Source organism: Agelaius phoeniceus, chromosome 11 (genome assembly GCF_051311805.1).
Source record: "Agelaius phoeniceus isolate bAgePho1 chromosome 11, bAgePho1.hap1, whole genome shotgun sequence".
NCBI lineage: Eukaryota > Metazoa > Chordata > Aves > Passeriformes > Icteridae > Agelaius > Agelaius phoeniceus.
Genome location: NC_135275.1, coordinates 16,645,446 through 16,788,729, shown reverse-complemented (window position 1 = coordinate 16,788,729; position 143,284 = coordinate 16,645,446). Strand labels below are relative to the sequence as shown.

General features: G+C 44.1%; 1 protein-coding gene and 1 long non-coding RNA gene across 11 annotated transcripts; one reads left to right on the top strand and one right to left on the bottom strand.

Annotated features, from left to right (window-relative positions):
• Positions 1–58,405: 58,405 nt before the first annotated feature.
• Positions 58,406–59,118, bottom strand: LOC129124830 (uncharacterized). Of its 2 annotated transcripts, none has more exons than XR_013183840.1 (2): positions 58,981–59,118; positions 58,406–58,889 (listed from the first exon to the last, which is right to left on the bottom strand). It is a non-coding gene; the product is annotated as an uncharacterized LOC129124830 (long non-coding RNA). The 2 variants fall into 2 exon arrangements; XR_013183841.1 differs by having other exon boundaries at positions 58,406–58,893; positions 58,981–59,116.
• Positions 59,023–138,819, top strand: ADAMTS9 (ADAM metallopeptidase with thrombospondin type 1 motif 9). Of its 9 annotated transcripts, none has more exons than XM_077184398.1 (40): positions 59,023–59,703; positions 59,807–60,195; positions 61,374–61,536; positions 73,213–73,499; positions 74,478–74,561; positions 74,664–74,785; positions 75,155–75,195; positions 75,315–75,420; positions 77,291–77,437; positions 78,297–78,438; positions 78,654–78,758; positions 83,217–83,362; positions 89,034–89,215; positions 89,314–89,450; positions 90,496–90,613; positions 90,878–90,973; positions 93,498–93,664; positions 93,773–93,902; positions 94,404–94,530; positions 96,146–96,356; positions 97,055–97,219; positions 98,327–98,491; positions 99,360–99,479; positions 101,263–101,367; positions 101,513–101,680; positions 101,858–102,142; positions 102,792–102,953; positions 103,536–103,712; positions 116,101–116,268; positions 120,394–120,567; positions 126,070–126,240; positions 127,777–127,971; positions 129,774–129,906; positions 130,152–130,246; positions 130,399–130,493; positions 130,588–130,721; positions 132,256–132,347; positions 133,761–133,865; positions 135,826–135,920; positions 136,220–138,819. In XM_077184398.1, exons 1-39 carry the CDS (start codon positions 59,610–59,612, stop codon positions 135,913–135,915), a joined length of 5,793 nt encoding a protein of 1,930 aa, XP_077040513.1. In that variant the 5' UTR covers positions 59,023–59,609; the 3' UTR covers positions 135,916–135,920; positions 136,220–138,819. The 9 variants fall into 9 exon arrangements, 7 of the variants coding, with proteins under 7 accessions (XP_077040513.1, XP_077040512.1, XP_077040514.1 ...); XM_077184397.1 differs by having other exon boundaries at positions 78,651–78,758; XR_013183839.1 differs by lacking the exon at positions 136,220–138,819 and having other exon boundaries at positions 78,651–78,758; positions 130,588–130,687.
• Positions 138,820–143,284: the final 4,465 nt, after the last annotated feature.

Here is a 143,284-nt window from a genome sequence, read left to right as displayed (position 1 = left end):
CCTCTGAGAGCAACTTCCAGAGACATCTTAGACTGCAGGAGTTGTTTGCCCCTGATGCCTCAGAGCTGCAGAGGAAGAGGCTGAGCCTTTGGGAGGGGATGCATGAGGGTCTGAGCCTCTCCCAGTCCCCACAGCCACCCCAGTCTGTGCTCCTGCTGCGGGACAGCCTTTGAATGGTCACATTATCTTTTACAGCTGAGCACAGGGGCCCCTCTCCTGGAAGGGATCTCCTGGGGAGGTATTTCATCTGCCATCCTCTCCCTTCCTGCTGGCTACACTCACTCAAAAGGCACCGTGGGATTAACCCTTGGAGATCTGATTCTGGGACTTTGGTCAGGGATGGCTCTGCAGATTTTAGGCATAAGCAAGCGCAAGATCACATCTTTGATTTTGTTCTCTGGTGTCCACAGTTGAAAATGGGATTTTAAGTGCCAAAAAAAAAAAAAATCAGGGCAAAAATAGAGAATAGAAATGTGTAATTCATCTGAGGTACTAGACAGTGACAGACTATATAAAATGTTATTGTTCAACAAACACTGCCTCTAATAAACTCCATTTACTAGTGTTAGCAGCTTGGCAACTTGGAAACCCCAAACTCCAGTTAAGTAAGGAAACAAAAAGCAGAGCCATATGATGATACCCATAAACTACACAGCTGGTTTCTGTTTTAAAAGATATTCTACTTTCCATATTAAATAAAGCTGCTTAGAGAGCAAAAAAAAACCCCATATGGCCTTCTGGAAAATGAGAACCAAGTTCCAAACTAAAAAATCCCTGGCCATGTACCACCATTAAAAATAAAAGTGTGCTTTCTCTCTAACCAGCTACTGTAGCACCAGAGATGAACCCACCTGGGTAGAGTGAGGAGTGGGAGAAACTGCTGCTTCTGATCTCAGGAGGCATTTGGAGCTCAGGAGAGCCTGCAGTGGAGCAGCAGGCACTGTGGTGCTCAGAATCACTCTGGTATTCATGTAAGGCCAGGTCCTGCATCCCTACCTGCCACAGGTTTCAGTAGGAATTGAAAGATCTCTGGGGTTTGCATGAAAAATACAAGTTTTTTTTATAAGAAGCTGACCTTCTCTGCCATCCTTATCAGTGCAGTTTGACCTCATATACTCATTTCTGGTTATACCTTAAGGTTTCTGACTAAAGATGATTTACCAAGCCATAAAAATATTAGTTTACTTTACCAATCTTGTATTCATCTGTGAAATGAAGATATATGAAGTATTGCTAATTTGTTTGAAAATATTTAAAACACCCCCTAATTAAATCCTCAGCTACTGATGGCAGCAAAAGAGATGACTGCTAATTTTGCCTTTGGTTTGGCCAGTCTCCTCAAGTATTTCACTTGCAGTGCTTGTCTGCTTTTTGAGAATCCTGCTACATGAAAAATCCTGGAAAGCACCCAGTTCTCTGTCTTGCAATCAACAGGCTAGACAGCCTCTGACAAAATAAAACTGTGGCATTGGCCAATCACCACTGCCATGAGCTGGTTCTGCCTCTGCATACTGGTTATATGTATTGTGGCCAGGTAAAAGTAATTTAAGTCTTCTTTGCATGGCTTTGTTTTTTTATATATATTTATAGGTGTATTTATAACTCTCCCATGGCTGGTAAAGTTCTCCTTCTGCTGTGCTGGATTCTGTACAGACAAAAGTCATGGAGCCAGGGACACTTACAGGGGTGGTATCCCAGTGCCTTTGACTTTTCAGATAGAGTAGTGAGGTCATGTGGAATTATTTGTCTAAATCCACAGATGTCTCATTCTTCTGTGGAGGCTGGAAGAATCACCTGAAAAATTCTCATCCAAGTCTAGTTTGGATTTTCAACATTTCTAATCTTCCTATGCTGTTTTCATCTGAAACCTCAGGTCACCTTTCCTGATAGTGCCAGGGCTCACAAAGGAAATGTGATGTGGGACACCCCAGTCATTGCTTTTCTGATGGGGAATTTGTTCTATAAACAGCTGTTCCTTTGAAATCTGTCAGCAATTTAAAAATATCCAAATGATGTTTAACTGAGGGTTTTATAAAAGAATTTTGAACACAGAGCACAATTTTCTTCTATCATACAATTTCATAAATAGCCTTTGAAGAATAACAAAACTATTTAAGCTGCAGCACTTAAATTTGGGGAAGAGTTTTGGCAGACTGAGTAACTTTAGGAAGCAAATCTTTCCATGGGCATGCATGCAAGTAATAAAGCATTCATACACATGTAGATTAATATGGCAGAGATTAAAAAAAACAAAGTTCAGGGAAACTTGTTGACGTTGGTCATCAGAATTAGAGACTTTGTAGTAAGAGGCAAGTCTGGATTCAGAACTGGCAGCAGGGTTGGGGGAGATAAAGATGAAACATCATTTCTTTATCTCATGGTGAGGAGATAAGGACAAGGTGAGCTGCTATTTTCAGAAGGAGAGCCCCATTTTCTGGATCTGCCTCCCCAGGGTCACACGAGCACATCAGTCTCAAACAGAAGGTGAATGATGTTTTCAGCTTCAGTAAAGAAGAAATGAGGAGGGATTCACTGGACTGTGCAGGACTAGAACTGCAAGTCTGGAGACAGAAAATCTTGCTAATTACAGATCAGATTATTTATGAAGTGTGGGACTGCATCTTGCAGGAGCCAGTGGTGAGACACTCAGCTCTAATCCTAGAGAAATGCCTCCTGAGAGCCAGCAGCCTGGGAGATAAGCAGAGAGAGATCCCAAGAAAGGGAGAACATGAGTTAAACAGAGCAAGCAAAAGGCAAACAGAAGCTGTCTGGGGTCATGAGCATCCTGGGTGAGTGCTGGTCCATCCCTGAGCTATGAGGCAAAGGTTGAGAGAGGAGTTTTGCCTCATTCCAAAGCTTCAGTGACTGCAAGAAATAAAAGAAGTAGAAAAAGAAAAGGAGTGAAAAGGAAGAGACTTGCAGTGTGAAGTTTTCAGAACCAGACTCAATAAATCCATGAGACAGGAGAGGACTGCCAGCCACTTGGCTCTGTTCTCATGTACATTATTGAATCAACAACCTCTTCCCTGCCAACTGGAGTGTCACCTGATAAACAGAAAAAATTAGGCTGGAGAAATACAGTAAAACCATTCTGAGCACAGTGGGGAAATGCAGGCTAGTGATAAGAAGCCTCCAGAGCAGGGATGTTAACTTCTGGGGGCATGAGAGCTGCTGGCACAGAGCAGTGCCACCTTCAGCAGTGCCAGAGGAGCTGTGGATGTGGCTGCAGCACAACACTGCAGTGATACCCCCAGCCAAAGCACAGGACAACAGCCCTGTGCAGCTCATTTGGGGCACAAGGCTTTGTCAGGCCTCATTCTGCAGAGATGGATGGATTCAGAGAGAAATCTGTTTAGTCTTGATGGAGCCATTAAACAGTGAACGGGCAAACTGTCACAGCAGACTCATTAATGCACCCATAAAAGCCAACAGATCAGCAGCCACATATAGGAAAGGAAAACTTCGAGGAAAAGTAAAAAGCAGCTTATCTAAGTGCAGGAACCACTCAGCCAAAGCTCTTCACCACTATCAGTCACAATCACTTCACCACTATCACCACCACTTCAGGACAGGCCAGCTCATCTGCCCCAGCAAGGCATTCTGCAGCTGGGAGACCAAGAGCAGCTGCTGGCACCTTCAGCCAGGCAGGAGCAACATCACAACCACTTCAGGGCAGCTGGCTTTCTGAAAGATGAGCAGGGAAGTTGTGCCCAAAAGCCTGGAGACAAATCTTCCACAGATTCAGAACCCTCCATCAGCTTCCTGCTTTAGTTTTTGGGAGGGAGGGAGGGATGGATGGATAGATGGATGGATGGATGGATGGATGGATGGATGGATGGATGGATGGATGGATGGATGGATGGACGGACAAACCAGGTTCAGGTGAAGAGAGATTGAAAGATACATAAAAGATCTTAGAGTATTAAGACTGTAACAAATCAAAATGGATGAAAGCAGGGAGCTTCTGGGTGTAACATGGACTACTACTGTAGTGCCAGTCCAAAGATGAATTCTGCACTGGTTCAGCCTGCACTTGCCCTGTCTCTGGCCACCCCTGTGTCTCTTGGCTTCCCTCTGACATCTCCAGGTCTCTTCTGCAAGTCCACTGAAGGTCCTGGCACATCCCACGTATTCTCCTGGAGCAAGTGGCTTCAACAGCCACTCAAGAAGCCCCTCTGAGGAATATGAAATGTGTCTCTTCAGGCCTCTCTGTTTCTGCCTTCTCAAGAATGACACATGACATTTACATTTTGGACAAGCCCCTTTTTCTCTCATGCTGCCTCTAAATGTAACTGAAGATAAAAAGTCCTTTTTTTCCTCTCCAACACACAAGGAACAATTTTTATCCACAGTGTGATGGTACAATACATCTCAGATATTACCAGTCTAAAATATTATATCTTTATGGTGGAGACATACAAAAAACATGCACAAGTTGCAGCTCATTTTCAAAGGAAGAAATGTTAGAGATATGGCTTACGTTTTTAAAGAAAACTGTATGTGTGTTCCCTGGCAAAAGAAGAACCTGATCAGAAAGGAAATGGGAAGTGATTCCCAAGGTTCACACAGGACCAAACCCCAAATTGCCTCTGCAACCCAGCAGAGACTTCACCTTTCTCTGATCTTCATTTAATTCAGAGCATGGTTGTTGTCCTTGAACCTCCCAAGTTTCTCTCAGCCCAGGGAAAGGGTGATATATTTGAGACACAGTTTATTCAGAGACGCCCTAGAGATTGTGAGCCTTGGAAACAGCACAGCAGGAAAGGGACCAGACCTTTGGAGACAGCCATGGAACAGCACTGCCAGGCACCAGGGAGTCTGACAGGGAAGAAAGAATTTGGCAAGGGGCAAAAGTAAGCAAGTAATGAATATACAGGTCTGGTAGGAAGGAAAGGAGCAGATTGAACTGAGAGGCTTCAGTGTATAGTGGGTAACAGGAGAGCTTTGGGGAGAGCTCAACACATATTGGAAGGATTGTCAGACTGAGTGATCCTATAAGGCAGCTGGCATCTTTGGTAGGATCCTATGGTAATGCTGTTTGAAAAGAAAGGAGCAGTGGCCAAGTTTCAGAGGCGTGGGTTCACAGAGTGCCTGCACCTGCAGCCTGCTATATTACACACTCTGCCCCTGCAAGCACATCAGCAGATTAAATGCAGACCTTAGGTGGACTCTTGGCTCGTGCACTTCCAGGGAAATGCTCGGCACTACTTTAAAGACATTGCAATGTGTTGTAAGTACACAGCCTTGCTTTCATCATGCCTTCAGCCACATCTTTTTCATAAAGAGCTCATTTCATTACTTGACTGACATCTAACGCAATCCTTGTGGCAGAAGGGGTGCAGGTTGTAAATGACTGTACTGACCATAATGACCTTGCTCCATTACCCCTCATTTGCACAGCCCTTCCTCTCACAGCTGTGATATTACCAGGCTGGGACTTCACAATCTCAATTTTCACTCTGAGCATGCCAAGATGGTTTTTCAATCCTGTGCTTTAATCAGGTTACGTCCTTTAACATGAGTGGAACCATGGCTTTAAAATCCTGGCCCAGTACACCTCAGGATTAAAGGACCACCTTACCATTATTCTTCTAAAATAGGTTCACTCTGAACTGGGACAGATGTCAGAGTTCTCACTTCTGGAAAGCACATCTGAGCATCTGTGTTCTTCTACCAAATACTGTTAGTCCTTTGTATCCTTGCTTACTTTGTTTGCTCTTTCCAGCATGCATTCCCTGCTGCATTAATGCTATGATGCTGGTTAAAATTGCTTCATCATTTGTCTATTAAATTAAAAGATCATCAAGGCATTAAAGTGTTACTTAGTAGCTGCTGTTTACACAGATTGGTCATTAAAGATTCCAAGCCCCATTTAGCTCAGAGCTTACAAAGCAACTCATTAAACTAAGATTGCAAGGCCCCCATTCAGCAAAACAACTACCATGTGCTCACCTACAATTAAATTCAATGAGTTTAAGGCTCACCATTTTGACTTTTGCCATTCTGTTCATTGGACATTGCAGCTGTTCCTAGTGGTTATCTGAAATGATACCTTTTCCAATGCCACAAAAAATCCTTTAAATATCATCACAGTGTTGAAGTCTATTTTAGAAACCAAAGTCCCTCCAGCTGTACTGTGAAAATTTCTTTATGGTATTTGTATGTACAAGCTTTATACTTGAGAATGGAGCTCAGAGCATGGTCTGTTGCCATTGGAGAGGAGGCAGCCAAGAGACAATGACTGGGGGACACCTTGACCAAGGTGACTCAAGTGTTAACTTTCTGCAAGGCTGAAAAAATTAAACCCAGTCCCAGAACACCTGCATCACTCATTTATTATGTTATTCAATAGAGCTTTTTGTGTCGGCCTCTTTGTTTCCCTGTCTCCATTGATGCTATCATAGATTAATTGGCACCACTGCAAATGTTCACAGCTGTCTACAAGATGTTGGTGAGTGCATCGTGTCAGTCAAGCATGCTATCACCAAGGAGATGATTTCAGTCTTCAGGAAGACAGTTCTGTAATGTGACCTAATAAAATAAAATCTTTCAGCAAGAGTTAGGAGAATATCCATCAGTCTTCAAGTTAAACCAAAAAAGCTAAGCTTGTGCTGATGCTTTATCGTTTTAACAGTTAGGCATTGAAATTTTAATAAAGTTGTCAGGAGACAAATCATGTTAGATTATATAAGCAAGACTACTATTAACTTGGGATGTACAAAGCATGTCTCCAATCTGGCCAGAAAGGAGATGAGTTTGCCTGTTGTATCTATGTGTGCATGAATCACAGGTGTGATTCCTAAGGATTATAAAGTTGCATTCTGGCTTGCTGGTAGGGTGATGATTATTCACTTAAACATTTCAGCCCAAGTGACACCATGCAGTGCTTGAGTTCACTGCTGTGCTTCTGTACCTTGTGCAGACTAAAGCTGTTGCCTACAGTCACTCAAGATTCAGACCTTTAGTATATTCATATTTATTTATTGAATCAGTAAAATTACAACTCAAACTAGGGCTGCCCGTACTCAAAGAGAAGAGGTGCTGGGAGGGGCAGAAGGGGCAGCAAACAATGCCACCCACCTGTAGCCCCTCAGTGCCCTTTGTTAACCAACTCTAACAAGCAAGACTGAAAGCAAATAAAGGTGCTCTCAATCTGTGATTAACATGAGTTCAGTTGTTTCCTCTGAGAGGAGTGATTTAGGAAAGTAGCTGATGGGTGTGGTGGCTCTCTTTGGTTGGAAGGTGCCCTGTGGCACACGAGGTGGGAGTGAAACAGGTACTCCTATATTCCCAGGAGAAAGTTCAGCCTAGGCTACCTCACACCCATTTTTGCATGAAGACAGAAGATTCTGCATGTGCATCTTCACCCAAGGTAATGAATTTGTGTGTATATTTTAACTTAAAATGTTGGTGGAATTGGAATACTCTGCTTTATTTTTTTTTAAATGAGTATTTGCAGAAAGTCTTGGTCTATGCTTTCTGAAAAATTGTGTTTCTGTCTTTTTGCTATTGGCCTTTTATAACAAAGGCAGTATAATATATCCTGTTTAATGTTATATTGACTTGCCATACCAGACTGACTGTTAAGTGCAGCTAGAATGAAGTCATTACACCCTCTAATAAAGTAGTAAGCTTCAGTTATGGCTACAGAGACTTGTTTATCAGATGACAGAATAATTTACCTAAGAACACTAACCAGATTTATTTTGATTTAGTTATACTATCAGAAAGAACTTACTTACCCAGAGCAAAAGCATTTGACCACCTATGAGTTTTTTACTTTTAAAGTCCAGCCTAAAATGCCTTTAAAGCATTTGTTCTGTGAGACCCCTGCTTAAAAGTGTATTACAGGGTGATTGTTGTAGTATTTCTCTTGAATGATGAGCATTATTTGAAATGGCAGTGCATCTCTTTGTAGTGCTAGTATGCTCTCAGCATTTCTAATTTTTTAGGGAAATAAAGTAATAGAAAACCTAGGTAGTATGTGTATGTTGGGGATGTAGGAAAGGGAAAGAGGAAATTGGTTCACCAAAACCATTTTACATTACAAGTCTGAAGAATGACTCCTTCAAAACAGTGGTTTCCTGAAGGCCATAAATCTTTCTGCTTTGGCAGCCTGTCTTAATTGTTCCTAGCTCTGAGCTGTTCATTCAAAATATGTGCTCTTAATGACATTCAGTTGTGATTTTTAGCCCTCAAAAGAGAGAGGTGTGCACTTGTGTTAGCAGCCTGTGCTCAGCAGAGATGGCCACTGGTGTTACTTTGGTGGTAGCCACAATTCTCAAACCCAGGGCTGTGTGACAGCCCATCCAAGCAAGCTGTGCTCATGCACTGTGATACCAGAGTTGGGTGTGTACTGGAGACAGAGACAGAGGTTTATGGGAGAGTTTCCAGAGGTGGTCTTCAAAAGAAATTAGGTGATCTGGAAGTATGCCCTTCCCATTAGAACTGTGACTGTTGCAAAGGCAATTGAATCCCCACAACCTGTGTAGATGTTTCTGTGCTTTGCACAGGAAAAGCACTGCAGGGAGACGTTTTGATGGCCCAACGAGAGAAGCAGCAGAACTTATGCTACAAAAGGCTCTTGGGAGCAGGACTGCAGGGCTATGTTTGTACCACAACAGGCAGCACAGTTGTCCCAAAAATGTGTGAAGATATTTCAGGAATCATGCAATTTCTCGGTTGTAAGGAAAAAGTTATCCCTGCCTGCTTGGGCTCTCCTCTCCTGCAGTTATGGTGCCAGTGGTGTGTGTGGAGGGGTAGCCCTTTGCTTCTCTTTTAAAGTGCTTGTTTTATCCTGTGGGTAGGGAAGCAGCTGATCATCTCACCCAGGCTGGGGACAGACAGGTCCCATCCCTTGGGTGATGCTCTTCCCTGTGCTGCTCTTCTGCTCCTGCTGCTGCTGTCTGCTCTGCCCAGGCAGAACGCCTGGAAGTGCCTCTTGGATCATGTCAACTTCCCCTTGTTCATGCACTTCCATCCTTTTAGGCTCTTTTGAGAGAGAGAAATCTGCTGTCATATTTTTCAATGTGTGAGAAATGCTGAAATCAGGTATAGGTTCTGTAATGCCCATTTCAAGTCAGGAGTTTGTTATGGTGTAACAGTTAAGGCGATGGGCTTGGCAGGAGTTAAAGGAAAATTAAAATGAACAGAACCAAATAAAGATATTTCACTATTCCAACTTTAGGCTGCAAACTACATATAGTTTACAAATACGAGTATATGAGGTGAGAGAAGAATGCTCCTCAGCACAGGTGGTGAATGATTATCAGTTAGGAGTGTTTTAATTTCCACAGTAATACCAGGGACATATTTCACTAGAGTGGACATAAATCTCCTGGCAGAACAATGGTTTTGTTTCTTGTCTTCTGCAGTAGAAATGAAATTGAACAAATTGTTTAATACACACTGAACAAGCATATTTCAAGTTCAGACATTTGTACAGCTATCACATGTAATTATTGCTTATGGTATTGACTTTTTTGAAGGTCTTTTAGTGAGAGTTAACAGTCCTCTAGTATTGACCTACTTAAAACCTTTGGTTTAGATTCTGCTGCCATGCAGCAGCTGGTGTGCCATCTGAAATTCTACCTGCTCTCTTCACAGACCCTATAGACTAATAGCAGAAAGGTCCCTAATTCTCAATTACATTGGCACTCCTTCTCGTGGTTTAAAGAGAAAGGGGTGAGGAAGGCAGGGTATTTGGTGTTCTGAGCCTGTCTTCCTTTATCATTGAAAGCAGGGGAGTTTGAGTCCCCACCCCCTTGGGACTTCATTAATACTTCTCCCAGGTGAACTTAGCCCCACACAAAAGGGTTCTTTGTATTTTGTCTAACCAGCTCTTTGTTCGGGCAGATATCCAGGGCAGTAGGGAAAAAGTCAATATTCTCTATTGAATCAGTGGCTTTTTCCTGCTATGTTTCAAAAGAGCATTTCAGAAACAAATTGGTTATAATTGGCCATAGAAATAAATTCACAAGTGTGTGTGTGTATATATATATATATCTAACAACAAGGAAAAAATACACTATTTACATCGAAAATTTTTCCTTGAAGAGGAAACTAGACATTAGGGTCATTGTTTCATATTAAAAAAATACAACAGAAAACTCCCAAAGCACACCATAAAAGCCTCAAGGGCTTTGCTGAGAGGGATATAGGCCTTGCACAGCTGAGCAGTTGCAATTCTTATTTACAGTACATGGTAAGATGAAAATAGCCAGAAGTTGCCCTCATGCCCCCTGACCTGACACCAGCATTTTTGCTATGTGCATGTAGCTATGGATGAAGGGAGAAGTGCAGAACTCTCCTAATCCAGGCTCATTTTCCAGAGGATAGACATTAATGGTGTGTTTGGGAGCATCTGTACCTGTGAAGTGCTGCTGGCAAAATTCACTGCTTGCTCTGCAGGATGCTTTGGACTGCCCACAGCAGCTCTGTGTGCAGCAGGAGCTTTCCTGCTCCCCAGAACCACTGTGTGGAGGCTGTGTTTAAAGCCTCAAGTGGCTGAATTCTGTTCATCTTTCTTCTTGCTGATAATTAACATCCTGAAGAGCCTTGTGCTGGTAATAACTTCAGGAGAGAGACTGAAAACAGGCAGCTTTAATATGAGCTTGTCTTAAGGCTTGGAGGCACAGGTACTCTGCCACACAAAGCTGTCTGATGCCATTGTGCCTCCTGTCACCATGAGATCTGAGAGCTGTGGGTTCAGTACAGTTGTTCTCCCATGCCCTCATTCTAAAAGTGTGGCATTCAAGCATGAGAGTCACACCCAGTTTCATCAAAATATTTCAATGGTTAATTATGGGCAGAAAAATAATATGGTTTGTCTGGAAGGGATCTTAAAGATTATCCTAAAGATTATTAAAGAGAACTAAGATTATTTTACCAGTTTCAACTCCCTTGCAGTGGACAGGGACATCTTCCACTGGAGCAGGTCTCTCAAAATCCTGTACAGCTTGGCCTTGGGCATTTCCAGGGATGGCATCCACAGCTTCTGGGGCAACCTGTATGACAGGCTGTCATTGTCTACAGGGCAACCTGTAGGACAGTGAATACAGCAGTTTAATTATGAGACTAGCATCCTAACTGCCAGACCAGATTTCTTTCTCTAAACCAATTTATAAGTGACTGTTTCACCATATGAGTGTTGCAGAGAGGTTCTTCTTCCTCAATGCAGAATCATTTCTAAATAAATTTCTTTTCCCGTGGTAAACTTGTGTCATCTGAAGTCATGAAAGCGGAAGGAAGAAAAAAGTGGAATTGCTAGGCTAATTTTAATTTCTGAGTTTGAATAGACTGAGCTCCTCCTGGGAAGACCCTCTACACTTGAGGATGGGAAACTTTTAAAATATTTTTTCCTTCCCCCCCATGGAGAGAACGTGCAACAACCTTCATAGACATCCATCACACTTTCCTGTGCTAATCCAGCACTGAACTGAGACTCATCAGTGGCATGTCCTTTTCTAAAGAAAGAAGAGGAGGAAAAATAAATTTTAAAAAGACCCAAACAAATTGCTTTTACATCATCTCACCAGAATGTAAACTAAAGTGAATCTTTGATGTTACATGCACAGATGTTGTAGCTGACATATCTCATGGCAGGCACCAAGCAAGAAGTGACAGAACGGCAGGAAGTTGAGGAGACCACAAACATCCAACGCTACAGGGATGGCCTGGAGCAGCAACCTACACAAACACAACAGTCTCACTTCATTGTTAATTAAAGCAGTGCTTTCCAGGGTACAACAGAAAGTTGGTGCTGTAGTTGGGATGCTGATTTTCAGCTGTGGTTGTTGACATGAAAGAAAGATTTGGGAACAGAAGTCAATGTGTGGGCACCTGCCAAAAGAGAGATGCATTTATTGTATACTGCCTGCATGCAATAAGTTGTGATATCTGGATGCTTGTTAAAGAGTTAACATATGACAGCTGTTTGCCCATGGATTAAACCATATTTTATCAGCTAGGCAGATACTCCTATTTCATAAATTAAGTTTCTGTTCTTGGAGTATCAGTGAGCAGGGAGGGTGTCTTCCTCTTGTCACACAAATAAACTTGTGCAAAAATTATTTTAAAGGATATTTAAACTTAGTCACAGACTTCTGACTCCACATATTTTTTGCTCAGTCTTAACATGGAGTTTAAATCAGTTTAGTGATTTCTCATCAGTTGTATTCATATTTCAGGTCTGGGATTTGAATGTGCAGTGTTCTAGAATCAACTGCATTGTAAAGGGGTCACAGTAGGAAACCACATGGAAATGTAAAGGGTGGTGTTGCATGAGAAATAAACTGTGAATGTCTGTATTGAGTAAAATGCATCAAAAAGAGCTAACAAACCAACAATACCCAACACTATTCCTATATGGGCTAGTAGAGCTTGGATTTTCTCTTGCTGCAAAATGACTGCATGTGTTTGCACAGTCATCCCATGAAAATGTTTCACCTTCATGTCATTCATTTAATTCCCCTTTTGAATCCTGAGTGGCTTTGGGAACAACAACTTGTACCATGTTAGCAGCAGTGATCCATCCTCTGAGTGGCTTCTGGGGGCAATGCTTGAGCTCACCAGCTTAAAATTCCTTATTGCACTCACTGATGCAGCAAACACCAGTGGAAAAGCCTGGCTGGAGCAAATTCATTTCAAATGCAATAATAATGCTCACAGGTGATTTTTATTTTTCTCCTGTTCTTCTCCCCATTGCCTCTTTGCTTCCCTGTGTACTGCTGTGATGAGATGCATAAAGAAAATCCAGTGCTGGAGCCATGCAAGGAGAAGTTGTTGTATTTGATGTATGTAGTAGGGTTCTATTGAGAGCATGCATAACACTCCTGTCATTGTCCTGATTCTGCTCCTTTAGCTTTTGATGGGTTTGGTGTAGACAATGGATTGTTCTGATTTCTCTGGACATTTTATTTAAAGTTCAAGATGGTAGGAGAATGCCCAATGTATTTGGATCTAAATATTACGAAAATGTGTATAAAAAGATCTGTGCAATCTGTCACGAAATGTAGCACAATAGCTGTTAAATGTTACCAGTTTATCACCAATATTAGTATCCCTGTGTGAGAGAATATGTTTTATATCTGTACTGCTGGGAGTGCTCCCAGTGGGGAGCTGGAAGGGACGTGCTTGGGACAATGCACTGTTTCTAATCAGCTATGCAAGTGTTGGTGAATGGCAGCAGATTTATCATCTGAAATTATTCTCTTCAAGTAGTTTTTATTGTAATACCAGGAAACTAGTCTCCTTTTTTTAAGTGATTTATTGAAATCATCTGGCTATACTCTACCTAATAAAACGTAGTCTATGGCTGCTGGACTTCCTGCAGGAAAGAAGAATTAATCAGATATGCACAGATGCTATAAAGAGGAATGGAAGTTCTATCAGTTGCTGTAGCATAATGGAAAATATGTAGGATCCAGGCTCAGTGGGTGTAAGAGGGTTAATCACAGGGCAGGTCACTGGAGCCATATCCATTTTCCCCAGCTGAAGATGGTGTGTTAGTGTTGCAGTTGCTCCTGTGCTCAGGGCAAACCAAACAGGAGCACTGGTGAAAATATTTCAGGAGTTATTTTACTTCCCTTTCAGTCAGCAAAAGCAATCTTTGAGAGTTGTTCTGGGTGGAAACCATTCCACATGAGACTTGAACAGGAACAGCCCATTCTCTGCTGCTTGCACAGAGCCTCCTGCAAATAAAAACTTGGTCATCAATGGGCTCATCAGCCATGGGCAGGTTGAGCCATCTGTGATGGTGGTGAGAGCTCTCTTTCTAGAGTCACTCAAATAATTTAGGTTTTTATTAGGAGAAAACCTTGCTTCTTGTTTGCTCTGCATATGCTGTTGCAGTTGTCTCATACTGTAATATTTCACAGCTCACTAATCATGCACTAAGTAACGTGGCTAATACAGACCCTGTGTGCTTATCCAAGGGCGAATCTCTACTGTTTTGATTTTAGAGAGGGGTTTTTTTTTTCCCTAAAATTTGTTTCTCTGCCTCTTGCAGAATAGAGGTCTGGCTAAAAATGCCTTAATTTTCTCTAAGAGAATTTATTTTCAATTAATAAGTGGGAAAGTCAGTAAAATAAATTTGTAAATGGTTTTATGCAGATTATTTCTTTCTTTACCCCCTGAAGAGAGCTGGGAAAAAACTATTTGTTTTTCAAGAGCCAGCAAGTTAATTTTAAAAAAATGTGGGCTTGGTTAATCTGAACATTCTCCTCTCCCTGTTACCTGGTGGATCAAGTGAAAAATCTTGCAAAAAGGAAAGAAATCAACATGACCAAGATGATGAAGACTGTGAGACCATGAGGAGACCAGGCTGCAAGGCAGACTGATATGGGAAAATGTAGTGTCTGGCAGCAAGATAACAGGACTTGTGGTGTCTGTGGCTGGATTGGTTTTGATGAATGACCAGCTTAGTTTTCTTGCCTCTGTGACTCACTTCTCAGTTATCTGAGAAGACTGAGGTCCCAGGTAAACTGAGCTTGCTTTTTTACACTCAACAGTTTTCTCTCTCCCACTGTGAATTCATGGCTGGAAAAAGCTTCAATTATCTCTGTCCAGGCTAAAACTTTGTTTTGCAAGACTTGTTTCATATCAAAAGTATATTTTTCTTGTTTGAAAAAAAATAATTTCCAGAAGTCTTTTGGAGAAAAAAATAAATGTTTCTCACCATGTATTGTCAGTAATATGACTGATATACTATGTCCTAATTCTACACTAGAATCCTTATGTCAGTCCTTTTATCATGGATTGGGAACACATGAATTCTGGAGGCATCCTTGTAGATCTCATGACGCAGTTGACTCTTGTAGCATGTAGGATTATACAGGAGTTGAGCTGTTAAGTGGCTGATCTGGGAAGTGGCATGGCAGAAGGGAAAGCTGATCCCTCATGCAGGAGAGAGATTCTTTCAAATCCCTATTTATTGAAGGTGGGTCTGACTTTAAACATGCAGGAATCTAATGAACGCTCAGGATGAGGATGTGAAATTACTTGTAGCTGAGCCTTTTCTTTCCCCAGTTTTTGTTCATTAGTTGCAGCTCCCACATTGTTTTTTGCCTGAAAAGCTCTTGTTGTACTACTACAGAGTTCAGTGTGGGTGGCTTCAGAAAGCAATGGTCCCAAGTCAGAGGGAGATGTGGGGAAGCAGAAGTAGTAAATCTCTGAGATCCTAGGTATAATTACTATCCTTGTTACTCTTTTAACTGTTGGTGAATAATACAAACTCAACAAAAATGTGTCATTCAACCAAGGAATATCCTGCAACATGCTTTCAACCATTGAATCCAATACTTGAAAACTGTTGGTGTTTCCTTTTTTCTCTTGGGAATTATACAACAAAGTGTTCTCCACTGGAATACCTCGAATAAGCTGGTGAACAGGATTGCTCTGAGGAGGCAGCCACCATGCTTGGGCTGAGCTGCCCTGCAGAGTGGTGGAGCTGCTGCCTGGGGCACAATGACCAGAAAGTGCCTTCATGGGCTGGTCCCCATGCAGCTGGATCTGCTCCAGTCCCCTCCTCCCTCCAAGGGAAAGGCACTTTCAGGGGATGCCTTGTATGTGGCAGGATCAGCTGGCAGTGAACAGACCCCATCCTCCTGCTGCCCTGGTAGCCTGTGTGACACAAAGGTGGTGAAGAATCACCTTTGCTCCCTCTGCCTGAGTTTTGCACCACCCTGACCTTCACTCTGCCCCAGCTTTACTTCAGGAGCTTGTTTTGTTCTCTTTGACATTTTCCCAAGTGCGTTTTAATTGATTCTGCTGCCTTCTCCAATCTCCTGGCTACTGCTCATCTATTCTTCATGTACAAACACAAATAAACAGTGGAAAAGTGGTACAACTCCAGGTCAGAGCTCAGTTAATGCCTTCACTTCATCTTCAAAGGCTTCAGCAGTCTGGACAAGGAGCTGCTAGTCATGCTTACCTTGAGATGCCTTTGGCACCAAGGCAAGCATTTTTGTCCACTGGCCAGGATATTCTAGGTTTTCACCCTTGGGTTCAAAGGCAGGGATGTTACCTCCAGAGCCACTCACCACTTGGAAATTATTTAAAGTGAATCATTTTCCCTCTGTACAAGATCTTTGTTGCTAGAATGAAATAATCAACTTTGTCTGGGTTTCTTGTGTTTTCCAAGAAGAGGGTAGTTGTCTGGGTGTTGTATGCACATTTGGTGGGAGGCCATCCTCTTTGTTGTTTCAAAGGGGTAATTGCAATCATAGCTTATAAATCATTGGGGAGGTATAGGACTGTCCCCTCCTGATGCAGCTTTTTGCAAATGAGTGATGATTATTTGCTGATGATGGTGCAGTTGTATCTGGTCTGAACTTACCATTTGGGTTTCATATTGCTCTGATCCTGGATTTGCCTCTGAGGCTGCCAGGGAAGCATGTGTGAGCTGACCCCTAGCAGAGGCCCTGCAATTGTTTCTTACTCCTTAATCCCATTCCCAAACTGTGGTGTTGTTAAGGCAAAGTTTACCACCTGAACTACCTCAGCAGGACAGAGGACAGCTGTGCTGGAGTGAAATTTATCCTGGGGAAGGATATTTCAGTCCATTTGTTTAAGTGACAGTGACGTCGTGAGGGGAGTCATGAGGTTGTAGCCAAAATACAGTGGCTTAAGAGCTGTATTAATACACCCATAATTACTAATGATACTTTAAGAATTAGACACACTATCCCTCAAGTTTGAACTTGAGATGTGGGAGCAAGCTGGCAGAGATTGGTTCTTGTTGTGAAATATCTGCAGCTGTTAGAGTACCACAAAAGGGCTTGACTGCAGTGCTAAATGATGGTTGCTTACACAAAGGAGGTAGCACCAAGGGAAAAGCTGAAGTTTTGTTTGCAATACTTCCTCCCTTTACAAACAGAGGAAGCAGTGGCTTTGGAGTTTAAAAGCTCAGTGCAACAACAATGCTACCTACACTTTTGGCTGAGAAAATAATTTATTGCTCCCTGTGAAATCTGCAGAGAATGCAACATTGAGCCAGGTCTTGTCAAACTCACCAGCTCCAGGACTGGGGAAGTTCTCCCTCTGGCTCTGGGTTCCCACTGAGTAGTTCCCACCTCTGCCCATTAGGCTCATGTTCCCATCCCATGTTCCTAATCTATTTGGCTATGAAGGTCTTTGGCTAAAATTGTTCTGAATTTCACTGAATAATTTTAAAAAGGGTGAAAGAAATCCTGGAGTGTATTGGTTAGAATACTCACCTGGAAGTGGTGATACTGGGATCCAGGCCAGTAGAAATTACATGGTATTATTTAAAAGCAGAATAAATATGTAGTTTAGACTGTAGGCTAGAGCCTATTGTGATATCAAGGTAACCAAGTACTTTGGTACATTTATGTATCTAAACAGATGTTTATCTATCTAAATCTGGTATGCTCCTAGTGAGATCCTTTCAAAGGATACAGGACACTTGTAACACCAGCTGTATATGGGCATTTTAAAATGTTTTCCTTACCTTTGCACATCTGTGTTTTTCTTAAAGTTATGTGTAATTCAGGAAGGAAACATTTCAATGGGGAGTGGTTGTAAATTCAACCTCACCTATATTAAAAAAACAAACAAAAAAAAAACCAACAAAAAAACCCTGCTACAGTGCAGAAAATTTTTGCATGTTTCTAGATGGCAGGAAGAGAGCAGGGGAGTGTACACCCTAAAGAACACCTGCAATTTGTTAGGTGTATATTACAATGAGAATGCAATGTTCAAACAATTCTGGTAGTTTTGTTGCACATCCAACTATCCTGGCTCTTCAGAAATTGCTGCAAATTAAGTTGAGCTGGTAATTATCCTCCAGGTATCCCTCAGAGCTCCAAGGAGCACTGGAACAGGCCTTGCTGGCTCAAACACAGCCCGTGCCTCTCACCATGATGCCATGAGCTCTGCTGTTGTTGTGGTACATCTGAACAGTCAATAAGCACTGGAAACTGGAGACAGATAAATCTTTCCTTAAAATAGCAACCATGAGAGAAATGGAGCTGGACAAGCAATTTGTAAGCTGTTACTGTAATTTTTATTTATATTCACTGAGTTAGAGAATAGAAAAAAGGAAAGGTGTTTTGGGATACATGAAGATCATGGCTATGTTAGAACCATAGCTCATAAACTAATTCTGATCTATCAAGTAATGTTTTTCACAAAATCACACTCTTTTTACTCTCTTTCTTTCTCAAATTTTGCCACTTAACCAAGGGGGGGGATCCTTGCTTTTGTGCCCTGTACACCTCCTGCCAATGGCCCAGCTCTGCTCTCTCAGCTTTCTGGTTTGGGGTGAAGGTTTCTCTGAAGATGGGCTCCCACAGAGTCAGACAGGGGTACCTCATCTCTTGCTCCCCTGGCTTGGGGTGATATTCTTGGATTAGAAAATTCACTAGTGTACCTAATGATGCCTAAAAGAGAGCTTTTGGGACATGCTGCCTCTGTCAAAATTGGTTTATTTTCACCTGTGACTGGAAGGGAACCAAGTTCCTCTCAAAAAAATAGAGCAAAACAAAATCCCACTTAACCTCCTAGGAAAGATTTAGCTCCTTGACTTTAAGCAGAAAAAAAGGAAAGTTTTATATAAATACATCCTGAACTTCACTCAAATTTATTTACCATTAAAACTTATCTCTAAGCTTGCAATTGCAGAATTTGATGTTGCAAGCATGGTAGAGCCACATAGCACATACTTAAAAGCAATTTACAGTACTGAGAATCTAATAAAGGTAGCTGACAAGATAATTGCCAAATTATAGGAATGCACTGCCACCACTCGCACACAAATGCTCTTTAATTATTTTTTGGCATCCGAGGAAAGAAAGAGGAATGCTGAGTTAACAGGCAACATGTAATCCATCTGTGTTTGTTTTGGTGCTTCCTGGTTTTGTGGAAGACCCCAAAATGAGATGTTGTCTGGGGTACAATGACCTTTGTGTGCAGGGGAAAAATTGCCACTTGCTAGACCAACAGTGTAAAACAAGAGAGTTGCTTGTCTTTGGATTATGACCTGGTCACCAAAAGCATGTGGGAAAAATGTGTTCAGATAAAGGCTACAAAATTGTTAACACTTTGAATTACGTTTAGATTACAGAGCTTTATACAACCAGCAGTCTCTGTGTTATTGAAAACCTTATCAGCTGCCATTCAGTGAATGCACTCACTAATAAAGTGCTTCGTGGAATTTGTGCATGTGTTTGTGCCTGGTGTTTGTCCAGCCACATCTTGGGGATTTCCTTCTCAGGCATCCATCTGATCCTAATCCCAGCCAACAATAGCCATTTTATTCCATTATAGTCTATCACACAGTAATTAAAGAAATTATTTCCATGCTATTGTTGCTATTGTCTGTGTATACATCACAGATAAAAATAGGAAAAATATTTCTTGTTAAGACAGTCATCTGTGGCATTATTCAGCCACTTGTCTGTTATGATTTCTTGATCCATTTAGAAAATGACATCAAATTACAATGATATGGAACTCTCTAATAGCATCATTGTCTGATTTCATTCTTTCAGTTTTCTTTTAATTAAGTCAGGAGTCTATTTATGAGGGGTAAATGATCTTCATTTATAATACCCATTCAAAGCTTGCTGCTTCAGATAGTAGAAACAAAAGGCCTAATGAAAACTGACATAAGCTAGAATAGGAAATCTTGGTCAGGCATTTCTTATGGATAAGACAGATAATTCTTGTGAAATACAGCTCGCTGGCAGCACAGAATACCAGGAATATGTGAGCATACACCTCTTGCTGATTGTGCTCAGGATCCCCAAATTACTCTGTGGGAGCACATGTGAAACCCTGATTTGGAGGTTTGGCTCTGCAGAAGCCCTGGGTGGGCTGGGGTCAGTGTCAGGGTTCAGCATTGTCACTCTGCTGTGCTGGGGAAGCAAATGCAGCCACAGCAGTGGGAAGGTGTGGAGAGGAGCCTGGAGGAGAGGGAGTTAATGTTGTGACTGTGCCATGGCCTCACCCAGAGCACGTTTTCCTTATCTGTGAGGAAAGGCTGAGAGCCTGAACACAGATACCTGGCAGGGCCTTGCTGGATGTTTTCTCGTACCAGACACAACCAAGTTCTCAGGGAGAATAAAAGAGGGAACTCTCTCCAATAGGTGCACAGAGCAGGGAAGTGATGACAGGAAATAGGTATCAGCTCGCTGAGAGTTGGTTGGAGATCCTTTCCTTTCAGAATCCAAAAGCTTGGACTGTTTCACAGCCCAAATCTATTAGTCTAGATTTCTGAATGGAATCTTCCAAGAAAAATAAAGGCTTGTCCTGAGGTGTCATTGGAAAGCCCTGATTTTGTCTTGTAGGGATGGAAATATGCTTGGAAAAAAATTGGGTGGGGATTATTGCTCAATACCAGTCAAAAGGCTGCACCTCTTTTTTTTTTTTTTCTTCCCCACCTTCAGGGTTTTTGTTTGTTTTTTTTTCCCCTCTTCAGAACTTCTTGTTTTTTCCAGCAGTGAAAAGAAATCACTCCTTTAGTCACCAGGGTCATGCTCTTTAGACACATGAAGAATTTGAGATGGACAAAAAGAATGGTAGGATTTCATGTAGTTGCAATACCTGGAAGAAAATTAAAACCTGATCAGAGGTTTTGTGTTCACCACCCCAGGAGCTGGGAACTCCTGGAGCCAGCATAGCCTTAAAGCACATCTGTTACCAACCTGCTGTCCCTGGGACAAGCTCCCAGCTGCTGCTGCCCTCACTGGGCAGGCAGATCCACTGCTTTTGGCCACCTGAGTGCAGATATTCCTACCCCAGAGAAATTGTCTGGCTTGGTGTGGGTACAAGAGCACTGGAGTGAAACAGCAGCATCAGCTTGGAGTGCTCAGGGGACAAGGTACCCTCAGCCTTGTCCCAGGTGAGGTTAGCACAACCAAGAGACTCCATACAAGGAAGCTCTCAATGACTGAAGCTCTCAATGACAATGTACTTGTTTTGGCTAGAAATATTTCTTTTTGAAGCTTTGGATTTTCCAAGCAGGTTTTGTATTTGCTGTGTGAGTCAGGGCTGTGGTTACAGCTGTGGACATCACATCTGTTCTCCTTAGTTACTCATGCTCAGCCGTGTCTCTGATCCGACCTCCCTGGTTCAAGCACATGGTGCAATTGCAAGTTAATTGGCTACCAAGGTGCTGTTCCTGGATAGGGATTTTGAGATCAGTATCCTACTTGGTTCTGCTATTTCCTACTCAAATCCAATTTTCCCTGCCAGTGTTGGCATAAATGGGAAATCTTCCTCCATGTGTTTGTCAAAATCAGAGCAAAGCCTACAGCTCTCAAAGCAGCATACATCTTTTGAGGGATGGTGAAGGGATATTTTAAAAAGTCTTAAAAAAAGAAATCTAATTTTCAAAAACCAAAAATCTCCAGCACAGCATATCTCATCCTTACATTAATTTTTGTGCTCAAAAATGCATGTTGATGTGTATAAACTGGTTTTCCAACAGTATTGATCCTTTAGGGTACTTAAACATGTGCATTCCATGGGCACCAATACATAATGAATTATATAACTGCAGAAGCTTTACCAGAACATGGGTACTGAAGTTGTCTTCTGTGATCAGTCTTGCAGGTTCATCAGACTGACCTGTATGTGGTTGATGAGGAAAGCTAAAAGCATGTTATCACCCTTATAAAGAATTCAATCCTATTAATGTTCTTTATTTCTCTGCATTTTTAGTCAGTCAAAAACGGGGAAATACCAACATCCTCAGTGTGCAGAAATCTCTGAGGGGTGGGAACATACAAAAAAATCTTCATTTATTTTAAAGATCTCTTATTTCTCCCCACAGAGGATTTCTACTTTCAGAAATCCTCCAAGTGTATTTTCATTCATGCTTTGAATAATCTATACTTGTAACCAAATTTTGTTTGAATTTGTCTTTCTCTTTTTAAATAAGAAGAAGGGTAAAGTCAACACAGTATGTTTGCACTTGGGAATTTTGTCTATCGCTAGTTTTAAACAACTTTCCAATTATAAATTATTTCTTATTATGTTTTTCTTATCTAATGGCGTCCCTGAATTAGAATTCACCTCTGTGCAGTTAAAAATGTAAAAACAGTTTAATAAGACTTAAACAGGTGCTTAAAGCTAAGGGTGTAAGCAAAGGTTTCTCTGAGATGTAAACAGCTGGAAGTTCAGGCTGCAGTTTTCTGAAGGGTCTTGTCTGAGTCACTTTATTCCAGCACTGCAGTGGTCCTGAGTTCTGTAAAGTCCCTTGTGCATGCAAAGTTAACCTTGGATAAGTGGTTGTGGCATCTGGGCTTGGGTTTTGAGAATACATTTTGTAAATGTAAATATTGTCTCTCATCAGTATGCTCCAATATTTGCTTACATTGTTGTTTGTGTGAATTTCCTAGCAGAGAGATTTGCTAGCAAATTGTCGCTGGAGAACAGCAAAACTGAAGCCAGCTCGTTTGCAGGATAGGAAAATACAAAGTACACAAGGTACTACAGACAGCAGCCACTCAGTTTTTAGTTACAGCATTTGCATTTCAACGCATTGGTGATTAAAAACCCATCACAGGGGCACAGTAAGAGCTGGGCAAGGGTCTCTCCTTGTCTTCAAGAAAAGAGCAAGTATGAAGATTCCCTTACTCTCAACATTTATTTTTCTATTTACCGTTCATGATACTTTCAGTAGTTGCCCTGCTAGCAGGTCGTGTAATAACTGATAAAAGCTGTGTCTTAACTGTTTCTAGTTTGCTGTAACTAATTGACATAAATATTTATGCTGTAGTTATCAGTAAAATATATTTTTCTGTAAGTACCAATAACAAACCAATCCTTTAATTATGATATAGAACAGCTGGTGGCATTCACAGAAACATTTCCTTTTTACAGATAACTCGGGGAACAGGGAACAGTGCTATTTTCACTTGGACCCTTTCAAAGAAACAGGAAAATAGGAAGGGAGTTTTAATATTGTATTCTACATGAACATTAACTCCCACATTGTTTTCTGTCCAAGATTATAAACAATGTTAATTTGAGAGGCTTTAGATTTATTCCTATTTTAAATACTGTAGGGAGTGATTAAAGATACTGAGCATTAATCTTGTGAGGATACATCAGAGGCATTTCAGCTTGTGCCCTGCAAGCTAAACCCCGTGCAGGCACCAAAGTCTGTAACCTTTCTGCTGCTCCCAGATCATCTGGTAAAATTTTCATCAAATACTCAGCCCTTTTTGATGTCTGCCTATGTGGTACTTGTCAAGCGCTGGAGAGACAGATTGGGGCTGGATAACTACTGTTTGGACCCAAGAGGCATTTAATAGCTGTTACAATCCCTAGAAACTGCTCAGGGATTCTTTACCAGCACTTAATGAATGTGCTTTAGTGATGAAAACAAAATAAAGTCAGAGTGAGCTCAGCTCTTCCTAATGGTTTCTAAATCCTAAATACAAGATGGATTCTGCTCTTAACTTCATCCAGCAGTTTATAAGTTGATATGAGAATGAGGATGATAGGAAGATATGGCTTAAGGTCAGCTCTTGTCTCATGGTTTTTGAGAACCAGCAGACTCAAATTCAAAGCATCTGTTGCAAAACTAAATGAATTCTAGTTGAAATTTATTTCTACAAAAGTTGTCTGTTGGGACATTCCTACAGTAAGTTGAATATTTATTTCTGCTGTGAGACATAATTGCATCTGCTGTGTGTTTTTGATTTCTGAACGTCTGGGGGCAAAATCTCAGTTGCTCTAAATGGGTAAAGCTGTTCTCCCTGCTTTTGTTATGGAAAATTCTGCTTGAGATATCAAGCTGTGGGAAAGTTGTTTTGTTTTGGATTTTTTTGTAAGGAGATGCCTTTGGATAGGTTCATTTTTGGGTGGGTTTTGGGCCTTTTTCCTTGTGGAGAGAGGGTCAAAATACAAGTGGAATACTTGCAGAAATGTTGTTCTCCCGTGTCTGGTAAAAAGCCTAATTTAAATAGTTTCCTAAATTTAAAAAAAATGCACTGTTCTAGTAAAAGTTATTGTTTTGCTCAAGTTTTTATTTCCTATGAGCACAATAATATATCGTTACCAACCTAAATATTTTCATTCAAAATGGTGCCTAGTTGGGAATATGGTTCTCATAGCTGGGAGTATGAAACTTCATCCTTTCATCCTTCACTGTGGGCCAGGTTCCAAGGCTGAACTGACATCTATTATGGGGGGGAACATAAACTCTTCCTCTGGATGCTTTCCAGTGACAGAGATTTGGGGCTTGGGAGGTCTTTTGAGGGTTTTTTGGAGTTTTGTGTTGTTGGATTTGTGGGTTTGTTGGTTGGTTGTTTTTTTTAGTCAGAAAATATTTTATTTTTAACATCTCTAGCTTTGATGTGTTTTTAAACAAATTCCAGAGCAAGGATTTTTTGCTCAGTAATCATTTTGCCCTTGTGAGAGTTTTATATATGATCTCCCAAACCATCTCCCCAAAGCTTCTCCAGAGTCATTTATTGCATGTTGAAGAAGGTTTTTATGGAAAGAGGGGCATGAAGGTAGAGTAGGCACACATCCCTTTACATTACCCCATTGCTAATGTCCCATGCTCTGTGGATCTCAACATGAGAATCATGAGATATCTTTATAATGTTATCATTTTAGTACAGAGGTTTGGGAGTTTTTTTTCAGGGTTTTCAGCTGTTGTTTCTTAGCTCTTTGTCTAGCTACTTTGTGCATGAAATAATTAATGTGGTTTGGACATCTATTCAGGAGAAGGCTCTAAGTTCAACTTTTAAACTGTTTCGTTTGTGTATGAGAAATTTTTTCCCACTAGCTTTATTTTGGACTATTAGCCATAGCTGTATCTGGGCCAAGATTTTTCATGAAGCATCAAGAATTTACTGTGTACATATGTTCATTCTGTTTTTTCCCCTTGAGACTACCTTTCTCCTGCAATCCAGCCTGGAAAAGAAACTTACCACTGAAACAGCCTTGACACTTTGCACAACACTTCCTCTCCTTCATGTACTCCTCTTTGGTTTTTCAGGAAACCACTGGGGCAGTGTACAAAACTGCAAATAAAGTGCAAGTTTACAGTTATACCACTCATGGATAAAAATCACAATTTAAATAAGTGTAAATATTGGACATGTGGCAGGAGACAGAACAGATTAGAAATTAGTTGATATGCAGAATTTTTCCTGCTTTGTTAGAGTTGATATGTGCTAGTCTGTGCTTTGGGAACTTGAAAAGAAATTTCTAATGACAGAGGGTCAAAACTGGTACTCAAACCTCTGGCTTTGAGCTGTGGACCTGCTTCATGTTGATTTTTAATTTTTTTTTAACCAGACAAACTCAACAAGTTTCAACTTTCAGCAGAAGATGGGTGACCCAGGAAGAGTAGCCCTCAGCTCCCTGATTTTTATGACTTCATCCTCTTGTCCTTTCCTACTAAGTTTCCCAGGAAATGCAGCTTTGCAACAGACCCAGTTTTTTTATTTACACTATTTAAGATTGCCCAGCTTGAGGCAGATTTTCCAGTAAAGGTGAAGGGCTCCAGCTGCTTGGGTCTTTAAAGCAGCTTTAAACTTGACAACCAAAAATCATGTAAGCAATTTACATATCACACCTGAAACTGTGGGCTGTTGTTTAGTCATATTCAATAACTAAAGATTCTCACCAGATTCTTGTTTCTGTTGAAGCTGTGCATGCCTACAGCAGAGGGACAGAAACTCTGCTAATAATCCTGCATTGCCTTTCTTCTGGGTGCTCACACTGTGAGGTTTGCGCAGCTCTTGGTTGTCATCTACTCTCTCTGTCCTAAGTAAAAACTGTGCAAGTTTTTCTGCCTGCTTTGTTAGTGATAGCAGAAAGGAGGTTGCTGGAGAATGTGGACATGAAGAAAAAGTTTTCATGGGTTTGAATTTTATCTTAGTTGGCTAGAGTGAACTAGAGTTGGTTGAAGTGAACTTTACCTTTAAAATATCACTTTTTCTGTAATAGTTGTCTGTTTTCTCTTTGCTCTGAATCTGCAGGGGCTCTTGTGTTTTGATTCCCAGTCCCTGAGTGTGACTGGCCAAGGACTGAGAAGGACAGGTCAGAATCACCAGAGCAGTTTTACCTTCTCCTCTGACTGATTGCCAGGCAGGACACAGATGTTTTCAAGGCCTCCTACTTATTGATATCAGGACATCAGTTTGTAGTTTATTGCCTGGGGCAAATTCTCCTCATGTGCATGATTGCAAATGCTACATAGGCATTATGTATGATAAAATGTAAGAATGTGATAGATGAAGTAGAATAAGTAACTGCACTTTGCAGAGTTCATATTTGGTATTCATCTTGCAGCAAGAATAAGAAATTGAATTGTTTAGCCCGCTATTTTTTGAGGACTATCACTAACAGTGATAAAAATGACAAGATGACAAGACCACATGTGCACTTAAGGCAGAAAAAAATAAAAGCATGGAATAATTCAATCTGTAGATTTAATTTTCATGCTCTTGCAGTCTCTAAGGACGTACATGACTGACAACTTTAATAACAAAAATCTGGATCTGAGGGTCTTCCTCCAGTGACCCAGCAAACCTTTGCCAAGTCATGATGGCTGCCTGATGCACAGCCTGAGTGTCAGCTGAAGAAAGAGAAACACCTGGGATTCATGAGCTGAAAAATAGATTTAAAAAAGGAAATGCAAGATGAAGTTGAAGAAGGTCACGGGCAAAGAGCAAAGAGTGGAGTAGCTAAAACTAGTGGTATGGACATTGCTGGGGATGGGACTGCTCCTGCTTCATGGATCATAGGGATGTCCAGCCTTGGCTTTGTCACTGGCAGCACTGTGCTGCTGTGATATTTCTAGTTTGAGAGTGGATTTTCTCTAAATGTCCATCACGTGGCAATGCCTGGGGCAATGGGCAGTTCTCTTCCTCTGAAAAGAGTATCAGCTACACCTGGATGTAGGAGAGGTGAAGGATGCACCAGGGAGCAGTGGGCTGCAAGGGGAGGCTCTGCTACCAGCTGGGAATGCCACAGAGCTCATCTGCAGATGTGAGCTCCCATTTAATGTGATTTCCAGCAAATCTTTAATCGAGCTCATGACCAGCCTTCTCATGTCACTTTTATCTGGATCTCTCTCGTCTCACCCCATAAAAAGTGGCTTTTATGAAGATGTGGAGTAGCCTACTGCACAAATGACACATCACCTCCTGAAATCTAATAGAGCTGTCATCCTCGTGCTGCTGTTGTATCTGTTAAAGCCATCAGCTGAACATCTGTCCCTCTGTATTTTATACATTACAAACCACTTTGCCAACTGCCTCCACCCAGCTAGGTTGCCGGAAACACTGCATTTTAAATGCTTTTAGAGTGGGAGGAAAGAGGGAGTGTTTTTTTCATTTTTCAGTCAGCTGCATCTGATAAAAGAACACTTTGTAGTGCTGGGTAACCCCAAACATTTAAAAGCTGGTTTGCAAGCCATGCTGCAGTGTTATAAAAAGGACTGGAGCTCTTCAAAACTCATTCGATTGGAATCACACTGGACCCAAATTTGGCAAGAAAACCACCTAATTTCAGTGCTGAAATCTGTAACAAACTGGAAGTAATTCTCCATTAGCATGGAGTTCATATAAATCAAGGCTTCTGCTTCCAAAACTGAATTACCCACAACAGCATAAGCTATTGTTGCTTTTAGGAGCAGACATCCAAACCCAAGCATGTCCAGTTCCAGGTGTTCAATGCTGTAATGAGGGCCAAGATTTTTTGAGATATTTGAATAAGTTAAACAACATGTTGAGCTTTCCTGAAAAAACTGGTCTCCTTTTGGAAGGGATTTTAACCCTTTCAAAAAAAAATATGTTTTTTTCAGATTCTGAATATTTTTAGAAATATTCTCGATTTTTATAGAAATATTCTAATTTTCTGGCAGGATCTTTGTATCTGGCTTGATGATGCCCACAGGAAAGAGCTGCAAAGAGCTCATGAGCCTGGACCAGCAGCAGAAGGCTGGAGAAAGCAGTGATGGAACAGAGGGAGCAGGAGCAGACAGCAGGGCATGGCCAGAGGAGCTTTCTTGGCAAGTCCCTCTTCCCACACACAGTTGGGCAACACAATTTCATCACATGCACCTCAAACAGAATTTGATCTCCTTGTAAAGAGTGAGGAGCTGAGCAGATTGCTATTAAAATCAACCAGATTTCGTAGAATTAACTGTAGGGTGGCAAACATGAAATAGCCAACTGCTATTTCTTTTTCACTCTTGTTTTAATGCTTTTTTGCCTAAACAGCAGCAGGTGTTCTGGGCTGCCCTGTCAGCGTTTCCATACGGGTCAGAACTAAATCAGCTACCAAATATGGATACAGAGTAATTAATTACTCCTGCAGTACTTCTCTCTCTCTGCTGATATTGCATTTATTTTCATTTTGGGCTGTGTGGCAGTTCCCAAGGCAGTGTCTGACTTTGTTTGCAACTTGGTGTAGTGAAAAGAACATAATTTGCGATCCCTAATTCTAAATGTTGCTATTGTGTTGTGGGTTTTTTGTTTTTTTTTTTTTTTACCTGACACTCTTTTGCTTAGACAATGCTGGAGAGTCTGGAGAGTCAAACCATCTGTAAAGATGCTGTAGGTTTAATGCATTGTGATTGGGATTGATATGGAATATGGTGCATTTGAGAGTTCATCTTGAGGGGAAAGTCACAGTACAGCCAATTTATTAGCTGTGATGCTTCTTAACATCTTGAGAAGCTCACCCTGTTGCACCTGCCAAGAAAGGCTGTCTCCTGGAAGAGCTCAGGCAGTTTATCTCAATAGATACTTGGATACAGCATAAAGGACACTTGCTGGCTGTGTACCTGCATTTAAAATGGGTTAAGACTAAACTGTGTGTGTCTGCAGCCTGAGTATGTGCTGCTGATAAACTCATAATCAAAGAAGTGAAACCCTTTTGAAGATCAAAGGAACTGTTGTTATGTGTATCTGATTACAAGCAATGGTCTACGGCGTCTTGTAGCAGCAAATACAATCAGTGGCACAAACAGGAGTGGTTGGGATGGAGACATGGGGATTTAGGACTCTTCTCTGGTCTTGGGCACTCTGACCCAGTGTTAGGAGCAAAATACACATTGCTGCTGCCACATACCTCCAGTTTCTCCTACAAGCTGAGTTTTCAGTCAGCTGAAGAGACCTGGGAGGAGCAGTGAAACTGTCAGATGTGTTCTGTCATGGAAAGATATCCTGACTTTTTTAGAGACAAAGGAAAGCTGTACTTTCTCCCCTGCTTCTCCTTTTCCATATCAGACATGTCCAAGAATGAGGGGAAAAAAACCACCCTTAACTATGACATGTCTCATCCTTGCATTTTCCAGTGTTATGAATTCATGTTGCATGGTTTAGGCTTTGTTCTAGTCCTAACATACTTTCTATTCCAGTAATAATAATATAACCATAGCCTTGTCTGTCTCCTGAGGTTTGAGGGATGAGGGGAATTTCTGTAGACTCAGGGCACACAGCTCAAGGAGTCCCTGAGACTAAAGGAGCCATGTGCCAAGATCAGTGCTGATGGGGTGTGGAGGAGTTTGATTAATATGCTGAAACTTAAGCTGTATCTGCCAGAGGCTGGTACTAAAATACAAAAAAAAAAAAAAAAAAATCTAGCAAGATAGATGTTTGAGAAATGCTGTAGATGCCTCGCGTTGTCAGGGGCACAGGGAGGAGAAACTTTGCTTTGTTGTACTTTTGCACAGGCCAGATATTATTTTGTTAGTAGATATCAAGAAGTATGTGAGAAAGGATAAATGGAATATGTGGAGACAGGGATTTCCACCAAAGCCACCTCAGTGACAGCCCCAGAGCAGGTCTAGGTTTTCCAGTCTGAAGCAGATCTCATGCACTGTCACTAATCCTTCCCTCCCATCCTCCATTCTGGGCAAAATCACCTGTGCCTGGCAGCACTTGCAGGAGTTGTGGTGTAAAAGGGTCTGTACAGTGATTCCAGTCTCATCTAGGGAATGAAGTGATCGTGCTCTCTTCCTCTCACCTCCTCCCCCTTCCATACATCCCAGCAATGGATTTCCCAGAGCACTTCTGTCCCATAAATAAGGCATGGTGTCACTCTTTTTTGTCTGTCACTCTTGTTTCTGCCTGAAAATCTGAAGAGGAAGGAAAGGAATATTTCGTTATAAGTGATTTCTAAAAGAATTTTAGAACAAGCGAGTCAAAAGAGTGTCTTGAGGAGGAGGGAGGTTCAGTAAGGCACTGTATGTTGGAAATCCCAGCTGCTGTTTATAAGAAATGCTGCATAGATTCATAGCACAGCCCAGGTTGAAAGGAATCTTGAAAGATTATCTGGTCCAACCTTGTCATGAAGAAAATAATGTGATTAAGAAAATGTCGTGGTCTTGCTATTTCCAGGCATGTTGGATTGTGCCTTGCTTTTGCCAAGGTCAGATGGTGTCACTCTGATAAAGTAGAGTGGGAAATGGGGCTGGTAGGCCACTTCTATTCGTTTTCACATGCTCTGTGTAACCAAAAACTGAAGCATAATCTGTTGGCACAAGACTGTCTGTGTATCCTTAGTTCAGTCAAAGAACTTTTTTGAATACTTGATATTTTAGTCTCAACCATGGTTCACATCTGAAGTAATTTGGAGGTTTATTTTGATTAGAATCTGAATAGTCATTTTTGATTAGCAGTCTGCAAAGATCAGAAATGATACTGCAAATCTGAAGCCCTGCTGATTGCCAAAGGTAACACATTCTCTGTGCTTACTCAGGTTTTCGGTGCTGAACTTTTCTGAAGTTGAGCTGAACCATGGAATATTTGTTTGCTTTGCAACTGTTGTCTAGCCATCTGCTTTAGCTTTTGCTTGATTTCAAGAAGGGTTGTATTGTTTTGGCTTTTTGTTTTTTATTAAAGATGTTGGATGCATTAATCCTCTGAAAAATCAAAACGCCCTCAAGATTAATTACAGATATGGGTCAGCTATTTGTTGCAGTCTACCCATATGAAACAGGTGTTTGGGTTGGCAAGTCATCCAGGGGCAAAGGAAGGACTTCATAGAGTTGGTTTTTTTTCCTTTGAGTTTATGGTGAAACTGAGCTTTACACATTCTCCAGGAGTCAATTACTTCATATGTTGTATTCTGAAAACAATCCTTACTGGAACAGTTTCATAGAATCACAGAAAAACTGAGGTTGGAAAGAAAATGTACAGGTCATTTAGACCAATCCCTACACAAAGCAAGACCATCTGCCTTTGTCTTTACCATAGCCATCCATGAAGTCGCTGGAGAAAGCAATTAGATGCAGCTATCCTCAGCTTGTTCCTTGGCTGAAAAAATGCCATTCTTGGTCTGTCCTGTGCTCCGGACCTTGCCTGGCTTGGTTACAGCACTTTCATGTCTTTCTTGTCTGAAGTACTTCCTGTGGGAATCCAGGGCAATCTCTTCCCCTTACTGGTGTCTCCACACGTAGCCTGAAAGGTTGGGTTGGGTTGGGTTGGGCTGGGTTAGAGAGCAGTGCAGGCAAGGCCAGGGAGATGAAACAGGCAGGCAGTAAATTCACACTGAGACAAATTCACAGCTGAGACAGGCACCGGTGGCTGGCAGCTTTCAGGGGCAGGTGCTGAGCTCACGGTGTTTTCCTGGGGGGGAATTCTCCAGTAGCATATTTTGGTGTTGGAACCCAGGTTTGTTTTCCTTAGGTTTGTTTGGCAAATGAATAGTGCTTCCAGCAGCCAACAGCACTTCAAACTTGATCCAGCAGGGAGCCCTCTCATCAGGTAGAAGGGATTCAGGCTGCTGAGGTTAAACTCAAATGTTGGAGTCCCAGCTCAGCACCCCACTCGTAAGAGCTTGCTCACCATATGCTGACAGATGACTGTCTTTTCCTCAACAACTAAACTCTTGTTTAGCTTTATTTCAAATGTTTACTTTTCTGCTGGGATTTCAATAAAAGCCCCTTGTCCTGCAGCAGCAGCAAGTTATCCAGGACAAGAATGGGGTCTGTAAAACTGTCCTGGTTTTGTGCTTGTAAAAGCCCTTTGAGAGAGACTACACTACCCATCCTGTGTTTTGCTTTTGGAAGGAAGTTAAACATACGTTATTTAAGTTATTTGTGTTATTGTTAGATCACGGGGACAAAGGGGCTGACTGGTAACAAGCATAAAATAGTTGAAATTTATGCCCCTATGATTCTTTTTCTAAAAAACTAAACAAAACAAACCTCCAAAACAGGAAAGGAAGAGGTGGGGGGAAGTAAGGATCAGTTGTTATGTTTTGAGTTGCTTTGGTTTATGTGTTGCATTTTTTCTTTTTGAGCTCCTGTTAGCCTACTGCATCTCAAGCTATCTCTGGTCTCCAGAAATAAGGCCATTTATTCAGTTTCTCTAACAGAAGAGTTGCCTTTGAAAATTAAATTCTAGACCAGTGGTGTGTTGGTCCACTGAGAAGTGCTTCCAGCACAGTACTGTGCACTTGCCTCTGTTTCCTGGTGGCTTTTCCCTCTGTTACTGCACAGTGACCAAATCCCTGTCACAGAACAAATGCTACAGCAGCTCTGGACAGGAGCAGAAAGTGCATATTAAATTTCTCTTTGCCTTTCCCGTTTCCAGCTTTAAATGGTGCTGAGTAGTGGAAAAAAATCAAGCCTTAAGGTTAGAGCAGCAGCAGCAGCTCTTGAGCCTGCAGTTCCTTTGGGTGTGCTCAGTGCTGATTGTGCAGCTCCCACAGCATCCAGCCCCAGTGCAGTGCTGGATTCAGCCCTCCTCCCAGCTTCTGGAGAGGAGGGAGCCAAACCTGCCAGTCCTTCTCCCCTACTGGTGTTGACTAAATCATGTGAGAGGGATTAAGGAGAGCAGTGAAGCATTTTAACCCTGCTCTCTCCGCAAGAGCCCTGGGGAACCGGAGTGTTCTCTAACAACTGGGCATGTGCATCAAAGGACATGAGAGGGGGAGAGAGGTGGAGTTTGACAAAGAGCCCCTAATCCAGTTAGCTCTTGGTGCTGCTGACGGGGCCACAACATGGAACTAAGGAGTGTTTGCTCCAGGATTTCCTCCCTTTGGATGCTGAGCACTAAGGATCTTTTGGGTTTCAGGAAGGCAGCAGTGCCATAGCAGATTTGTGTGGTGCTTCCACAGGCGTTCCCACTCCTCCCTGGAGCTTTCTGAAATCACTCTGCCTTTTGATAGTGGCCCAGCTCCCCAGTTCAGTGCCTCCTCTTTGTGCAGGCACCATGGAGTCCAGGCTGGAGGGAGATAATACTTCCTGAAGTGCTCATTTATCCCAGCGGGAGAGAGGCAGCTCGCAGCATCCACACGGGTTATTAAGCTGCACTGAAAAGAAAGAGCAAACTGCAGAGTTGTATTAGTTTATGTATTATCAGCATTTGTAAGGTACCTGTTGCCCTAGTAACGAGCAACAATGTATATAGGTTCAACCAGGCAAAATCACCCTCTGGTCAGGGAAATAAAAAATTCATGGCCTTTCCTCTGGAGCCACTCCTCCAGTGCTTGGGGAGGAGGGCTTAGGAGACAGAAGAAACTGAGCTGGTTGTTATGATCATACAATCCCAGTTTCTGTTCATTCACTGCTCCTGGGAACCCTGCAGAGCTGCTAACAAGCTGTGTGTATATTGAGAGCACGTAGGGATATGCTGGAGGCAGGGGGGACTGTGAGGGGTGGGCAGGTTCACATAATTCCAAGCCTGCACAGTGCCTGCCAGTGCAGTGGGCTTGGGGAAGTCTGGAGCTGCCCTTTCCATGTCCCTCCTGCTCTCATCTCCAAAGGACTGGCTGGGGAACTCACCAGTGGGGCTTCTCCTGACCCCATTCACCCTGGGACTAGCTTGTCTTGGCATGAGAGGAGTGACAGACTGCTGTCTGTGTGACAAGTGCATGTGCTGCCCTGTCCTCACTTCTCAAGGCTTAGTGTTTAATCATTAAATGGGAATCACACCATTGCCAAACCTGAAAAGGTGCCACAGGTCTCACAGTAGCAGTTACTCTTCTATGAGGGCTGAATGAGAGAATGAACATGGTGCTGTTGCTGTTTGTGTCACTGCTGGGCACTGGGAACTCACCATGGAACCGTGTCCCACTGGTTGCCCCATCTCTGGAGCAAGGACTCCAGCTGAGTACATGGTCCTCTGGACTTTCAGATGCTTGACACTTGATATTTTCCTTATAGAAAAATAGATTTTTCTGTATACACAGTATAACAAGATAAACATTGTGCTCGGTATGACAACCAAGAAAAATACTGCAAAGATACCTTAAAGGCTGAGATGGGTTCAGAAGATAATGCTGACTTTGTGTCAATGTCAGGGGTAGAGTCATTGCTCAGGTCCTGGCAGTTGTAGGAGATAAAGCAGCACTTTCTATTGCATGTGGGTCAGCTAGTATGGACTTGTTCCTAGCATTGATTCTGTATGCTGGCTAATGACAATACAGTTATTGTTCTTACACCTGTTTGCAAAGGGAGATGAATTGATGACAGAATTTTAGTGCCTCTCCATGAGGCAAATGGGTCAGGTTTCTTTATTTTTGTCATTTAGTGCAGTATACATCTAGTCTTTCAAATCTGAGCTGCAACCCAAGATATATGTAGGCAATTCAGCCCCTTGTTTTATCATCTTCTAAAAGACAATAAAGTAAGTCATTAAAATCTCCACCAGAGTGAAAGAAGATGTGAGATTCTGATAGCTGTAAACTAGGCAGCCAGCTAAAGGGAATCCAATTATTTTTGGCACTGCAGGGTTTTGCTGCAGGATCACATCACAACTGGTAGCCAGCAGCACAAAGCTTACTTCACTTTGGCTTGGTTCTTGTCACAATTGCTACACAAACAGTAAAAATTCATCATCTGTTACTGTTCTGTGTTCCTATCAATATCTCTTTGTTGCATCAGAAGAGATTTGTCTTCACTCTCTATCAGCCACCACAGTGATTGCCTCACTGTGACTTTGGCTATAATTTTAATTGTCTATAGATCCTGCACTGATCTTTCTGACACTGAAAGATTTAAGAGTAGAGTTAAGCTTCAGAATCGATGTTAACAAGTCTTTACTTGGGACCCTTATTAAATAAACTCTTGTAGCCTCTAGGAGTGATTTACAAAACTGACCTTCACTGACTGTCTGTAAAACCAGAAAATCAGTAAATACATTTCTTCAGAAAGTAATGGATGCTTCCTTATTGGGAATCACCCTGGCACCTGAGCTATGGCCACAGCTTTACCTGCCCCAAAGCATTACTGCTCTAACTCTTGAGCAGATGATTTATTGCCCTGCAAAGGGTGAAATAAACCCAAACTTCTTGTTCAATGCACCTTAAGATGTTGTAGCAGAGGTAAAAGTAGCTCATTACTTGCAGCACAGAGCCTCTTCCCATGTCTAGCAGAACTGACAGTGTTGCTTTAAATGGTCCAAGTTAGAGGAGTCTGAACCAAATGTTGTAAAAGATACAGTATGGAACAGCCAGGCTTTAATGAAGACATGGCTGGATAACCTAACAGGCATTCCTTGGCTTAACAACCCTGCAACAAAGTGCTGTGTGTGGCTTTGAGTTCAACATGAAGGTTTCTGCTTTAAAAATTAAAGGGGGACGGAAGTAATTGCGTTGGGATTCTGTTCTGGCAGACAACGTGCAGCAGGGACCGTGCCCCCAGTGAAAATGCCATGGAGGCAATGTGTCTGCTCCTACCCATCACATTGCTTTCCATGCCAGTGCCTGGCTTCAATCCATACACAAAACCCAGGCTGCTGGCTGCAGTGGTATTTGCAAAGGTGAAATCATGCAACTGTCACTGAAGCCTGCTCGTTCCTGATCGGAAAAGTCGATAAACATTTTACAGATGATGGTTTTGGGCAGCAGTTCTAAAGTGACTCTTCTCTGCCTCCTTTTGCCCTCTGGTTTGACTGCTGGGGATGCTGTGTGTACTTCACAGTAAATGGGTATTAAAGGTTTATTAAGCGATACAAGTCTGTTAAGAGGTGCAATCCACAAATCAGTATAAAATATTCCAGGCGATTGTAAGGCCCTATTACAAGAAAATGGAAGGATTTTGCATCAGTTGATTAACCAGTTAGGAAACTGTGCCTCTCATTAAACTTTCATATGACATATTAAATGTACAGCTGTAAATGAAAGGTGACTAGGCCATTTATTGCAAAACAAATGGATTGATATGATTAAAAGGGGGCTGTGCTTTTGTGTGGGGATACTGTCAAGAGGAATAGGAAGAGCACTCACAAAAATGAGAATGCCACGATGTGCTTTTACTTCAAAACAGAGTCCTGAATCTGCCCTGTTAGAAAAATCTATCACTGAGACTTGAGTGAAGTATTATCTAACCATCTGAGACACAGCCCTATAATTCATGGGTCATTGACACAGTAGAGAAGATCAGTTCTGGCTATTGTAGCAGCAGAGGGACTCTTAATCCATGGATTATTAACGTGGAAAATTGAAGGGGCTGTTACAGGCTTGTGGTTTATTAGACTATTGTGGATTTAGGGAGCTTTAATTTGAAGATTATGGACACAATGGAGTGCAACAGATCCCTTGACAATGTCAGTGGCAAGGCTTTTGTACAGGAGAAAGCTTCTGCCTGAATTCTGTCCTTCCCCATCCCACAGGATACTGCTTAGAAAAACACTTATGGGGCTGCAGTCACCTTTGAAGCTCATTTGATCAAAGTAACTCAGAAACACACTTCTCTGAAGATAATGTTCCCTCAGCTCTCCAATCTGGAAATTATTTTGTTCTAGCAAGGCTTTTCTTGCCAGCACTTGATTTTCATCCCCTATTGCTGTTTTGGCTTGCAAAACTTTGATGCTACATTGTGTTTGTATAACATCATTAGGTCAATGGGATGCTTTGCAAGACAAGTGAGCTGAATGTGTTATGCTTTGGAGGAGGACTAAGGAATGAAACCTTGGACCTTCACTAGCAACAGCTTTGTGAAATACCCTCCTGCCTCTGATCACCATCTCAAAAGCCTGGGTGAGCTTATCTCTGCTCCCCATCCACCTTGAAGGGCTAATGGAGATGTGAGGAGTTTGTGGGTATGGAGAGGCACAATGAGGCTTGAACACAGCCATTGTTCCAAAGACAGCCAACCTGCTCTGAGAGCACCAAGGAGAGTTTCTTCCCTGCCCAAGAATGTTGTATGTTTTCCTTTTACAATTCTCTGTCCCAGAAGAAGGGAAGGAAAATGGAAATTGTTACAGAAAACACTGTGGGAAGGGTTGGGGTTGAGGGAGACTCAGAGCTGGTGTTGGGTAAGCTCTGTAACTGCAGTGGTTCCACTGCACAGCATGGGCATGAACTGGAAACCTTCCTGCTCCATTCTCTGATTTGTGTTTGCAGTACAAGAGGAGGAGCTGTGAGCAGGCCAGTGCAGAGTGGCTGGCTGGATCAAGGCCCTTGGCACATCCTCTGTGCCCGCGCTCAGCTCGAGGTGTCTGTGCCTCACAGGTTGTTTTGCATCCCTTCCATGGCTGTCTGCAGCTGGGGAGGGGATGAGGAGAGCAGGGAGGAAAGCCAAAACACCATCTGTGTGGGCATTGTTTGGTTTGTTGTGCTTTTGTCCAGGTAAAGCACAATTTGTTCATGGAGCTTCCTGCTGCTGGAAGCTGAGGAAGCCAAAGCATGAATGGGATCAGAAAGAACTGCACAAGCTCATGGTTGGTGGCTCATGAATGGCTTTTGAATGATGTCTCAGACACAACAATCAACACCAAGATTTCCAGCAATAGGGTGGACACAGGAAGAACTGCCATGCTTGCCCTCTTGTCCAGGTAATTTTCCAAAGTTGGATACTTCCTATTTCTTCCCTTAGATTTCATTTTAGGGCCAGACAAAACCTTAAAAGCTTTCCCACCAGGGGAAGGAAGAAGGCAGCTACACAAAATAAACTACAGTGTCTGTGAACTGGGGAATGGGAAGCAAAAAGGAGGCAGGGAGTTCTAACAGGCCAAGACAGGTGAAATGAATGCTGCAGTTTCCTGGCCCAAAATCAGCAAGACAGAGTCACTGTCAGTATGTGACAGAGAAAGCATGTGCAGGACTTCAGAAGGCAACTCAAGAATTTCTAGGAACAGCACTGGGCACTGGGACAATCCCCACCCTCTGATGCTCCAGTGTGTACCCAAAGGCTTGGTATATACACAAAATCTCAACAGTCATGCAGAGATTTGATTAAATTCTAAAATTGGTTGAGTGATTATTTTAATTGAAAAATATATATTTACTTGAAATAAACTCCTGTTTCTCAACTATGCTTATGTTACACAGATAGTTTGGTTTATATTTAATAGAAACTGTTTAGAATAGAAAATGTTTAATATTCAGCCTGGGAATAGTTATTTAGCACAAATAACTATTTCTTCAATATTAATTTCCACTTCAAGTATTTACATTTTCTTGCTTTCCCTCTTTGCCCTCTTCCATTCCTCTCCCCATCAAAATTTACTTATATTTCCCAGGGAATATATGCGGTTTAGAGTAATGCAAAACAAATGATGGATTGAGTGTATTTGCAATGCCCTTTGAAAACTGTCCCAGTGTTCAAATACTGCTCAATTTTATTCCTAAGTGTTCTGCAGCTCACTGCTGCAACATGTCATCTACACAGCCAGGAAGTTGTACAAGATACACAAGATTCAAGCCAACAGGATAAAATCCAAGTGATCTTTTAGCTAGCTTTTGAAATGAGTAGAATTTTTTGACCCAGAACTCCAGAAATTAATATTATCTGAGCAGTCAAACACAGATGGTCCACATGAAGTTTTCTGTGTAACTTCTAATTTGATAGGTGAAACATTTTCTATAATTTTTTAAAATATACTGTGATTTGGAGCCCTATGCTATTTAATAGAGCACATATTGTTGCAAAGGAACAAAGACTTGAGAAGTGTTTGGTTCAGGAACGTTGCAAGTTTATGCAACTTTTAGAATTTGTGTAGCCAAAAATGCTTAATTTTTGACAAGCACTCCATGAAATGGGGGCACACCTTTTAATGCTGATGTGCTGGACACCTGCAAGGAGCTCTGAAAAGTTCACTTGCTCTGACACACTAAACTCTCAAATAGTGGGAAATTTTCCTTTGATTTCAGCAGATGTCTCCCACAAGTACGCAAGAAAATGTTTGTCTTTATATTATCAGCAGTTTTTATATTACAAAATAGCCAAAGGTCAGAATTTCATTTTCTCTCGGGCATGGTGCTGAATGAACAATAGCTGAATAACTGTATTTGGATTCAGTCACTGATTGCACTCCCTCAAGATATTCTCACAATCACTTATTCTTCCATTTCTGCCCAATAATGTGGCTGGAGTTTGGTAAACAGCTGGAGTCAAATGGGTGTGGGAGGTAAAAATACAACTGAGGTAGGTGAGAGGTTCTGCTGGTGAGAATATGAAGGAAGGAAAGACACTGAGTTCTCAGAGCATCGGGCATCGCCCTCCCTGTGACAGCATTGGGAAACAATGCATATTTTGGTCATTTGGTTGCTAATGTTCAGAGCAGAATTACATCCTAATTTCAAGTGTTCTGCTAGCAGATGAAGCTTTTCTACTGAAGCCTAGGAAACAGAATGGTTGTGTTTGACAGTTCACAGGGGATACCTGGGGCTCCGATGAAGCACTCTGTGCTGTATGTGGTGAATAGGAGCTCCCATTGCTATGTGCAACACTGTGATTTGCACCCATGGGTGCAGGGGTATAACACTGTCTGGGCAACAACATGGAGCCACTCCTACTCAGGTTACTGGTCTCTTCTGTCTGGTGGCCTCCCTGTACAGCATGGGGAGCCATCAGGAGGCTGCTGACACTGACTCAGAGCAAGCCTGGACACTTCTCCTCCTCAGCTTTGCCAAGATAACCATCTCTGCTGGGAAGAGACAAGGTGGGGATCTCTTTCTTTACTTGATCAAAGCAAATCAATTACCTCCTTTTAGAGCTTTATATATTAGGATCACATAACATCTCTTTTTACTTAACTAGTTCAGCCATTCATTATCCATTCAAATGGAACCTGGCAGAGCTTCCTCTGTTCAAGCTTTTTGGATCAGTAGTTATATCTGTTATTGGTCCAGAAAACATCAGCTTTCATCTGACCTCTCTCTCTCTCATGGAGCTTTTCCTTTCAAACCAATTTTTTTGTTTAAATATTTAAGCATGTATTTATTTAAGTAGCAAACCCATGCATCCTCTACTCTTGTCAAATTTCACTAGACTGCATTTCTCTGGCTTTGCTTGTTGTCTTATGGCTCAGCAGATAATGTATTAATGACCTGTACAAAGCCCCAGCAGGATATATCCTAGGGAGAAAATGGACAATGTCTGGATTTCTCAGTAGTCCTTCATTTGGAAATGTTACTCAGAAAGATGTTATGACTCTGATGAAACAAATTCAGCTGCTCCTTTGCAGATAGTACATCCACAGGGAAAGATCTTCCATCTTCATTTGCCTTGATTCAAAAGCTGCTGGTGTTTCCTATAGGAACACTAAGCTCTGTGTTTATTAGTCCAATAAATGGCTGTCACTGAGTGCTCCAACCAATCCTCCCAGCAATTACCATCAGCAGGGTTCCCATGCTGTGCATCAGTGACGGTTCGTGAACTTGCTTCAGTAACTTCCCATGAGTTAACACAGCTGAAGCAGACAAGTCAAACTACAATCACTTAGTTTTGTTGGGGGATTTGGAAGGCTGGCTTCCTAAAGAGATTTCCAGCATCACACTGTAAGTCTCTACACCTGAATATGTTGTTAAGTTCTATCCAAATTTGACAGACAGCTAGGTATGTCAGCAATAGCAAGATAAGCCACTGAGGAGAGATTAAATCCATGCCACTCAATCAGGAACAAAAGTTGACCTGTAATCTCAAGTAAATCTCCAAATCCCTCAGACTACTCATAATAAAAGTATTCCTCCTATAGGAGATGTTCTGACTTGGGGTTTATGAGTTACTACCCAGAAACTAGCCCAGCCCTGAACCAGGGAGCCAAAGGCAACAAGGCTTTGCAGCTTCTGTTGCTCACAAACTGGCTTCTTGTGAAACTCCTTCCCAATTTCACTGTCAGAGATGCGTGTCAACCTTTGGGCTTTTGTTTTAAATACTCAAGGGTGGTTTTTTCCATTAAATATTGTGCAAGTGTGCTGAGAGGTGCATTTTCAGTACTTACTTTAGTAATAATTCTTGAGTATGGATGGGAAACTGAACCTGAGGGCAGGGAGCACAGAAAGCTTTATTGCATTAGAGAACCTGAGAACATCTCTGTGCGGGATCACAGTTTGTAGAAAATGAAGATATAAATGTGGCAGATATATATAACGTGGTGCAATGACTCCACAGTCCCAGAACTCTGCCTGGGACATTTACATTTGGACCATAGTGGTCCTGTGATGAATGCTGACAGAACAGTGAGTTCCTGACAGGTCTCAGGTCTGTTGTGTGGTGGGGGCTGGTTTCCAGCTCTGTGTGTTCAGTAAACCCTCATGACCAACTGCACCCCCTGGCACTGCTGAGGAAAGGTGGTGGAGCTGAGCCCTGCTTTCACGTGTGAAGCTTTCCTCTCCTCCAAATCTGCAGCAGCATTTCCTGCTCACTGGAAAGGAAGGACAGCAGTGATGCTGTCTAGGCTCTGGATAGCATCATCCATGTGAGGACAGTGGTTCTGATGATAAATATTTCACAGGTCATTCACGTCTGATAAAGGTGAGCAGCAATACATCAAATTTTTCATATTCCTTCATCTATCTCCTTTTTCAATTACTTTTTTGCTGGAGTGCCTCACTCTCCTGATCCTTGCTGGTGAAGAAGAAAATCACTTGTTTTGACATTTTCTAAATAGGAAGAGCCAAGACACAGAAAACTTCATCTGTTGAAGCAAATTAGGTGAGAAAGAGGCACACAGAGCAAGTCTCAAGATTCCCCTGACATGTCCAGCTCCCCTGAGCATCAGGTATGAAAGAAATTCCTATAAGTTTTCTATTTACATCTTTGCTAACCTAAATCCCTCTGAGTGTCTGGTACTAACTCATCTACCCATGGTTGCAGAAGGAATTTGATGTATACAGGAAACTAATCCTTTCCCAATAACAAAACCAGTGTTTAGCTGCTGTCTTTTCCATCTCACATGCTGCATTCTTGCAGAGCTTGCCAGCTTGAATTGGACACTTTATTTATGGAGGGAAACTCTCAAACTGCTTTGCATCAGGAACAATTTATATATGGAAGTGTGCATGTATAAATATGCATAGTGTGTGTCTGCATATGCGTGTGTACACAATACACTTACAGTACTAAGAAAATAAGAAATAAGAGGTTCTGAGTTTCCAAATTCTCATCCAAGGGAGAATTACACCTGTTGCCAGTGGCTTTTGAAAGCTTTTGTGAGAAGTGTGAGTGCTACATTGCATTATATTCCTCACAAAACTCAAGGATGGTGAATGAACACTAGTAAATTCTGAGTAGCTTTTTTCTTTTTTAACTTAATTTTTCCCAGTAAAACTCCTTCCTACCAGAAGTTCAGCTGGGACTGCTTACTTAAATTTATTTTGCTTAAAACAGGAACTGAGATTTAAAACCATTATAAATAAACAGTTTATTTTTTACTGTGAGGCATCCAATGTGTAAGTCATAAATTATTGTCCACTTAATTAAAGACACTCACCTTTGCAGCTGTTGCTCTAAACAGCTCAATCCAAAGCAAATAAATTCAGTGCTTTGCCAGCTCTGTCAAGGACTTTGGTGCAGGCACAAAAAGTGTCAGGGTTCCTTTCCTCACCACTCCAGGTGTTACTGGGCCCTGTTGGAGCTGATTTTCAGAGGCCCTGAGACATCCTTGAACTTCTGGGAACTCTGACTCTTCATCACCAGATTGTCCAAGATGTGGACTTACATGACTGACTAACAGAGTGACCTCACCCCTTGTCTTTATTTTTTTCTTATTTTCCTTGAATCCAAGAGTGGACCTGTGAGAAATTAAAGTAACTTTATTTATGGCCACAGCAATCCTGGAAGAGCAGTCTGCCATTGATGGAGCCAACAACTTCCTCAATGACCCTTCAAGCTAACCCACATACAAGATCATTTTCTATGAAATGGAGAGGGATGTTTCAGGCAGCTGGTTGGAGAGAGGAGCATGTCTGTGACTACTACCCATAGCAAAAAAAAAAAAAATTCTCATTTTCAGTCTTTTCTACAGCTGACTCTCTGTAAACCTCCTGAGTTCAGGAGTAACCAGATGAGTCCGTGGAAAACAATTCTACTGAGAGCTATGAAATACAAATAGAAAGATATCACCCTGACCCCAGAAATCACCCATGAAGTTTGTTAGAGAGGCTTCAGGAGAAATGAGATGGGAAACAGAAGATACATACAGGTAGCTGGAAATGTCTGGGTTGGTGAAATTCACCACACTTTTGGAGTAACCTGCAAAAGAGGGGACAGTGTGTTAACCTTTGTTTATAGAGAGGTGTCAAAGGTGTGCATTCCTCTTCCCTGCATCTCACCCTTAATTGACTTCTATTCCCAGTCTTGGTATGCTCCAGTGGCCTCTGATGTGATTCATAGAGGGGTGAGAGAGCCTAGGATGTCTGCAAATAGGAGAAACCAAAACATGGCAATAATTACAGGTAGGTAGGTAGGTATTATTCTGAAATCACACAGAATTTCACCAGCCAACTCTCTCTGTCATCTACTCTGTCAGGCCCCAGAAAACTGCCTTGATCCTCGGTGTTTGTGTGGGAGGGCAGACAGAAAAGAGATTAAATGCTCCTTTTGCAATGTCTTTTCAAGCATCAAAGCCATCTCTGCTGACCAAGTAAGTGCACTTTAGTGACTATATCATCTGCCCAGTGACATTACCACTGGTTTGCAGTTAGATAACACTTCTCAGAAAGGGAAATTTAATCTATTTTTCTGAGTAACTGGAGCAAAACATACAAACAGGGAAATTTTGCAAGGCCAGAGTTTGTTTTTACTTATGACATCCTTTAAAACAAAGGTTAACCTTCTGTTCAGAGAATTCCTTGTAGGGCTAAGGTTCAAAACTGAAAGTAGCAGCCCAGCAGAAATGTGTAGCAGAAGATGTGACTGGGAATTGTGTAGCAAGTTGGGGGCTATGATAAACCTCAATTCTTAAGAGAACATATGAGGGCTGGGGTGCTGCTATTTTGGATTATCTTCTCACTTCGTTAATTTTTTTACATTACTTATTATTGCAGTTGAATGGTTTGTCGTTTATTCTTTGTTTAAAAAAAAACTTTTTAGGTTGTAGAGAGATAGAAGAGAATGATGAATGCAGCCTGAGAGGCTGTACCAAACTCCTCCCTTCTCAGAGGTAGATGTCCTCTGAGCCACTTGAGCTGGTTTGGGATTTTTCCCCTTAGCAGCTCTGCCCAGGGTCTGTTCCCATGAAGCAGGACCATTAACTAAAGCCTGAGCATGCTGGAGCAGGGGCATTCTCTGCAGAATGGCCCCTTCATACACTGCAGAAAACTGGAGCTGGTGCCATTTGAGTGCTTTGGGTCTTGTGTTTGTGAATTTAACTTCCATTTTCTGCTACAGGCCTCCTGGTATGTAAGAGAGCAAATTCAAGCTTGTCGCTGTGTTCAGTGAGGCAGCAAACTTGTGGGGGGAAATTCCCCTCCTGTAGTTCATGGTGTTCTTCTAAACTATTTATAAATAGGTCTGCTGCAGCCAGTGTTTGCATTTGGAGAGCCTCACTGTTCTCATTTTCAAGGCTTCTCTCAGATCTGAAAGTAAAGGTCAGGTTGACTCCCCTTATTTGAAATAGAGAGAAAGAAAGTTAACCCTGTAAGCAGGTGGCTCTAATGCAGTAGTTCTCAGGAAAATGAGTACATCTTCCCCTCCCTTTGGTTCCATTTTAATTTCTCTGCCCTCTTCATTAGCTGATGATAGTTCTAACTTCCTGAATCCTTTTAAAGAGATCCCCCTGCAAATCATCATGTGGGATTCATGAAATGCAGGGATCTGGTAAGCAGCACAAATCACACGCTTCTGGCCCACACTTGCCAGAAGCCCTGGATCAGTTTTCAGCTGGGTTTATGCTTCACCTCCCTCCACTCTACAGAACAAAAACATATGGGCCCATTTTCCCCAAAAAAGCTTGTACCAAAACCCAAAAATCCACTTCATGGAGGATTATTTTTTGCAGATTGAGAGGTGTTTGGAGATGACAGGCATCTAATCTCATCTTAAGCCTTAAATTGCTGTAAATCCTGTGTTGGTTTACTTTTTACTTCAACCAAATAAGACATTATCCTGCCTCAGAGTTAACGCTTTCCAAGCTTGCCTCAGCTGAGTGTTGCACACCAAAGTCATTATTAGCTGCCATCACTGGACAAGGCACTGCACAGAGCCACCAATTCATGTGTGACATAGCTAAAACACTAAACAGGATTACGTGGCTCATAAGGCAGGAACCACATGCATGTAACAACCATTTTGCTTCTGTATGGGGCCCTTGAAGGGCAAGTGAAATACTGAAACAGCCTGAGATGCTGTGTTGTGTGTATGGGCAAAGGATATGATGTCTTATCATCTTCCAGATGTAGCTATCCAAAGGCTGCAGTAAGAAGGGTGTCAGTGGATATTTACTTCAGTGAGGACCTCAGTGGAGGTCACAGCCAATGTCTGAATGATGAAAACAAGAATGAGGGTGTGAAAAAATTTACTTCTGAAATGCAAAACACTTATTTTTATTTCTTTTCTGTTAATATTCAAGAGCACCTTACGCTTCTTTATCCCAGGAGCTGTCTTAGCAGTCTCCTTCAGAATAGATTATCTTTGACTGAAGTGGTACATTTATTTTGGGATGGATTGCTAATAAATAGAGTTTTCTAGGTGTTCTGACTGCAGGGAATGTAATTGGTAGGCAGGTACATTCTGAACCTAACCAAAGAAGACTTACAAGACTAAATATTGTTTTATTGCCAATTTAAGACTTTGAAATGAAATGTTTGTATAAAAGAAGGTATATTATCCCAAGACAGTGGTTTTATTTGTGCTATTACTTAACAGAGTGTTACAAACACCCAAGAGGCCTCTGTAAACTTTCTGACTGAGCTGTGAATTGAGGCCAAGGTGAATGTCATGGTTTGACACTGGCCAAACTCCAGGCACTCACGAGAGTCATTCCCTCACCTCCTTCTGCTACAGTTGGGCAGAGGAGAGGGGGGGAAAAAGAGAATTAATGAAGGGCTGAGATGAGGACTGGGAGAAAGAACACTCTAGGGGCAAAACAGGTTTAAATTGAAAGGTATAGAGTAAATTTATTATTATCAGTGTCAGAGGAGGATAATGAGAAGTGAAATAAGTCCTTAAAACACCTTTTTTCCCTCCAGCCCCTCCCTCTTTCCCAGTGACAGCACAGGAAGACAGGGCATGGGAGTTTTGGTCAGTTTGTCACTCAATATCTTTTTCTCTTCATTCAGGGAGAGGAGTCTTTTTTCTGCTATGTTGTGAGTCCCTCCCACAGGCAAACAGCCTTCCCAGAGCTGCTCTGGTGTGGGTCACTCGTCCCTGGGGTGCAGTCCTTGAAGGGTAGGCTGCTCTAGTTTGAAAGCAAGGACCCTCTCTCTCCATCTCTGGCAGCAGGGGCCCTCTGTCTATTCGGATCCCACACTGGATCACAGATTTCTCTGGCATCCACCCACTCTGGTGTGAGCAATTTGCCCATGGGCTGTGAGTGGATCTCTGCATCCCCCGTGCACTTCATTAATTCCAAGGTGCAGTTTGTTTTACCATGCTCCTCACCAGGGCTTGCAGGGGCAGCCAGGCAGGCAGAGCTCCCTGTGAGCTGCAATGAGATGGGTTTGGCCTTGGCAGGGCATTGCCATGCTCCGTGCCAGGGATGGCCCTGGCAGTGGTGCTTCACCACTCCTGGAAAAAACAATATTTTGATTTTCTTCTTCAATGTCATCACAGAGGCATTACCAACCTCTCTAACTGGGCCAGCAGCATGTCCATCTTCAGAGCTATCAGAGATGGGCTCTGTTGGACATGGTGGAAGCTTCCAGCAGCTTCTCACAGAATCTGCCTCTGTGGCCCTCTCCCGCTACCAAAAAATCAGGCAGTGCCAAATCAACACAATTAATTTCCCCCAGTGAGACACAATCACTGGGTAAAGATGTTCCTCTTAAGGAGGTAACCTGGTCAAAATGGCTAGAAGTTATTCTGATCAATAACAGAGCTGCTCTTTATGCATTTTTGTGGATGTGTGAGGTTTTTACCCACTAGTAACATGTGCATGTATAATTTCTTTTAGCACAGAAGCACTAAATAATTAATTAATTACCACTATTCTCCTTGGGCGTGTTCAGCTGCTGCTTGTTGTGAACATCCCATAGTCTCTGAGGGATGGTTTCTGTGCAGGCAATGGCTGTTACCCTGGCAAACAAGTGTTCACCCACTGTTTAGAAATCTAATTTTCTCTGCTGGTATGTGAAAAATTGCATGGCATTCTTGTCACAAAATTCCTTTTCTAGTTTTCCTGTGCTTTGTGCTTTCACAATTCTCTTTGGCACAGCAATTATTATTGTACCAGCTGCAATGCTTGTAAAAGGTAATCATAATGAAACCTTGGTAGGCGTCCTGTGAAATGCCAACACTGGTGAGTATGGGCCCCTCCAGAGCTTTTACTATAGATTTTGCTAATTCATTTGGGTATGCATGTGAAGGCTTTGATGTCATTTACCTCACATGCTATATCTAAGTGAATTGCCATAATTATTTACCTATGAACCATAATTTTTTATCTAGAAAAGTGTAGTTTGTGGCTGGTGCTTTGGAATGAACTTCTGCTCAGTGTGTTCTTTGAATGGCTTGGCACCTCAGTTGAATGACACAGGTTTTAGTTCTGTACGTCACTGAAAGAAACAAACTTATAAAACACTGTTAATGGGAACTAGCTCTGCATTTCAACAACTGTTTTAATTGTTACCAAATTATTTGTTTTACTATATTGCCATTTCAAATTTACTTTTTGTCACTCTGTTTCAAGTATAGAGACTGGTTATATTTATATCGAATTTATATTTTATATTTATATAGAATTTATATTTTTATTTATATTTATAATACAGGTTTACATATCATTTTATTCACAGACACCTTAAAAATGGAATTTGCTTTTGTATTTCTTCCATTTATATTGATAAAATATCATATACTAAGTAATTCCCATACCCATTACATATGATTTGTCATATGTACTTCCTTACTTCCTCAGGCTATTTTCAACTTTAAGCCACTGCTAATCCATGACCTTAGTGCTTTTGTCTCCAGGTCTGAATTATATAAGTATTATGGAACAAGAATTGAAATTAACTGCTCTTGACTTTATTGTACAATAACGGTCAGCTGATTAGCTTTTCTATCTCCACTAACTTGAATAATAGAGCAAATTTAATTACTTTAATTTTAAAAAAATTATTAATTATTTAATTTTTTTTCAATGTGAGAAGGCCTTTTATGAAATATTTCTAAAGAGAAAGTGGGAATTAAAGAAAATAGCAATGGTCTGTGTTTCTGGGTATCCAGAATTGCTGCCAAGCACACAGAAAGACAACTGAAGCTGGAATGTACCCTGCATTCTGTGTGCCCACTGCAATGGCAGTTGAATAAAATCTGCTGAGACAAAAAAGAAAAAACAAAAAGCACTTTGGTCACAGAGCTGAAATGGAAAAGCAGCAACTGTTAAAAGGAACTTTTGTAGTGTGTCTCTTCAAACTCTGTCTCCTTCCATGAGACTCAAAAGCAGAACACCTGCAGAATGTCAGGTTTCCTTTAGGATGCAGGAGAGCAGCATCACATGGCATGGCCGTGTCTCCAATAGGCTGGGCAGTTTGCTGCTGCTCCTATTCCAGCCAAGCTGGTTGATTCTCACTTGGAATGCTATCTCTAAGCTGCTTTTGTTCAATTGCTTACTTTCCTGAAAGGTTATAAGCAAAAGGCCATACTTCAGGAATAATTTGGCTCCCCTGTATGATACTGGTTTCCAAGTGGCATGTAAATAAGGGGTCACATTTTCCAAAGAGAGCGCTGCCCCACCATCAGTGCTGTGAGAAATCTGCTTCACAGCTCCATGGCTGAATTTAGGGGGAAGCATTGCTGACAGGCTGAGTCAGTGGCCCAAATTCTTCTCCCTTTATCCATATAACCACATGAAAATTGTTTCTCCTATCCACAGAATGTGCATGAATAATTTGATAATTTGCTTGGCATGGGACTGGAGCTAACTAGCACAATAAATGCTTTTGTAAGCTCCATATGTCCCTTCCCTTGGAGCTTTTCAGATAATACAAAACCCTGGTACTGTGACTAAAATGAGAAAAGCCTGGGCAATGACTTCAGAAGCAATTGGGAGTGACCTAAAGCTCATAACGGATTCTTGGCTTCAATGGTATTGACTCAGGTCCATCAGACTTACAAGTTGCATCCAGACCTTATTGAGATCCTGGAATGACCCCTGCAGTCTGCAGAGATGGGTTTTTAAACCCTGCAAGGGGGTCCAAATTTCCAAACTTCAGAAACACCAGACTCTTTAACTGTACTTTTTGAAATAAGTTCAAGAAACGAGTGCACACACGTTGCCTATCCCTCTCCTTCTCTTTGCACTCGACGTTTTTGGTGTAGGAGAGTTCAGTAACGGAAGTGTAAACCTTCTGTTTACATCTATAAACAAGATAAGGTACAAATTGCTGCAATACAAACTTCCTTGCTCTGGCCCTCCGCTGACCTCAGCTATAAATGACAAGGACCCCTCTTTCTCACAGTTGCAGGAGTCTCCAGTCTCTAGGGCAAAGTTTAAACCAGCAAATGTGCTTACAAAATCTTCTGTGTGAATTTTTCTGACTGCTGTGCTAGTCACACGCCGCTCAGAGCCAGGGGCTCATGCCTGTGACACGAGGGACAGATGCAGCTGGACCTACATTTGGAGGGTGCCCCAGACACCTCCAGCTGCAGGGTGAGCCTGGGTGCATTTGCACCCATTTCCTGAAGTCGAGGAGCAAGCTACAAGCACTTTTGCTGAAGGGCTTGGATAGAAAAGGCCATGCTTTGTACCACATTTTAGACCTACAGGAAACATCCGTGTCACTGTATCTCACGCTTCAAGCCTTCTCCTGGAAGCTGAGTCAAGTAAATTGGTTGCAAAATATCCAAGATTTTGCCAAGTAAACACAAGAATAATTAGATTTAAAAGCTACTCATGCATTGTATTATTTTTATAGATTTCAATGGGTGCAGAAAGAAAAGCTGCCAATTACACAAAAGCTGTTCCAGGCACAGGAACCAAATTCCTTGGTGACCAGGACAGATGACACATGGCCTGAGGGAACAACACAAGAAGAGGGCTGGAGCATGAGCAAAATCTTATGGCGTGGGGCAGAAAAGGAAACTTCTGCACCTGACAGCTGTAACTATATCTCCACACCCTGAGAGATGTCACAGCCACTGGCAGTCACACACGCACATCATTGAGACTATGGTGGGTATTCCTAATTGGAATTGTTAATTTGGGATTTCCACAGCCATGTCTGTCTGGGTGGTGGAAGTGGAAACTTAACTATCATGTGTGGTACCAACATCAGACTGTAGAGCAGTGCAAGGCTGGGCTTTTGTACCCCAGCATTTGCACAAGGGTGAGAGTTACATTGATGTTTGTGTGTCCCCAGGCAGGACTTGTGTCCCTCTCCTCCTGGAGCAGCTCAGCAGAGGAGCACAAGGACATCACCTCTGGCATGGGTCAACCAACTGCAGATCCCTGGAAGATGGACTGGTGCTCAGGCAAGGCCCTGCAAGCTTTCCCTGTTCCTGCCCTGTCACTACTGAACACTCACCATTGATGTGCCCTGGAGAGAGTGTGAGATGGCTTGAAGAAGGTCAGGTCAGTAGTTCTTGTGTGTTTAAGCAATGCAGAAACTCCTCTTTTCCTTGTGCTGTGCAGTGGATTGCAGGAGAGTGACTTAGGATATCTGCAAGAGAGAAGGGCCACAGGGATGGTTCTTGGTCAGTGTTGGTAATGATGCTGCAGAGAGGTGGTGACAATGGATCCCTCACAATGCTTTCAGCAGAAGCATGTCAGCTTCTGAAAAGTGCCCAGAGGCCTATTTTCTATACATAATGGTATCCAAAAAAAATCCATGCAATTAGATACTGCTGTCCTAAACCACATGGTTTTATATAAGTATAACCAGGGCTACAAAGTTCTATTCTCACTGTTCAGAGGAGTTAACTGATGCACAGAATCAAACAGGATAACATGTTTGTTTTAATGTGCCCACTTCTACTCGTGTTTGGGGGAAGTTGCTCTTTTGGTTCTCCATGTGTTTCACAAGCTATGACAGGTCTAGGAGTCTCAGCCATGGGCAAGCATCTCCCTGTCCTGCTGTTGAAGGAACAGAAGCATCCAATTTGTTGGTAGATGAAATGGCTCAGATCTGGACAATTCTGTTTTGGCTATGGGCTTTAAGAACTGTGTGCTAGAACCTCCTATGAAAACAGCAGAGAAAAAGAATGCTGCTGGTGTGTACGAGATTTCTCCTCCCTTCAACAAATGCTATTCTTAGCTGGCTGGCTGGTGTGGAGTAACGCATTAACTGAGTGTGATAAGGCAGGGGAATGCCGATACTGGCCCCATTTTCAGCCCTGTGTTTGCTCTGCCATTAGACAATGGGGTCTTGGTCCCCTGGGAGGCCCTGACGTGTCAAAACAATGTCAGTTAAGTCAACAAATATCCTTGTGTTACAGTCATTTCCAAATCGTGCTTTATCCTTTTAAAAATTCTGAACGGAAAGGTTAGGGATATTTAAGAATTAAGATGATAAAATATGGGGAGACAACATGGAAACAGCTGGCTTACAAACATGAGCCTGATTCCCATCACCAGCATTTGTTAATGTTATTTATGTTGTAATGCATATAAGAAAGTTGAAAGGTCTGAAAAACATGACATGTATATCTCAGCCTCCATGTGTAGGGTAGGAAATTGCCCCCTTAGCAGAGCTGCCACACCTCCAGAAATACAAGGTGTGCTGCCCACACGCACATCTCCTCAGGTCTGCCATGCACCTGCAGGTGATGAGGAGCTCCAGCAGGACCACAGTTCCCAGGAAGGTCCAAATCCTTTAGATAATTTTTGGTAATACTTCTGGCTGGGAAAGAAATGTCATGTCCTCGCCCTGGGTATGTGGGAGCTCAGTTCCTGGTGTCATTGAATTCAGATATTATGGGTAATAGTGCTATAATCCTTACTGCCAAATGATCACACCTGGATTTAGAAGCAAGTTGCATGTATTAAAGCAACACAGAGATTACTGACAGGCTGTTTATTCCTACTGGCATCCTTATGGCTCCTGTCCCAGCTTATCCCTCCTTGCATGCAAAAGACATACAAAAGGCTCAGTTGAAAAGTCTTGGGAATTTTGAGGGCTGTTCTTGTGTGCTTAGAGGTGACAAAATTAGCTGCTTAATTCATTGGCTGAAAACAGATTAAAAGTAACACCTACTTGTGCTATGAATAATTCAGCAGTGAAAGAAAATGCTGCAGGATAGTATTTGGGATGAAAACTGCACAACAGTAGTCTCACAAGTCAATTTGCTACCTATAAAGGAAGGGATTTCTGTCGGCTGTCCTCTCTTCAGGAAAAAAAAACCTACTCCTCTTAACATTGTCTGCATTTGGAAACAGCCTACATTTTAGGTAATTAAAACTGATGTTCCTGACAAACATTCGCCTCCAAAGAAATGGTCTATTGTAAATGTAAACTCTCAAGATCCTTCCAGGCATACCAGCAGACTGTCTCCTAAAAATTCTTCCCAAGCCATCTGGTGCCTTATCTTTGTAGCCAAGCCATACAATAACTTTAAAAGAGGATTGTTGCTCGCAGGGTTTAGTCTCAGGACTACAGATTCTCTTGGAAGTATCCCAGTTCACTCTGAACCCGTTAGACAGGCAGCTCTGGTTGTGTGAATTCTCCACTACTTTTAATCAAAACCCAAAACGTGCAGCTGTGGTTCTCTGGGGAGATCCCCTCTTCCTGTGGTTTGCAAAGGGAATGAAGGAGTTACAGGGAGAAGCTGGAGATTTCCAAACAGGGATTTACACTCCATTAATTCTCTGTCCAGCATCCCAGCCAGAGTGGCATGACATGAATGTGGTTAAGAAGGCTGCAGCCAATTCACATCATTCTTGTAGCTCTCCTCGCACCTGTGAGGGGAAAGGATGGATTCCAGGTTTGCTCCTAGACAACCTTTGCCATCAAAAAAAAAAAAAAGGTATTTTGTGAGTAGGAAGGCATGAAGGCATAGAGCAGAGGTGGCTGTTGGAAACAGCTGGGAAGAAAAAGACAGTTTTGTTTCAGCTTTGCAGATCACCCAAAGTTTGCTCTCCGTGCACCCTGCTACTTTTGTGCCTGCTTTTTAACATCTCACCTAAACTCCATCTTCTAAGAAACTGAATTCTTAGTCCTCTATTTTGGTTGCAAAAGCAGAGCCTGACAGTGAAGTTAAGCAGCAAAGCCAAGGCTGCAGGTACCTGACAACAAAGCAGTAGTTCAGGCACAAACCAGAGTGAGGGATCCTGTGTTAGGTGTGCCAGCCGCTCAGGCAGCGACAGCCATCGTGAGAAACAGCACAGGGCGTGCGGCTGAAAATAGAATTTGTTCACCACTCCTTCATCCAGGGCAAACAGTGTAGTTGGGGAGAGACCAAATCCCTTTTTGGATTTTTGTCCTGTGTTTATATGCTGAATCTTCCACACTAAGCATTTCTAGTCTGTTTCTTATCAATGCTGCTTTCAGAGGAAAGGAGGAAACTGGGTGCAAGGGTATAGGAGCACCTCTAAGAAGAGAGCTGTTTCCTCAACACATCCTCTAAGTTGGGGGTCAATGGCTGTGGTCTGTTGCACATTCTGGCTGTGATAATGATGTGAGACCTGCAGTGCTACAAAGTGATGGGCTGCCATTAGATTATCTTCTCCCTCCTTGTGCCCATCTGTTCTGGGAACCCTCAGCTCTCTGAGAATGTTTTAAAACACCCCAGTTCTGGTACTGCAACTTGGCAAGCACAGACATTTTGCTAAGTTAAAAAAGAAATGTTTTTTTCAAGCTGTTGCATCTTGGTAAAGAAATAGTGGATGTTATATGTTTGTCAGGTGGATATTAATGAGCAAGATGTGATGCTGTAAAATAGCTCCTGGAAATGACAGAGATTCTGCACTTCTCCAAGTCAGTGGAAGTTTTAGATGATGAGTTTTGACAGGCACTGGATTAGGCCTAAAACATTCCCAGCTTTTTGTCCATTTACAATTTTTTTGACAGTTTTACAACCAGTAGAGACTTCCTACCCCAATACAAATGCAACAATACTGTAAAGACTTCCCCCAGGGAGACGTCTTTGCTTTTAGCTGGGTACCTCGTTACACCCCAAGGGAAATCAAACAGTGTAGGGAAAAAGAACTTGATATCTGTAATGTTGCTTAGCTTTTTCCTTGCTCTACTGGATATTTGTATTTTGTTATCTCTGGAGACAATCTACTATTTGGGAAAAGAATGAAAACAACCCTCCTAAAATAGAGTTTTACAGTTTAATGATCCCTGCACTGAAATATTACATTATACACTTAGACTGCATACAAGATGGAGAGGGAGGGTGGAACTATCATGAGGTCAGAGCTCCATGACCCCATGTTCTTTGCCAAATCAATCATCTCAGTCTTCTTTTCATAAGGTGATGGTGACACCTCACAGATCTGTTATGATAATTTGTTTATATAACAAAAGTACATGACTCGAGGGATAAAGCTTTCTGTACCTGTATAATTTCCAGCATTCCCAGGTTGCCTTTTGGTGTGGGATTACAGAACATCTGCTCTATTTAGTCCTCCTAGTATTACTGTTAATGTTTTGGCAAAGGCACCTGAAGCGTAGCATAGATGCATAAGTACATAATATCAAAAGTCATGAAGAGTGTATTCAAAAGATAAACTAATGTAATGTTTAGCTTTATGTGGTTTAACTTGCACAAAAATGGGAAGATTCAGAATTGAGTGTTTCTTAGCTACTTTAGGACCTCTTCCAGGTTTACCTGTAGTAAAAAGGGAGATGGGATCTATAACTGCTTATTAGGCCAAAGGAACTGCCAGGCTGCAGCGAGACCCAGAAGCTGGGCTACCCTGAGCACTTTCCACGTGGCAGATAAGAGGTGTAAGGAAAAGGAGCAGTGTGTGAACAGTCAGCAGAAATGCTGGGAGCAGGGGAGGGGCAAGCTGGAACCAGCAGTTTCAAGTGGAGAGCCTCAAGGGATCATTATGTCCATCCGTGCCGACCTGAAGATGAAAATCCCACACGTTTGCAGTGTCTACGTGGGCTTTGCTGTTCCTCCCACCCAGTCCCTAGCTCCTACTCATGTATCTGTTTTCCAGGGTCAAAGTTGTTTCTGAGGCAAGCTGAAGGCCAGTTTCCTTGCATGTGAGTGGAGCAGTGGAACAGACTTGTTTGTGTTCCCTCCTTCACCTTCTGTTCCCATATGGTGATTCCCTACCAGGCAAAGAGCAGGGATGGTATCTGCAAGGACAAGGCTGCACTGCATTTCCACTGTGCCCCACCTTGCACCTGTGTGCAGAGCAATGGATGGCTCCCACAGAACACAGCTCCTGCTGCAATGCACTGGCTGGGAAGATGTTTGAGTTGCACAGTTTGACCCAGGACCAAGATGAAGGATGTTTGGGTATTATTGCCCTGGGTAACCTTGAATTAGTCACCTCAATGTGCACCTCTCAGTGCTCAGGGGAGTGGGACGGCACTGATGGCTCTGCAGCATCCTGAGACATCATTTCACATCTCCCTCAGCCAATGGCCCTAAAATGGGGACCAGGATATGGGCCCACAGAGGGCAAGTTGTGACAGCAGTGATAGCAGTGCTGTGCTGGTATTGCTGGGAATGGCAGGGAGCACTCCCCAGCCTTCTATGGTCAGAGGAGCAAACTCCTGAACAACCCAGTGATTCAGACCTTGATGGCAGCAGCACCCTACATGGGGTAAGAAGAGAACCCCAGGGAGGAAGCAGGAGCTTAAAGGACTACAGTAGATGAGTGTATTTAAATCCTTTTAACGAGGACCAAAAAGAGTTGGCTTGGCACAGATAAGTTTGAAAATTAAGTATACACCAAGAACTTGCAAGTTTCAGTCCCTCCAAACAAATGTGAAAGGCTTACAAAACCTAAAAATCCAGCTTTGACACAACTGCTGAAAATGTCTTTTAAAGAGAAGCCTCTATGAGAGCTCCAAAACAAAGAGAAAGGCAGCCCAGAGTGGTATCCTTGTTACCAGCATCAGCAGATGAATGAGAGAGGCAGGAGAGGGTGGTCAGCTCTTTGAAGGGAATGAAATCTTTCACTTTCTGACCACACAGATTAGACAGGAGAAGAGTTGGCTGTTTCAGATATCTTGTAGCATTGAGGAGCAATCACCAAAGGGAAACTGTCTGCCTTGTGGGATAATCACTGGGCAAGCAAGAGGATGCAGCAGATAAAGGAAGATGATGCTTACCCAAAGAGGCTGAACCACAAAGAACAAAGATTAGTACTGGGGATGGCCTCACCTATAGTGAAAATGAAATGGTAGCAAGGGAGAAAAGCAGTGCAAAAACCTCAGGAAATCTGGGTTCCTCAAGTGTATTCTTGCAGCAGTGTGCACTGCCTTAATTTCTTACTGAAATTTTGCTGTTGTGATCAAGTTCTGATTTTGTGGTTTATAGAAGAGGCATCTGCAGCTCAAGTTCTGCAATATTTACATAGGCAAAATTCCCAGTGTTTTAAGGGGATTTTTCCACGGGTATGGGCTCTTAAGTCTTACTCTTGACTGGGTGAGGACTTGGAGTCTGCACAATTACCATGCCGTAAGTATTAATAGATCCTTCCTAATAGGAAAGTTATTTGAATTTAAGATTGCAGCTTAGTTTCTCTAAGCTCCACATAATCTATTTACTTAGAGTACAGCTTTCATTCTGCACTTACTAATCTCCAGCTGTAAAGATTCAAAATGCCACACAACATACAACTTCTGCATATTGATGGAAATGGCTCTGGAAGTTATGCCATGCTGCATGGAATGCATAAATGTATGTTTAGTGACATTGCAAAGCCAGGATTTGGTCGTGGGAGGCTTCAGACCACTCCCAACTCTGCCTCATAATGGAGTCCCATGAGTTGGATCCCCTTTTCTGAATGATAAATTTGTGTTTCTTGCCTTCCTTCAGGTTGGTGGTTTCAGATGAGTGGGTGGGGCTGTGAGGATGCTCCACAAAACAACCTTGCTCCATTCAGCTCAGTGCCAAAAAGGAAAGAGTCCTACCCAACTAAGTCACAGGTATGTGCTGTCAATTCTCAGCCTCTACCAGCTCCTGAGCTCCATCAAACCTCACCCCAGAGCCAAATTTGTTTTTTACTGGTCACCTTGTAGAAAACTAAGGAGAAAAAACTCCAAAGCTCTGATAGGTCTTCCTGTGACAGTGAGCTGAACAGAAGCAAGGCAGCTCTCACCAGTGCCTGATGGGGCACAGGGGATGCTGAGGCTGAGAGTGGTGGGATGTGAGATGTTTGTGAACTGGGGATGCCCCAGGGGCACTCTGCAGCCCAGATAAACCAGACCTGTTTCCCAACACCGTGCTGAACAGAAGCCTGAAAGCTGCACCCCTCTTTCCCAGACACCAGCAGGACTAGCTCCACGTAAGCTTCCTCCCCTCCCCTCTGACTCAGCCCTAATGCTATGCTCAGCTTTTCACCTCCCCTTCCTCAGGCAACTCTGTTCACTTTTCCTCACTCCCTTTTTGCTCATCAGCTGCTCAGTATTGCTCCACACACCTAAATGGCAGCACGGGATCCCCCTGGCACTCCTGGGGAATGTGTCCACACCCACCTGAGTTCAGGACACAGCCTACCCTTCCTTCTCCCACCATGATTTCTGGAGCATTATCCCAAGCTCACCTGTGTGTATTTCCCTCTGTGAAGACTGAAAGCTTTGGGGTAGATGTGTTCATTGTAGGAAGGTGGTCAGGGCTCAGGGTGCCCTGCAAGCCCTGCAGCTCAGGGAGATAGGGGTGAGTTATCTCTTGGTAAGTATCTGAGCTTTTAATTAAACCTGGTTTATAGGTGTGGGCACAATGCCATGCAGGGAGGTTATGTGCCATTACACCTTGCCCTAAGGATGTGTTGACTTGGTCTCCACAATCCTGGAGATTCCTGCACTGTCAAGGCTCTGCCTCCCAGCCCTGCAACCCTGGCCAGCCAGTAGCAGGGTTGAAGATGCACAGCTTTGCAGGTGATGCTTTATTTACTCTGACTTTTACATTCATCATACAAAATTAATAATTGACTCCTAATAGTTGAGGTTTGTAGCACTTCACCAGTTGTTTTGAAGAGTCAGGAGGTAACATTTTGCCAAGAAGTGGATTCTAAATTGATTTTTATTTTAAAACTTTCCCTTTCTGCAGCAAATACCAACATTTCTGTGCCTTGTCCCAAAGTTGAGCAAAGAATGTAAAGAACTTTGACATTTTCTGTGGAAGTGCAAACTGAACTTCCAAAATTTTTTTGCCTTGCTTATGGGTTTTAAAGGTTTAAAAACCTTTTAAACCAAGGCTGAGGGTTTTGATTTGAGGAAGGGGTAGAAGACAACACTTAAGACATGCTTTAGAACTACATATAATTAAATTTTTAGAGATCTTTCAAACTGTAAAACAAAACAAAATAAACTCAGTTTTGGATATAATCTTCCTTTTCCCTCAGGGTGCCTGAAAAGTGCACAACACAAATCTCATCCTGAACAAAAGTTGCTTGAATTGCCTCTTATCTGAGAAATGCATAAGAAAACAACTGCTATGGAGAAGTGCTACACAGGGGATTCTTCAACTGCTGGTCCACTTCTTCAAGCTGCCTTGGGAAAAAAAAAAAAGGGAAAACGTTAATTACGTAAGAAAACCCATCTCTCCTCCCAGTGAGTGACAAAGGGACTCATCCCCACCAGGTCCTGGCAGGGCAGGCAGCTGCCGGTGCCGCTCTGCCTGGGCTACTTTGAGATTTTAAAGCCTTTTGGATGGAGCCGGCGGGGAGCGGGCGCCGATCCCGGGTGTACGAAGCCGTGGCTCGGACTCCCCCCGCCCGCTCCAGCGCTGGTTTTCTTGACCAAAACCTGCGACTTCGGCTCTCGCCGGCAACGAAAAAAGAAAGTGTCATTGGAAGGGGGGGAGCAGAGGAGGGCGGGCTTGATCTATGGAGCCCGCCCCTTTTTAAACAGAGAGTCCCGGCAGCTCTCGTCCACCAGCCCGACGGGGGGAGAGGCGGAAAGCGAGGGAGAGCAGGCAGGCGGGCGGGCGGGCGGCTCCCCCGTCCCGGCCCGTCGGTCCCGACCCCGGCCCGTCCGCCCCCGCGCACCATGCGCGGCCCCCGGCGCCCCGCGCGCCGCCGGCCCGCCCGCCCCTAACGCCGCCCGGCTCCTGCGCCTTCCCGCGGCAGCGCTCCGGGGGCCGGGAGGGGGGCCGCAAGAAAGGAAAAGAGAGGGGGAAAAAAAATTAAAAGAGGGAAAGGGAGGAAAAAGGAGGAGAAGAAGCGGAGGCGGGGAAAGCTGCTCCTCCGAGGACAGCGCGCAGCACCATGCAGCTGGCGCCGCTGGCGCTGGCACTCACCACGCTCTTCATCGACGGCTGGAGGACGGCAGCGAGGAGGCAGAAGCTGCACCCCAGGCAAGGTAAGGGGGTGCTCGGGGAGGGGCAAGGGGAGTGCTGCGCTGCCGCCCCCCGCCCCGGGGCCGCAGGGCTCGGCCACTTCACTCAGCGTCTGTCCCCTCGCAGCCCAGCTGCTGGAGAAGCTCAGCGAGTACGAGATCGTGACTCCTACCCGAGTGAATGAGTTCGGTGAGCCCTTCCCCACCGATGTCCACTTCAGGCGGCGCCGGCGGAGCACCAGTGCTGCCCCCGACGCCTGGACGGCGGCCGCCGCCGGCTCCCCGAAGGCACACTACAGGCTGTCCGCCTTCGGGCAGCAGTTCCTCTTCAACCTGACGGCCAGCTCGGCCTTCATCGCCCCGCTCTTCACCGTCAGCCTCCTGGGAGAGCCCGCCGCAGACCAACGGCGCCTCTACGCCGAGGCGGCCGACGCCGATGTGAAGCACTGCTTCTACCGGGGGCACGTCAACGCCCGCCCTCGGCTCACCGCCGTTATCAGTCTCTGCTCCGGGATGGTGAGACCCCCGCCCCGCTGAGGGCCAGGGGCGGAAGCGCGGAGGAGGAGGAGAAGGAGGAGCGGGGCGAGGGAGGGTGGGCGGGCAGAGCCATGGCGCCCGCCCCTTCCCCTGACGGCGGCGGGCGGCTCCGGCCCACCCCGGCCGGGGGCTGCTCCCACGCCGCTCTTCATCCCTCGGGTTCCGGGGTGCGCCGCTCCTGCTGCGCGGATTTTGGGGGGAAAATGCCACCCATCGACACCCGGAGGGGCGGTCTGTGGGCCAGACCCGGGCACGGACCCTGCCTGCCCCTGGGGTTGCCGGGGTGCCGGTGAGCGGTGGCTGCGGGCTTACCACCAGCGCTGGCCTCAGAGCCACCCAGCACCCGGGACACGTCCCGGTCCCTGGTACCCTAGCTGGGTGCCCTTCGGTGCAGGGATGTTGACACCGGGATGTGCAGAAGCTCCTAAAAGCGCTGACTCTTGTGTCTGTCCTGGTGCCTTTCAGTCCCACGGGGTGCCAATCCCAGGGGCTCCCCGGAGGTTTCTGCTGGCTTCATTCAGTCCCGGGTTCCTCTGGGTGCACATGTGTTCACCTAGGCTTGGGCACATGTCTATGTGGCTTCCCTCCCAGGTACTGACCATGGATACAAGTATGAGATGGCTGCAGAATGTTTTGTCTTGGATATTTTTTTATTTACCTACCAAATATGTGCATTTGTAGTTGTACGCAACTAGGAGCATTGATGTCTCCTCAGAAGCAGGGATTTCACTAGCTGGACACCTTCCTCTGGTCTTATATGTGGGTTAAAAGCCTGTCTTAGGGAAATGTGCTGTGTGAAACCAGCACATGATGGAGTTGCACTGGGACCTCCAGCACACAGCAGCACCATCACCCTTTGGGCAGGACTGGCTTGGTGAATGTCACCGGCATAAGGACAGGGTCTGGCAGACATATGCCTCTCTCGTGCTCCCTGCCTGTGGGTTGGTAATTAGCAAGCACCAGGGGGATGGCTGTGCAGCCCAGGGTGGGTGCAAGTAGTGTGACCAAAGCTGGAGCTCCAGCCACTGCCTTCACAGGGGTTACCACAGAACTAGGCACACCTCCCTCATTAACTGCTTGCTTTGTGGGGTAGTGCTGCTAGGTGGCTTGTCATCGCACACAGCTGACCTCCTGTTCCTCTCTCTGGACCCTCTCAGCTAGGCACATTCAAGTCTGATGATGGGGACTATTTTGTAGAGCCACTCCTATCGCTTGAGGAGCAGGAGTATGAAGAAGAGCACAATAAACCACATCTTGTCTACCGGCACCGGACACCTCCTACCAACTCTTCAGGGGACTGGCAGACTTGCAATACTCCAGGTACTCATTTTCTTACTGCCTTGGATGACTTGATACTTGGATGTGCTATTTGCAGTTAAAAGGCAGTAGGTTTGTGGGGAAAAAAGAGATGTGGAGTTGAGGGACCCCTCTAGAAATGGTGCTGTGAGTGCTAAGACTGGGCTCATGGTGGTAACGTTGTCCTGGAGAGATGTGGTGCACCCGGAGGTGCTTTCTAGGAATTGCTTATGAGGAAGTTGCGGTCAGAAAAAAGTTTCCCTTTGAGTCCTGAGGTAAAGCTGGCAAGAGAGCTTTTCATCTGTCTTGCCTTAAGTATCCTGTGAGCCCTTAAACTTGTTTTCTGTTCTATCCTACATGTAATTCCCAACCATCCTAATCTGTTAAACTCTCTGTCTGATACTCTGTCCTTTAAATGGCATCTGTCTTAGTCTTACTTTGCTTCTGGTCTTCTTTTCCCAAATCTGGCTGGGAGTTGCCACGTCTTCTTTCTAGTGGAAATGAGGAGGACCTAACACCAACCCTGACAGTCCTTAGTAATCACTTTTCCATGGCTCATTTTCAAAGGCTTTTTTTTTTCCTCATGGCCCTTCCTCCACCAGCACCATCTCCCTGACCTCCTCACTCCCTCTTTCTAGTCCTTGCACATATGAAAGAGCACAGACCTTTTTCTCCCTGCCTTGATGAGCAATAACCTTGCTCCTACTGTCCCTATTATCTACGGTGGCCTCCTGCTGCTCTCTGCTTCCCTGACTTCCTGATGTTCACAACTAATCCTCCCCTTTGGCAGCAAATACCTCAATTTTCTCTGATGAAGCTTATTCCTTCAGTCTCCTGTTTCACCTGCTGTTTTGCCCTTGTCCTTTGGCCTGCAGCTAGATCTACAGGAACTTTAGAACCTAAACAGAGTAGACCTTGACTGAGTTCCCTTGTGGGCTGCAAGCTGCTCATATGCTGCAAAGTAGGTGGAGTTGCTCAGGAAGTAAAGGTACCACTGGAGAAGTATGGTGCCCAAATTAGGCTGCAATTAGCACACGTTGCTTGTCTGGCACCCATGACTGTGGATCGTGGCTGTGTTGTTGAGCTGTCAGTCTGTTCAGCTTGCACTGATCATGCTGAGTCCAAAGATGCTCTGATACTCTGTGACCAGCCAGAGCAACATGTGCTTCTTCTGGAAGACATGTGAATCCACTTCCACGTGCAAACCTACCTGCCAGGGGTACAGTGGCACCCCTCACAAGGCTGTCATTGTTTGTTCTTCCAAGGGTTGCTGCTGGAATATGCCATTCTGGTTTCTCTCTTCCAGCTGTTTCTGCTCCCTTCTATGAGATCAGATGCAGGAGACTCAGAACAGTTGGAAAGAAACACGGAATCTGGCACATTGCATCAGTAACCCTTGGAGGAACGGAGCAGCAGATCACAAGACTCATTGAATCAAAGGTAGCTGGGAGGGCTCTGAATTTTGCTTGTGAACTTGACTCTGTGCTGCTGTAAGTGACTGCTGTATTTCACCCCACTGTATCATAGTTCCCATTTAGAATATTATTCTTCTGTATTGTAATAAAGAAGAATAATACTCCATCTGTGATTTTACCAATGTGCTGTATATCTCTTCCTTCTTTGTTCCAATATGCTTTGCTTCTTGCTCGTCTTTGTTTTCTTGGTCTTCTCAGTTGCTTCACGTAGTGGAGGGAGTTCTCATCTCTCAAACACAAGCTTAAGTGTTCCAGATAGGCATGAGAGTCTTGTTTTCCTGTCCTCTTTCCCTCCATCTCTCCCTCTTTACCATCTCTTCTTTTTGTCATCGTCCAAACTTTTGAAAGGGAATGATGCTATGGCCATATGTGTATTGTGAACAAGTCTTGGTTATTTCATTTAAGGAGCAAGTTCAGAGCAGCTTGGGCGATGATGAACCTTAGCATCTTACCTGAGGTTACATCTGGTGAGAGAAGGTGTCTCACATGTATTTGCATCAGAGGTGAACGTGCAAAATCTAGCAGCGCTCACTGTTTTAGACAAGGTGTATCTCTCACTCCTGCCAGAGAAGAATGGTTTTGTGAGAGTTTGGGAGTTAGTCATAATTGTAGGGTGTTGTGTGAATCCAGTCTTTTGTCAGAAGAATGTGTGAAACGGTGCATTTGCTTTGCAGGCTTCTGGCAGGGGTGGAAATTTGCTTGAAGAGGAAATCCATGGGAGGGAAATCTAAGGTACCCCCCTTGAAGGGAGCAAGGGACCCTATGTTGCCAGGCAGTGGTGCTATTAAGAATGACTTTCTGATAATCATCTTCCTGGAAATGATTAATAGTCAACATACTGGTGTGCCCTTGCCATAATGATGTAATTCTAAACTTCTTGAGGTACTCAGGAAAGTTTCCCTTGTGAATTGATTAACAGATTGAGTAAAAGCTTTCATTTGCAGCAGTCTCCCTGGTCATACTTTTACGTTTAAGTTTTTTTTACTTTTAAGTTTTCAGCGTCCTGAGGTCAGCTTAGAAAACCAGGCATTTGCTTTTGTTAAGTTTTAATTAGCAGTTTCTGATAACAGTTTTAGGTCCTCTGACATAAAAATACTCTACAGGTGTTCTGGAAAAAGATCTTTTTCCTCTGAATGCTGATGGATATCAAATGGAAGCTGTGCTCTGCAGATGAACTTTCATAGCACAGCACTGGGGTCTCTGGCAATGCATTTCAGCCGTCTGGCATACAGCTCAGCTGCTGCAAGAAAAACTTTGGAGGGAGTTTTCCTTGGGGTAACAGGTTAATGTAGTTTCAGTCATAGGAAATGGTGCATTTTCCTCTCCTGCTTTTCTTGTAGTTAGTGTCGTGAATCAGTTTGTCATCTGGCCGGCGATCTGGCAGAATAATTAGTTGTGTTTTACTGAATAGCCCTGACGGGATGAGGGCTTGGCCAGGCAGACAGCATGATGTCACTGAGGTGCAGCACCACTACCACCCATCGCTTCAGGATAGCAAGCTCTTCCGACCCATTTATTAAATATCCGCTTTTTTGAGGTGGAGGAGGAAGAGAAAAGAAATTGCACTCCTAAAAAAAGAAAAGAGGAAGTGGCTCATTGCAAGGCTGGACAGCGCCGCTTTCCTGCACCCCATGGAGGAACAATCTGACTCCAGTGATAAAGGCACGGAGCTGCATCCTGCATCCGTGTGCCAGCCACCTTCATGAGGCAGGCAGCACCTCCCCAGGCCCCCATCCAGTGGGACCTTCTGCCAGGAGCAGACCTGTGAGCCCTTTCCATGTGAAACCGTCAAGGTTTGGTCTTGCAGAGAGATGTCCAACTCCAGATGCCAATGGGATACTGCCTTTGGTCATCACTTAAATAAACCACTTCAGGCACCTCTTGCTCTGGGTCTTACATCCATTTCTGCTGTTTCTCCTTTCTATCATATTTCCCATACTTTTTGTCAGTGATGTATGTGTGTATGTATTTCTATGTATATTTCAGTTGTTGAGTTCTCTGGAGCTCTTCTCTTCCAATTTTGTTGGGGTCTGTGATAGCTTTAGCCTTCTACTGAACCCTAGCAATCATTCTGCCTGTTGGCCACCCCTTGTTCTGAGATAGATGTGGCCTCCACCTGCCTGGTTGCACTGAGCCACAATTCCCCTGTGTCCGTGAGTGTAATTGCAAGTATTGTGCCCTTTTGTCACTCCACTTCTGTTGCCTGTTCGGCTCTTGCTCCAAACTTAGCAAATTCTGTGTAGCTTTTACTGTGACCCTGATGCAGGACTCCCAGCTAAACTTTTTGGGGCAGCTCCTTCTTTGTACCCAGGATGCCTTAGGTTTTAGCTTTTGTAATTTATGTATAGTGAGTGTGAGCTGCTCCCTCCCTCAGTGCTGGTGAGCTGTGCCCATCCCGAGGCTGGCATTGGACCTGAGCTCTGGGGCTGAATGTGAGGATCTTGCACAAAGTCCTCGCTCCTTAATGAGAGCATTTAAAGCAGGAATATCCACCACGGGCAAAACTCATCATGCAGAAGCAGCAGTAACGCTCTGATGGTGCCAAACTAGTAGGAAGATGATTAGAGCTGTTCCTGTTTCTGGAGGGAAGCCAAGGGGCTGTAGCCAGCAAAGAGGCCTTCCAGCAGTTCGTGCTGAGGTGGTGAGGTTTTGGAAACAGGCTCAGATGAGTGCAGGACAGAGCAGGTCTTACCTGTGCCGTGCTGACTGTGCCCCCACCCACTGCTGGCAGAGGTGGGAAAGCCCAGTGACTCACCTGCTGCGGCTGCTTTCCAAAATCCACCAAGTATTATCAGCACAGATGGCTGTGGGACACAACCTGCAGGCTTAGCATATCCCAGTACCTGCCAGAAATGGATGCAAAATGGTCTCACATTTGCTGGTATTTTGTTGGGTGTTAGAGCAGTTTGACTACTGGAGAGTACACGTGCAGCCAGGCACAGCAGCTCCACAAAGGGAAACCCCATGTGGTCCAGGTGAGGAGAAGAGAAGGTCTGTGTGTAAGTTGTGCTGAGAATGGTCCTATAAAAAGCAGAGGAGGAACCAGCAGCATGAACCAAGTCTTGCTGCTGAGCCAGCATGACACAGGCATACTCAGTAATGTGTCACTGATTTTGCAGTTGCATTAACGAGTAATTTGTAATAGATTACCCTTTCATAGTAACTGTAACAACCTTTCCCACTGAACGTGACACTGGGGAACCACTGGGGCAGAGGAGTGCTGCCCTGTGTCTTGAGCAAGCAGATGCCTGTTGCTGCCAGCTCAATGATGATCTTATTTCTGCATGATAATTAGCACCAGCCTGCTCTCCTAATGCCAGCCAGCTGCATGGGAAGTCACTGGTGAACCAATGGCACAAGCAGGAGATGGTCCTGTCACCGTGTTCCCTTGTGCTTGGAAGGGGTGATCAGGTTGAGGTTGCCAGAATTGGGGTTTGTTAGTGTGTTATCAGTGCCATGATCAGGGAGGAGACCTGGGGAAGGATGTGTTAGGTATCTGGTACTGTGGCTAAAGCCTGACTTTGTAGTGTGGTATTTCATTGGTGCAGGAAGGGGATGAGCTTTTGTTCCTGCTCCAGCTGTGGTTCAAGGTGTGTTCACAGTGTTAAAATTGGCAATAGAGTGGAATGAGGCCAGTGATGGAAAATTTCCTGCTCCTTCTCCAGATCCTTTGTATGTTTTATGTTGTTACTTAAACAGTTCCAAGGCAAAAACTTTGAATTGCTTTTCTGCAGGACTCAATGTTTGTACTCTTGTGAGTGGTCTGTGGTGAAATCCCAGATCCTTTGCACTTGGATTGTTGGTCTAGAGCCCTTTAGTATTTTTGCTGTTTCTTTTGGGCTCTGTCTTGCTTCCAACTGTGTCCCCTCTTTTTTGTTTTCAACTCATTCATCCAGCAGAATTCTGCATTCTAGGTGTCTGGTTTCCAGGCAGGTCTTCAGGCAAATTCTGTACTGCTGAGTGTCACGTAAACTCAGGGTTGCAGGAGATCTGCAGGGAGGCTTTCTTAAGCCTTTACTTCCAGGTTGAGCAATCCTTGAGCTCTTTCAAGAGTCTGTTTAAGCTGTCAGCTTTGCTCTTGGCCTCAGGGTAAAACACTGACTTTGTTCTTTTCCTCAGAAAAGTTTCTTATCTTAAAGAAGTGGATTGTAATTTTTAGTCAGATAGTAATTAATTCAGATTTCCTTCCCTCCCAGAATAAAGAAGAGAATTGCATCACAACTCTCATATGCTAATGTAATTAATTCTATTTCTGCCTCCCTGTTGAGGTAACAGCACAGTAAGAGCCAACTGGTATATGGTCAGATGGGCCTGAGAGGTCAAGCACAAGCTTTTGCCATGCTGAGCTGGGGAAGGGATCAATCTGTAATGTTTGAGCTATCTTGTGATGTTGACAAGTGAAATAAGGTAATGGACTGAGTTCAGTTAAAAAATATTGATCACAGTCAGTGATACAGATCCCATAATTAGTTTTAGCTTAAGATTCCTCAATGTGAGTCATAAGTGCATGCATTTTGTTGTTACTCTTAGCATTGAAAATGTATCAAGCATCCATCTGGTGCCCTAAAGGTGTAAGACTTAAGATTGTGACTAAACAAATTGTTGTTGATTGGTTATTGTTCTGCAATTTAAACATGGTAAGTGGACAGAGTTAAATTATTCTCCTGGAATCAAACTGGATATACTTTCACCTCATCTGTGACTGAAGGAGGACAGGTGGGAGAAGCAGGGGGGAATCACTTGGGTGCTTTCTGTCTGTTCCCTATGGCATATATTAATGAAAATAAACAGGCTGACTGTTCTGTGACTGCTTCTTTCATTTGCCTCTAATGTCATTATCAACACCCCTGTGGCCAATTGCTGAACAATTTCTTTTTTTTTTTTTCTAATGGGACATTTTGTCTTATCTTTTACTGATTGTCAGTACAAAGTTGTGGTGGCCTCAGTGTTGTTCTTGTTGGCATGGTGCCTCATAGGTGTCACTAGACACTAGTGTGGGACACAGGTTGACGTGCTTGTGACTGTTGTGCATTGGAAGTTGCCTGAAGAGCATGTGTGGGAGTTCTGTAAGATGATCTTGAATAATTTTCTGCCACATGTTCAGCTCATGTGTTAGTATCTCCTTTCTTAAAGAGAAAATTTATTGTTTTGTTCATTAATCTACTTTCTGTCTACTGTGCAAAATTGATAGCTTTCACTTACAACTTTTTACCTTAGGCATAAAAATAATCTTTTAGGCTGGAATGCATTCTGATATTCATCACCTGGAAAGAAAACATTTAGAGTATGTGTGGTCTTTAGTGTTAGCATGGTATAAACCAGAGAATGTTTTATTACTAAGGGAAGCTGATGGCTGCTCACTGCAATTCCATGGTTCTCAGCATTCTGGTTCAAGCAGTGAGAAGAAAGGCAGGGTCACCCTGACAGACGTCAGGGCTCAGCATCACCTTGAGCTTTGGCACCTCCAAGTCTCTATAGTCAAACACAGGATGCAGTGAGTGAATTGGGGTAAAACTGTTGGTTTTTGCATCAGTGATGCTTCATGCCACTCTGAACTGCTCACAGCTTTATAGCTTTGCTTTCTGGCCTTAATGTTTTCACATATTGCAGACATAAATTCCAGGCTCTGGGCTTGACACATGGGACTGACTTCAGCAGGAGGAGCTCCTGGACATGGACCTGGCTATAGCACCAGCTCTGGTTCAGTCAAGGAGCTATCCAGAGGGAAGGCAGGATTAATCCTGCTCATAGGACTATCATCTCAGTGTGGTACAGAGCAAGGCAGTGGCTGGTCCTCCATTATGTTTCAATCCCTGGCTATTGTCCAAGCAGGGTGTGAATCATCTGGCAGAGAAGGTGTGTTCAGCTCTGGGTTAGCTGACCACAACAGCACCCCACAGTAACAGAGATGAGAATTTGGCTTCATGAAAATCCATCTGAGATACATTTGTAGGTGTATAGAAAGACAGATACAAAGCATCTTGATATAGAATTAGGACAGACCCAGGGCTAGAAAAGTTCTTTGGTCTGGCTTCTTACCTGTTTGTGTCCTAAAGAGGAGCCAGTTTCCGTTCCATTTCTTGGCAAGAAGAGCCTAAAAATGTGGTTCGGTTTCAGCCAGTCTGATCTCTGCATGAAGGCAAATCCATTTTGCCTCTCTCTGTTTCCCAGGTGATGGCAGTCCCTGGGGCAGCTGCTGTTGTAGCAGCTACAGGCAGCAAACCCAGCCAGGCAGCTGGAGCTGGGGCTTGTACTGAAGCTTTTGGCCAGGGTTTGCTCCTGTGGAGTTGAGGGAGACAGGTCACACAGTGACTGACTGTGTGAGGGGAGCTCAGCTGAATTTTGGTCTGTTTTATGGAGGTGTGCAATAATTTATTATCTGCGCAACTGGATCAGAGCAGGGCTAGAAATGATTGTGGGCCAACCGCTGAGTGACAAATTTTATTAAAAATCCTAGGTCACACATTCAGAAAACTTGTGATAATTAGTCAGTTTGACAGGATCATACTTCTTCCCTAGCAGGGAGATGTTGTTAGCTCAAGAAAGAGAATTTTTCTTGCCCCCTTCTCTTGCGCTCTCTCTCTCTCTGTGTTACATTTTTTTTCTGCTGCTATGTGCAGCTCTTATGAACTTGGAGCTGAACTGGAATTGCTTGAATTGTTACATGTCTTACTTAATTGTGCAAATTGCTTTCTATTCCAAGGACTAGTTAATGTAGAAATTGAAAGGATTAGGACTGTTGGGATAAGTGATCATTCCATCTTTTAATATTTGGTTTAGTATAACAATGGTTACTATGTCAAAAGCAGATCCTGACTCTGCCCTGTCACCCTTTCATGCAGGCAAAGTACTCACACAGGGTCTGAGTCTTCCCTGCCCTCTTTCTTATGATAGATCCAAAGTACATTAACCAGCAGGAAACATCCATAAATCAGCTGAATGGATTCTGGGCTGAGGCTTCTTGCCCAAGCAAAAATAAATGGCATTAGTGAAAAGATGCCATCAGGAAGCGATATCCTTTCACAGGATTGGGTCTCCTTTTAAGTCCCACATTACAAAGAAGAAACCAAACAGAAAAAAAATTAATATAAACTACCAGGTCTATATAAAGACAGTGAAAACAGCATAGATTGTCTTAGTAAAGTATGCAGTAAAATGGACATTATTCTAGCCTTTACCTGCCTCTCAAATGAATATGAACTTTCATGAATTTGTGTTGAGTCAAGACATGGGCTCGCCTGATACTTGAATTATTGAACTGTAGTTTGCATGGTTTTAAAGGGTTTGTCTACTCACTGGAGATTGGTTTTTCTACAAAGTAAAAGAAAAATGTTTTGTTTCTTAAATCCAGTTACTACCATGTGTAAGTAGATGTGTTTCAGGTCATTGCAAAGATTGGAGGATTGCCAAGAAAACCATTTTTCTTGCTGATTTCTGTTACTATGTTAACACAATAGGAAAAAAAAAAGGAAAATAAGGTGGGGAAATATCACACCCTTTTCTGATGTTATGTGTGGCAGTAGGAAGCTGGTGCTGCAAAATCAGTTTTGTATAATGTGAGAGATTTTCCCTTCTGCCTGATGGAGCAGGATCACGTTGCACCATTCAATGAGAGCACTGCTGTTGTGGCCATTGTAATGGAGCAGGATATCAACAGAATCAGGCACACAGAGTTCCTGGCAGTGCCTGTGTGCAGCTCCCATTAACGTGGTCAGGATTTTACAGATGGGTTGAGAGCAGTGCACAGCCATTAGCATTTAATTTTTTACAGGTGAGTGCACATGATCTACATGCAAGAAAGATGGGTGAAGATAACAGTTCACTACTACCAAAGTCCAGGACTGGCTTCCCATGCAGTGCATCCCCATCACTGGTGCCTGGTTTTCCAGTAACCAGGCTGACAAATACCCAATATGTGACCTGTCCAAATAGCACACTGCAAGTGTTGGAGTGACTTTGTGAGTGGAAATAATTCAGTTGTTTTGGAAATGATGATGTGTGTGACTTAATTTGTGTGCTGAATGGGGAAAGAGCACTGATACTGTACCAACACTTGGCAGCATTAGATTAATGATTGGACTTGATGATCTTAAGTATCTTTTCCAACCTAAATGATTCTGTGATTTGGTGACTCTGTGCCAAATCTCTGCAAAAAGGAAAAGTTATTTTTCCTCTGTGCTGGGCATACCTGGCTTTGTTGGGCTCTGATTCCCCTGCATGATCAGGAGCAGGTCAGGGCTCTCAGAACAAGATGTGGAATTTCATGTGGTACTCTCTGGGTTTTGGGTGGTTTGTGGAGGTTTTTTAGCATGTGACACCAGCTGCAGGATTTCAGGGCAAGCCCAGTGTATATCAACTTCTTTTATAGACCTGTGTGATAGGTGTCTTTGCAATTCCCTCTTTTTTGCCATCTAACTTCCCTCTGACTAGATGGTTGGAGGAGAAGGAACCTGAGCCTCATGGTCCCACCTGGGGCCCTGCAGAGCTCTGCCCTCACTCTGCAGCTTTGTCTTCAGCCTCGCTTGAGCCCAGTTGAGCATCTCCCCATCCTTAACACATTTTTCCTTGGGCACCTGCTCCTTTTGAAAGTTAGTTATTTAAAAGGGAAATTTGAATGGTGATCTGAGGGTGCAGAGAGGAGCTGGCTCAAGGGCTGGGGTTAGCACTTTCTCCTCAGTCTGGTCCTCTCCTCACCTTTAAGTTATTTGTATGCATAGTTGGCTCCCCAAGCTGATTGGCACCGAATGAGTCGGGATAATGTCATGGTTGCCCACGAAGCAGTGCCAGCATGAGAGCATAACCTTGCCAACACAAGGGCATTGATTAGAGCAGAGGAACTAGGGCAATCCAATTATAACCACAAATGCCATTGGCTTTCTCAAATACTTACTCAAATAACTGCAGACTCTCTGCTGTATTAAGGTGGTCTGGACTATATCAAGAAAGGGGAATTTAGAGGACTTAGGTAGTACAGAGCAGGCAGGATTTAATTCTTAACTACTCTATTGCCTATTTACACACAGGGCAAAAAGATAGTATTTTTCACGTAGGTAGAAGCTGGCTAATCCCCTTTGCCCACTGTGATACTGCAGAACATATTTCCTTTTTTGGAAATTATTACAAATATTCCTAAAAGGAAACTATACAGGAAAAGTAACTAAGAAGTTTCCTATCATTTCAATCTTGTTTGAGCATTGAATATTCCTTTGTTCCGTAATATTATGCTTCCTCTAACCTACTCAATGGGTCAGATAAGGAAATGTGATATTTTTCACCACCATGACGAAATTAAACTAAAGCTACAAAGAGCATGAGGGTTGTAGCCTGGAGTCGTAGATGAGTAGTTCAGATCTGGCTTTATATTAAATGCAGAAGTGAACAGTCTTTCGTGGATGAATCACATTCAATTAGCTACTTCCTATGATGAACTGATTAAAAATTAAGTGGCATCAAATAAGCCTGATTTTGCTCTTACATTTAAATAATGCTATAATTACATACTAATCAGATGGTAAATCTTAATTGTACACGTTCCATATGTTTTATATGCCTGTTCTCCCTCTTCACTTTGTCGTCTTTGTATCAGCATGGAGTATATTTTCAGGCTGCTTTTATGTTTGGCCTAATTGAATATCAAAAGCAGTATATGTGAAACTTCCTGAATTCTATTCTTTCGCCAGTGGCAGCTGTGCTATTAGATGACCTTTACCATTCCTGTAGCACAGAATAATAAAGGGAGGGGGGGAGCTGAAGCCCAGCCGTGTTATTGTTAGAGACAGAAATAAATCATATATAATTGCTTTGCTGTGAAGGCCAAATCCTGCCGTCCTTCATGCCTGAGTTAGAAATACAGGATTTGGACCTTTGTTTCCTGTGGTTTCCTGGCCACCTTGGACGTGCCCAGAATCCTCACACTGCTGCTGCAGTGGCTAATTACCATTGCAGGGCTCCATCCCTCCTACACAGACCAGGAGCTGGCTCTGCTGCAGGGAATGTCCACCTCTAAGTGCTACTGGCTTCCCCAAGATGGCTTTAAAAATGAAGCCTTAGATGTTGGATTACATGGTGGGCTTCCACAGAGTGCTTCTGTTTCAGTTCCCTGCTTGTTTGGAGCCAGCCCACACAACTTTGTTGAGGCAATAGGTATTTTGACTTAGCATACACGTGGTATTAATTTTATTCACTCCAGAATGTACTGTATGTTTTTTCTGCCTTTTAACCATAGATCATGACCACAGTCACAAAAAGAACAAACGGAAACACTGGAGAAGGCAGTGGGCAGAGAGCAGCATATTGTCTGACGTGGAGATGTTGAAACACAGCCTGGAAGTGAATTCTTTTTCTGGGGACAGCAACAAGACGGGGACCATTGGTGAAAAGAAGAGCCACAAGCGAACGAAGCGGTTCTTGTCCTACCCACGTTTTGTGGAGGTGATGGTGGTGGCTGACAGCAGGATGGTCGCCTACCATGGAGCCAACCTTCAGCACTATGTCTTAACCCTGATGTCAATAGTGAGTGTCCAACCAGGGCGAGTAGATTCACCCACAAATCGTTTTCTAGTGGTCACAGAGCCCCTCTCTGCTGCGTTCATGTGCAACGCCATCAGTTTGCCTTCCCTAGGCATGGAGATAATGCTGGGGTTACATCAAAAATGGTAAAACATGGCTGGAAAGTGCTGGTTGGAGTCTTCTTTCCCAGATCCATCACACTTCCTGATCCTTCTCACACCTCTCTCTTCCAGCTTTCTGAACATCAGATGCCATGAGCAATATCACTGGTTGTTTAGTCCACATGCTGTACTCTTCTTTTTATTTAAGCCCACATGAAATAACATCTGAATTAAAAAGGTACTTTGGGCACTGTGCCTTCCAGAGGACTGAGGCTGGTAGGTTATGCAGTTGCCTGACTTCCCTTGCTGTTGCAAGGAGAAGGAGCCTGTTGTCACCTTGATCCTTAGCATAGCTCTCAAGTTGGCTTTCCAGGCTGAGAACAAGCACCTTAGTAGCTGCAGGTACTAGGATGCAGTAGTGCAGCTTGCAGACAGGCAATTCTGTAGATGCAGAGTGACTGGCAGGGAGTATCCAACATATTTGTGTCTTTGGAGGGATATTCATCCTGTTTGAGTGTAGAAGTGCACTGAATATGTGGTGTGAATCTGCCCATGTCAAAATCAGACACTTGGAAGAATAAGTTGCTTTTGACAGTCTTGTTTGGTGCTCTTTGTGTCTCAGAGCAGAATTATCCTTTAATTTGGTGAAATGTGGGCTAAAGCAAAAGGAAATGTTGGGTTTCTCTGATACCAGCCGTTTTTTTTCATTCTAAAATTGTGCTTCTGCCAGGAGGTCTCTCCAAGTAGCATCAGAGCACTGAGGAGGGCAGAAGAGCAGCCCAGGAGAAAAGCAGTTGCAAAATGGAAAATATATGTGTTGTCTTAATTGTTTGTTTCCTTGAATGTTAATAGTAATTCCAAATATTGCTTTTTGAAACAGGTGGCTTCTATCTACAAAGACCCAAGCATTGGAAATTTAATTAATATTGTTATTGTGAAATTGGTCGTGATACATAATGAGCAGGTAATGGAAATTATTTTCCTCACCTTCTGCTTGACAATGGCATTTGTAGTGAGCATTGTCATGAATAATTAAAATACCTGCTTTCTGTGTGTTGCTTATCAGGACGGCCCTGCAATATCTTACAATGCCCAGACAACATTAAAAAACTTCTGCCAATGGCAGCAGTCCCAAAACCACCCAGAGGGAAGTCACCTTCGGCATGATACAGCCGTGCTTGTTACCAGGTGTGGTGAATATTCAGATGAAAACTGTAGCCACTTGTGTGCCAGGGGCTGTGAGCATGTAATATATGGGAAATGTTCAGGTTTTGATGTGGGTGTAATGATATTTGCAGTTGTGGGAGCATATGTCCACCATAACAAGAGATGATTTTGAGAGGTTCAAGGCTGTCTAAGGTCTGCCTGTGGGTTTAGCACAAGATGAAAAACTCTGACTATGGTGGGGAGTTATTTTGGACTCTGGGTGATGTGGCAAGCCAGCATGAGAAAGTCCATTGAACAACCAAGTGTTGTTTCTGCTGTGTTGTTGCTGTGCTTGTACCTTAACTCACTGCTGCATTGAGAATTAATGTGTCAGGTCTGTTCTGCTTTCAGACAGGATATTTGTAGAGCGCACGACAAATGCGATACTCTGGGTAAGGAAAACCTTATTTTGTCCTTTAATAACTTTTTTTGTAGTGACAATGTTAGTTGTCTGTGCTGAACTGTGAGTGACATTTCTTTTTCTATCATAAACCTCTCTGTTCTCTCCTAGGTCTGGCAGAGCTGGGCACAGTCTGTGACCCATACAGGAGCTGTTCAATTAGTGAAGATAACGGACTGAGCACTGCTTTCACAATAGCACATGAACTTGGCCATGTGTATGTTCTATGTAAATACAATTACATTTAAATAGTCTAATATTTATGCTAACTAGGGCTTGCCAGCCAGGCTGGGAACTGGTGCTGCTGAGCCTAATTATTTGAGGGGAGATAATATACTTGGCTAGAAGATGCACCCCTGAGGTAGATGAAACTGTGGGGTGCTCTGGAGTCTACCTGAAAGCAGCCAAACCAGCAGGGCCATGTTTTGGGGAGGATAAATGATAGAGTACCACAAGCAGCACCTAAGAAATGACATCTTGACCAAGCTATTGGAACTAGCCAGGGTTTTGGGCAGAGGTCCTTGGGGAGGACCAGGATAAAGGATGCTGGCACATTTGAACTATCTTTTGGGACTGAAGTCTTCTCTAAGAGGAGATCCTCAGCCTGCCACAGCTTGTCCCACAGCTCTGTGTGGTGCTGGTGAAGGCGGTACAGCAGCTGTGTGTGAAGGAGGAACTTACCCAGGGCATTTGGGAGATGATGAGGTGTATAAGTGAGCTTGACTCAGCTCTTGAACTGTTTCATCATGGAAAATTCTCTGCTGCTGGACATCCAGCAGAGACCCCAGAAGAGATGCTGCCATTCACCTCCTCCAGCAGAAATTTCTTTCAAACAATTTTTGCTTTTTCTCACATCTGAGACTTTTTATCACTACTAAGCAGTCATGAGAAAAATCACCTTAGATCAATCACATAGTCCTTTACCCCTGGCTACAACCTTTGGCAGCTGATTCAGTCCCAAACCATCACACGCCCGCTTTGCAGTGGAGGTCTGTAGGTGTGGGATAGATGAGTACTTGAGAACAGATCTCTCATTGTTCTAAACTCTTGTTTTTCTTCATGGAGAGCTGGCTGAGACAGTCTATTTTTTACCATAGTAGTATTTGTTTAAGTAAGACTTCCTGATAGAAAGTCCCTCAAAGTTTGGTGTTCCCCACACCTAACCTGTGCCTAATTCCTTTGCTAATGCTGCCTCAGAGCTGCTGGGGGGGTTAGCAATGCTCCTGAGCAGGAAATACCTCTGTGCTCTTTTTTTCAGAGAGCAGAGTGAAAAGATGGTTTGTTGGAGGTAATCTTAATGGAATACAAACTCCCCAGCCTTGGAACACAGGATCACACCAGTTCACTTCCCCTTCCCCACTTCAAACAGCGCAGCGCTTTAAGCCGCTCTGTCTCCATTAGTGAATTTACCACATTCTTCAAGGTGTCATGTGCTGCAAACTTCATGTTGGTTTCTGCTGATACCAATGCTTGCTGGCATTTTGTAAACCTGCCACATAAAGTATAGGAGCCAAGTCTGTCCCTGGTGCAACCCTGCTTAGGCAGCAGAGTGGCCCAGGGTATTCAACTGCATTAGAAAATATTTTGCATCCAACGGTGTATTGCCTGTGTCTCCAGTCAGGGGGCTCATGTCAATCATCTCCTTCAGAATTTCCTGAGATCAACTCTTGGATCTGTGGTCAGTTCCAGAGTATTTCCCATTTTTATGAAGGAGGGGCCAGACTCCAGCCTGTCTGCAGGATAGCAACTGTCAGCTGAAAAGGAAACTGCAGCTGGGTTTGCATCTCACTCCAGGCTCCCTGGAGAACTTGTCTGGCTAAATATATGCAGTCATGGAGTGGAGAGCTTAGCAGGGTGCTGCACAGATTTTCCCAGATGAGTGCTAGAAACCCTGTTCATTAACACTTCTAAATTTATTATGAATATATGTGTATTAATACTTTTATTCTGTAATATCTGTCAGCAGCATATTTAGGGAAAATTCTTGGGTTTGCTTGCATTTAGTTCACACTGTTGCCCTTGCTATGCTAAATACTTGATATTTGCCTCTTAACTGACTCTACTTTTTGCTGCTCTTTTCCTCTTAGATTTAACATGCCACATGATGACAATCACAAGTGCAAGGAAGATGGAGGTAAAAACCAACAGCATGTCATGGCACCAACACTGAACTTCTACACCAATCCCTGGATGTGGTCAAAGTGCAGTAGGAAATACATCACCGAATTTCTGGAGTAAGACCTTGCATATGCATGTGTTGGGCTGTTTTCACGTGTCCATGTGTCCCATGGAGTTCTTCAGTTAATTTGGAGCCCTAGTGTGCAGCGTTTGGAGGAAATCAGAGGGATTTGTGTGTGCACGCATCCTTTACCTAGAGCAGGAATGCACCCCTGGCATCCAGTCCCTGCCAGTTCAGCCTCATGATAAGCTGGCAAGGACCAGCCTCTCAATGGGGAAGAATAAGTCTTCCCCCATGGATATTGCTTTTAAGGAATGTGTGTTTTCCCTCAAACCTGAAGAATGACTTTTCCAAGCTTTGTGGCCCAGATATGGAGCTGTGTTTTAGAAGGCAGATTGAATCTGCCTTTCTGCTCCACAGGTCAAGATAAAGCCCTGGCACTAATCCGTGTGGGAACACCGTTCCAGGAGCCCACGGGTCAGTTTGATGCACAGTGATTCGCCCATTTTGCTGTCGTGCCTTCCCGTGTGTTGTGGTGTGGAACAGAATGAGAGCCATGACGGTGGTCTGGCAAATCCAGGAGCTCAGTCCCTTGGGCAGTTCTGCTAATCAGTGACTTTTTTTTTCTGAATTCTTTATAAAAATGCGCCAGTGCTTGCTCAGCAACTAAATGCACACTCAGAAATGCTTTTGCCATGGTAGCTGACCGTGGTGTGGTGGATGGTTGCTGTCACAGCACAGGGGTGGTGGTGTATGGGGAACACACCCTCCTGTGCTTAAGTTTGAAATAGCTCTTGTAGTGCTTGTTAAATATGGCAAACGTGGTGTGCAACTGCCCTAAGGCTAATACAGGCACAAGTGGGTTCTGATCTCCTACCTCCTGTTTAACACCAGTATTCTGATTTGTGTTGTAGCACTGGTTATGGGGAGTGTTTGCTTGATGAACCTTCATCAAGAACTTACACATTGCCTCAGCAGCTCCCAGGGCTGATTTATGACGTCAACAAACAATGTGAGTTAATTTTTGGACCCGGATCCCAAGTGTGCCCCTATATGGTAAGTGAAATTTCACACCTTATTTTTCCTGGTTTTGCCAGAGCAAAATAAGGTCTCCTGGGGTTGGATGAATGGCAGACTCACAATCCATCAACTTACTGTCAAGCTTGTGAGTTAATGATAAATCCTGGGGGGATAATTTCATAAAGGATCATCTGTCTGGTAAGGCATGTGGTGCATATTTAATGTTTTGATCTCTGCAATCACTTAAGCAGATGCAGTGTCGGCGACTTTGGTGTATCAACGTTGATGGTGCTCACAAGGGATGTCGAACCCAACACACACCTTGGGCTGATGGAACAGAATGTGAGCCTGGAAAGGTCTGTAATACCTGGTGGTTTGTGCCTCGTGGCTCTATTTCCTGGGGCTGAGGATGAGCATATCAGTCAGAATCATCCTACCCTAATGCCAGTTGTGTGGGGCACAGCTCTGACTGCAGTGCTGGAAGCCCAAAGCAGCTTGATGTGTTTTCAGCCTGGTGGTGCCTGGGACATCCCCAGCCCAGATAACATGATTAAAGTCAACTGCTTGGCATAACATTGTTTAAAGCAGGTATTCCTGGAGTGCTTATCTTCTTGAATTAATGCCCTTGAGTGAACTTTTGAGCAAAACTTTTGCAAAGCTTCCCTAAGCTCTTGTTAGAAATTGCCTGTGTGATGTGAGCAATTAGTAATTCTGTGTAACATAAACTTGTCAGCTGGCTTTTCATCCTGACAGCTTCAAAGTAAAATATAGAATTGGTTGACATTTTATGTATGGAACATTTTTGGCAGTAATTCATAGAAACTTTCCGTTTCCATGTGCAATGTTAATTTCCAGCTAGCATTGTGATTTCTAGGATAAGTGTTTAATTTTTAGTTATTCGTATCTGTAGAAAAATAGTTGAGAGCATTTTTCTTTTATTGAGATACAGAAGCTTTTGAATAAAAATGCTAACTGGTTCTTACTATTTGTGTCTGAACAAAAGTATTCTCCATCTGTGTCAAGTAAAAATAGTGTGATGTTATTCTACATGGTATAGCTTAAAATTTTGCTTTTCTGACTCTCAAGATCAACATTAATAATGTTTTCTTTAGAATGAGTCAAAGTTTTAAATCATAGTCCCTCAAAGGTACTTTAATGAAAATTCTGAATGCTATTTTAAATATAGTTTTCCATACAGGCTGTGGAACTCTTTGGAAATTTATCTTTTGATGTATGTGTCTGAAAACTTGATCAATGACACTTGACTGATTTCCTTCAGGACAATGAGCATCATGTATGAATTTTCCTTCTTTTCTTAGGGAAAAGTGCAATTGAAGATTTGTTTTTATGGCTGAGAAAGTGCATTAGAGATGTAATTGGAATGTCTAATGTTTTTCTGTAAAATCCCCTTTTGAGCATAGGTATCTGCAGAGTCCCTATGACTTGAGACCTTGTGCCCTCAACTTCTCTGTTGGTGAGCTTGGGATCTGCTCAGTGCTGAAAGATCAGCAATAACTTGGAAATTTTCTTGAAATTCTAAAAATCTGGGCTGCAGCAAACCTGCCCTTATCCTTGGATATGACCAGAGTGATGTGCAAACAGCAGCAGCTGAGCAGATCAGCACCCTCTCTGAGCCATCCTGTGTCATGCAGTGTCCAGCTGCATGGCTCTTAACAAAGATTGTGTGAGCAAAAACATACCAGGTCACAAATTTAGACAATCTGACAAGTTTAGACAAACTAGATAAGTGTGATCTGAATGTCTCAGCTGAGAGCAGATGGGCTCTTAAGAAAAGTTAATGCAGCCCACTCGTGTTCGGGCATTTAAATGTGTTCTCACAAAAGAGCTTTATGGAGTAATTTTGCTGTCTGTGTGTTCATCTGATTCAAGCTTAAAGTTTGGATCAACATAAACTCTGTCCTTCTTGGTATTTACTTGGGCTTGTGAAGTGCTGAGGTGCAAGTCTGAAGTGCTTTTCCTTGGAATAAATTGCTATTTTGGTACTCTGCTGTGGACAGGAGCCCTATCAAACTGCTACTTGCTGACTAATGCCTCAAGTCTGCATCTTTAAAGCCCATGCTGTATGGGTTGGCAGATGGAGAAAATACCATACCAATTTTTATGGGGATATCTTTGGAAATAGGAGAGCCTGAATAGCTAAAAAAAAGATCTAGCTAAAACTACTGGGATGTAGATTTAACTGGGCTCTAAATATACTCTTAAATCAAGGGCATTAAAAAACATGGGAGTATTAACTTACACATATTTTGCATGTGAGGACACTGAATCTGATACTGCTAAATCAAGCCATAAGCCCAGCCCAGAGTCTGGCTTTGCTGGGTGATGGTTTTACCAGGTTCCACAGAACCAGCTCATTGTTGGGTGGAGATAAATCTCTGAAAGAAGATAAAGGGGGTTGTAAATTTGGGCCACTCTCCGTTGTGCTTTTCAGGGCTGTTTAAAGAATGGTAGCAGTAGAGCAGATGAGCAGTAATGATTTGTGTCTGCTGCCCTGTGGCAGCAGGTAGTGTGTCTGTTATGCATGCATGGAGCTGCACAGCCCCTTCTGCCCCCTGCTACTCCATTCAGCCAGCCCAAGGATGGCAGCTGGATTTGGGGAATTATCTGGAACTCTGGTGGCAAGACAAAGGAAAGGAAAGTCTGCTGTAATGTCTTCCATCCCTGCCAGGGCTCTCCAGCTCCACTGTGTGTCTAAGATATTTTGAATTTGCTCCAGACAATCTGCCTTTTATTCTCTTCATTCTGTGAGCTGTTAGCTTATAGGAAAGAGAACCCTGGCAGGCTTTTTAGTCTTTCTGCTGTATCTCAACATAGAAATTATTTTTAAAATATGAAAGGCATAAAGGTTGCACAGCCAGACTGTTCACAGTGTGGTTCCAAGAAGCACCATTGTGTTTTCATAAGATAATCTTGCTGTTTATTTAGAACAGCTGCTCTTTTCCCCTGCTTCACTTTACCATCTCCAACTCCAACCCCCAAATTTTTAATAAAATCAATGGATGTAGATGACTTCCTGGTTAATACTCAACCATGAGTTGGGAGACATATAGGTCATGTCACGGTCTGTAAGCTGTGTTCATTCACTAGTTAGCTATTCAGTCATCTTCCCTGGGTCAGTGGTGCCAGGCATGACTCTGGTTAGATATTTAGCTGTGAGCATCAACATTGCTGCAAGAAGTTCCCCACTGGGACAGCACTGTTGGATTGGTGTCATGTATTTCTGTTGTTTAATGATAGCTGTCAGACCTCTTTGGACCTGTATAGGGACCTCAACCTTCAGGTTATCAACCTCTAAATGCCAGGAAGAGTTGTGCATTGTAATTTGTCCTGCAGCAAAGAAACAGGCATTTCAGCTGATTTTATTGCTGTTCTTTACTGTAGCACATGGGTTTTAGTCAGTTTTATCTGGGGAGTCAGATCTTCAGATAAAAGTAAATCTGGGGCATTTTGCAGCCTCGAGACCATGCTTGTCTCTGAGCAAACACCACGTGCAGGACACAAATTATGAGTTCTTCAGCTGTCCTGCAAACCAAGTCCATGGGCAAATGCACCTGAGATCAGCTTTCTTCATCAGCAAAGCTGTGTAACAAGTCAGCCTTCATGGGCAAAAGGTGTCCCACGTGCTGCAGAGCTGGTGTCCTGTGAGATTAACAGCCCCATAACAGCTTGATCCTGCTCTGTTTTCCTAGATAGCTTTATCCAAGGTGGTTCAGAAGGGTGTCTAAAGGAGTGGGTTGAGCTTTTGGTGTGTCTTGACATAGCCCTGTTGTGCTATTAGTGGAAGGGCTGGAAAAACACAGTGCATCAGCAAATTTGACCCTGTTGCCATAAAGATCATCAGATCTGAACAGCATCTGGTGCACAGAAATACTGCAAGGGAATATTTTAGTGATGCTCTCTACCTGTATTCTATAGTCTGTAGCCTCTTCTAATCTGTGAGCAATCAGCAATGTTTGGGCTTCCCATAATTACAAAGATTTAGGCATCTGCATGTCTCTGGGTTTAAAGCAACTGTAGCAAGCACTGTTCACAGAGAGGGGACATTTTTCCATCCATTCTAGTGAGGCCAGAGGGTGAATCTTCCCTCACTTCTGCAGAAGCCTGTGTAGTCCATGAAGTAAACATACCCCAAAGGGTACAATTTATACCATGAAAATAGGGATAGGGGCTTGCCAAGGTAACTTAATCCAGCTTTCCAAACAAAAGAAAACGAGTCATAGCTGGAAAACAGAAGTGTAGACCAAGTCTTGGCAAGTCCCATGTTATGTCTGAGTGTAAAAAAAAAAACCACTTGCGCTTGAGGAATTAATTTTCCTATTTTATTTGCCTTTTGGATTTGGAAGTTTTCTGCTTTGGGTAACTGTGGGGAGGTTTGAGTTTTCCCTGGAGTTTCTCCTCATTGCCTGTCTCCTCCCCTGACATGGCTCTCCATGCAGAGTTTCTGCAGCTCTGCAGGAAATCAGATAGAGTGGCCTTTTGAAAAGCCAGTGCTGCAAGCTTGCTGTGCTGCTTAGCACCAATAAACAGGGAATATTTAGTGGTTGCTGTTGTCTTTAGTCTTCATCCCATAAATCATTCCATGGACTCAGCACCTTGCTTTCACTTTGCCATTTTAGGGTATGGAGAAAGAGAAATATGGGGGGTGACAGACAAAAGTAAAAGCAGTTCAGTTTTATTTGATTACAAAATCATTGTGCGAGGCTGAGTCTCGTTGCCCAGGCTGGTCACTGTGGGTCACTCATAATGCAAAGCAGCACAATCCCACCTTTGCCATGTGTCTCCTTCACGTGCAGCACTGCAGGTTTGGGATGTGTGTGCCCAAGGAGCGGGAGGCGCCGGTGACAGACGGAGCCTGGGGTACCTGGAGCCCCTTCGGGACCTGCTCGAGGACCTGCGGCGGCGGCATAAAGACGGCGATCCGAGAGTGCAACAGGCCCGAGTGAGTGCACAGGGGGAGATGGGGAACAGCACCTTGGGCTGCTCAAATGGGCTGGAATCAACCTTGGCTGTCCCCAGTCCTTGTGAGTGCCAAGGACAGGTGGCTCTGCCCTGGGGATGGGTGGCTTTGCCCGGCATGGGTGAGGCAGGATCTGGTCATTGGTGTGTGGGTGAAGTGCTCTACAAAGGCATCCATCAATTCCACAATGAGGGATAAAAAGCTGATGCCTCCATGGGTTTATTACCTTCTGTTTTCCTGTGGAGGCACAGCTGGGGTCCCACTTCCAGAGGTGTTTTTCTTTCTCCAAAGCTGTGATTCAGAAAGGAAGGAGCTTTCCTTTTTTGCCATTTTACCCCTGCTTCGGTTGCTTTTGCAGCTGTTCCTAGGGGCCTTTATAATAAGGTTTTCTACTGTTTTATTCCTGCTTTGTCTGGTTTTGCAGCTTTTGGCTGCTTTTGCCGCTGATCCTTTATACAGTTACATTTCAGCTGGTGCAGACTAGCCAAACCTCAGCAGAAATCTGTACCCCATTAAAAAGTGGTACTCGAGAATGTTTGCTATCAGCCTGGAATGCAAAATCCTGCACCGTTTGAAATGGCAGGGAATTTTGCTGTGGGCTTCAAGGAGACAAATATGTAGCTGGTGCAATAGTAACAGCTTGAGCAACTGGTATGAAAACAGCCTGTTTACGTAAATTGTGCTGGTTTCTGTTTAAATGCCTTCTTGCAGAAGAAGGGAGGCTTTTATTTGGCACTGAGATACAGGGAGGAGAGTGTCTGTGGGGCTGGTTGCACTAAGGGGTCTTAAAAAGATTCCTATTTCTCATCACTGGTGTTGGATGGTTTATTGCCAAGGAAATTGCCACTAGAGATGTGCCAGTGATAGTTTCATCACTGCTAATGGGAGAAGGGAGAGCTTATGCCTATGACACTCGTGCTGTGGTGACAGGAGAGGCTGCTCAGCACAGCTGGGCAAATGTGAAAAGTTGAGGCTGAGAGAGTAGGACACGTTAATTAAAACAATGCTAAGAAAAACACAAGTGCAAAGAGCTCTCCTCTGGCTGTGCTGACTCAGCAGCCTCCATATGGTCTTCTGTAGCCATGGAAAGACAAAAACAAAGCATCTTTGCAGCTCTGCTGCTGAAACTTTGGATGCTGTCAGCGAGATGTATTCCTGTCTTCTGAGACGCATCTATTCAGACTGATAGCTTTTTGTGATAGAAAAATCTTCTTTTATCCTAAAGGCTAGCCAAGGGATTTGAAATTCCATCTTCCCTGATTGTTTGTGGTTTGTATCCTGGTGCTTCAGTAGGTGTATTGCTGTGGCTGGGATTTGCAAAAGCACCTAAACACACTCGGCACCAAGCTGCCTGAGAAATCCTTATGATTGATAGTGGTATTTTCCAGGCCCCCTTTCCTGAGCCTTGTGCTGGCACTGGCCTCTCCAGCCCCTCACAAGGTCTCTGGTAGGAGTAGCCTGTCCTGGCACCATCCACAGAGCTTCTCACTGATCGTTGTCGGTTTGTGCCTGTAATTTGACACTGTAGTGTGAGCTCCCACCACCAGTGTCCCCATTACCATGGGGCTGCTAAAACGATGCAAATGGATGAGACCCCACTGGATACTCTCTTGCCTTTTCCCCTTCTCAAAGTACTTAAAAAGGAGACAGTTTCTCCTCTGTTGTAGAAGGCAGCAAACCCAACCCAGATACCTCAAGCGAGGTCTGAAATAATTCTCAATACGTTTTCTATATTCAAAGTTGGTTTAGCTTTTTAAAGGTTTTTGTGTGCATGAGAATCTGGGGTGGGATCTTGCATCCACTAAAAAATTGTGTTAAATCTGGCACTGAAAATGACATCCGTTCCCTCCATGCTGCAGAAAGTAAAGCTGCAGCTCCTGCCTCTCTTTGTAGAGTGCTCTGACACCTACATGATGAGTATCCTGCAGGGATGCAGGGAGAGCTGAAAGCCTCTGGAATGGCAACAGACTGTTTTGACATACCCTGCAGGAATGTCTTTGCTAACCAGACCAGATCCTTCCTGTTGAGATTGCCCACATGGGAATTTGAGCCTGGCTGGTGGACAAAGCCCATGGCTGTGGTGCATCATCAGAGGGGCTGTGGTGCAAGCCCTGGTTTTCAAATAAAGACATGCTGCAGAATTATGGGAAAGGGCACATTTGATAACATGTCAATACCAGAAGCCCTGTTTTCAGGAATGGCTTTTTGGATGGGGGAACTTTATCTCTGGATGCGAGTCAGATCACATTTGCGTTTTAGTCCATCACAGAAGTATCCACCTGTGCTTAACTGTCTGAGCCTGACGTGTAAACAAATGTATAGAAAACTGTGCTAGCCACCAACCAATTCCCAGTCCTGGGATGTCCTGGCTTCCTGGAATGTGGGGAAGGATATCTCAAACTGATCTGTGCACACTGGAGCTTCACAGATTTTTCTGCAGTCACACATGAGCACAGCCTCAAAATGCTCAAGGTGATGGATTAAGCATCATGTGTTTCAGACCTGTTGGGGTGGGAATGGGGATGAGACCCCATCATTCCCTGGGCCTGAGAGTTTCTGGGCTGCTGGGAGGAGTGCAGTGGGTCTGGGATGTGTGCAGGAGCCTGTCAGGGGAATGGTACTGGATTGAAAGGGGGTCCATGCCAGGTGTTAATTGGTCAACTAGGTGACTCCAAGAGAAAGGAAATGGAAGAAAAAAAAGGTTTCTCTGCATGTATTACTTTCCTTTCTGACTCTGTGGTACAGTGTTGATGATCCATAAAAATATTACACAGAATGAAGTATGCTGTGTTGCAGTGTGATGTTATATTCCAATAATGCTGTATTTCTTCATGACACTGAAAATTGATGTTATATGAGGGTGGCTTCTTTTTCAGGGTCAGCTCTTTCTGTCCCTCAGATTCTGTGAGAAGCAGTGCTGGTTAAAAACACTCTGAAACTGTCAAGGGAGTTTGGAGCTGGTTTTAAGTGTCAAAAGTGTGAGTGTGCTTCAGCCCCCAGCATTGTCTGCAAGGAGATTTCCTGCCAGGGTTTCAAAGCTAACAGTTTGCAACAAGGTGGTAAGCTTTAGCATCCTTCAGTTTGTGGTGTGTCCATGTGTCAATGTTATCTCAATCTCAGGGGTCATGTCTAGTGAAGAGAAAACTATATAGTAGCTTGGAATTTTTGGATTTTATTAGATATATACCTTAAAAAAAGAGCTCATGTGTTCATGTTCTTCTTAACTAAATAGGTGAGACTTTCATTTTAGTTAAATTGATTTATATTGGAAGCAATGTGGTTGCCATAAAAATAATGTTGTAATTGCAATTTTTTTAAAAAGGAAATGCCCTCCTAAAGGTTTGTATAACTCAAAGGCTTTGTCAAACTGCAGCAGTCCTGCAGAGGTACAAATGCTTTTGAAGTGAAAATGATGAATCCTGTTAATTCCCCCATGAATGACTCAGACTCACCCAGGTCTGGTGTGTGCTACTGCCATAATTAAGAAGCTTCCCCGTGTACTGTGTATTAAGGTGGTTGAGATGCCCCTTTGTAGCTAGAAGTGGCTCATGTGCCTGCATGGGAATAGTCCATGGGATGGGCCCTGGTATTGGGAAACCCCCAGCAATTTCCATTGTGCCTGCAAGGCAAGGAGGAGTTTGGGCTGTGTCTGCAGGAGCTGCTGTGCTGGGATAGCCCTGGAGCTGTCCTAAGTGTAATCAAGTAAGTTCTTTGAAGTTGTTTGTCACAAGGTGGACAACAGACTAAATCAGTTAAAAAACAGGTTTAGACTTACTCCTCCACTAGGAACTGTAAAGGTGTAAAATCAGTCTGTAATCAGGAATCTGCAATGGCCACTGTGTGGTTGCTTGGGCTTTTTACCACTGGTACTTGCTTAATTGCAAACACCAAAAGCCTTTGTAAGTGACAGATGGAACGTGAGAACTGCCCTCAGAGCAGGTAGAGCTGGTGTTGTGAGCTATTGCTCAGGGCTGTGCCTGAGGACAAATCATACCCTGTGGCATTTAGGATAGGACTAGAGGGGTCTGCACCAGGGTAGTGAGGATCTCAGTGACTGGAGGATGCTGGCAGGAAAAATCCCACATGTGTAACTGGTGGTGCCCAGCATCTCACTGCAGCTGCTCAAGGAGACACCTTCTTCTGCCAAACCTGTGAGCATCCCTAGTGTGGTGCTGATGGGGTGGTGGGAAGTCTGCCTGCCTTTCCTGGTTTTGCAGGCAATCTTTTGGCAAGGGCAAGCTGTTCTGTGCTTCTCTCTCTCATGTGTTTCACAGGAACTCTGCTACTTGAGTCACAAAGAATTTTCAAGCGTAAGAGTGAAGAATTGTTATTTGTGGGGGAAATGGCACTGCTGGGCTTCCTGAGGTGCAGAGATGCTCAAAAATTCTGTTCAGCTGCAGGAACTTGTTGACTCACTGTGTGTAGAGACCATTGTGCAGGTGCAGGGGAATGCTGTCTCTTTTGTTAGAGGTGCTGGCTGCATGCAACTTGGAGATCTCATGGTGAGCACATCTGTTCTGAGGACGGGGTGGCTCCCATTTATCACTCATTCATCTGCTTCTTGAAGGGTTCTCCAAGTGTGCAAACCTTGTGTGTGTGTTCCTTCCCAACCAAGCTCCAAGGGAAGGAGCATTCTGCCAGCATTCCTGGGGCACTGATGGGCACCTGGTTCCCAGGCAAGGCAGAGCTGATCCTGAAGAACAGCCCTGGAAGACAGGAGTTGTGGGTGCATGGTTGTTGGAGCCTGGCAAGTCACTCTTCTGATTGCACTTCTTGCTACTGCAGGCACTCCTTTTCCAGGGGGTAGGTAGAAGATGTAGGTTTGGTGGTTATTTTGATGTGCAGCTCATTCTTGCACCACTGCTGGCAGCAGATGGAATGGGAGAGGCTCTTTCAGTCCCCAGAGTGACGTTCTCTGGCAAAGGCTTCATCTGCATATGAGAAAAATAGTTTTATGACTACAGCCCTGAATCTGTGAGTCAGGAAATTTAAAATGAAAGCTTCTAGGCTTATCCACTGGGTTTTATGTGGCTTGGATGGGATCTCTCTTCCCAGTTTATACCAGTGTCATCCTGCTATAAAATGGGGATAAGTTATTTTTTGGCTGTCTTTGGTGCTTTCTGGAATATATGGAGGTAAAGTTGTTTCAAAGTGCTCAGCATTACCATTTTTAACGTTTGGGGCTAGAAATCCTGAAGGACTAAGTGCTGCCTGACCTTTCAGCCTCTGCAGGGAAGGAAGACTTTTCTCCTGTAATGTTTAGTTATTTGCAACCCACTAGATCAAAGGCAAACTGTCAGCCACAAAATCCATAGGACTGATGGGGTTGTAAGGAAACATGGACCTGAGTAGGATCCCACAACGTGAAAATAAATCCTCAGGTGGGGAAGATGATGTTGCTTTTCCTTTCTAGTTTCTCTCACTACCATGGCATCCATCAGAAAGCAAATATTCTCTTTTTCATTCCTTTTTATTGTCTATGGGGATTTTTTTAAGACACTAGCATAACATTTCCTGCTTGTCAGCCTGGAATATTAATTAAAGATGTGCAGAAAGACAGAGCCCACAGAGTGCTGCTGCAAATCCTGACTGTACTGAACCAGTTGCAGAATTGCAATTCCACCCCATTTCCAGCCCGGTGTTGTCTCTGCAGACCCAAAAATGGTGGGAAATACTGCGTGGGTCGTCGGATGAAGTTTAAATCCTGCAACACGGAACCGTGCTCGAAGCTGAAGAAGGATTTCCGGGACGAGCAGTGTGCCGACTTTGATGGGAAGCACTTCAACATCAACGGGCTGCCCACGAACGTGCGCTGGGTTCCCAAATACAGCGGCAGTAAGTGGCTGGGGGGATGCAGATCCTGCCTCCTGGACTGCTGCCTGGGGTCAGGGTGTTCAGATAACGTGCTCCTGGTGTCCCTCCTCCCCCCGCAGTCCTGATGAAGGATCGGTGCAAGCTCTTCTGCCGGGTGGCGGGGAACACGGCCTACTACCAGCTGCGGGACCGCGTCATCGACGGGACGCCCTGCGGCCCCGACACCAACGACATCTGCGTGCAGGGCCTCTGCCGGGTAATCATTGTCCCTCCTCTTCACCAAAAGGGCATGGCAGTTTGGTAGGGCAGGCTGGTGCTTCTGCACCATGCTCCAGGCAGTTGGTGGCATGTCCTCTTCACTCAGAGGATGCCAGCAGTATCTGCAGGCTCTGTCAGCCCCAAATGGTCTCAAACTTGTGCCAGCCTCCAGATGTGCTGAAGAGCCACACATGGAATCATAGGATCATTTAGGTTGGAAAAGACCTTTGATATCAAGTCCAGCCATTAACCCAGCAGTGCCAAGTTCACCACTAAACCATTTCCCCAAGTGCCATATCTACATGTCCTCTAATACTACCAGGGAGGGTGACTCCTGCCATTGCCCTGAGCAGCCTGTTCCAGTGTTTGACAATCCTTTTGGTGAAGAATTATTTCCTAATATCAAATCTAAACCTCCTCTGTTGTATGTGAGGCTGTTTTCTCGTCCTGTTGCTTGTTACCTGTGAAAAGAGCCTGACCCCCACCTGGGTACAACTTCCTTTCAGGTACTTGTAGAGCGTGAGAAAGTCTCTCCCGAGCCACTTTCTTTCCAGGCTGAGCTCCTCAGCCACTCCTCATCTTAGTCTAGACCATTCACCAGGGGACACACTTAAGTGGAACATGTTTGCACATCTGCCCTAAGTTACTGAGGGCTGTGGAATCTCAGCCTAAATTGTGTGTTGCTTCCTTCTGTGTTTTGCCCCAGTTCCTCCTGATCAGGCCCCAGAGCTCTGCATTTCCATTCACAATTGTTCTCCACACTTTTCTCTACAGGAACAATTGATGCAAGAATTTTTTTCTAGTGAAAGCATTACCTGGTGCAAATAGTTGTTCTGCTTCTTGCTTTGTAAAAAAGCCTTTTGTTGTAAAACCTTGTAGGATGGCCACACTGTAAATCAGTGGAAAAATGTGGGGAAGCAAACCAGTTTATCTCACAGCAGCCTTTTGCATACACAGCTTTTGTTTGCCTTAATTAGGAGATTTGTCAATGCTGTTCTAGTCTGTATTTGCTCAATCTGGTTTTTTCAATTTTTCTCTTAAAGCAAGCTGGATGTGATCATGTGCTGAATTCAAAAGCAAGAAGAGATAAATGTGGTGTTTGTGGTGGGGATAATTCTTCATGCAAAACTGTTGCAGGCACATTTAACACAGTGCATTATGGTAAGAATCTGTTGCTAAAAACTTTATGGTGAAAAAATGTGGGTCTATAAAAGCCATTACGACACTTAATCTACAAAAACACCGATGTAAAACACAAAATCCTTCTAGTTATAGTATATTCCTTTTTATAACTATTTATGCTATCCCTAAATGAAAAGTATCAGCTTGTGTAATGTGAGGTAACTTAGCTCATTTCCCTTCCCCTGTAGAAAACAAATCAAGTGCCTGTGTAATAGCCTTGACTTTCTGTTCCATCTTTCCTAGGTTATAACGTTGTGGTTCGCATCCCAGCTGGTGCCACTAATATTGATGTGCGTCAGCACAGTTACTCAGGGAAACCAGAGGATGACAACTACCTGGGTGAGTTGTACTCCTTCTGGCACTCCAGAAATCTGCTTGGTTGTCTGGTTGTGGTGATGTATCTACTGGCAGCTCTCTGCTAGGGAGGTTGAAAAATTAATTTGAGGGAGATGTTTTCTTGGTGAGAATTTTTCTATGTCTGCCAAATATTCAGCCTTATCTTCTTCCTTTTTTTTTTTTTTTCTTCATGCCATCCTAGTTGCAAAATTTGGGAGGTTCTCCAATTATAAGAAATATTCCCTTAGGGTGTGTCTAGGGCTGTGAAGGACTGTTGAGCCTGGGTGGTAGCTGAGGGACAAAGCTGGGAACCAAACAGCATTCTGAGCTCTGCTGGAGTCTCTTCACTGCAACTTTATCTCTGCTATCACCATGCTTTGGTTGCTGCCATGTCCTGAAAGATGTTTGTAAACACAAACAAAGAGAAATTATTTTCTATTCTTCTGAGAATAATAATTCTGATTTAACTTAGTGAGGCCTTCTTGTCCCTGCCTGATAGTGACATGTAACTGTAAAGAAATACCCTTGCACCAAAGATATTGGTTTGATTTAAACCTAACAGTAACTTGGCCTTTGGCTGTTGGAATTTCATAATCACTGTTCTCTGTAATCTGTGGCTGTGTCTTTAGAGGCAGATGGAAATGCTTGTGGTGCTGTGTTAGACCACTGTACTACATGCACATGTGCTGTTAGCATAGCCATGAGTGTCTTTTCCACCATGATCACTCACTCCATAGATAGTTCTGTTTGGCTTCAATAGCAGAGATAATACCAATGAACATCATCATTGATGTTACACTTCCCAGTTGAAGGCTGATTTTGCCATTAAGTCCTGTCAGAGTCTCTGGTTCTCCTCTTTTGCACACCCTGTGCCTTGCACCACCAGCTGTATTCCAGTAGCACAGCGTCCTGTACTTACATCTTTGAACAGGGCACTTCATCTTGTTATAACTCACCAAATTCCTGTAACTAGATGTGTTAATGAGGGGAGTTGGCTGGTGGCCCCTAGCCCATCAAAGGTATAGAGACCCATTTGAGAAACAAGTGCCTGAGACTACCATGCACGAAAGGGAGGCAATGACAATCTTGCTGTTGCTCTGAAATGCCATCCGTGTGGCTGGACCCTTCATTGAGGCAAAAAGCTGAGGTGGTGCAGCATGAATGCACATCAGCACCAAAAAGTGTTACTGAGGTCTCAAGAGTTTTCTGTCTTGAAGGAGGGTGCCAAATTTTATTTTTCCTCTTTCCTGGGAAAAACAGTCCTCCCTATGTTATGCCTTTTCAAACTGGTTCACCCCAGAAGGAGCCCCAAACTTCTCAGCTCTTCTTGGAGGGCCTTTAATCTTCTTGGGAAACAATGAAGTCAAATCTTCTTTAATGTTGCTTTAATATTGCTGGGAAAGCATCTCTTCACATTAGGCCTGACTGGAAGTAAATGAGAAGTGTGCATGTGTCCACTTACTTTGCAGCTCACTGAGTGTGAAATCTTGGGCCCTCAGTTACTGTGAACCTTGTAGTTGCTTAACAATTTAGGAGGAATTTGATGTTGTCATCAAGTCCAAGATGTACCTACTGTTATAGGAGATATAGTAAAAGAGAAGTAATCCCTTAATGAGTTTTAGTACTGCCTAATAACATTAAAACCTCCAAAGTGTGAAACTTGGTTGAGTGTAGCCTCTGCTTTGTGAGGTTTTCTCCATCTATGTCTTTTTGCTACTAAGCAGTGTTTTGCTTCATTATCTCTCCTCATTCGATGGAAAAACCTTCCCTTTGGTGTTTTGGTGTTTAGATTTTTCAGTACAGGGGCTTTTTAGTAACATAGCTGTGATGGGTGAAATGGTGGGGAAACTAACTTAGGAAATTAGCTACATAATCGCATTAGTGTGAAGTTGTGCAGCAGACTGCTGTTTTCAGGAAACTGTTCCTTTTATAAAGCATTTAGGCTTTAAGCCTCCAGTGCTCTCACATACCTTAAGATTTGGAATAATAAAAAGTATGGGGGGGAGGAGGGACAGGACGACCAAGGGGGAGATACTGACCAAATTCTCTGTAATTATATACTAGAAATTATGTGTAGGTAATTAGGGTGCATATATTTATTTACCCTAAGAACACACCTGGAAACACCAGGGAAGACACCCTATCCACCCAGCTCATGAGAAGTTTTGGGCAGGATTATTTCTGTGGTATATGTGGGGATACAGCCTGTGTGTGCTCCTTGCAGCAGCCAGCCCAGAATGCCTTTTGGATACCTTTGCAATGGGTTATGGATGAACTGTTTAGCAACAACTTCAGGAGTTCAGCCTTCATTTTTAGGAGGCTTTCCAGTGGAAAAAGGAGAAAGCAGAATGTCTGCAAAAGGTCTGCTGCTCACTTTACATCCTTTCTGTTTGAGAATGCCAGTGGGCTTTTCCCCCATTCCCCCCCCCCCCCAAGAGAAAGGAGCACTGAGAACACATGTCCCACGTTGTTATGTATGTATGAGTTAATTCTGCCTCTTTAGCTATTGTTTTTTGCACCTATGCAGCCTTATCTAACAGTCAAGGAGACTTTATATTAAATGGAGACTTTGTCGTCAGTATGTTTAAAAGGGAAATCAAAGTTGGGAATGCTGTGATCGAATACAGTGGCTCCGATAATACTGTTGAAAGGATTAATTCTACAGATCGGATTGAGCAAGAAATAACACTTCAGGTGAAGTATATGTTGTGTCTATGGACAAGTCTGCCCAGCATTGTTGGACTGAAAACAGCAGGCAGTGATATCTGTTGATTTACTCTGCTTCATTTTTCTTCCTCTCAGGTTTTATCAGTGGGCAATTTGTACAATCCTGATGTTCGTTACACGTTCAATATCCCTATTGAGGACAAACCTCAGCAGTTTTACTGGAATGAGCATGGCCCATGGCAGCCCTGCAGTAAGCTCTGCCAAGGTGGGTGCTTGGGAAGAGTAGTTTTGTCCTGGATTCATTTGGGGTCTGGGCAGTACATCAAACAGATCCCTCTCTGTCAAGAGATTCTCACCCTGTGAGTATTGTTGTTTCCCTGGTCTGCAGTGGAGGATAACATCCTATAAGGTGCTTCTGGGTTTCAGAGCAGGGCACCTTACACCCCCTCCCAGCCAGGTGAGCCTCACAACCTGCTTTGCAGGTGAGAAAGCTGAAGCACAGAAAATGAGGCATTTCCTAAGGGTGACCACCCTGCTAAATACTCACTCAGAGCCCATCCTTATGGGGGTGCTGCAGCTCTCTGCCTGTGTCCATCCCATCTGTGATAAACCCCTTCTGCTCCACTTAAACCCCCTCCCTATTTCTGACAGAGATAGAAAAGCACACCTAAACATCTCTTAAATACTGCTATAAAAGAAGCAAGATAAATAACTGAATTGATCACTTTGCTGCTTGACTCAAAGCAAGTGCTGATTTTCTTTGCAGGAGAACGCAAAAGGAAGCCTGTGTGTAAGAGAGAGTCAGATCAGCTCACGGTGTCAGACCAGCGATGCGATCGAATTCCCCAGCCTGAGCCCAGCACTGAGCCTTGTAACACAGAATGTGAATTAAGGTGCATTGTGCTCAGCCATGTATATAAATAACATTGTGTACTTATTATTTACTCCTCTTTCCTTTCGCTTCTCACCCTAATTCCCTTTCTCACCAGTCTGCATTAGATTTTGAAAAAGAAAAGGATTGGTAGTTGCCTCTTAGTCAACCAAAAGGAATTGTCATCCACCAGTGGTGTTTTGAAAGGCACTTTTCAATGTTTTTACATTTCTCTTGCTGGATTCAATTAGAGCTAACTATAACAAAAATTCTCTAATGTTGAAAAATCTCCCTGTGCAGTACAAGGCCTGAAATTTGCATCTGCCTGGATCAGAAATGCTCAGTGCCATTCTACATACAGCCTGCAGAGAGGGGAAAACACATACTTAAAGCAAAAACGTAGCTAAGACTTGGATTTATCACTGTTTATTTAAAGCAAAGAATAGGCTTAAGTGTAGAATGGGTTTGGGGCTGTCCCCAGACAATTCTTGGCAAGCTGGAATTGATGGAGCACAGTCTAAATCATCACAACCCATTTTCCTTTAAAAAGCAATCTGTTTTCCTTCCTGGGGCTTAAATGTGGTGGCATTAAGCCTCTGCTGGTGAAGCAATTCAGACGGCCGAGCTTCCCGAGGGGTTTCTGCAGCCCTGTTAAACCGGGGCTGCGCGGGGCCGGGTTGTCGCGGTAACAGCTGTTGCCATTGCAACAGGTTGGAAACTTGAGAAGGGCAAAGCAGGAGTCTGAAAAGCATGCAGGGATGTGAGGCTCCCACCAGTCAGGAGCTATTGATTCCAAATCCCCTTGATCTTATTCTTCTCTGGGCTGTGGTAGAGTTTGCTCTCTTGGTTTGGGAGCGGGGCTCTGTGCTCCCTGTACAGGCACAGGCATCAGCCCAAGGGTCTCCAGGACCCCTAGGGGATGTCACTGCCTCCTCCCCCAGAAGCCACCCCTGCCAGGTGTGAGGGGCAATGGCTTCAGGGTCTCCAGCACCTCCCTGGATCAGGCCTCATGTCCAGCATCTCTTTCCAGAGCTGGACTGATGTGAAGGAGGGGTGTATCCCCAGATGAGTCCTTCGGGGCCTCCAGCACCATCCTTGTTGTCCATCTCACAGAGGAGGCAGCAGGGTGGAAATCTGTCAAGAGGGAACACCTCTAATCTCTGCTGACATAGCTAGGGTTTGAGTATCTTATAGCAAGTCATTTGCTTGTCCTTTGGAGAGCTGAAACTGCTTAGTGGGTGTCCTTTATTGTGGAACACCTCTCCAGCCTGTGCAGATCATTTTCTGATGCTGTATTTTCCAGTTTTTAGATGCCAAGGGGGAACATAGGGTGGAAAGCTTTCAGAAGTTTTCAGAGCATGTTCCTTGCTTGACCATGAATTCCCCTTGCCACCTTGGCTGGTCCCACAGGATTACAGTGTGGCTTTGCTGTCTTTCTTTTGCTCAAGAAAGACCTTTCTGACAGTTCCTTCCCTTCAAGCAGCAGTGCCAGGCTAATTGTAAGTCCCAAAGCACTGGGAAGTGTGACACAGAGGCAAAACTTCCTGTTCAAGATCATATATTCCTTATTTCTGTCCCACACCCTTGAGCACGTTCCCTGCAGAGCCCGGGGCTGATGTTTGCTGTCCCTGGCACAGGTGGCACATCGCGAGGAAGAGCGAGTGCACGGCGCAGTGCGGGCTGGGCTACCGCACCCTGGAGATCTACTGCTCCAAGTACAGCCGGCTGGAGGGCAAGATAGAAAAGGTGGACGACCGCTTCTGCAACAGCCAGACCAAACCCAGCACGAGGGAGAAGTGCACTGGAGACTGCAACGTGGGAGGATGGCGCTACTCGGCCTGGACTGAGGTAAGGGATGCTCTGTGGCACGGAGAATCTGGTCCTTGCACAGGAGTACATTGGGCTGTTTAGGTTGCTAACAGAATTATGTAAAATATGGCCACAGTGGTTCTGCTTTCATTGCTTCTTCTGGAGGACACTCTAGTCTGAATCAGCCTGGTACTCCTGGTACTACCACTGCAATTAATCTTTTCATCTTCATTACATGAAGCTCTGCTAGCTGACATCAAAGCTGTTACCACTGCCAGGAGCTGGGGAGGACATGTTACTGTCATCGGAGGACTTCTGAAATTTGTTTCCTTTACACATCTTAGCTTTTGCATGAACAAGAATATTCCTGCAGGCGCCAAGAGATTGACGAGCCTCGGGTTTTCCAGGGAGGGCACAGTGAAGGGGGGCTGGCTGGTCAGAGAAAGTTAATCTCTCTTAAAATGAGAACAAGCAGCAGCCATTTAGGAGAACTGAAAGGCAACACTTGTAAAAATAATAATGGGGTTATATTCTGAGATGAATTTGAGAAACACATTGCCACGACATTTTATTAAGCCTGGAAAGATTAGGTTTTTAAAGGAATACATAAAGTAAAAGCCTGTTACTCCAAGTATAAATTGTTGCTCTGGAGGTTTCCCGAAGTCACTCCACAGTGAGGGAGGAGGCAGTAGCAGTAGAGTGACAGGAAATGCTGACTGGGTGTGTGTCCCTCGCAGTGCTCCAAGAGCTGCGGCGGGGGCACGCGGCGGCGGCGAGCCATGTGTGTGAACACCTACAACGATGTGCTGGACGACAGCAAGTGCAGCCAGCAGGAGAAGCTGACGGTGCAGAGATGCAGCGACTTCTCGTGCCCACAGTGGAAAACTGGCGACTGGTCTGAGGTGGGTGCTGGTCACCAGGCTGGGCTCACCCTCCTGGTCCTCCACCCTGAGGGGCTGCTGTCTGCAAAGAAGTGTCTCCATCCCTGCTTGTCTGTCATGATTTGTTTGTGCCTCCTGCAGAAGGTGGCAAGCCTGTGCACAGGGAGGCTTCAGACGGGCAGCAAAGTCATTGGCCTTGTTACTACTGGTCAAGTGGCCACTTTCCTCCCTGCAAAGCCACTGGGGGTTAATGTCTCTGCAATCCTGCAGTAATTTCTCCACAGTTTTTTGTAGTTCTGCCGTGCATTTGGGAAGAAAAATACCTTCTGCCCTCATTTTCCCTTGAGATTGTCCTCAAGAGCCCTGGCAGCTCTGGCTGTCACTGGAGGGCAGGATTGCACCCTGCTGATGTTTTGCTCAGCCTCTGCTGTTTATTACTGCTTCCACTGCTGCTGGTGTTTTTTGCAATGCAACAAAACAATCTTGATAGGTTTGTCTCTGCAGCAGGACTGGGGTCCTGGAGAACAATCTTCAAAGGGTGCTCATCATCACTGTGGCCAAATTTCTCTTGTTTCTGTGAATCATGTTCTTTTAGGGCATAATGAAAGCAATTAAATGGGAACAGGGATTGTTTTCTACCAAATGTGTCTTCTGATTCGAGCTGGTGACAGTCCAAGCCACACCAGGGCAGTGGAAGAAGTGCTCACAGCCTGCAGAAGCCAAGACCCTTAAAATGCACACTCAGAAAGAACAAGTGTTTTAGAAACACCCTGTTGTGCACAGCTAAAACCCCACAGGGCAGTGCTGTGCCTTTGCCCTGTGTCTCACAGCTACTGGAATTCAAGAGCTTTTGTGCCCTCACTTTGCCCATGCTGAAGGATTCTAGCCCAGCTGTGCTCTCCATGATCCAGCCCCTCCTCTAGACCAGCTCCTGAGAGCAATCTTCTTGTTGACAAGACACTCCCTTGTCTTCCAGGACATGTTAGCTAAAGAGCTGTACTTCAGCACCAGGATTTTTTTAACCAGTGATTGCAGTAGATCTCCAGGTTTATTTTCCAGTGCCAGGGCAGGTGCTGAGCTGGCAGTGCATCCCCAGCACCACCTGAGCTTGAACTTTTCTCCTCACAGTGCTTGGTCACCTGTGGAAAAGGGCACAAGCACCGCCAGACGTGGTGCCAGTTTGGAGAAGATCGATTGAACGACAGGTTTTGCGACCCCAAGACGAAGCCGGAGTCGGTGCAGATGTGCCAGCAGCAGGAGTGTGCCTCGTGGCAAGTGGGGCCGTGGGGACAGGTACCACACAGCCCCACAGGGCTCCTGCCTGGGGGGACCTGGATAAGGGTGACTCTGGGGCTGGGCGCTGCCCTTTCATCCAAATTCAGCAGCATAACTGTGTTAATTGATTTGCACACCAAAGCAGCCCTCTGTTTGCTTGGGTTCAGCGGATAGGCAGCAATAACAGTACCTGCCCTTTGTGCTAAATTTAATCTCTGTCATACTGAATTGGCTATGATTTTCAAAAAAAGGGGTTTCCAAGGTTACGCTCCTAAATCCATATTTAGGCACATAAATACATGCCCTAATTTTCACAGAAAAGCTGCTCACGTTGAATAACTTTTGTTGCTTTTAATGTTTTCCAGTTTCTGGGTTAGTGAGGGGTTTTTTTTCTGTTAAAATACAAGTTACTCCTTCCTCCCAGAGTGTTCTGGCATATGCTTTTTCACAAAGCTGTTAGCTCTTGACTTAAACAGCAGTAAACCCAGACCAGTTGTCCCAGTCAGACATATTTCCCATCAGTAAAATTATTCATTAGCTGCTCGTGCTACCATGGGGCTGAACAACCAGTTTTAAAGAAGGATATCATACAGGTTCTACCAGACTCTGATTCTAATGTGTGCAGCAAAGTAAATCATTTTAGTGTTCCACCTTCCTTCCCAAAGAAGCAAGCGAAGCGTGCAAGGCACTGGTGGCTGCAGCGAGTTAAAACTTTGACCTAATTTAAAGCTGAAATGCATGAAGTGGAGAGAAACCAGAAGGGAAACTGTCTTTCATTTTTGCTGCTCTTGCTACGTGCCTAAACAAAGACTGGGCTAATTAATACCTTCTAACCAAGGCACCTTCTCAGACCCAGTGCTCTCTTCTCCCATCTGTCTTCTCCCAGTGCACTGTGACTTGTGGCCAAGGCTACCAGATGAGAGCAGTGAAGTGTGTTGTGGGCACTTACATGTCAGTGGTGGATGATAACGAGTGTAATGCTGCAACCAGGCCGACAGATACCCAGGTAAATTCTGCTCTCTTGTCTCCATCTCTTCCCAGTGTGTGTATAGAGGCTTCCAGGCTACAGGTTCAGGGGACATCTTGCTGCAGCAAAGCTTTGCCCTGAATGCCAGCCCTGCAGAGCAGTACCTTGGGCTGCTCATGGTTGTTGGAAAGATGCAGCACAGCACCCTGCTTTGGTAGAAATGGGATAGATAAACTGTGTTCAGGGAGTTCCCATCCAGATTCCAGATCTTCTCCACGTGATTCACCTTACTGAAGCACCAGATTCCCAGAAAAGCAACAATGTATGAGGGTATCAGGACTTTTTGGGTGAAGATGAATTACCTTTGCTTATGGTTTATATCCATGGAGCTCTAGTCATGCCATGGGATGTGAGGGTGTGTTCAGATGCAGCACTAAAGCTGGAGTCTTAAGAGCTCATGAGCTGAAGAATCTGCAGTGGGTGAAGCAAGAATAACAACAAGAGACCTCAAGGTTGAGACATAATTACTGGCCTCAGAGGTTCAGGTTTTGACACAGCAGACACCTCCTTTGGCTTGCATTTAGTCAGGGATGCCTGGCTGCAGTCTGGGCTCATGTGGCTGCAGGACTGTTGCTGTTGCCCCTCACCACAAATGATGGTGAGAGGCCATTTCTTGTCTGCTGCATGTGACAATGTAATGTTTGTGACAGCTGTACTTCCAGACATGTCCTCCCTGGCCAGATAAATTGAGAAATGTTGCACACCTTTTGCAAATTTGCTGAAGAGGCTTTCCATGCTGTGTACTTGGAAGCAAACATGAAAATTCCCATTTCAAGCAGAGGATATGTCCAGGGTGTCTGGAGGAGCTGGATAAAACAGAACATTACCATCTAGGAGAGTTATAGTGCTCATGCCCTGTGCAGCTTCAGTCTTGCATGAACTCAGAGTTTAACCAAGGCCACAACATTTGGGAAAGAGCTGTTTTTCTCATGTATGGAGACCAGTTGCATTGCAGTAAAGGGGTAGCAAACCCACCTGTCATCAGCCATCATTTGGCATGCATGCCTCCAGCATAAGTGAAATCACAGCAAAACAGAAATTGGGTTTGCCATTTGTCGGAAGCTGCTCTCCCCCTCATAGGGACAATCACTCTTAATTTCCTTTTTGGCAAGGACTGCTCAATGGAGTAAAGTCATGGATGTTCATAGTTTCTGGCACCAGACCTCCTGGGAGGTCCAGACAGGACCAGAGCCCTCCTGTGAGGCATTGTACAAAGACTGAGCAGAATGACACATCTGTCCCCAAAACCTCACATTGCTTGGTGTGTGGTGGAGATCAGCACATGGATATAGGTGGTCTGGTGGGCTGCAGGGAATCAAAGGGCTGCAATCAGCAGCATAACCTTTATTGTGTGGGCTGCAGGTCTCACACTGAAGGAAGGGAGCTTTGAAGGGAGATAAAGTTGCTGTTTTGCAGATGTTTGTTCATGCCAGAAAGTTTAATGAACTTTCATCTTTTGCCTCAAAAACATCTGGTTTTAATGCATGGAGATGGCACATGGTTATGGGGATCCCTATTGTAGAGTTCCTAGCAAGTCAAAAGTCCACATAGGGTACTCCATATGAAGGCCCCAGGAAATGATGCTGAGTTTTGCTGATTCACCAAGGGGATGCAGGGGGGAAGCTGCCTGCACAACGCGTGCAGGTCACAGAGTTTCAAGATGTTGCATGTTCTTCATAATTACATTGAAGAGGAGGTGGTTTCATTAAAACATCTGCAAATTCTTTATATCCTGCTTTTCCCCCATGTATTTCCTGTACAGGACTGTGAAATAGCTGTATGTCCTTCCCATCCAAATAGCCCGGAAGCCAAGAGAGCCCTATCAGGCATTCACAGGACACAGTGGAGATTTGGATCCTGGACACCGGTAAGCACACATCATAATACTTTCAGGATTATTTTACAGTAGACAGTGTGATACTTTTAAGTGCATATGCCCAACTTTTCATTACAAAGCCCTTGCAATGTGTGTCAGGAAACTTCCTAGTGGAGTGCTCTTTGCTCTTCCCTAGTGCTCTGCAACATGTGGGAAGGGAACCCGGATGAGATACGTCAGCTGCCGGGATGACCAGGGCTCCGTGGCTGATGAGTCAGCTTGTTTCCACCTTCCAAAGCCATCAGCCACAGAAATGTGCACCGTGACTCCATGTGGGCAGTGGAAGGCCTTGGAGTGGAGCTCTGTAAGCATCACGCTGTCTCTTGCAAGAGACCTCATTGCTGCAAATGTGCTTCATTAATCTGTCGCACTTGCCCTTTTATAAGTGAGGTTATTTGGGTTTTCTGCTGTTCATTATTAGCAAGAGCTGGTTTTCTGAACTGGAAATGTGACCATGTCTCCTTTTCCCACTGTAACGCAGTGCTCGGTGACCTGTGGTCAAGGTAAGGCAACGCGACAAGTGATCTGCGTCAATTACAGTGACCAGCTGGTGGAGAGGAGCGAGTGTGACCCAGAGGACCTCCCTGCCACCGAGCAAGAGTGCTCCATGTCTCCTTGTCATCCAAACAGCCATGACTACGGCAGGCCCATCCCCCCTTTCCTCTATCCAGACCATCGCCTCAAACCGCACCCTGGGGGCAGCCCGAACCGAAACCGTGCACATATACCAGGAGGCAATCAGTGGAGGATTGGCCCCTGGGGTGCTGTAAGTGCCCTGATTCTCTTATTCCTGGGTTTTGTTGGGTTTTGTTTCTTTACCAAGCTAATCTGTATTTTCTTAAAGTCAGCACAAAGAGGAAAGAGAGAGGGACCTGTCTCCCCACTGTCTGCTCTCTGCTCACACAAGCAAGTGTTGCAGAAGGGCTCAGGCATCACTTGTCAGCCTCTCATACCTCATATCTCCAAGGCAGTCTAGGCAGAAAGCTGACAGCATCATTTTCCATGAGGCAAAGGCTGGCCTCTGCTTCTTGGCTGTCTCCTGGGGCATTTACAGCTGTGCAGGGTTGTTGCCAAAGCACAGCAGAGCCTCGATGCCAGCTCCTCTCTCTGCAAACAGTATGCAATGCTTTATCATGGAAGTCTCTGAAGGGAATTAAGCACAAATGGGATGTCAGACACTGCAGCAGGGATTACTCACCTGCTTAAAACTAGGCTGGCGTTTACTTTCTTTGCTTAGTCAGCACCTAAGTCATTGCACTGCTATTAGCAATAGCTGGGTTTTGAAGTTTAATAATGCCTGTTAGCTGAATTAAACTTCTAGCAGTGCATTCCCACGGTGCAAGGCACTGGGAAGGAGCTGGAAATGCAAGCCTGTTCCTGGACTTAATGAAGCTCTGGGCAATTGTGTCTTCCAGTGCTCTAGTACATGTGCAGGGGGGTTCCAGCGGCGGGTCGTGGTGTGCCAGGATGAAAACGGATACACTGCAAATAACTGCGATGAGAAGAGCAAACCCATGGAGCAGAGATCCTGCGAGTCTGGCCCCTGCCCTCAGTGGGCCTATGGCAACTGGGGAGAGGTGAGTGCACCATCCATCTGGGCTTCCTGCCAGGGCAAGACTTTCATTAGCAGGTGGCAGAAAAATGGGAGAAGAGAGGGGTATTGTTGTGACATTTATTAGAAGGATTGGAACTTGCAGGGCAGCCTCTGATAAATGAGTTAAACCCAAGCAATTGTTGGGTGGTGTTTTCATTTCCATTTGTCATGGGAAAACTTTCTTCCCAAGCATAAGAGTTTTACAAAAATGAAGATTTTTTTTTTTTAAGAGAAGCCAAGTTTAACTGAAGGTGGTTTTTTTTTTTTTAATAAAAGCACTGCTTCCTTTGGAAAATTAATCTGAGATGCACAATTGGAGATGTAAACCTCCATTATCACATTGAGTTGGGCAATATCATGGTGGAACAGCATGAACAGCTTTAGGGGGAGAGAAGCTGAGGCAGCTGAAGGTCCATCTGAGGCTAACGAGAGGGATTTGGCTGGAGGGGGTTAGTTTGGAGCAGAAATTACCATTGGTTTTTTGAGGTGCTAGTGCTTTGGGCAGCAGGGGAGCAGTGTTTTTGCTGTCCCAATGGTGATTGCTCTGTCCTCTGCTGACTTACAGTGCACAAAGCCATGTGGAGGAGGGACAAGGACACGGCTGGTGGTGTGCCAGCGCCCTAATGGAGAAAGGTTTACGGATCTGAGCTGTGAAATCCTTGACAAGCCACCAGACAGAGAGCAGTGCAATGTGCAGGACTGTCCTAGAGATGCTGCCTGGAGTGCTGGTCCTTGGAGCTCGGTACGACCATAAACTCTTTCTCTTTATGAACTATTTTGTAGATATCCCCTAACAACATTTAATTTGCTTCAAACCAAGGTGCTAATGCTTCATGTCTTAAAACTGCACTTACAGAGGATTATTTACTATGTATTCAGAATAACACCTGTTCAGGAAGGGCTTATATTAGGGGAGCTCTGGTCCTTTAATTTAAAAGGCACTTTCTGCTAAGTAGCAACCTTTGTCCATTTTATTACACTTTGCAAGTGCTGTGCATTATGAATCTTGGTTCTGGCTAAGTTTTTGCATATGGATTTAAACCTGGAATTTAAGCAGTACATTTCCATTGAAGTTAAATTGTTCTGCTCTTTAATGGTAGTACTGCACTGGGCACCTACTGGTTCAGCAGTGGTGTGTTCTCTGCCACAGGCAAGAGAAGTGGGGAGAATGTGCTAAATGGCATCAATTCCCAGGCATGTATAAGTGTGTATAGATGTGTGTGCATGTGGGCACATGCCCACACACAGACCTACATAGAAACATGTGTGCATTCACACCTGTGCTCTATTTCTGTTCCTGTGTATATAATAAGACTGTGATGTACAGTGCAAAGGCACCTGTAAGCTATTCTCATGCATCTCTCTGGTTCTGGAGAGTGATTGTCTAGCTTGATCTCCAGCTGCTGCTTTATCACTAATCCAGCAAATGATCAGCCAGGTGTTGGAAGGCTTAAAACCCTGGCAATTTCCCAATAGCAAAATAGTATTTGGAGCAGAGGTGTCTTACTTTGCTCCTTTGCTGCTGGAGGAGTCTGCTACAGAGATGCTCTTGTGAGGGCAGAGCAGCCCTGAACCACAGGGTTGGGGTGCTATTTTGGGTGCCACACCTTTGCAATTGTCCCTGGCCAGAGCAACAACTTTTTCTGTGAACCTGCACCAAAGCAAGTGCCACCTGAGGTGCTTCTGGAGCCCTGGAAAACCACAGACCTGTCCATTTTGGAGTGGCTTTCAAACAGATGTAAACCTTCGTTGTGTATTTTGTTATAAAAGCATTCGAAGACAACTTTTTTAAAAATCTGATTCAAAAGCACTTTATAGGAAAAGAAAAAAGAGGCCTGTTTTTTAAGGGATTGGACTTCCTCAATTGTCATAGTTTGGAAAGTCATCTTGCCAAAACCTGCTCTCCTTCTGTGGGTGCTTTCAGTAACACGGATGCCTTCAGTAACACTCTTCAATATTTTTATCATACCTCAGTGAGCTCTGCAATAGCCATAGAACTGCTGAACTGGTGTGTATCCGGTGCTTCACCAGTACAAGACACAGTGCTATGAAATATTTCATTTGAGGTGCTAATGTACCCCTTGTCCATCAACCTTCCTGGTGCTAAGGAAGAGCAAGGTGAGGTAAGCAGAGGTAGTGATGCATGTGCTGGCTGCCCCACAGGATTTGCCAGCTGGGAGGTGCCTCCAACTTTGTTTTACCTGTGCTGGACCATTTTCAAGAGCCAAAGGTGTGGACAGAGTTGTGTTTCATTCTTCGTGGCTGTTGAGGAGCAGGCTCCAGGGCTGCACCTGCTTCTCAGTGTTGGAAACACAGGGTGCAGTCCTCTAGTCTGGTGGTTTTCTTTTCACCCAGGAAAAGTTCCCTTGGCTCCATTCTGTTGTATTAGTCTCAGTGGGTTGTCCTTGCTCTCCTGGGAGCAGGTGGGACAGGTGAAGGGCAGGGACACCCTGTCCTGCCTGCAGTGTCTCCTCCCAGCTGGTGCAGGGCCACAGCCCTGGGGAAGGGGCTGCAGGACTGAGCCCATTCATTGCCATGAACTGATTTGGTTCTTCAGTCACATTTACCGAGGTGTCCTTGGGCTCTGACATAGGGGACCCAGAGCTGTCTGAAGACTGAGAAGTATCTGTGGGGTCCCCAGGGCTTCGTGTCCCTCCAGCAGAACACTCCACGTGTATGTCTACCTCGTGCTACTACTGTAGGTAGTAACGGCCAAATTTTCCTCCTGTAGTGTGGTGTCACCTGGATTTGCTTTAGCTCTGTCATCGGTTGCAAACATCATTCTGTAGCTGTACATACTTCATCTGTTGGGATGGAGTGTCACTACCATATTTTTTTGGTCACTTTTGAAACAAGAGTATAGTATTAGCTGAAACTTTTCAGCAGTATGGATTTATGTATTTATGTAAAAGTGTATTTATTTTTCCAATACTGTTATTTAATTTTATATAAATATTGCATACATTTACAATGTTTAATGTTAATGTTGAACAGTGAAAATTAAAGACAAGTAGAATGTAATCATAAATGAATTTGTATAATGATTTCTTGAGTCTTTTGCTAAATTCAGATCATATATTTAGTTTTGGTAACTTTTGCTAAATTTTCTGAAACGGTTCTGCAATGTTCCATCTTTTATCTGGCTTTTCTTTGACTTGCTTTGTTCTCCAACAGAAATTGTCATTCTCAATGATTAAACAAACACAGTTAAAGGTGTATGAATTACAAAGTTTGGATAACTAATTTCTTGCAATCATCTGACTGGCTTAACATTACTCAAGTTTCAGTGAAATTAGTACTATAAAATACTTACAAATTAAAGCAGAGAGTCTGAAGCACCCAACCTGCAGTCCTCGGGCAAAATTCCACTGGGATTTTATACAGTAAACAAGTGATCTTTATCTGGCTGGTTAAATCCAGGTTTGGAAGAGATAATTAAATGGAAAAAGAGATTGTATGTGTAAATGATAATTTTACAACAAGAGACTGGTGAGATGTCATTTTAATGTATGTTCAAAGAGGACTAAGAGGAGGTGACACTTTTATTCCCTTGCTTATTTAAGAAGATGTATTTATCCATTGCAGAATTGTACACCATGTGATAGACCTGACCTTTTTATTAAAACCATGCTTTAGAAAACATGCACTGACCGTCACCAGAATACAGAGAGTGTTTTTTCTTCTCTGAATGCTTTATGGTGTGAATGCAGATCTCCATGCACACTCTCGAATCCCGAGAGGAAATCTTGCCATGTTCTCCAGAATGAGGGAGGTGTTCACAATGAGAATTATCCATTGCTTCACTTAAAACCCAAGGTTTGGTTTTAATAAATATACCCATATTTATACCACATATATAAAATATATGCATAACCTCCCTTAAGGCACCTGTCTTGGAGCAGATTTGCTCCATGCAATAATTTCTGATATTTTGAGTTTGCCTTAATATCCAACTGTATCTTGATGCAATTTAGGAACAATGCTGAATTAACTTGTTGTGGGCTTCTCATTCTTTCCGAGTCAGGAAATGGTCACAGATAAGGTAAAACAATTCTATCTACAGCACCCTGCTTCAGTTGGGTGAGTCATTTGGACTTCACTGCACAGGGCAGTGATCATTTGACTTTAAACTCTGGAAAATGGGTGCGTGAGGTTTAGATTTATTTGGGGTCTGTTTGGGTTTTTTTCCAAAAAAGTATTATAATTTTAAAAGTAGTCTGCCTTGTCAGGTACTTGTCAGTCTTGGGTATCTGAAGTTCAAGCTGCTGGTGCAGTGGTTGTGCAACTCTCAGTGCTTCCCAGCTCTGTATCCTGTAGGCAGAAGTGCTGGAATCAGTCTTTGAGGGCTTTTTGCTCTAATGAAGAATCAGAAGCTTACTGTCAAGTAATTAGAACATTAACCAACCAAGTTCCAAACTCTCTTATTGTGGATGTGAGTTCAGGTTTGGGCTAGGACAGCATTGGTTTCCCTTGGCAGGAAGCTGGTGGCATTGATGGCTTTGCAGGGCTCTCTGCTGCACACAGGGATAGAGCAGCAAAGGAGCTCTGAACTGGGTGGGAAGTGGAAGAACTGCCTGGCCAACATCTGTGTCAGGCAGCTGGCACTCTGGAATTTTAATCTTAAAGTTGGTGTCAGTGGAAACTTTGGGTTATTTGTACTTAATTCTGTCAAAGCCCCAACATGTTGTTTGCAAAATGCCTTCCCCGTGCAGCTGGCTGAAAATAGGCTGCTCAACAGCAATATTCTCTGTGTCATTGTTCTGATAATGTTCATAGCAGGCAGGATGTCAGGTCTTGCTAAGGCAGAAGTGATAGCCAGGGACAGATTTGGTTGCAAGTGTATATAACTCTGCTGTTCCCTTCTTCTCCTCTGCAGAAAATGAATTTGCTGTGACAGCAGCATTGCTGAGCTGCTCTTGGGGTTTTGTTTGAAGAGTCTCAGCCTGTTGCTCCTCTGAGGCAGTGGTGATGGATGCTCATGCATCTCTCTCCTCACCTCAGTGCTCACAGCTGGTGGCTCCAGGGCAATCACAGGTGGGCAAGCCAGTGGTACCCAGCTGCCCAGTAGAGTCCCATCATTTTTTTCATCTCTTTTTACCCTAAAATCTCCAATTTTTGTTTTCCTTTCCATTTTTATTTTTTGCCTATTATCACTATCTTTCATTGTTCTGTTTCAACTTAAAAAAGGAGAGAACTATACGGGTATACTTTTGTAATCAGTTCTCTGCCTCCTCTTTGCTGGTGTTGATGCTCCATTAGCAGGAAAACAACCATGGCAGCCCATCAGCTACACCCTGCAGGTGAGGGACCACCCTGGGGCACTGTGTGTTTAACACTGAGCCAGCACCTCTGTGATTCCTGGATCAACTCCTCACAGGGCTGATTTCCTGCAACTCAAATCTCAGCTGTTACAATTCACTCTCCCCCTTGCAAACCCCCATTGGTCTTTACCCCCATCATGAGCTTTTAGTGTGATGGAGAAGTAAAAGGACTGGTCAGCAATGTCCCTTCTGACCTCCTTAATCCAGTGAATAAATGCAGGGGAAGGACCAGGGAAAGGAGCTGCAGAGGGTCCCATTGCTGTCCTTTAACAACCTCTCCTCTTGCCACTGCCAGCACAGACAGGAGCTGGGCCAGTGGTTAGGCTCACAAAGGTTATTTTCAGGTATCTTTAAAGTCTTCTCACCCCTTTGCCCCCAGACAGTGCATTTTCTCCCCAAGTTCCTCAGAGCACTTTCCCACCCAGAGCAGTCTCTTTCTTCCCATAGGGCAGTGGCTGTTTGGCTGCATTTGGCATGCCTCTGTGGTTGCCTTTTTACACCTCCTCCCTTACACATTTTCTCAATGAAAAAGTCATTTTCTAGGCCTAAACTCAACCAAGAAGTGGTGAGGCTGCTGTTCAGTGATGGCTGGCTTCAGGCCTTGTGTTATGGGTGGCCCATCCCTGGCTGCAGATCTCCTGCACATCTGCATAGGCCCTCACAGGAGAAATAAAGCAATAAAAAAAGGGCAATTGCTGGAAATATTTGTCTCCCAAAGCACTGGGTCTGAGTACAGGAATTCATTGGACTGCAAGGGACTCATTGAAGCAGTTACACACTTTCAGGGATGAGCTGTGAAATGCAGCATCTCCAGGCAGATCCCTGAGCTGGGTTTTGGGAGTCTGCCTGCAGTTTTGCCCATTTTCCAGAGTCACACTGGATACCCCATACTGCAATCATTGCTGTTGCTCAGATCCTGGGGATTTAGAAACAAGGATGTATAACAATGAGGGACATGAAGCACAAAGAGATTTACTGTGCTTCTAACTTTCCCAGTGACTGATTTGTGCAGTTATTAAGAAAAAAATTGTGTAGTCAGTCCTGTTCCAAAGACATTTAAAGCTCTATTCATATTTTAATTTTACTAGCTCACAGGGGAAGTGAGTGAGCCAGCAGCATGGATGAAAATCTGTCTGATGCCCAAGACTATGTACAGGTTGACAATATTTATCCCTAGTGCATTAAGCCAAGATTATTCTTTATAAAATGGGGGAGCAAGCAGCTGCCCAGTGCTCCTACAACCTCCCAGTGTGATGCACACCTATGAAACAGGGCTGACATTTCTTGGAGAGCTCTTTACTTTGTGTTTTACTCCATCCAACACAGAAAAATCCTATTCTGGAACAGAATATCTAAATGGCATTGTAGTACCACTGTTCCCTAGAAATATGAAGTGTCAGTTAGCTGAGGCACCTTGCTGCTTCAATTGGTACTCTCCTAGGAGTGCCACAGCATGGAAAATAGGCTTCATCAGCACCTTCCACATCCCACTGTTTTGGTGTCCTTAGGTAGCTCACACATCTCCTCCCAGTTTGAGGAAACGCCATCCTCTGCCTTCCTCCCTGGAGAGACCTGCAGTGGCTCTGTGGGGCTTTTGTTTGTTGTTCAGGGTAAATAGTGTGGAGCAGAACAGGGACACAGCTTTTAGGAGAGCTTTGTGTGCCCACAGCCCTGCTAATTTCTGTGCCTGGTGAAATCTTTTGTGGTGTAATAGGGCAGAGAAAAGAGGGGGAGAAGGTGCTGTTTACTGGGTGGATGCTGCAGAAGAGGAGATGCATGGCTTCTCCTGCTGCAGTTACCTCTTTCTGTCATATATCTTGTGGGGTTTACCAGCTTGGGGAAGTTATTGTATTGACTTTGGCACTCAGGCCTTCAATGTTGCAGGAGTTAAAGAACCCAAGAGCATCCTTTCCTCTGGGCAGTTTGTGCTGGAGCACTGGGCTCCAGACACACCAGCTCTTTCTTCCCCTGCAGCAGCACATTAAATTGGACCCTTTTCTCTGATAAATTTTCCTCTTTTTCTCTGGTTTTGTTTGTTTGTTTGTTTGTTTGTTTTAATGTATTATAAGACATCATCTGAGGCCACTCACCAGTGCCTGCAGCTGAGTTTGGTGGCAGGAAGGTGAAGATTTAGTGATTTTTTTAGAAGATTGCTCCCTTTTGCAGTAATGACTTGGGAAGGTCTGTGCCTCTGCTCCAAGCCAAGACCAGAGCCTCTGGAGGATGGAGACCCTGTGGGCACTGCAGAGACAGGACAGGCCAGCAGGGAAGTTCCCTCTTGCCCATGCCCAGGACAATGAGGGCTCCTTGGGAATATTGGGGCAAAACCTGTTCAGGCTGGGGGCTGTGCTCCAGCTCTAAGGGGGCTCCTCAGAACACTTCCTCAGGGGCTCTGCACAGTGCTCACAAACACATTCAGGCTATACATTCCAAAATCCCTAATGTTTGTGCCTTGTTTTTCAATCACCCCATTTCTCTGAGGAATCAATTTGGATGAAACATTTCTAAAGCCTCTTTCAGAACTGCAGTGCAGTGCTTTGATGTGTTTTGTTCAGGTCTCTGGTCCATTTCCCCTCCCTTAAACGTAGAGACCCCTCTTCCTTTTAAATGTACAAGAAGCACAGGTACTTTTTGGCCATGCACCAGCTAAAATCACCATGACCATACACACTCAGCACCCATGTCTTAAGTCATGGCTCCTTGCTTTGTGAGGAAAGGAAGGCCAAGCTGGGTGACTCCTGCCCTGCTTGCATCCCCACCCAACTTTAGGGATTTCTCACCATGCCAACGCAGATGGGCACAAGACCTTGATAAAACACATTGGTGGGAGAAACAGGGCTTCAGAGCAGCATTAAACATTTCCTAAACATCTCCTAAAGTGCTGCAGCCTTGCTTTCAGCCTGTCCCACTGAAGCCAAGGGAATTACCTGCTGAAATACCTTGCTGTTGTGAAGCTGGTTTGGTTTGGAAGCCACAGAGCCCCTGTTGCTGAACAGCACAAAAAGGTTCCAACATTTTAAGATTCCTGGTAAAGGTTCAGCTGGTGAGGAAGGATCCAGGCTTTCCTTGGTGATGTGTCTGTTGATGTCCTTTGTGCTCAGGGACTTCAGAGGTACAGAAGTCACTGGGATATGGTTTCAGTATCTGAGAGCAGCAGTGTTAGTGGTAGTAAAAGGTGACACAGACTAATAGGCTGCTGAAAAGTAGCTATGAGGGTACATTGTTGGGTTTGCTTGTAGTTGGAGAAGTTTGCTGGCATCCAGGAGCACAGCCCTCTTGGAAAATAGATGTAAAGCATTGGAGGGCTCTGTTGCTTTTCTGCTTTATTTCATCCAACACGTTTTGTCTCAGATTGTTGGAAAGGATGAACCAGGGCTTACTTACAGCTGCTGACTTTCCATAAAATCCTTAATGTGGGGCAGTCTAAATCTACAAGGATTGATTTTAATTTCCTCCAAAAAGTTGCTCCTGGCAGAATCTGATAAAGCCATTTTCAGTCTAATCCTTCCCAGCCCTGCCCTTGCTGAGCTATCATTCCTATCTTTGGGAATTCACTGGGTGATCACCACAGCTTGCATTCATTGTCTTAAATACCTCCCAAATCGCTGTGGGGTGATGCACGGTGGGTCTGAAAAGTGGTCTGACAGCATTTTCTGCAGCTTTTCACTTCTGGGGGAGAGTTTTCCCAGGTTCTTGCTTGGGATGTGCCCTTCTGCCCTTTGTGGAGCTGCCCCTTCAATGCACCAGGTGTACAAGGAGCAGTCATTCCATTTCTTCTTGACTGCTCTGTGGTGCCTTTTTCTTGCTGAGATCTGTTCATTTCTGCCCAGGGCTCTTGAGTCCTCTTGGTGCTGGACTGACCCCACTCCCAGAAATTCACCAGAGATTTTGTACAGATTTTTAAGAGATTTTGAACATATTCTCTTTGGTTTTTTTTTTCCCTGCTGCCAGCCCTATGCATTAAGTAGCAACCCATCTATTTTGAGAGGTCTTAATGAACAAGAGGTACCCTCACCTCCCAAACGATGAGATCAGGAAATGCAGAAGGGGCTATTTTAAAGAAATTTGCACACACTTGGTAAAATAGAATGATCATCTCCTAAACTCTGAAACAGAAAACAATTTTTTTGTGGAAACAAAAACACAAGCAGAGCAAAGCAAGGCATTGCAGATGTTTAGCATCGTGTTCTGACCTTTATGGAAACAGTTGATATGGAAATATTTCTGCTGTATTTATTTAAACCTTTTTCCTAGAATTTATTTAAACTAGGCAGTATATTTATTTGAAAATATCACCAGCATGCCAATCTCCAGTTCTTGGCAGGTTAACACTAATCATGCAATAAACATAAAGCCCTTAAATCTGTGCTAAGTGCTTTGATCCTAATGCTCTTAGGAAAGTTCTTTTGTTATTGTTCTCCGTGTAAATTGCCAGGTGCAACTCTGGTGGGTTTAGGAGATAATAAAGATAATAACAAGGGGAAGGTTTGCTAGAGTTTTAGAGTGATGGCTATAGCTGATTTTTCATAATACTGTTTCTCTATTATTTTATGCACCGCAAACTTTCTGGTGGTTTTTTTACAGAAACATAACAATTTGTTATGTTTCTGTAAAAAACCAGAACCATGCCTGGCTGTCCTCCCAGGTTCATCCAGGGGTGCTGTTTGCTGTTGTGCCTCAATCACAGGCTGTAAACAGCCTTTCAGGGCAGCATTTCCCACACTTAAGTGGAGGCAGAGGCAATGTGACCACAGGCATGCCCAAGTGCATGTGATCCTTGACTCTAGGAAGCTGATTAGTGAAAAAATTCCATACAGTACCTGGCTACACCTTCAGGGCTGTCCCAGGGGTGCTTAAAACCGGTAGAGGCTTCTCTGTTGACTCAGAAAACCTTGGATAAGGTGAGGCTGTTATTCCAGAGAGCCACCATCTGCCCCCAGTACTTGGAAGCATTTTCTATGGGGAGTGTGGGAAAAAAGTTCAAGAAAAAGAGGAATGTGAAGGCAGTGATTTTGCCAAATGTTTTGAGGAAGGCAAGGTCAAAGCTTACCTCATTGTGGTACTGTTATTGGTGGGTACCATAAGCAGGCAGCATTTGCAGCCATGAAAAATCCTGTTAATGAAATGCAAAGTTTATCCAGGGTCCAAAATAAATGATGAGGCTGATGGTGGTAGTTGGGTGTAGAACTTCCCAGACTCACATGGTGTTGAGATGCAGCCCACTATTAAATTATGCTTTGCATGTGGCTCACATATGCTCAAAATCTATGTGCCAGATAAAAGTTGAATACCTGAGATGAATTAGATGGCAGTTATTAAGTAGACTGTTTGCAAAGGAATTTTCAGTCTCTGATACTTGGTTAAATTAGATTATTCAACCTTTCTTTTCTGTCAGTGCAAATGAGATCATAACTCAAATGTGCATGAAAGCAAACGGGTGGTTTAGATCTGAAAATGCACAGCTGCCTAAATTTGATTTATATTAAAGGCAGACATAGAGATGATTCATTCCAGCATCTTGGGAATTACATTTAAGTATTAAAAAAATTAAGCAAATTATGCCTCAACCTCTGAGTGCACCGAGGTTTGCACGCAGACTTGTTTGATCATGGGATCACGAGATAAATGTCAGAATCAGGCTCCACGCCAAAGATGAGCATTTTCTAGGGGAGTAATAACTTTGGAAATAACTAGGACCAAATTGTTTGTGAGATCAAGTATTTATCAACCAGCTTCAGGTCCCCAGAAAGGTGCTTGCATTGTTGCACAGTGTGGTTAGTCTTACTTTAGGATAAGTAGTGGCATCCCGTGTGTTTTTTAAATTAAGGATGCTCTGGGCTGTATCAGCTCAGGGTGTGGGACATGAGAGAGTCCTGATCAATGCTGTAAATTTACTCTTTAACTTTGGCTGTCATAGTAAAGTGGCATAACCTGCATGAAGACTGTTTACCAAGGAGCATTTGAATTTTTGTTTAAGCATCAGTGTTGGTGTTTAGTCCAAAGACAGTAAGTGGATGAAAATACTAGAAGTTTAGACCTGGGTTTTGTAGGATGTGACATTTCTGTCTTGCTGCTGACTTTCATTGCCTGGGAAGAGAAGTAGAGAAAATGAAAAAATTAACTTCTGATGAAATTTGAAGGCTTATAAAAATAGGGATAACATTAGCTTGATCTTTCTTCTCTTGATGCTAAAGAAAAGAAGTGAAGTTTATGGATCTGGGTAACTCGTGGCAGTTTTATTTTATTGCAAGGGACAACATTTCTTCTGTTTTTCAGTGCAAGGTTGGATGTTGCTTGTTGGGGTTTTTGGCCTATCTTGATCTGGGCTCAGAAAAATTCAGAGGCAGCTATCCCTGCTCAGCCTCTCAGAGGAGCATCATTTATGGCTCTTAAAGCTGTTGATCAACAGGACCTCAGTGATCTTTTGTCAATCTGTAACACTCTTGCAGCAGGAAAGCAGCCTTTTTCAGGGCATCGTTTATACAAGCTTTTAAGCATCAATATCTGGTTTTTGGAGCTGCATCCATTTCTCTCCACATTGGTCTGAACTTTTCCATTTAGAAACTGCTCTCTTGCTGATTCTTTGTGGGCTGAATGAGCTGTAAGTAGGGCTGTAATATAAAATATTCACAGGTGTCAATGTATATGCCTATTTCTATTCTAGTGGATCTTCCAGAGCTGCTATATATATAAATTTTTTAGGTTTCAAATGTATTTATAGGCTGGGAAGAGCTTAAGCTGTAATATATTTCTTTGGAAATATAATGATGGAGTGACTCCAAAATGAAGGTTGAAGCCTCATTTCTGCATGTTTTCTCCATTCTGAAAAGAAAGCAGAACATTTTATATGGAGAGATGGTTAGAACAGTGTGTTTGCCCTCAAGGATTAAACCAGTATTATGGTGTAGCATGTAATGAAGAAATGGAAGCTGAGTCTCTGGGTGCATCATGCTGAGTAAGAGGCTTGTTCTACATGAAACTGTCATATTAAATTCGTGTCGTGATTCCAGACCCCTTTGATTCCTAAATCTTTGGAGGAGACTAATCTGAAATCAAAGTGAAGTTGCTTGGGGTTTGCATGCCAGAAGTGGTCACATTTGAAAAAGTTCAGTGAACCTGCAGAGGGAGGTTGAAATTAGTTGCTTCACTACAAAGCTTGCAGCTAACATACCTGCTGGTTTGCTTTTTGCTTTGATTCTCCAGGCTCTGCCTTCTTGCCACCTTCTGAGTTGTTTTCAAAATGCATAAATCTTAAGGATGAACATGTCCTGGTTTCAGTCTGTTTAGTGAAGGAAAAAAGAAAAGTCAGACTACACTGATAAAACACAAGCTTTTGTACCAAGGACAAGAAAATGCTGCACTCTTCTGCCTTGTCCTTTGTGCAGTTATTTCCCTCTGTGAAGGTGCAGAGCACACTTTACCCTCCTGATTTACCAATATTTGACATCCCTTTGTACCAAGGTAAATGGAAATGGTTCCTTTCAAGCTCTTCTGAGTAGATACTGAGGGCTCCTGCCTTGATCCCTGTAAGATGACTCTGCTGCTTTGAAAGGACTGAAGCAATGCCAGGAATCCAGGCTGTTATCCCTGCTGAATGTCAGCTGTTTTCTCTATTTTGATACTGGCATTTTTTGGGGCTTTGACCAAGAATATCACACGATATTAAATACCTGCACTCCCCTCAAGCTTTGTGTAGCCTGCTGGGGACCTGGGGAAGTGCTTTTTGGTCCAGCTAAAAGAAAATGCCCTGGGTAGCCATGGCCCCTGTATGAGTGTGCAAGCTGATCTGTTATTACTTTATATTTACAGTGTTCTGTCTCCTGTGGAAGGGGCCAAAAGCACCGCAGTGTGTACTGTTTGTCAAAGGAAGGGAGGCATGTAGAAGAAGAGAATTGTAAACACCTTGCTAAGCCCAACGTGCAAAAGAAATGCAGAGGGGGCAGATGTCCGAAGTGGAAAGCAGGAGATTGGGGCCAGGTGAGACATCTTGTGTACCCTTTTGCACCTTTTGGTATTCCTCCTCCATCAATTTGGTCAGAGCCTGGTTTTCCAGTCACTTCTGTCCTCATGAATTATTCAGGGATAAAGGTTTTGGGCCAGATCCTGGTGTAAAACAGTGCAGCTTCATGGACAGCAGTGGAGCAGCACAGATTTGTACCAGCTGAAAACTAGGCAGCTTGCTTTTAGTGTCTATCTGAAAGCAAATTCATTGTTTTCAAATTCCAAAATTTTAGGTTTTTGCTAGAAACATCATTAGTATATATTATTAAAGAGAATCTATTATTTATTCATGTTGTTAATATAATTTAAATATCATATCTCAAGTAAAATCTTCCTTAGTTTTGAGAAATAAACTCATTGCTTGGTTTTCCCTTGTTAAAAAGTCAGACAGTCATGCATAGAGCAGAGGCTGCTGGAAATGAAAAAGTATTTTGAGTTATTAAACTTCTTGCTTGCTGAAAGCATACCTTGAATCCTTTTTTCCTGAAAATAATGTCTTTGTCATCACCTTGAATCTGCTGCATCACATTTTTAACTCTGAACCTTGCTTTTCCCTCTACCTCATTAGCATGCTAATCAGATGAATTATTGTAAATTCCAGAATAAATTAACTGTTAACTTGTAAAATATCATGTTCCCTTGCATTCTGTCTTCCAAATTTAGGTACAAAACACCCATTCTTGGGGTATTCCAGTTCCCTGAAAGACAAACCATTAACATTGCTACAGGCACATATGCAAAGTTAAGGACTAGGACAGCATGCTGTTGATTAATGTCCACTAATAAAAAGGACAATAAACCCATTAATTATCTATGATTGTTTTCACACTTGTATTAGTTTGTTTTTGTTTTTTTTTCAATCCTTACCTTTGGATTCACAGGACAGGAGTATTTGCCATTATGTGGGTAAAGGACTAAGTGCTTGTTCACCATGGAGGTTCAGTTGCCAAGGTTCTGGGCTCTTTACTTGAGGATAGGAGCATCCAAGCCTGTGAAATCCACAGTACTGCTGCCATACTGGAAATTAGGTCAATATTATTAGCTTTATTACCTTCAGGACTGAAACCTCAGTTTTATACAGGAGCCAGACTAAAATGAAATGCAAGGCCATTAGACAGACTTGTGGTATCCAATTTGCACCTTATTTAAGTGGCTACTCCTGAAAGCAGTTTTTACTAATAATTGTAAACATTATAATGTAATGGGCTGTCAATTGCATTAAAATACACTAATACTAATTGGTAAAAGTAAGTGGTTTAAAATTCTCAGCTTTTCACTGCATCATGGATATTAATTTTATGCAACTAGAGAAAGAAACCCAAGTTAATAGGAGGATGAGGTGATTTATGGTCTAAGGTAATCTCTCATGACCAGGCAATTAAGGAATATTTGTATGCTAATGATAAGGCTAAGAACAGGCTTTTCCAGGAGTAGCTCCTCAGCCCAGGTTCCTGATGCAGGATGTGCTCAGCCAGCATCTTGCTTGGGGAGAAAATAAAGGGGTAGAAACACTTGGGCTACAATGTTAAATTGGGCTTTTTAAAGCCCTGTCAGATGCTGTGGCATGGATCTCTGAGCCTCACTGGTGCTGGCAGCATTTTTTTTTGCCTGTGACAGATGAAGAGTTGGGGCTGTCACAGCTTGGGAGTGCTGGTTCTGGGTCCCTTGTAAGGGGTGTTCAGGGCTTTGCCAGAGATTTAATGCCATGGAGCCAAGGTGGATTTAGGGGCTGAACTTCTCCTTAAGAGCATGAAACAGACACGAGTTTGGTGCTCTGAAAACACAGTAGATGAGGGTATGAACTGGGCATGAAAACTCCATGTGACTTTCCCTATCTCCAAATAGGAACCATGATCAGTTTCCACTTTGATATTATCCAAAAAAAACCTCTAACTTTCTGAAGGTGTAATTGTCTCAGAATGTTAATCCCAAAGCTGAGCTGCTGTGCTTTTTCTCCTGTATAAACCAAAAAATCTGCATGAGAAATAAGGCAAGGTTCTCCCATAAAAGTGCATCCTTGTGTCACTAGATATGCACAGAACCCATTGCACATACCTTTAGGTAGGTGTTGGGGGTTTTTGCCCTCTGGAAAAGGAATTACTGAGAAAATGAAGATCAAAAAATACAGGAATGGTTAAAAATCAGTCTCAGTTGAACACTGGCTGTGCTGGTGCTCCAATCCTAGGTTTTTTTCTCTTTGGATGTTTTGTATTCAGAACATGGTTAGTTCTTTTCTAGATTGTTAAGAACCCACATCCCTGGAGCAAAGCATTTTTGATATATCTCTAAAAAGGGTTTTTCTCCAAGTTTTAAGTGTGTTTATGTCTACACTGAAATATCAGATTTAATGTGTTTGTTTCTCCTAAGTGATATCTATTATGGCCATTTACCTTTCATTTAACAAAAATACCAATATTTATTCTGCTGTCTGGCATTTGCATACTTCAGCTACAGGCTGAAATCCAGCCCTGTATAAAAACACAGGCAGAGCATCAGGTGGAGTTTCTGGCACAGTCCAGGGACCATCCTCTCCCCAAACCCAGGTGTCACACACACAGTGCAGCCCCCCATGAAAAAGCCACGGTGTCACCTGTGCTCTTTTATCCATACCTGGGCTTTTTATGTTGGTGATAAATACAACTGAAAAGATATCTTAGAGCATGGTAGGCATCCTGGTGTGTATGTTTCTCCAAGTTTGTGCCTTTATTCAGTTTAAGAGTCCCCTGTGGAATGTGTAGGACAAAGAGCACTGTTAATCCCAGGGAAGCAGCAGCATATGGGAAGCATTTGCATCACTAGTGACAGAAATCCCACTGCTGCTTTCAAAAGCTACACAAAAATACTCCCACCCTCCTACAAATATCTGAAGCCAGACAAATAGTCACAGTCAGCTTTTCTCTGGTTTTCTTGCCTTTATGGGGCATTTGGATGGTAAAGCAAAGAGCATTATGGAGGAATACAGAAAAGGGAATTGCTTCCCCATCAGGTACCACTTAATTCCCTGCCTTAAGAAGGTTCATTTTAGTGGACCTTGCAATAACAGGCTGTGAACTTATTTTCTTAGTAGCTGATATATTAATAAGTAATATTAGTTGTTATAAATAACTAATATTAATTGTTGATTCAGCTGTGGTTTTAATACATACCTTTATTTCTTATGCACTTTCTTCTACAAAAGCAAATTCTCTTTACTCCAAATCTGTATAGTATACTTTAAGGTCTAGCCAGGAGGAATCTGTTCCAGGGGAATATTAAGTACTGCTAAACATGTTAGTGTGCAGTCACAACACTAAGAAATGTTGCGTGAAAGAAAAAATAAGCTGTTAATAATATTGCAATATAGATAATAATTTAAAGATGTCTGAGAAACAGAAAAATGCAGGCATTTGTTGCTGTGCCTTGAAGTTGGGAAAAATGTGCCCACAGTGTAATGAAGGAAATGTGAAATGCAGTTAATTTCAAAAAGACATTCGTTTTCAAAATCTAACTGTATTCCCTGCCTTGGTGCATGTGCATGTTTAGATGCATGCTGAAAGAAATCCCAGCTGTATCACACCTTTCCCTCTCTACAGCTACACACTTTCTTCCATAGAATCCAAGTTTGCTTTTCATTAAAGCCCACTCTGTTTGTGGCATTTGATGTATTTTGAACTATTACTTTTTTGAACCAGTGCCTGAGAAGCAATACTCAGAGCAAATCTCAGAGCCTGGCCGCCTCTGGCATCTCAGGGTGGTTTAGCAGCGCCGCTATTTTGCAATAAAAACAGATTTTTCAATAAAAATCCTGTTCAGGAACTCCTGACCCCACTGAAGCCAACGGCAAATATTCACACTGGCTTCAGATTCCCAGTTTTCCCTTGCACAATGAAAAGCCTCACTTGGAAGTTTGGTAGAGCATCGCTAACTTGTTTTCAAATTCCAAAATTTTAAGTTTTTGCTAGAAACATCATTAGTATATATTACTAAGGAGAATCTTACTATTAAAGAGAATCGTTAATCATGGCTAACAATGCCGTGGAGCCCAGAGCAGAGCCCAAACCCCTGAACTCACCGTGGTGGCTGTGCTGGGGAGCTCCACTCACCTTGTGTCCCTCCCTGCAGTGCTCGGTGTCCTGCGGCCGGGGCGTCCAGCGCCGCTCCGTGCAGTGCCACAGCAGCAGCAGCAGCAGCCCCAAGGAGGCCAAGTGTGACCCGGCCAGGCAGCCCCCTCCCCAGCGGGACTGTCACCTCCCCCCGTGCCCCACGCACCGCTGGGCAGCCGGGGAATGGCAGGCGGTAAGAGCCCTCCTTCCTTCCCTTCCCTCCTTCCCTTCCCTTCCCTTCCTCCCTTCCCTTCCTTCCCTTCCCTTCCCTCCTTCCCTTCCCTTCCCTTCCCTTCCCTTCCCTTCCCTTCCCTTCCCTTCCCTTCCCTTCCCTTCCCTTCCCTTCCCTTCCCTTCCCTTCCCTTCCCTTCCCTTCCCTTCCCTTCCCTTCCCTTCCCTTCCCTTCCCTTCCCTTCCTCCCTTCCCTTCCTTCTTTCCCTTCCCTTCCTCCCTTCCCTTCCTTCCCTTCCTTCCTTCCTTCCCTTCCTCCCTTCCCTTCCTTCCCTTTCCTTCCCTTCCTTCCCTCCCTTCTCTTCCTTCCCTTCCCTTCCCTTCCTTTCCTTCCCACCTTCCCTTCCCTTCCCTTCCCTTCCCTTCCCTTCCCTTCCCTTCCCTTCCCTTCCCTTCCCTTCCCTTCCCTTCCCTTCCCTTCCCTTCCCTTCCCTTCCCTTTCCTTCCCTTTCCTTCCCTTCCCTTCCCTTCCCTGCCTTCCCTCCCTCCTTCCTTCCCCCTGCTCACGGCTCCTGTGCTCTCAGGCATGCCCTGATGCTGGGAGTGCTGCTGGAGGATCAGGGTGTTTGGGTTGCAACCTGGGGTTGCAAAAAAAAAAAAAAAAGTTCATGCATGCTGTCTGAAAGGGGGAGCAGAGAAATGCCTCTGTAGGGTTAATTTATTGCTTCTGCTGCCCTGGGTTTGGCTGGGTCCTATGTAAATACTGAGCAGGTCTTGGGTAGGATGGATTTGGGTCTCGTCCAGGAGGCAGAGCCCTGCTGTGCTGCTGCAGCCTGAGCCCAGTGCCTGGAGGAGTTAGGGAGCAGTGGTAATTCCCTCTTTCCTGCCCCATTACCCCAGCTCCATCTGACATCCCTATCCTTTCACTGAGCTCCCAGTCTTTGCTGTTTTATCAAGCCATGAGCAGTGCTGAGATCAAGTCTTCTGTGGGAGATGCTTTTCTGTGTGACCAGGATCAGTTCCCATCAAAAACAGCTCCTGAGACTGAAACTGGGGATAAAGCTGCTGCTCCAGTGGCTTAGGGAGTGACTCCAACTCTCCTGCAGTGTGGGCAATGAGTGGCCTCAAGGCTGGTGGGTGGTAGGATGACAAGGGGATTCTGAGCAGGAGGAGCCCCCCCATGCACTGCCAAGAGGGTGCTGTGTCAGCCTTCAAATGCCCAGAAGTTTTTGGCAGAGGCAGTCCAGACCAGACACCAAAGTGATTCTTTTCATTCTGTTTCTTTTTTCCATTTTTAGCCCCTGCATGTAGTACCTCAGCCTGACTGGAACAGGACACACAAGTTTATCTTCATTTCCCCAGCCTCAGCAGTGCTGGGAAGTTGGGTTTATAATCCTGGGTAACCCAGCCACGAGTGCAGGAGGCCAGAAGGGGCTGTGCCCTTTCCCAGATGCTTCCCAGTACACAGGGAAGTGTGATGGGAAGCAGCAGGAGGCAAAGCCAGGCTGGTCACACAGTGGTAGCAGATGGAAACATCCCAGCCAGAAAAGGAAATGTAGGAACAGCTGAGGGGGCTTCAGCAGCTTTCCTGCAGTTTTAGTTTTAGTTTTACAGAGCCCATTAACTTCTTCAGATAATAAATTTAAAGGCAGCAAAGAGGTCACCAAGCAGCATGTAGTGCCAGTCCTTACCTGCAATCAGCCCTGGAAAGAAAGAGCTCCTGCCCCCTCCTTTCACAGAATCTTAGAATCATTAGTTGGAAAAGACCTCCAAAATCATCAAGTCCAATTTGCAGCTAAGTTTTGCCCTCTCTCCCTTATTTTTGCAACTTCTCAAAACAGTTTGGAGAGGTGCCTGCCCCCACCCTTCTGAGCCCTTGATGGGATACAAATACTGATGTTTTCTGAAGTTTTTCAGGACTCCCCATGGCACTGGGCAAATTTTGAACATATTGTGGAGATTTGTTTTTTCCCCAAGGGAGCTTTACTAAGAGGATGGACTGGAGGTTTCCTCACCCTCATAAGTAACCATGAACAGGAAAATGCAGGAGCTGCCCAATGTGAGCTTGCCCCTCTGGCTGATTCCAAGCATTTCTTCCAAACACTTCTTATTTTGTTCTGGTGTACAGTGAAAAAAAAAAGAATAGCACCTCCCTCCAGCCACAGGCAGTGTCCATGAGGAGGCACAGATTGCATTGGTATTCTCTGAGCAGGGAGCAGCAATGAACCCTAATTGACATGGAAGGCAGGATATAAATAACATCTCAGTGCTGTCCTGTTTGTGATTTCTTATCTTTAAAGGGAATCTCTCAAGAGGGTTTGGAGTTTTTTAATTGTTCCTTTTTGTTGTTGCACTTGTGTTGTTTAGGAAAAAAAGTGTTGGTCTTGACAATGAGAAGGAATATGAAACTTACTGGAAACCATTTACTGCTCTGTTGGTGTATCACCATTAATCACCTGTTCTCAGTGCCCTCACCAGGGAGAAGAAAGTCAATAGAAAGAGCCTTGCTAATGTCAAAATAAAACTCAGACTAGAGTCACAAAGAAAAAGGGAAAATTGGGAGAAAAAAGGGTTTTTTCTTTAATACAAGCCTCTGTGGAAGGACAGTGCACAGCTCTGGAAGCTGCCATGCAACTTCTGAATCTTTGACATTTGTCTTTTTGGGGGGAAATTGTGCCATGCTTGCCTGATTTGAATTGCAGAGTTACCCAAGGCATGTTTCAAGCATTCATGGCACGGGGGGTACATTTCATCTCTGTGTTAGATTGTTATTTGAAAAAAAAAAAAAAAAAAAGAGAAAAAAAATCAATGCTTTTGCAAAGCAATGCCTTTGGGGTTGTTTTAATTATTATTATTGCTCTTCTAAAGCAGTTTCAGAAGTGCTTGAAATGATCCTTAATTTGATCTGCCAGGAAAATAGTTCAGAATTTGGGAAATGAGGCAAAAGAGACAAATATTGTCAAATGCCTGACCTGTTTTCAGATTTTGCTATCAATAGCTGTTATAGCCTGGCCCCACTGTTTTGTGTGAGATTTAAATCAATCTTGAACATGAGAATTCGTGCAAAATCCATCACTGCATTAAAAGGAAAAATAGCCTTTCCATGCTAGCTGAACTGTCTGCTTTCTACATGAACAATGTTTTATAACTTTGGGGTGGCTGATTGGAACCTCTGCAGTGTTTCTCTTTGACTTAGTTTATGATGGTCTCACTGTCTTTGAGCCTCATTTAATATTTCAGTGGGATTATTTCGACTGCCAGTTACCCTTAAAAATACAAATAACCAAATTTTCAGTTTCTGATGATGACAAAATGCACAGAGCTGGCTCAGGTTTATTTGGCCACACAACTGTTATTTGCAGACAAACCCAAATCAGGCTGGCCTGTGCTTGGGAGTGTCAGTCTTTCATCAGCAAGTAATGATTTTAAACAAGGATGGGCTTTTGATGTGATAGCTCTTCACTGCCACTGTTAGAAGATGCCCTGATGGCATAGACAAGGTTCACCCTCTTAAACTGAAGCATCAGCCAATGTACTTTGTAAATTTAGTCTGAAATGTACATTAAGGAGATGAAACAAAATCAGGCTTGGTTCTTCCCACTCCTTTCCAGGTGCCTCCTCTGGCTGTGAGGGACCATGGAACGATTCACCCTGTATTGCTGACCCCTTGCTGGGCTGGAAAATGCCAAAGCAGAGGGGAGGGAAGCTTTGAGCATCCTGTGAGCCCACTCCCACTGAGCAGGAAGGCTGGGGTTCAGCCTGCCCCAGAAGGTGCCTGGAGAGCTGTCAGGGAAGCTCCCTGATGATGGAGCTGAATGGTGCCATATTCACACACAAGGACCCCCTTTCAGTTTTTACTTATGTAATAGGGAGATAATCAGAGATGGGCAAATATAGATCACTTTGTTTGCTTTCTGGGGAAATCACACTCCAGCAAATTCCTCCAACCCCTGTAGGATTGCCATGTTTCAGCACAGACCTAGAAGGAGCTTCCACTCCAAGGACTCAAAGCAAGAGAGTAAATAAGGTTGAAAGCACACAAAGCCCTTGGGGTCTTCTGGCAGACTGCAGATTTTGCAATGTTGACTGTTGCCTAAGAGCTCCTAAGTTATTCCTTTGGAATAAATGCTGCTTTGTGGAGCTGCCTCTCCTTCCCCATCCCTTTCCACTTTGCCCCAGTTTTAAATATTTACACCCAACATGATGTTGTGCTCACTGCTGCTCTCCTGGTTTGCTGCTGCTGCCACACACTGATCTGATTTTTCAATATTCTCAAATAATTTGCAATCCTGGTTCTGACAGCCAGTTACAGTAATAGGGCCATGACAGTGCCTGCATTTTGCAATCAACTGAACCCACTAATATCTTCCTAATTGTTGGCCAGCCAGGAGAACAGGAGCTGCTTCAGGGAGGCTGGAAATGATGTTTGGAGGGTAAGACTCTAACTAGATTAAACTGGCACAGTGTTCCAAGCCTAGGTAACTTCAAGTGGTGTTTCTGTACAGATAGGGATGGTCTGATTGGATGTTTTCTCCTTTTCCTTAGGGGGAAGACATTCCCTACATGTTCTATAAAATGATTATTTTCATGCATTTTTCTCCTCGTTAATCCAGTTAGTTGAAAGTGTTAGAAGTCCATTACAGGCAATAACTAAAAGAAAATAGGGTTTTATCTAGGCAGCTGCTCTTACACTGATTTATTTTGTTTTATGTGTTTTTCTAAGATGCTCTCCAAGGACAGCCTCACTCCCAGGAACACAGCCTCACAGTCAGGCTCATTTTTCTGTGACAAGCAGAGAAAGAACTGAGTCCTTGAAATCTCCAGAAGGACCTGGGGAGCAGTTGTACTTGTCTGGCATGGGTTGATCTTAGTATCAGGCAGGGCAGTGTTTAAAAGAGAATAAACCTGCAGGGCTGCCTCCACTGCAGTGGTTGTAGAGTTGTGTTCAAGGCCAGGCTGGGTGAAACTCTGAGCAACCTACTCTAGTGGAAGGTGTCCCTGCCCATGGCAGGGGGTTGGAATGAGATGATTTCTAAGGTCTTTCTCACCCAAACTATTCTATGATGATTCTGTGTGTCCCCATGCCAAGGCAGAAGCTGGGGAAGGAGCTCCCCCCACACCAGCCACAGCCAGAGGTGCAGCAGTGTGAATTTTGCAAGGAGGATGCTTGAGTTGTCATTCTCCAAACAGCTGTATTCACTAGGGGCTGAAATAATAGGGGTTGGCCCTATCTCCTGGCCCAGCATGCCCAACCCTGCATATTTTGATCCTACCACAGCTGGATCCCACATCTGCCCCATCCCAATGCCTGCTCCCTTGGTTTCTGCTCTCTCCTGGGGATGTGGGTCAGTGCCTCCAGAGGCCAGCAGCAGTTTGTCACAGGCAGCAGCATGTGGCACAGCCGGGTCCTGCTGGAAAATCTTCCCCCAGGTGATGCCAGTGCCAGCTCACAGGGGTTGCTGGGGTGCGGGTTCATCCCCTGGAGTCCCCCAGGGTTGCCTGAGCTGTTGTTTGTCGCACACAGTGCACGAAGACGTGCGGGGAGGCGTCGCGGTTCCGCGAGGTGCTCTGTGTGGATGAGGAGGAGCAGCCGCAGAGCAGCGGCCGCTGCGAGGCCAGCGAGCGCCCGCCCGAGGTGCAGAGCTGCGCGCTGCCCCCCTGCGAGTACATCTGGATCACGGGAGAGTGGTCAGAGGTGAGGCCCCGTCCCCATCCTGCATCCCTCTCCTCCTCTCAACACTGCCCCGATGAGGAATTGCAACCCAAAGCAATCAACAGTGGCAAGGCAGCGCTCTGGGTTTGAATTCTTATTTTTTGGTTTATTTCGGTGTGCAGTCTCTCTGTTGGATAGAAAGGAGCTGTGCTGTGGGAGACAATCAGGATATTAAAGACTAAAAGCAGCGTGCTCAGGGTCCTAGTTAATATTATCTGGAGGCAATTTTCTTCCAAAGCACAGTGCATTCAGCAGGCACCTTCTTTGGTTTTCTGCTGGTTTATTTCATTTATTTATTTAATTGGTTTTATTCCCATCCACTCCCTGGGGGCTCTGGGGCCCTGTGAGTTGTGTAAGGGTCCAGATGTGCATCATGGGGGAGAGGCAAGCCTGGAGGTGACCATGGGGGCACATCCTTCCTCAGCGCTGTCTTTGCAGGGGCAAGGACCCAGAGTGAGGGAAGGCAGGGCATTCACCCTCACAGCTGGGAGGCAGGGAAAATAGATGAGTTTTCCTTGCAGCGGGCGCCGCATGCGGGAGGACGCAGGCTAATCTCAGCTGTTTCCTTCTGCAGCCAGTGAAGGATTACTTTCCAGTTGGAGAAACAGCAGAGGGAAATGACAAGGCAGCTGCTGACACAGCACTGATTAAAGAGAAAGAACAAGAAAAGGGAAAAAAGAAAACATGGCAGGACTGAGGGGAAGGAGAGCCCAGCCACCTGAGATAGTGCAAGGAGGGAGAAATGTGGAGACATGAGAATATCTCAGAGCAGCCTGGTGTCCTGAGTGTTTTCTTAAGAGAAATATTGAGGTGCTTGTGAGGCTGGAGCTCTGGCTTCTTCTTGCCCAGGCACCCTCTACCCACCCCCAGTGCCTGGGAGACCACCTGGGAGCACTCAGGCCCTTGAAGACAGAGAGGTGAAGAGAGATAACAGAGCCAGAGTTTGGCTCTCCCAGGTCCCACTCAGCCCTTTGATGAGGAAGGCAAAAGTGCCATTTATCCTCTAATTGCAATGAAAAAATTCTCATTCTTCTGGTTGCTGGTTCTTCTGGTTCTCTACATTTTTCTGGTTCTTCTGGTTCTCTTCTCCTAGTTTCTGACAAGTACCTGCAATTCAGGGTCAATCTTGACCACTTTCTATCTATCTGTATGTATGGCAAAAAAAACCCCACCCAAACAAAACAACTAATAGAGGCATTTCCAAATTCCCATGGATCTTCTGCTCCTTTCTTTGTGCTTGGGAAGAAATAACACATGGCCAGGAGCCAGCCTGGAGCAGGGAGTCCTGGAGCAGCTGTAGATCCAGCCCAGAGAGGAACTGGATGCTCAAAGACAGTGCCAGGCACCAGCCCACTTGTAGTAGCCACTTACAATATTCATGACTGGCTTGCATAGATACCAGTGATCCCTTGAATCAGTTTCCTGTGTTAAAAGCTGTCAGGCCTGGTTTCCTCCCCTCCCATTTTGGGCAGCCCTGCTGAAGCACGTGGTGCTCACCGGTCCTTGCTGTGCCCGCAGTGCTCCGTCACGTGCGGGAAGGGATACAGGCAGCGCCTGGTGTCCTGCAGCGAGATCTACACCGGGAAGGACCACTATGAGTATGGCTACCAGAACATGGTCAACTGTCCTGGCACACAGCCCCCCAACATCCAGCCCTGCTACCTCGGAGAGTGCCCCATCTCGGCCTCCTGGCGCGTCGGCAACTGGGGAAGCGTAAGTCAGGCAAACTTCTTTTTTGGCCAAAAAGGCTGGAACAACCTGGGGTTTTTTTAGACACAGGCTGAAGGTTTGGCAGGGGAATGTTTTAGAGAGGCTTAAATTAATGCATGGGATACTCTGGTGCAGCAGCAGGCCTGGTACGTGCAGGGCTCCATACTTCAGACTAAACCCCTTCGTATGGGGGAGTCCCAGCAGCTACAGGTAAAGTCATTCATGAAAACTGGGATGCAGCCAACATTTGTGGCCATGTTGATGGCCATGATGAATGCTTAGGCAGAGAGTGGGGTCATTGCAGAAAACAAGGGTTTGAAAGCCTTGTGCTAGAAGGATTGGTTGGTCACTGGCAACTGCAGTTGATCCTGCTTGGCTAAGAAAGACTTGGGAGCCAGCATTAGGCTGAAACACTGGTTATTTGAACCTTAAAACAAGTTTTTTTCTTGTTTTTTTCCTCCCCCTCCTCACAAATGCTGGGACAGGTCAGGGGAAAGAACCTGGCCTTTCTGCTAAAGTTATTTGTTTTGAGCCTCTTCTGGGACCTGAACTACAAGATCAAATTTTAGTTAAGGTGATAACATTTCACTTCTTAGGGCTTCTGACATTCTTTGAAATGTGATGTTTCTCCCGTAATGTTGATTTATTAACCCAGCTCAGGCATTTGTAGGAATTTGTCAAACCTTTACAAGGCGATGAGTGTCAGGCCAAGTAAAACGCAGTAGAAGTTGTCACGGTAACTGGCAAAGCCATTTGAAACCTAAGTTCCTCCTGCCCCATAGGAAGCTTCAGATCCTCCCTGTGAGTCAGCATAGAGGAGTTATAGCTCAGCCTCAATTAATTGGTATTTTCTCTCAGAATTTAAGTGCAAAATAGCCAACTCATTAACCCAACTTGACTGCAATGAGCACTCATTTCAGAGAGCAAGACCTTTCTCCTCACTTTGGGCTGCTGAATGTCCCAATGACCACTGAGTGCCATGAACCTTGTCAGCTGTGATTTTGAAAGGGATTTAATGTAAAATGCCATCACCTTTGATGGACAGAGAGAGTCCTACTCAGCACTTCAGCTAAATTTTATGGAACTGGACTTGATAAAGAGTAAATGCCCAAGCTGTGAATACCATGAGCCATTGAAGACCATCTTCTTCATGGTGTATTCCTTTAGAATAATAATTTCTAAATGGATGAGCAACTTCATTTTCTTTATAGCCTAACCTGGTAGCTGTAGAAAGACCTGATTTTTATTTCTCAAGTACTTGAAAGAACAAGTTGTGGATGGAGGAGCAAGGTGCTGCCACCTCCCACAGCCCACACTCAGTAGCTGGATGCTCTACTGCTTGGTACTTCCAGCAATTTGTGCAATTTCAGCCTTCGGATTACCCTTAATCTGGATGGTTTGAGGATGACCCAGTGTTTGCACAGATGTACCCATTTTCCCAGCAGGTGAGGGGAGAGAAGATTTTGAGAGTCCATTTCTTTTGGTGCAATTTGCATGGAAAACAGCAATCTTCCTAATATGAGAAATAAGCAATTTCACTTGAGCACATGGTTCTCTTTAACCAACTGCCTCATCTAGCAAAGTGTGCAAACACTGAGCAAAGTATGGTAGTCTTGAAGTAATCAATGATAATAAGGAAGGGATTAATTACCGAAGGGACTACTCATTTGATTAAAATTAAGCCTGTGTTTGAACACTTCACAGGATTGAAGTCTTTTGCTGCTGTCTCTTGATACAAGGGAAACCATCTGTCTCTGTTCTTTCTTGTGGAGATAAAGCAGGAATCTCTGTCTTGTGTCCCACAGTGCTCTGTCACCTGTGGAGTTGGGGTCATGCACCGCTCAGTGCAGTGTTTGACCAACGACGACCAGGTCAGCAGCTTGTGCCACGTGGACCTGAAACCTGAAGAGAGGAGGACATGTCACAATGTCCATGACTGTAAGTCTGCAGATTTACACCTTCTTTTTCCTTTCTCATGGCTTCAGCATCTTTTCCCCTCAAACTCCTAGAGATCTGCAGTATTTCCAAGTATTGGGAGCCATCCAAGTAAGCACTAAGACACTTCAGGGAAAGCTGTTAAAAATAAAAAAGATGTTTTGATGCTTTGGAAGCCTCAGAGTGTTCCAAAATAAATTTTGATGTATAGTTGTTCAGCGACTACAAGTATTTCTGTTTTGTTTCAGGTGACTTACCAAGGAGTTGCAAAGATGTTAAAAATCTTGACGGTGCCACTGAAGATGGTGAATATTTCCTGCAAGTCAAAGGAAAGACATTAAAGGTGCATTTCAGCAACAGAATGATACTTCATGGTTCTTCTGAAGGTTCAAGAGGACCCTGCCTGTGGTCTTCACTTCCACTCTTGGATTTTCTGCCTTTGGTTGTCTCAATGATGCCTTTGCACATGACACAATTCTGGCTTCTCTCTCTCAGGTGTATTGCTCTGGAATGCAGACTGACAGCCCAAAGGAGTATGTGACCCTTGTAAACGGGGATGCAGAGAATTTTTCAGAGGTGTATGGATACAGGTAAGAAATCCTGTAATCATGAACCTCACAGTGATTTTGTTTTCCATGGCAATATTTCCTGGTCATGAGTAGAAAGGGTTTTCTTTTGATTTAGATTGCATAACCCGACCGAGTGTCCGTATAACGGGAGCAGACGAGAAGACTGCCAGTGTAGGAAAGATTACACAGCAGCTGGGTTTTCCACCTTCAGCAAAGTAAGGCTGGACCTGAACACTATGCAAATAATAAGTGAGTAAAAACAGGGCCTTGCCATTAAAAAAAAAATGTTTATTTTACAGAAATATAGCTGTAACTACAAGCAGGCAGTAGTACTCTAGTGAGCAATATTCTTGAGAATTCCTGTTAAAAGCTGCTTTTAGACTTAGTCACCTGTTTGCTGCTTTACACTGGGAGACTGAGTACATCAGAGATGCTCATGTTATTTCTCTGGAAAACAGGAAAATACTATGGCAATTCCTGTTGTATCTGCTCTGCAGAATGAGTATTTACATACTCCCAGCAGCCCAGTGCATTTTGTGAAGGATTTTATTTTATTTTATTTTATTTTATTTTATTTTATTTTATTTTATTTTATTTTATTTTATCCCCTCTTTTCAGAGGAAAGCCTGACCAGGGAGGAGCTGCCCCACTCCCCCACCCCCTGCACTTTACTCAGAGAGGTGTCAGGAGATCCCAGTGCAGGGGTCTCCACTGGGGTGGGGATGCTATTCCCAGTGGCCAGGGCAGAGAAGTCTCTCAGCAGAGCCAGACCACAGGGAAATAACTTGTGCTGAGGGCTGGGGACATGGATTTGCAATGGAGAAAAAGAATATAGCTGTGCAATAAGAGTAACACACTGTCTCTTTTGTCATTCCTGTGAGCTGGGAGCCCATCCCACCACCAGAGACCCTGTAGCATTCCATGGGGTTATGGTTTCAGTCCCCTGACTCCACTGCTATCAGTTTTCAGCAAGTGTTTTAAAAATACAACATATTGTTGGGAGTTCATTCAGTAAATAGCTAAGTGGTCTTTTAGCAAATCAAAATCCTTCCCTGTAAAACGACTCCTTATCTGATAAGTGGGTTTTATCACTTAATTTTCAAGACCTCCCAGTCTATCAATCTGTAAAAAGCAACTAATAATCTGTAAAAGCTTCTAGGTAAAGATCTTAAAGGAACCACCCTCTGGGAATTTGATACCAGCTCCCTTTGAATTTCAAAAGGAGCTGGGCACCTACCTCTGTCAGGCAGGAGCTATCTCACATCCCCATCTAAATGAGTCTCAGTTACTTCAGATCCCTCCAGAGCAAAATACTCCAATTCCCTTTGAAAACCCGACCCCTGGGCTGGGGCAGCCAGGAGAGCAGAGATGTTGTTTGCTTTTGTTTAAAAGAGAGACTTAGAAGGTGCTGTAGCCTTTTTGAAAGTGGGGAATTTTTTGATAGTGAAATAAACCCCAAGTTAAGGGTTTGAGTTTTGTTGTTATTTATACCTTGTTCCTAAATCACCACCAGATTTAAACTGAGCTGTAAATACTGAGTGTAAGTGTCCTGTTAAATTCAGTGCTCATGTGCTGGGAATCACATGTGGGATGAATCAGGATATTTAATATTAAAAAATATAGTAATCTTGATATCACAAAAATATAGAAGTCTTGACTTCCTACATTAATGTGGGAAGCCAGCTTTGGTGAATTTAAACATTATCAAAGAGCATGTTTACATTTATTTTGTCTCTCTCCCTGCATCTTCCTTTCCATGTTATTCACCAACTCTTCTCCACAGCAACTGATTTACAGTTTGCACAGACACATGATGGACGACCTGTTCCTTATGCCACTGCTGGGGACTGCTACAGCGCTGCCAAATGCCCGCAGGTATTTGACAAGAGCATTTAACAGGAATTGGTGCCATTTGTCATGTTCAGGCCCTCTATTAATTACTGCTGATCGCAGCAGCCCAACTTCAGTGAGTGGCACGTTCTTATCTCAGCGATCTGAAACTTTTCCCTTTGTGAAGAGGGAGAAAGTGATGGAAAAAGTTCCCTTTGTGGGTGGGAAGAAAGTAGTTTCCATTTTCCATGTTATCAGGCCAGTGGCTGCCTAAGGCCCCAGTAAAGGAGAAAAGGAAGAAGAAAGAGGCTGTGGGGGGAGAATTAGGTTGAAGACAGGGGGATCAGTCCATGACAGGACTTGGTGGAAATGCTGGGCAGAGAGAGCAGGAGGGAGCAGATGATTTCAAAAGTCTGTAGGAGACAAATAACACTGTGTTAGGGATGGCTTGCTGCATGTCCCCAGCACACCTACTTTTTGTGGGGCTGGGGATGGTAAGGGATCTGTTTGGATAGTCCAAGGTATTGGGCATTGCTGGCAAAGGGCATTAACAGGGAGTCACGGCAGCAGAGGGCAAACCTCTCCATCTCCTTCCCTCCCTGCTTCCAGAGCTGACACTTTCCTGCACAGCTCAGCAGCTTAGGGATTGACTCCTTACCTCAGGAATGCTCATAAATGTTAATATCCATCCACCTGACCCAGACAGTTTGCTTCTCACAGAAAATCAGCATTCCCAAGGCAGCAAGTGCAAGGAGCAAAGCTAACACCATCTGGTACTGCTGGGCTGTGGGTCAGCCTGGGGATGTGTCCAAAGGATCTCTCCATGGGTCCAGAATATGGCAGGACTGGAGTCTGCCATGGGGCTGAGGGGAGGGCTGGAGGGGGCTGAGTGTTGGATGCTGGCATAGTCCTTAATTTTCCATCCATCTTCTTCATTTTGAGAAAGGGTGGAATTAAGTGTTTTAAAGAAATGGAAGAGTTTTTATTTCACTAGTCTGGGGAAGAAAAAAAAAAAACAGTGAAAAATAAGGAAAAGAAGAAAAGAAGGACAAGTGTGCCCTCTCCAGTTGAGGAGGGAGCAGTGAGAGCAGCTGCAGCACATCCCTGAAATTCCTTCCCATCAGCTGCTGGAGCACGTCAGGCTCTGCCGTTTGCCTTGGGAAAGCCAACAATGCCCTCAGCCGGCAGAGAAGAAGCAGTGCAAAACCGGGGTAAAGCAGTGAAAACCTGGGGGAAAAGGGCAGTTCAAAAGCAATGTGAAACCCCCTCTTCTCTGCAGCCACCAAGGAGAAGAAATTCCTAATGTGAGCCATGCTGTGATTTGTACAATGATCACGGTCAGAGCAATGGAAAACAAGGAAAACGCTGCTGTCAAGATGCTGTTAGAAAAGTGACACCGTGGCATGCTGGGAGTCTGGAGCATGGCATTTTGGGATAACCAGGCTCATTGTTTTTTAGGGTCGTTTCAGCATAGACCTGTATGGGACAGGCCTGTCCCTGATGGGAACAGCCAAGTGGCTCTCACAAGGGAATTACGCCGTGTCGGAAATTCAGAAATCCCCAGTAAGTTGTAACTTTAATTATGGCTATACCTGCTCATCACTACATTGTCATTCATGCCACATCTTCCAATAGAGACTAACAAAAAATGAACATCTGACATTAAAGTGTTGTATGTAATTGTAGAGGGGCGAGGCCCTTGCGGGTTTAGCTTGATCTGAGTTATTGCAATTAATTAGTGAGCCTGATTAACTGTGAAGCTGAAAGTGCTCAGTGCTGTGGGGCAGACAGATCCTTAATCAGCCTGAGATGTCCAGCATGGAGTGTGCATCACAAGGCAGGGCAGCAGGACAGGTTCAGGGCTGCAGAGTTGGATCTGCAGGTAGGGTCTGGTGCCAGGCAAGTGCCCTGAGTAGGAATTGTTCCCAACACATGGCTGATAAAGCATGGAGGATGTGGACCTTCCTGCTGGTCTGGTCTGGGTTTATCTCCTTGGGAAAGTCTCAAGTCACTGGAGTGTTGCAGAGGCATCATCCCCTGTCACTGCCTGGGGCTCTGCTGGCTGGAGCCTCGGGGTAAGCCAGGCAGCCCTTCACAATCACTCACAGCCAAATTTGTCCTGCTTAATTTGCCTGCCTGTTAACACCTCCTGCAGTCACTGTGTGCCTTCACTCTGTTGCTTCTATGTCATATTCTGAAATGATAGAAACCCAGGACTGCTTTTTTGGCTGTTATTTCATGTGAGTCATCCCAATTGCCCCTGTTAAAACTCTCCAAAGGAGGTCACCATCATTTAACAAACAGCAATTAGCAAAATATCCTGTCCTGTACTGCTTTCAGTCTCCCCCCTGGCTCTGGGGAGCATGAGTCTCCTCTGTGCTGCTGCTCTTAGAGGAGAATTAGTGCTGCAGATCTGACCACACTACAGGTGGAAGAGGACCAGCCCTGTATGTCAGTTCCAGCAGGTGCTTTTCTATCCTACCCTTCTAAAAGGAGAGAAGTCAGCTTTGGGGTTGCAGAAAACATCATGGCTGGCAGAATTAAAACAACTTTAAGGAACAGGGGTTCTCAGAAATCCTCCATCACCTGGTGGCATCTGTCAAGTGCTGTTCCAAGGGCATAATTGCCTGCAGGAGCACAAGAAAGAACGGTGGAGTGAGAAGAGATGATAGCAGCCTGCTGCAGTCACAGATCAATAATGTCAAGGGCAGGGTGGAGCTCGTTTAAAAATAAGTGCTTTGTGCAGGCTTGTTGTGTGCTTAAGTCCAATTTTCTGGTAATTGAGGGTTGAATTCTCCTCAAGGACTGTCTGTCCATTCTAATGACCAGGAGGAGAAAGACTCTGCAGAGGTGAGATAAGGAAGGCCAGATGGAGGTATTAATCTCCTGACTCAAGCCCAGAGTTGCACCTTGCTTGCTGGGCTCACCTGGAGACCAGGTCAACCCCAGGACCACTCCATACTTACCCCTACTGGCTGTGGGAAGGGGAGGAGGGTTGGCACTTGGAGCAAGTGACATCACCTCACCCTGTGACTTTCCCTCCTCTCTTGTCTCTGGAGCCACTCCAGGACTTTCCCTTCCAAGTGGATGTTTCCTGGTATTGCCTGCAAATACCCTTTCCATGCCCTTCCCATGCTCAGGCAGAGCTGAGCAGTTGTTACTGACCCAGAGTGGTTTTGTTCTTGCATGAGCCAAGTTTTCTACTCATTCCTGTTATTCACTGTGGGGCAAACTGCAGAAAGCAGATATCCTTGAGATACCCTCCAAATAGCCTTTCCTTGGGCAGCTTTCAATTTAATAAATCAAAACTACCCTTTCCTGTTTGTGTCCACCATCTGACCTGCTAGCACTAAAGAGAATTTGTGTACATGTGAATACAGCAGTGATTTCACAGATTGATTTCAGCATCATTTGTTTTATTATACACCCTAAAAACCATGGCTTGAGTAACCCAGATCTGGCACTTCTACAGCATGGAATTCCTGAGCTCTTACTGAGCTGTTATTTCTGATTTTGCCTGCAGGATGGTACCAAAGTTGTGGGAAGATGTGGTGGTTACTGTGGGAAGTGCACTCCATCATCTGGAACAGGCCTCGACATTCAGGTGTTATAGCAGTGGTGAGTTCTCAGCTGCTTCTGCATGAAGGAGAATCTCCCCCAAAATGCCCTGAAGGAGCAGATCAGGCCATGCTTGCAGAAAGATGTGGAGTGCATTGGTGACAGCCACCCACCCCGCACAGCATCCCAGTGGGATCCCCTGCTCCCCCAGTAACCCCTGTGGATACAGCACTGTCACCTGGAGACACCTCCCCACCTTGCTGGCACCCACCTTTGCTCTGCTCCTGTGCCACTTTCTCTGGTGACATGTTCCAGAGGCCAGGATGACTCTAAATGTGCACCTTTTCTGTGTTTTCCAGGTTCTCTGGGAGCAGCCAGCGGAGATGAGAGATGGATGAAGGATAGTGATGCAATACCTCTGCCTTCCACTTTTATATCTGTGTATATGTGTATATAGATTGCATATTCCTAATGTACAGTATAATATTTATGTTTGGGATTATTTATTTTGATTTAATATTTTTGTACGTAAAATAATCATTATATTAAGGCTGCTTTTACTATTTTTATTTTTATTGTTAAATCTTGCAGTCAAACCACTGCATTTTGCATACTCTACATTATATGTAGCATTATGACAAGTGATACTTAATTGTCACTGTATTCAGTTGTTTACTTTCAGTCAGTAATTTTCCTTCAGTTATGGGCTGCTTTGGCCCTCCACGGTGCTACACAATCTGCATAGGGGTATTTTTGGCATTTCAATCTGTCTTTATGCAAGGAAATTAGACAAGATGTGCTTAAATTTTTATTTTTAGGGATTAGGCTGACAGCACTCAAGGAAAACATGACAATGAATACTGTGCTAGTTGCATTAGCAATCTTTATCTTTTAGGTATGTTTTGAATTTCACATGACCTCTGTGGCCAGTGCTGAAAGCACTGGTTTGGTGCTAACATAATATTTATTAATGCTCTGTAGTTTTAGTTAATCCAGTGCCTTTATCATTGAAAAAGGGGATAAAGCAGAAAAATTGTCAGGCAATTCAAATCAATCAAGATCTACCCCAGGTTAAGGAAAATTCCTGCAGATGGATCTTCAGCTCAAGCCCCTTTTTTTTAGGGTTCTGAAGTGAACTCACTTTTTAAAAAAAAATGTATCTTTGTCTCCTAATTGCATGTGCCACTGTGCTTCCTGACTCCATCTGGAAGCGGGGTATTAACTCATCCCAGACAGGCTGATCAGGCCATATGTTTCCCTGGGCTGTGTTCTCAGAAGAGATGTAGTTTCTTACAGACTTTGTTACAAAATCCTAGCATGAAGACAAAAGCATCCCTGTGGTGTTCCCTCCCCATGGGGCTGGTGAGGACTGTGGGGACAGCGCACCCAGGGATGGGGACAGTGCCCCCAGGGATGGGGACAGCACACCCAGCCAAGCCACCCCTTCTCTTGGCCAGGGTACTCCCCTGCAGGCACTTGCAGCATTTCCCCAGCTTCCTACTCACTCCCAGACCATCTGCAGAGGGAGGCTTCGCTGCCTCCTTTCAGCAAGATCACTCTGTACCTACAGATGATTCTGCCCCCCTTCAAGAGCAAGCTGCTTTACGCCTACTCCTGTGTTGCTTCGGATCTTCCTGGTGAGGCATCTGTGCTCCTTGCCTCTCCTCATTCCCATGTGCAGCCAGACATTTGCTGTTGGCTTTTATTTAATCAAACTGAGGAGCCATGTCCCTTAGGTGTGGTGGCTCCTGCCTGTGCATAGCCCTCAGCTGAGGCATGCCACGCTTTCACAGAGCTCTGCAGCACACTGAACGGGGTGATGTGACCAGGTTACTGTTGTAGTCCATGACTATGTCCCGTATCTCTTTCTCCACAACTTTACTTAGTGATAAGAAGGTGCTGCCCTTTCACCTTTTATGTCAAGGCAGCCAGGAGCACAAAGTACAAGGAAAGGAAGCTTTTCAGCACAGAATTACCAGCAGTTTGGAAAACCAAAGAGGCTTATCTGCTACTCCAGATAACTCTTTCCATTTTGGATGCAAGCAGTTACCAAACACAACCTCGGGATCTTGTGTGAGTCTTTTACAGAACTCCCCAAAGGATGTGTAATCAGTGTGTTACAAAAGAGTTGGATCAATGGTGATAAATGATCCAATCCCTGGATTCATAACCTGTGTGTGTGCCAGGCTGTGTTCTGCCTTTGGAGTGAAACCTGTCAGCCTGGAATCAGGGATTGACACATTCCTGTCAGCTGGGAGACACCTCACAGGCAAGCAGGGCTGTGGTACAGCCCAGAGCTGGAGAACTGGTGAAGGAAAGAGGAAAAAGGGAAAGAGAAAGAGAAAAAAGGGAAAGGGGAAAGGAGTAATAATGGAATAGTGATTTTCTAATAATTGCTTATGTATAAATTCTGTAGGGGAAAAGGGAAAATTGCACTATGAACTTCAGAAAGAAATTGTGGTGCTTTACCACTGTAAGTGAAGTGAAATGAAGTGAATGGCTATTTATAAAAAGAAATGCTATTTCGACCTGTACAAATTCATTTCTACCATATAGTTTCAGGGCAGCTATTAACAGAGCTAGCAGAACCTAAAAAAATACAAAATAAACTCTAAGGGAAAAAAATGACAGAGCACCAATCCTGACATTCCTTAATGGTCATCGTTAAATAGAGCAGATTTTGAGGAACAGAGACAATAGACATTTCTTGTTCAGGAAAAAACTCTGGGTTTTGTATATCAATGCCATTATTTTTCTACAAACTGGGGTATTTTTTTGCAAGCACTTTCCTGTACAATGTTTCCTTTCTTTCTGCTTATACTCAAAAGGAAATGAGAATACCTGTATGACATGTCTGTATGGTCTTGCTGCATTTGCCATCGTATTTCAATACCTGTGTCCTACAATAGAGGCAAAATACTTTGTACACAAGGGAATAATACATTTAATGGTAAACATTTTTTTTCTGTGCTGGTGTTTATTTCCAAGGTGTGGGTTTGATTGTCCCATGAAAAAGGAATGAGGGATGTGAAGAATGTTGTTTTTATGGAGCCCTGCCCCAAACCTATGTTGGAGTCTGTGGACCAGGGACCACCTTGGAGAATGGCCATGACCACCCACTCATGTCCTGGTGGCTGCTGGAGAGGCTGATGCTCCCAAATTTCTGTCCAGAGAGGACTGCTCCAAGGTGCATAATCTGCATAAGCACATCTCAGAGATGTCCCATGCATTGTTCAGATGTGTTTGGTGAGTGGCTGGTGCTGCCCTCAATGACTGGGGACATCCTTTGACATGGCATGTAAGGGAGACAAGCAGTTAATTTTGCAAATGTTTTTGAAGGATGAGCTGGGATAATGGCCTGGTCCACACCACTTCTAGTGTTATGGAAAGAAATACAAAATTAAAAAAAAAATCAACTTTTCTAAATTAGAAAAGATAGTATCAAATATACAAGAAAATTCAGGCAGGAGAAATTTGGTTTAAAAGGAAGCAAATGTAGGGACTGCCTCTCAGGATGACAATCAAGTGTTGAAGTGCAACCAGTGTTACATCACCACTGCCCCAGATACTGCAGGTAAGAGTGAAGTTGCAATTTCTGTCTTCCCTTATATGTTCCTCATGCTTTGTCTCAGAAAATGCTGCAGATCTCTTAGTGCTGGCAGGTCCAGCCTTTTCCAGCTTCTATTTTTTTCAAAGGAGAGAGGATTCCTCCCTTGTGCTGTCTGAAACACTGTCAGATGCAGAAAACAGAACATGCAGTGTTTCAAAAGCTCAATTCTTATTTTAAATGACCAATCTCGTAAAAATGTCTTTTCTATCATTTATCCATAACAAATTATTACAAAGACTTTAAATGTGAGCTGCTGTGGAATTAATACACAGACCCTGAATCATATTTGACTTTCCAGCCCTGTATAATGAAAGGGCATTTTAACACTTTCAGTGCTTAGGTTCTGTGTGTTTAGTGCTGGTTCTATGGCAATTGCAGCACTCTTCTTCAGTCTCTTTGTGCAGCTTCAGAGACAGAGGTGATTGCTTGATCATTTTGGCCTTCTGCCCCAATGATGGGTATTTTTTTTCTACAGAAAAAAATAAACCACATTTTCTTGAAGGCTGTTGGAAAGGCGTGTCTCAAGGAATTAGTCCTAAATCGGGACGTTTGATTCATTTCCTTCCTTTCCTCATAGCCACACTTTGAAAATTGAAGAGTGCAGAGAAGCCTGTTCTGTTGAGTCTTTCCAACACAACTCCTCAAACAGATGATTGAGGGCTGACTCAGAAGAAAGCATTCTGTCAGGGGAAGAGCACTGAGGTGAGACACCTCCCATTACCAGGCAAAGGCACAGGAATTCAACCCAACCCAGGTGTCATTAACAGCTGAAGTGGCTCAGCCCATGCCTTAAGTTCTCCCATCACTTGAACTCTTCAAATGGAGAACTCTTTCAACCAGGTCGTTGTGAGAGAAGTGTTTCAGTTCATCCAGCAGTCACAACCCTTCGTAGTGTTGGTCACGTTGTGGGAGGGGATGAGTCCCTCTGCAGAACAGATTCCTGGAGGCAGCTCCGGCTTGCATTGAGCAGGAGGAGGAAGCTGATGACCGAAAGTGGTGCCTGTCAGTCTCACTCCAACATTTTCCAAGTATTCTCGCCTGTGAAGTGATCCAGGCAATTGGAATTGTAGCTTTCCAGAAGCAGATTTAGCTGACAAGTTTCTGACCTCTCTTTGCAATAGCGAGATGAAGAATGCTAAGAAGTTATTTTCAGCCTTCACAGAAGAGTCTGAGTTTCCACTTCAAAGTTGGCTTAATTTTCCAGCTATTTAACATTTGCAAATACAAGGCACAGATTTCAGAAAAAAAAAAAAAAAAACATAGTATTTTGACCTAACCCAAATGCCTTTTATACTATATTTCCTGGGGAGGTTTCTTTTGTTTGTTTCAAATGAAAAAAAAAAAGAAAAACAAAACAACCTGTGAAATTTTCCATAAAATTACTTCTGCCTCTCTCTAGTTATAAATATTGATTTTGAAGTGTTTGGAGCTGTGATCTGTTGACTGTAAGTACAAGAAGATCTGATGTAGGTACCATTTTCAGTAAGGGGAGGTAGAAATTCATTTCTCCTTTGTGTCACTGATCTAGGTCCTTCAAGGCAGGATATGAAATGCAGAGGCTGAGGCGATGCCCATCAATCCATTTCCACCAGGAAAGCCTCAGTTCTGCTGGGAGCAGAATGGTTTCCACATTACATCTCCTCACAGGTTTTGGCACATGCCTGGCTCTAATGATCAGTCTGAGCCGCCAGCAACAAGATCAAGCTGCAGCTAATTAAACATGTGTTGGTAGTCAGTGTCTCCATTTCTTAAGAGACAGTATGAGGAGAAGAGCCAGAAGTCTGGAATAATCTCTGATTACAAAACCCTTTGTATGTGGGGCAGAGGGTGCAGCGGGAGGCAGGGCTCTGATATTCTCTCTGAAAATCATTACTTGGCTCCATTCATATGCTTATAATTTCTTCATCCTTCTTTAGTCTGCGCCTACATTTCAGATGAGCAATTAAATTAATCAGGTCTTTTCTGCATTGTCCTTTTCTAATCCATCCTCTGACCTTCCTCTTTGAAGCTATTCACAGCTCGCTGCCTGCCTTCCTCAGCCCCACACAGAAAGGAGCATTGACTGTGAAACGCTCTCATTGCTCCTGCTGCCGGCAGCAGGGAAGTGGGAATGGCTCCCTGCAAACTCGCTGGCAAGAACAGACACGTCCAGGTTAGTTGCTGGTACTGGCAAATCCGAGTAGCAGTAAATACAGGTGCTGCCTCCGAGCCCCCGCGCAGAGGGGAGCGAGGCCGCCCGCAGCAGAGGATGCAAGCAGGTACCAGATGCTGCCAGAGGCTGGAGCTGTGGCCTCATGCATGGCTTGGACTTCCCAGATGAAGTTTCTCAGCTTGGTCCCAGGTGTGAGTAGCCCTTTGGAGCAGGATGCACGTGTGTAGTGGTGGGAGCATGCAGCTCTGCTCTTCCCACTGAGGCTGATGCCTTGCCAGAGCTTAGAATAAGCAGGTACACACTGGTGGCAGCCTTTCCCTGCTTCAGAAAACGCAGCACAGCTGAACTGGCAAACAACTGAGACCTAGAATTTCAAATCATGAGCTGCTGAAAGGAGATGTAGGGCAGCAGTGGCCATGGAGGTTTGTTTCCTGGCAGCACAGGAGCAGCACAGTGAGTCTGAGCCTTGTCTGTGGGAGCAGGAGGCAATGGCCTTTCTTCTTACTGTGCTGGGGCTCAGCTGCCTAAACATTTTAAACATTTTGCTGCCTGTCTGTCCTTCAGTGTCCTCATCCCTGAGCATGCCATGTCTCCTCAAACCACATGTCTCAGGGGAACAGTAAACCCAGATCAGTGGCACAGGAAAAACCCCAGCAGATCACTCTGCTGACTCTCACCTGAGCTGCTGCTCCATTCAGGTAGGGCAAATAGAGAGGTGATACCCTTCAGATGCACTTTTTAGAGATATTTCTAAATTCTGCTGACTGAATTGCTTGAAGTGGGGTGTCCTCAAGACCTTTCAACAGCTCTTGTCAACACCGACAGCTTCATCCTGCTCTGTGTGGAAAAATGCAGTGGGTGTGCCCTGTGCTGGGGCAGAGCTCACCTGGAATAACCCCTGAGAGCTGCCTGCCTGCCCCAGAGAGGCTGTTGCCCAAGATAACCTGAGTGTGTCCTCCTCTTCAGCTTTCCTCCACATTGTGCAAGTGGCATGTGAAGCTTTCCAGGTACGACTCACATTCAGGTTTCAGTAAGGGCATTCTCCCATCTGATCATTCCCAATGGTTTGGGGCTTTCAAGAACTCAAATGTATGGCAGCATTTAACCTGGGAGAACCAGAAGCTTTTGACAGCAGGTTTGTCCTGGGCTGTTTGCCTTGGCTAAAGAACTGGTGGCTCCAGCAGGCAAAAACAGCACCAATATAAAACCTGATAACATTGGTGTCTAGAAAAGAAACAATTTCTGGCCTCACAGCTACCTAATCGCTCATAATCTGAGCTACCACCAGCAGCCTGGTTTTGCTAGGCATTTCTCTACCCTATTTTTAAGCAGGCTTCAACCCTGTAAAATGGTAAGTAAAAGACTCTTTTCTTTTTCTCCCAATCAAAAGAGACAATAAAACAGCTTTAAAAACATGACTCAAAGGACCTTTCCACCTGCAGGGTGGCAAATGAATGATTAATGTGAGGGATTGCAGGATGTCTGTGACACTTCCAGTGCTGTGGCAAAGGAAGGGCAGGATGGCTTCACTCCTGCCAGCTCACCTCCTGCCGTGCCTGCTGACACCTGCCTCTCTGCCAGTTACCCTAAATTGGTTTGTTTTCCCTTATCTTCATAAATGGTCCTGAAAAGTCAAAGTAGCATGGCAGAAGTGTGAATTTA

Bases quoted from the DNA above. Each gene is read 5' to 3' on its own strand.
- ADAMTS9 (XM_077184397.1), top strand. From the start codon at position 59,610: ATGCAGCTGGCGCCGCTGGCGCTGGCACTCACCACGCTCTTCATCGAC. The intron at 61,537-73,212 runs GTACTCATTTTC...TTTTAACCATAG, and splicing joins GCAGACTTGCAATACTCCAG to ATCATGACCACAGTCACAAA. The intron at 130,722-132,255 runs GTGAGTAAAAAC...TCTTCTCCACAG, and splicing joins GAACACTATGCAAATAATAA to CAACTGATTTACAGTTTGCA.